Raw genomic sequence first — 144,179 nt, 5'->3', positions numbered from 1 at the left:
ATGATCGAATCTCGAAAGCTTCTTTTTTAGGGTAAAACAGGATGAAACCCTGAACAAAGTGATTTTCCTAGGGGGACTTAAGAATATTACTATACCAGCTTCTTTGTTAAAGATTTAACATCAGATAAAATTTCTAAAATTTTCAGTTGGCAATGTCCTATACACGGAGCTGGCTTATAGTAAATATTGCTACATGTATAGCTTTAAAAAACACTTCCATTTTTTCCAGAGACCCATAAAAATAAATTTTGCTCTTCTCATTGTTTAATAATAGATTTTTAATTACTGCTTATTTTTTCCTTGGGAATTGGGAGGTTTGTTTCATTTTCTGTCTACTTTACAGAAAAATAATATACTCAAGAATTTATTTTTTTCAAGGATTTGTGAATACATTTTCCTTGTGTTTATTCCAGGGTCTCTCCATCTATCAAGGCTTTAAGGCATGTGTGACACAAATAGTAATTCCAAAGAGATCTGCTTTAGTAATTTTTCTCAGATACCACACTATTGACTGTTAGGTTATTTCTTAACCTGTCTTTATACCCTCAACTGAAATGCATTTAAGAATGTATTTTTTTGGAGGTTATTTTCTTAACCTGTCTTTATACCCTCAACTGAAATGCATTTAAAAATGTATTTTTGAGTTCTTCCCTGGTGGCGCAGTGATTAAGAATCTGCCTGCCAGTGCAGGGGACAGGGGTTCAAGCCCTGGTCCAGGAAGATCCTACATGCCGTGGAGCAACTAAGCCCGAGTGCCACAACTACTGAGCCCAAGCACCACAACTACTGAAACCCATGTGCCTAGAGCCTGTGCTCTGCAACAAGAGAGGCTACAGCAATAACAAGCCCATGCACCGCAACGAAGAGTAGCCCCCGCTTGCCGCAACTAGAGGAAGCCTGGGCACAGCAACGAAGACCTAGTGCAGCCAAAAATAAGTAAATTAATTAATTTTTAAAAATAATGTATTTTTTCATAAATTTGAACTGATGCCTAAAATTTTTGAAAAGAAAGGTTTTTTCCCTAATCTTTTTGTGTATAAACACTAGTTGAAATGTCACCAAGACTACTCAACTAAAAAGTAGCCCCATTGTGAAAATTACTGACTTTTTGGAAAAAAAAAACATGTACTCCTTTAAATAATATTTTTTTCACTCAATAGTTTACCTACAAGGGAAACTTTCAATTAATACCGTAACAGTTTCTTGAATCTCAAAGAGGAGCAGTTTGCCTGAATTGACCCAGGTTAATTACAGTAGATGGAGACAATCTCTCCCAAAGCAACTAGATCAGCCTAAACCATTAATTAAGATTTATTTATTCCTTGATAGTCTAAAGGGGTTTTTTGGGGTCTTTCAGACTCCCATTTAAAAGAAATTTTGCTATTTCTTTGTATCCTTCTGTATTGTTTTTCTTTTTTTAAACATCTTTATTGGAGTATAATTGTTTTACAATGGTGTGTTAGTTTCTGCTTTATAACAAAGTGAATCAGCTATACATATACATATATCCCCATATGTCTTCCCTCTTGCATCCCCCTCCCCCCCACCCTCCCTATCCCACCCCTCTAGATGGTCACAAAGCACCGAGCTTATTTCCATGTGCTATGCGGCTTGATGCAAAGAAAATATGCTGTTTTTGGAATAGGAGAAATATATATACAATGTTCCTACAGAGGCTAATCTTTAAGCTGCTGTCAACTAATACCTTGATGGTGATGAACTGACAGCTAGTTGAGAACTTTGTAGTTACCTTTCAAGGCATAAGTGAGACAGAGATAAAGGAGGAAGATGGTAGAGAGAAAGGCGAAGAGCAAAGACTTATCTTCCCCTCGTTCAAAACACTGTCTCTGGGACATCTGTTTCAGATGCATTTTCTCATGCTGCCTTCAGAAAACGAACCAAAATGACAGTAAAGAGATAAAAAAGGTAAAAGTCATAATTCTGTAAGGATAAAGAGAATTGTAGAAGAGATAAGAGCAGACAGGTCCAAAAACAAATTTTTTTTTTAATAAATTTATTTATTTATTTATTTTTGGCTGTGTCGGGTCTTCGTTGCTGCACGCGGGCTTTCTCTAGTTGCAGTGAGCGGGGGCTACTCTCCGTTGTGGTGCACTGGCTTCTCATTGTGGTGGCTTCTCTTGTGCAGCACAGGCTCTAGGCACACGGGCTTCAGTAGTTGTGGCACACGGGCTTCAGTAGTTGTGGTGCTTGAGCTCAGTAGTTGTGGCACACGGGCTTAGTTGCTCTGCAGCATGTGGCATCTTCCTGGACCAGGGCTTGAACCTATGTCCCCTGCATTGGCAGGCAGATTCTTAACCACTGTGCCACTATAGAGGTTCCCTCCAAAATTTAGAAATAGAAAAACAGACAGATGAGTGATAAAGGATTTAACTGGCTTGAGAAAGCTGAAAGTCACCTGCCTTCACAAAAAGCAAATCTGCTGGCTCTACAAAACAAAACGGCTTATTCAACATCTTGTAATAACCTCTAATGAAAAAGAATCTGAAAAAGAATATATATTCTTTTGCTGTACACCTGAAACTAACACAACATTGTAAAACAACTATACTTCAATTTAAAAAAAAAAAGGCTGAGGAACTGAAAGTGGGGAGCAGATAGGGCTTGAAACAAATGGGATAATTTAGATACCCTAGAAAAAGCTGTTCAATAATAGATCCTTCCCCTACCCTGTGCCCCAGAATTGAGCACACTCTTGAGAAGAGGAATGAATACTGGATTGAGGATAGTGGGAGCCATATTCTTACCATACTCCATCCCCAGTCCTAGACAAGAAGGAAGGAAGGAGAGGAGGAAGGAGGGCAATTTTACTTCCTTTTACACACCTTATGGTGTAATAATGAAGTACTGAGATCTTCACTTGGATTGAAACAGACATCTCTCTTGGGACGCTGTGGCACATGACTCAAATGAGCCAATAATTAAAAACTAATTTCTACTTAGCTTCGAACTTCATTATGAGGATTACAGCTTTTTAATTTTTTACACATTTTCTTAATTATGTTTTGCTTTGTGCAATATTAAAATTAGTTTTAATTTCCTATCCATTTGCTGACTGAGAGTGGGGAGATACAGTCTGAAAGTGGAGTGGATGCTTAAAAATGTAGCAGCCTATGCTAACACATATATATGGAATTTAAGGGAAAAAATGTCATGAAGAACCTAGGGGTAAAACAGGAATAAAGACACGGACCTACTTGAGAATGGACTTGAGGATATGGGGAGGGGGAAGGGTAAGCTGTGACAAAGCGAGAGAGAGGCATGGACATATATACACTAGCAAACATAACGTAGATAGCTAGTGGGAAGCAGCCGCATAGCACAGGGAGATCAGATCGGTGCTTTGTGACTGCCTGGAGGGGTCGGATAGGGAGGGTGAGAGGGAGGGAGATGCAAGAGGAAAGGGATATGGGAACAGATGTATATGTATAACTGATTCACTTTGTTATAAAGCAGAAACTAACACACCATTGTGAAGCAATTATACTCCAATAAAGTTGTAAAAAAAAAAAAAGAAAAAAATGTAGCAGCCACAGAAATGGACACCTGGTAAACACATTTCCTTTGTAAAAAATGTCAATTAAGTTAAATTTATATTGGATCTCTAAGACTAGATTCCAGCCATCTTAAGAATCAATAACAATCAGTATTAATTCTAGGAATCAAGATGATCATTTAGAGTATATTTATTCCAAGTGAATAAAAGACACATGACTTGAGTCCACAGGAAAATAGTCACAGACAAACTTAAATGCAAGGAATGATGTCATCTAAACCAGCTTCATCTCCTAGAATAGTGACAAAACCCAGGAGTGCAGTCAGCAATGTATAAGAAATGTACAGAATGCTTTATCCCCAATCCTGTTACTTGACAGATTAAAGGTGCTCATTCCCACATGTTAATATGGCACCATAGGTTTTATGTGATTCTTCATTACTAAAAAGCAAGCAAACAAACAAAAAAGCAGGCCACAAAATTTTACAGAATTAGCAGTAATGGTTATTTGTTCCAAGTGGATTTTCATCAGTTACTGTGAACCGCCAGATGTGGTTGGCCATTTGTATATTTCCATGAGCTCTTTTCTCATAAAGATTTCTAAAATGTATGATTTCAAAAATAATTTTATCCCAAACCAGCTTATGTCAAAAGAGAAATCATTTCTCTCCCTCTCATATTCTCTCTCTCTCTCTCTTTACATCCCAGTTGATAAGATGTTCATACTACCATGGACATAGATATAAATACAATGAAATAAACTGTTTCCTATAACACAGGGTTGCAGTTTATATTCTTCTCTCAGAACTCTTCTTTTCAAGGATAATTCTTTAAGTTATATTTACTTAAAGAAATAATAAAGTATTTTATGGAGAAAGATGTTATGAAATTTTTCAAATAAAATAAATACACTTTTCTTGACATTATTTTAATGTTCAACATGTCTATGATCTAGAGATTATTTTCCTTTCTATATTCATATATACTGTTAGTTTTCATTTCTTCCTTTTAGAGTTACTGTTACCTTATAATTACTATACACATATGATACACACATTCCTACATATATGTGGGTTTTAAAACATGAATGAAAAGATGTACATAGGAAGACAAAATAGGAGTAAAGATAAAGGACACCAAATAAAAACAGTAACAAATATGGTAAATATTAATCCAACTATATCAATAATCATTTTGCATGCCAATGGTCTAAATGCACAAAACAAAGATGGAGATTATTAAAGTGGATCAAAAAACATGACCCTACTACATGTTGTCTACAAGAAACCCACTTTAAATATAAAGACTATTCAGATTAAAGTAAATGGACGGCAAAATAAAAACCATGCTAATGTTAATGAAAAGAAAGAAAGCAAGGGAAGCTATATTAATTTCAAAAAGAGCAAACTTCAAAACAAGGAACATCATTAGGGATAAAGAAGGGCATTACCTAGTGATAAAGAGGTCAATTCTCCTAGAAGACAAAACAATCTTTAAGGCGTATATGTTTAACATCAGGGTGTCAAACTCCATGGGGCAAAAATTGATAGAACTGCAAGGAGAAATAGAAGCATCTACTATCACAGTTGGAGACTTCAAAAAACCCTCTATCAGAAACAAACAGAAGTAGCAGGCAGAAGCACATAGTTGAATTCACCAACATCACCATCAATCAATTGGACATAATTGACATCTATAGACTAGTTTATCTAACAACAGCAAAGCACACATACATCTCAAGCTCACATGGAACATTCTCCAAGACAGACTACACACCTGGCCATAAAACACACTTTATCAAATTTTAAAAATATAAATCATAAAATGGCTGCTTTCAGACCACAGTGGAATTAAACTAGAAATCAATAACAGAAATATAACTGAGAAATCCCAACATACATGGAGATTAAGCAACACACTTCTAAATAACACATGTATCAAAGAAGAAATCGCAAGAGAAATTTTAAAATATTTTGAACTAAGTGAAAATTAAAATACAACTTATCAAAATTTGGGGGGCACAGAGCAAGAAATGCTTATAGGGAACATACAGAATTCAATGCATATAGTAGAAAAAACAAGAGATCTAAAATCAGTCACCTAAGTTTCTACCTTAGAAAACTAGAAAAAAAAAGAGCTAATTAAACCCAAAGTAAGCAGAAGAAAAGTAGTAATAAGAATTAGAATAGAAATCACTGAAACTGAAAAGAAGAAATCAATAAAGAAAACCAATTAAACCAAAAGCTGATCATTTGAAATGTTCAATAAAATCACTAAGCCTCTGGTCAGGCTTAGAAACCTGAATCTGAATCTTACCACTGGCCACATAGGAGAAAAAAAGACCCTAAAGGCAGCAGTGCTAGACTTTCACGGAGATGGTTAGTCCATTCTCTCAGTGGAATATGTGTCAACTGACTTTCTCAATATATCTAAAGGGGAGAAGAAAAAGAATAGAGAAAGATGAAGGTGCTCTTTCTGTGGGCATGAGTCTGATTCAACACACCTTTTTTCTGCCACTGGGGACAAGGGACAGAAGAGAGAGCCATAACCATTTATGCAGCCTCTAAACACAATTTCACCTACCCACTTGCAAAAGTATCCCAACTAAGGTCATATAATCTTACCACTCAGATGAATAGCCCATTTTCCTCCTCGGGCAGAGAAAAAGGAGAGTTTCTTTGAGAGCTTTCTTCCCATCCTATCCCAACCACCCTCAACTCCACCAAACCCCTCACCTTCTCACCCTGAACCAGCACCCAGCAGAGAACCTTTAAAATAGAACGAAATTTGATCTTCACTAATGTAACTCCTTCATTTTGCCACTGTGGATGCTGAGGGTCAAAAAGATGAAGCAACCTTTCCAACAAGCTAATTCCTGCCAGTGTCACCTTTACTTATTAACACTGAAGCAGTCATCTGTATTATAATTTTTATCACAGTTAGAAAATTCCTTAAATGTCCTCTGCTTATATGGGTTCATATAAAATCTTGAACCTTGATAATAATAAATGAAACAATGTTTTAATAACCCATATTTTAATATCATGAATTGTGTTTTTATACTAGAGGATCAATCACAGTCAAGGCTTCCATACCTGGGAGTGAAACATAAAGTATTTTTTTGTAAATCAATAATTTTCTGTAATTAAGCCACATCCAGAAGGAAAATAAATAAATCAGCCAATTATCCTTTTTATTGCCATTAGCCAGGATTGCATTTTTAATTTGCCACTGTGCACTGCTAATATACTTTAGATTTTGTTAATTTTCATTAGTTTTAGGAAAATGTCTTATGATAGTGTTATGGCCTGAATTGTGTAACATCAAAATTCATACGTTGAAACCACGCCCCCCAATGTGACTATATTTGGACATAAGGCCTCTATACACGTAATTAAGATTATATGAGGTCTTAAAGGTGGGGCTATAATCCCAAATGACTGGTGTTCTTGTAAGAAAAGGAAGAGTCACCAGAGATGTGTGCACAGTGGAAAGGCCATGTGAGACACAGCAAGAAGGTGGCAGTCTGTAAGCCAAGGAGAGAGGCCTCAGAAGACACTAACTCTGCCAACACTTTGATCTTGGACCTCCAGCATACAGAATTGTGAGAAAATTAATTTTTGTTTTTTAAGCTCAGCCTGTGAGGTTTTTTTTGGTTTGTTTGTTTGTTTTTTCGGTACGCGGGCCTCTCACTGTTGTGGCCTCTCCCGTTGCAGAGCACAGGCTCCGCACGCGCAGGCTCAGTGGCCATGGCTCAGAGGCCCAGCCACTCTGCGGCACAAAGTGCATAGTGACAGCAGTGATGAGCACCAGTCCAGGGTGGCTGAGCCTGGCAGAGTGGCAATCTTATGCCAGGGCAGCAGTGGCCAACTTCAGGAGAAGGCCAGCATATTTCAGAAGGGATCGTAGGAGATTCATAATTGTGATTAGAATATGTTTAAGTATCTAGAAGGATGTATATGGGCTCAGAGCTACTGAGATCTTCCCAGACCGGGGCATGAACCCGTGTCCCCTGAATCAGCAGGCGGACTCTCAACCACTGTGCCACCAGGGAAGCCCCAGCCTGTGGTATTTTGTTATAGCAGTCCAAGAAGACTAATACAGAGAACTATTTTTGTGAACTTGTAATCACTTGCCAAACAAAAATTCTTTTCTTTGAAAATTTTACAATTGGAGGGACAAATGATACCATATATGCTTTATTATAATGTACTTAAGAAAATCAAATAAAGAAATATGGACCTATAGCAATTGAAAAACTGAAAATGCTTCTTTTGATGGATGGCAATGCTTGTTATTATTTTTGCTTATAGTCCTCAGGATAATAATATTATTAAATTGCATAAAGTTTTAACGTTGGATTTTTAAAAAATCAAATGTAGGGTTGAAAATACTTGTATTCCAGTCTCTCAATATGTAATATGGAAAATGGCATACTACTTACTATTAACATTTTAAAATATTTCCATACATGTCTTTCACAGAGTCAAGGGATTGGACTTTAAACGGATATAAGAGTTCATTAAATGGTAAAAATAATAACTTAGGAGTGTATATTATATGTCTTATATATGTTATTTTATTTTATTCCTACTATGATATAAGTAAGCAGAGAAGGTATGAGTGCCCCTATTGCACTGTCCAGGAAATGAAAGCTCAGAATGGTGAAGAGTTAGCTAGCAGGACTCACTGTAAGTGCGCATTATTCAGAATTAGAATCCTGATCTTTTGATGTATACATTGCTGTTTTTCCTATCACTCCATACTGATTTACTTCTCACTCTGCTTTATTACTAATAAAAAGAATTTACCTAAAACTTATTTTCCCAATATGGTTAAATACACACATCTAATTTACATCCATCTTATAGTTTCTGGATTTATTTATTAATTAAACACTATTTTCTTCATCCTTCCTCTGGCAAATTTATCATTCCCCATGGGTCACAAAGAGTACAATCATTATTTTTCATTGCATATTCTCAGGGTTAGAGGAAAGAGACATTTGTTCTTGTGATAGAAGAGGGGAAATGAAGAACTATTGAAGGTAATGTTTTATTCTCTAGGCTTGAAGGTCACATGTCTAGGAATGCCCCCAAAGTGCCATGACTCTGAGCCCATATACACTCTTCTAGATACTTAAACATATTCTAATCACAACTATGAATCTCCTACGATCCCTTCTGAAATATGCTGGCCTTCTCCTGAAGTTGGCCACTGCTGCCCTGGCATAAGATTGCCACTCTGCCAGGCTCAGCAACCGGGACTGATGCTCATCACTGCTGTCACTATGCTAAGTGTGTCTGACCACATACTAAGCCATAGAACTAAGACCAGGTTGGAGCTTTTAATGCCTTACTGAAGATTCAGTGATCATGGGGAAAATTATAACTCAGAGAGTAAATTATCAACCTCTGCTGTATATACATGATCTCAGAGCCCCCAAGTTCATTCCCATTTTCAGGATCATACAGTATTCCTAGGCACTGGTCACACACACACACATGTCAGCAACAACTAACACCTCTATTCAGTGTCCTGACTTCCATCACACCTGTGAGTACAGTAGCTCCTATCCCAAGACCTCATCTGAAAGAAAACTTTCCTTTTCATCCTACTATGAGCTTTAACTTCTTCTCACAGGATCTCCATTTTTCCTGGTTGGTTAACTGAAGGAATATCTTCTCCCTTAAGCAGAAACCCCTCCCCACCCTCACAGAGATGTGGCATTTTCCACTGGCCCCAATAGAACCATCATATCTGAACACAGTAGCCCTGTACCAAGTCATTTCTCAGCATCCTTGTCATCCAGTCTTAGACAACACCACTGATTAGAAATCAAAGGTCCACAAAAACGTTTACACTCAAAAACAAATGGCTTTCCTTTTTCTAGTTTCTTTCCACTATGTCTAAAATTATGTCTATCTCTTTCCTGAAACCCTCTACATCTGAGATCCTCATTCCAGAAAACAGCTGCTCGAGCAGTAATACATGCCATCTCAAAAAATAAATTACAGTATACAAGCAGACTACTTTACAAATATATTCATAAAGCAGAAACACATCTCTCAAAGAAGGAGCAAAATCTGTAGAGACATGGCTTTGCCAGAAACTTATGCACAACAGTTAAAATCACCAAAGAGACTATAGCGTTTCTCAGTTTATAACATCTGCAGTCATGTTTACACACTGAGGAAAAGAAGCAGGGAAGAAAGAAAGAGATGCTAAAATGCAGAATAAGAGATCCATGCAGAAAAAATTCTCCTGGGAAGACTATAACTAGGAGATAGAAGGAGACGGAAGTTAGAACATTAAGTGGATAGATTAACCTCAGATAAGAGGAGACACTGGTGAAGGCTTGGGAATAGAGGTCTGGGAAAAGACTAAACTAAAACTGAAATCTCTAATATGATCTTGGGAATGGATAGAAAAAAACACTAGATTTATTTCAATTCCACTTTTAGCACCTGGGTGGTTAGTAAAGAAGCCTCCTTACCTTCCTAAGTTTGAATTAACCTTATTAAAAAAAGGAGTATTATTGCACCCCTGTTTACTTCTCACATTAAGAAACAAATAGAAAATATGTGATCACAAAAAAATGGAAGAGAGCAAACTTTCATTAAAGTATATAATATCTTGTTCATAGTCAAGAGGGAATATATACGAGAAACCTTGTATGGTGGCTGGACAATTATAGAGCAGAGTCATTCATTCCAGGAGACAGAAGACAGGATTTCCTCCTCATTAGCTTGAATGTCTCATATTGAGTGTAGGTTAATCATTCAGTCTATGATATGGAACATGGGTCAGACTTTATGAAGGAGAGTCTGTGAGTCCACTAAAGCAGACCACCACCATGCCCACAATTCATCAAGGCTGCCTCCTCTCAGGACTGGCATAACAGATTATAGGAAAAAGAGAATAAGTTTTGTAATATTCAGATTTTAATATTCTGGATCCTTTGTTTATTAGCAGTGAATTAGACACATACATAAACTCCTTTAACATATGGTAATAAAAGTGGTGCTTCACAAGTTTGCCAGCTTTTCTCTCTCTTGTCTTAGTGCGGCAACACTGGTATGAGTCACTGTAAATGACAGAACCACAAAAACAACATCAAGGGCAACCATGATCAAAATGTCTGGAGAGTCTAGGTATGCTATCTTCAGGTTGTCTATGTGGGAAGAAGCACTGGGCTTAGAAACCAGTCAGAAACTGGGGCAACACCATAGAACCTCTCAATTGGAGTGCCTTATGACTCAGTTCTTGGCCCTCTCTCTGTATATTTTCTAACCCTGAATGTTTTCATTTGGGTCCCTGACCTTAAATTCCATCTTATGAGTTTCCTGGGGTGCCATAGCCTAGTACCACCAACTAAGTGACTTAAACCAACAGGAATTTATTGTCTCACAGCTCTAGAAACCAGATGGTCAAAATCAAGGTGTCACTGTTGGTGGGAATGTAAATTGATACAGCCACTACGGAGAACAGTATGGAGGTTCCTTAAAAAACTAAAAATAGAATTACCATATGACCCAGCAATTCCACTACTGGGCATATAACCAGAGAAAACCATAATTCAAAAAGAGTAATGTACCACAATTTTCATTACAACACTATTTACAATGGCTAGGACATGGAAGCAGCCTAAGTGTCCATTGACAGGTGAATGGATACAGAAGATGTGGCACATGTATACAATGGAATATTACTCAGCCATAAAAAGAAATGAAATTGAGTTATTTGTAGTGAGGTGGATGGAGCTAGAGTCTGTCATACAGAGTGAAGTAAGTCAGAAAGAGAAAAACAAATACCGTATGCTAACACATATATATGGAATATTAAAAAAAAATGTTTCTGAAGAACCTAAGGGCAGGACAGGAATAAAGATGCAGACGTAGAGAATGGACTTGAAGACATGGGGATGGGGATGGGTAAACTGAGATGAAGTGAAAGAGTGGCATTGACATATACACACTACCAAATGTTAAATAGATAGCTAGTGGGAAGCAGCCGCATAGCACAGGGAGATAAGCTTGGTGCTTTGTGACCACCTAGAGGGGTGGGATAGGGAGGGGGGAGGGAGATGTAAGAGGGAAGAGATATGGGGATATATGTATATGTATAGCTGATTCAGTTTGTTATACGGCAGCAACTAACACAGCAATGTAAAGCAATTATACCTCAGTAAAGATGTTAAAAAGAAAATCAACGTGTCAGCCAGGCCATGTTCCCTCTGAAACCTGTAGGAGAATCCTTCTTTGCCTCTTTCCAGCTTCTGGCAGTTTGCTGGCAATACTTGGCTTTCCTTGGTTTGCAGCTGCATCTTTCCAATCTCTGCCTTTGTCATCCCATGGTGTTCTCTTCTTGTGTGTCTGTATCTCTGTGTCTCTTCTTATGATGACACCAGTCATGTTGGATTTAGGGCTCAACGTACTTCAGTATGATCTCATCTTAACTTGACTAATTACACCTGCAATGACCATATTTCCAGAAAGTGTACATTCTAAGGTACTGGGGGTTAAAACTGCAACATATCATTTTAAGAGGTACAATTAAACCTATAACACCACTAATATACTTGTGATTCCCAAATTCATATCTTTAATATGGATTGACCCTGAGCAATCTCTCAGTTGCCTACTTGGCATTTCCATTTGGATACCTAAGTAGGCATCTCAACATGTGCAAAACGTATTAATGTCCCAACTTCCCACCTCTAAACCTTTCCTTTCTCAGCCTTCTTCATCTCAGTAAATGGGGCTAACATCTGCCTCATTGTTCAATTTAAAAGTCTAAAAGTCATCGGTTGTTCTTCCCTTACTCTCATCTCTTGCATGTTTTCTAGCAACAGCTTTTTCTCACTCTTCTACCTCCCAGATGGAAGCTAAGTCATCCATTTCTCTTGTCTATTCTGCCACCACACAGGTCCAAATCACCATGGAATACAAAAAAACTAGCCTCCAAATTTATTTCCTTATATCATTGTCTTTCTATAATCCATTTTTTCATAACAGCAGAGTAAGTTTCTAAAAAGATAAATCAAATAATGACATTCCTCTTCTTGAAATGCTCAAAATCTTCCTGCCATTTAGAATGACTTTTATGTATTTATTTTTGTTTTTGGCTGCGTTGGGTCTTTGTTGCTGCACTCAGGCTTTGTCTAGTTGCGGTGAGCGGGGGCTACACTTCATTGCAGAGCACGGGCTCCAGGCATGCAGGCTTCAGTTGTTGTGGCTCGTGGACTGAGTAGTTGTGGCTCATGGGCTCTAGAGTGCAGGCCCAGTAGTTGTGGCGCATGGGCTTAGTTGCTCCGCAGCATGTGGGATCTTCCTGGACCAGGGCTCGAACCTGTGTCCCCTACATTGGCAGGCAGATTCTTAACCATTGTGCCACCAAGGAAGTCCCTAAAATGGCTTTTATACTTCTCACTATGGTCCACCAGGACTAACAAGGCTTGAATCCAACACCATCATCTCATACCACTACCCTGTTGCTTGACGGAGTCATGCTTGGGGGTCACTGGTTCTAAAAACTCTCTTGTTCAAATTGTCCAGGGTCCAAATATGAGGTGCTCATAAGGATGCAAATGGGGTTGGAAGGGGTGGAGGAGGAGGGAGAGGAGAAGGAAAGCACAGTAACTGGCATTTCATGGTTGCAGAGGAGATATGGAGTCCACCCAGCTTAATAGATCCACTTAAAAAAATCCTTCTTTTTTTTTTTAATCTTTATTGGAGTATAATTGCTTTACAATGGTGTGTTAATTGCTGCTGTATAATAAAGAGAATCATCTATATGTATACATATATCCCCATATCCCCTCCCTCTTGCATCTCCCTCCCACCCTCCCTATCCCACCCTTCTAGGTGGTCACAAAGCATCAAGCTGATCTTCCTGTGCTATGCGGCTGCTTCCCACTAACTATTTATTTTACCTTTGGTAATGTGTATATGTCCACTTTCTCAACTTCGTCCCAGCTTACCCTTCCCCCTCCCCGTGTCCTCAAGTACATTCTCTATGTCTGAATCTTTATTCCTGTCTTGCCCCTAGGTTCTTCAGAACCAGTTTTGTTTTGTTTTTAGATTCCATATATATGTGTTAGCATATGGTATTTGTTTTTTTTCTTTCTGACTTACTTTACTTTGTATGAAAGACTCTAGGTCCATCTACCTCACTCCAAATAACTCAATTTAGTTTCTTTTTATGGCTGAGTAATATTCCATTAAACAATCCTTGTTTCACCTGTCTTCATACCACTACTTTCCACATTATCTGATACCTCCAAGTTCTGAGCATTGCAACTGGATTATCTTTTACTGATACTTAAGTTGAGGTATATTTTCCCTCTGCCAGGTCAGGTATTTATCCTCAACTGACTTTTTTTTAAGATTTTTTTCATGTGGACCATTCTTAAAGTCTTTATTGAATTTGTTATAACATTGCTTCTGCTTTATGTTTTGGTTTTTTGGCTGCAATGCATATGGGACCTTAGCTCCCCAATCAGGGATCAAACTCACACCCCCTGCATTGGAAGGTGAAGTCTTAACTACTGGACTGCCAGGACGGTACCATCTCCTCAACTGACTTTCTAGCTTCCAAAATTCATAGCAATCTCTTGTCCACATGTCTCATTCTCTTTGGTCTTATGAATTGATACACTTTTAATTCTTAATTCTTCTTTAGTGAAGTTTGGGAAAGAGAGTAGATACATGAGTGTAATCAATCTGCCTGATTAATGGGAAGTATCCCTAACATTAATGGTGATTTCTCTATTTCAACTCTTCTATTATAAGTGGCAGAAAACCCTTAGATTTGGGACAAAGTAAACACTATATCATCTGTATAAGATCAATGAATTGGGTGATAATTAAGAGCAGTGTTTCTCAACTTCAGCACTGTTCTCATTTGGTAACAGATAACTCTTTGTTGTGGGGAGCCGTCCCGTGCATTGGTAGGATATTTACCAGCATCCCTGGTCACTACCCACCCTCCAAGTCATGATGACAGAACATCTCCAGAGACTATTAGATGTCTCATGTGGGGGAAGGGGGAGGGGGGGATTTCCCCTGGTTGAGAACCTCTTATTTAAAGATAAATTAGAGTACTGTTACCAGAGTAAGGAAGAAAGGAACAAGCACAAGAAAGATACTCTACTTCTTAATTTAATCAAAAACAAAAAACAGTGACTTGGAAAACCTTGTAGAAAGACGTATTCTAATACTTTTGACTGTGTCAAAAGATACAAACTTCCAGCTATAAGATAACTAAGTCATGGGGATGTCATGTACAACATGATGACTATAGTTAATAACACTGTACTGCATTTTTGAAAGTTGCTAAAAGAGTAAATCTTAAAAGTTCTCATCACAAGAAAAAAATTATTTTTGTAATTGTATGTGGCGATAGATGTCACTTGACTTATTGTGGTGATCGTTTTGCAATTCATACAAATACCGATTATATTATACACCTGAAACTAATATAATATTATATGTCAATCACACCTCAATTAAAAAATACTTTTGACCCTAAATTATTCTATGATCTCAGTAAAAAGAAATCAGACTCCAGGAGAGGTGAAGAATGGAAAAAGCCAAGGAGGCTCTGTGGAACTCAGTGGTAGGATCCCTTGATCATCACACAAGTGTTTTACTATTTTCAGCATTCAGTGTCTCTCCAGCAATCAGCATTTCCTTTGTCTACATTATATGTCATTATCAATTTCTAATTACTGTATATTTTAACAAATATTTATTTCTCACTCACAATATGTCAGGGACCATTGGGGACACTGCACATAGAGCACTGTGTGTGATATTTAAGGCCCCCACCTTCATGGTGTTTGTATTCACAGGGAGCAATTGACAGAAATAGTAATCCAGTCAATAAATAAATTAACTCTGGTGGTGAAATGCATTAGAAATTATTGGTGATGGGGGAAGAAGCACAGAAAGCAAGATTAGACTGGGAGTCAGTGAAGATCCACTGCAGAGGTGACGCTGACTCAAAACCCAAAAGATAATTAGAGGAGATAGTTAAAGGTTTCCCATATGAAGTTCTGAAAAGAAGACTCCAGGAAAAGAAAAGAGCCAGAACCATATATGTGTATGTATATATGTGTGTGTATGTGTGTGCTGTATGTGCTATGTTCTAAATGATTGTGTTCCCCCCAAATTCCTATGTTGACATCCTCATCCTTAACGGAGATGGTATTAGGAGGTGGGGTCTCTGGGAGGTGCTTAGTTCATCAGGGTGGAGCCTTCATGAATGGGATTAGTGCCCTCATATAAGAGAATCCATGGAGCTCCCTCAGCCCTTCTGCCATGTGACAATGAAAAGACAGTGAATTAGGAAGTGAAAAGACAGCCAATTAGGAAGCAGGACCTCACCAGACACAGAATCTGCTTGCACCTTGACCTTTGACTTCCCAGCCTCCAGGACCATGAGAAATAAATTTCCATTTTTTAGAAACCACTCAGTCTATAGTATTTTTGTTAAAGCAACCCAAACAAAGTCAGTATATATATATTTGTACATTTAAGTTCATTTTTTCTCTACCTCCTTGCTCCTCTCTGGCTAACTTAGGCCAGCAAATGACCCATTCTATAGATACTTGCCCAGTCTCTCCTAGCATCACCCTCCTCCACTTTCAGTTCCCACTATTACCTGTCTCATTATTTTGGTATTTCCTAATTTGAATTCATTTGATGGGCTGAACTTATCTTTTTGTTCCAAGTAATGCCAAAAAGTGCTTGCCAATATAAGGATTGACTAGTTTTGGATCAGATGACCTTTCCTAATCCAATCAAAAAGTCTATGGTGGAAAAAGGTCAGTTAGTACCAAAATACTTGCCTTCAGTTTCCCTTGAGCAGTACTGCAGTCAAGTCAGTTTCTCTTTAAAGAATCTGTGGGTAGGCAAGCTTCCTGACTGACAGATCTCCCAAAATCACCAGCTAAATCACCCTTTGATGTGTACTCAAGCTCTTTCTATCCTTCAGCTCTGCTATCATTCATGTTCCATTTTTAATTTATCATCTGGAGAAATCCCTGGGAGATATCATAAAAATCATCCTAACAGTAGCAGTGGATAAAAGTAAATATATAAGTATATTTCTCCCTCACAACAGTGTAAGATTGAAACTGATTTTCCCCAGACACAGAAATGAACAGGTAGATCAGCTTGGTGCTTTGTGACCACCTAGAGGGCTGGGATAGGGAAGGTGGGAGGGAGACGTAAGAGGGAGGGGATATGGGGATATATGTATGCGTATACCTGATTCACTTCGTCATACAGCAAAAACTAACACACCATTGTAGAGCAATTATACTCCAATAAAGATGTTAATAAATAAATAAATAAAAATAAAAAGTAATGTAAAATATCTCATTAATGATATCTTAATTACATGTTATAATAATATTTTGGATGGATCAAGGTAAATAAAATATATCCTTAAATTAATTTCACCACTTTCATTTTACTTTTTTAACATGGCTATGGAAAACTTTACATACCTGGCTCATGTTATATTTTTATTGGATAGCAATTTTCTAGACCAATGGTTCTCAAATTTTAATATGCATCTGAATTAACTTGAAGGCATGTTAATCAGTGTTTTAATTGACAGTAACAGAGGGTGAATCAAGGAAGAATCTGAAGAAATAACATTTCAGGTGAGGTCTGAAGTGAAGATTTAGGGAGAAACTTGCTACAGAGTGATGGAATAGCATGAGCTAGGATTCTGAGGCAAGAAACTGATTGGTATTTCTGGGAAGCCCCAAGAGGCTCTCGAGGCCAGATCATAGTGGGGAAGGATGAAAAGGTGGTAAAAAGCTGAGAAAGGCAGATGGGAACCAACCTGTGCATGGTTTCTGTAGGTCTTGGTAAGGAGTCTGAATTTTACTCAAAGTGCAAAGGAAGTAGATGAAAGAATTTCAGTCAGTGGATTATGGGGATCTGATACAATCTCTAAAACATTACTCAGGCCAATGCCTGGAAAACTGATTGAATATGAGTAAAGTGGAAATGAAGAGAATAGTAAGAAAACTATGACAGCAATAAAGGAAGGTCTAAGTAAAATATGCTAAGACAAGCTAATGGAATTCTAAATCACTACTGACAATAATGATTATGAAGACTGTACAAATACTAAAAAAGTTTAGGATACAGCGTTAACTGAAAGGAGCAGGATATAAAATTGAATAGATATTATGCTTCAACTATGTGAGCTACATATTCATACAAAGACTTAAATGAGACTACACCCCAACTACGTCAAAAAAGAAAAAAAATATGGATAATATTTTTCCTTTATATTTATATTTTCCTCCAAAATTTTAAATTAATGTAATATTTCTTTACAACATAAATTGGAAAGTTTTCTTTAGTTAACTGAAAGATTTCTCTTGCCTGTTCTCTTAGTAGGGTGAAATATTTTTATTAGCCCAGAAGATAAAATTGTTGATAAGTCAAATTTGCATTTGTGTTTATCATGGTAGAGGGTTTCAGTTTATTTTTTTAATACAAAGAGGCATTCCATTAGCTTTCCTATATCATTATTTGCATTACAACCACAAAAAAGATATTATCTCCTCGAAGAATTCCTAGTTTTGTTAAAAATAATGCATCAGATCTCCAACTGGAAAACAATGGTGACCATCTGATTTCAAATATCCCCATATAACCTCTCAGCGACAAAAAGAACATAATATTTTCCAAACAGTTATGATTTATGAACTTAAATGCTTAACAATTGTTATATGCTAATTCTATATCCTCTTGCCCTACTACCCTACAAAAAGAGATCAAAATGTATAGAAGCTATACAAGTATGATTACTGAAGGTGAATTCCTCTGTAACCTTGGAGTAGAAAAAGGCTTTCTAACTATGACTTCAAAATCCAGATAGCAAAAAAATAAAATTTAAAAATTTGACCTCGTAAAAATAAAAATTATTTTCATAGCATAAGCACCACAAGAAAAGCCAAAAGAGAAATGACAAACTGGGAGAAAATAATTGCAACATATGTCACTTTAAAAGATCTAATATATTAATATACAAAGAACTTTAGTTGAGCAAAAGCACACCAAAATCCTACAGAAAAATGGGCAAAGATTTGAACATATAATTCACAAAAAGATGAAAAATAATACCTTATGAAAAGATGTTTGGGGGGCGCCTTCAAGATGGCAGAGCAGTAAGACATGGAGATCACCTTTCTCCCCACAAATACATGAAAACTACATCTACGTGTGGAACAACTCCTACAGAACACCTACTGAATGCTGGCAGAAGACGTCAGACATCCTAAAAGGTGAGAAACCCCCCACATATCAGGATAGGGTAAAAGAAAAAAGGAAAAACAGAGACAAAAGAATAGGGACAAGACCTGCACCTCTGGGAAGGAATTGTGAAGCAGGAAAGGTTTCCACACACTAGCAAGCCCCTTCACTGGTGGAGACGGGGGTGGCAGGGGGAAGCTTTGGAGCCACAGAGGAAAGTGCAGCAACAGGGGTGCAGAGGGCAAAGCGGAGAGATTCCCGCACAGAGGATTGGTACCAACCAGCACTCACCAGCCTGAGAAGCTTGTCTGCTCACCTGCCGTGATGGGTGGGGGCTGGGAGCTGAGGTTCGGGCTTCGGAGGTCAGATCCCAGGGAGAGGACTGGGGTTGGCTGCGTGAACAGAGCCTGAAGGGGGCTAGTGATCCACAGCTAGCCAGGAGGGAGTCCAGGAAAAAGTCTGGACCTGCCTAAGAGGCAAGAGACAATTGTTTTGAGCTGCACGAGGAGAAGGGATTCAGAGCACTGCCTAAATGATCTCTAGAGACAGGCACGAGCAATGGCTATCAGTGCGGACACCAGAGACGGGCATGAAACTCTAAGGCTGCTGCTACAGCCAACAAGAAGCCTGTGTGCAAGTGCAGGTCACTATCCACACCTCCCCTCCCGGGAGCCTGTGCAGACTGCCACTGCCAGGGTTCCATGATCCAGCGACAACTTCCCCAGGAGAACACACATTTGCAACGTCATGCAGGCCTCTGCAGCCACAGGCTCATCCTGAATTCCGTACCCCTCCCTCCCCCAGCCTGAGTGAACCAGAGCTCCCTAATCAACCGCTCCTTTAACCGCATCCTGTCTGGGCAGGGAACAGATGCCCTCAGGCGACCTACATACAGAGGTGGGGCCAAATCCAAAGCTGAACCCCAGGAGCTGTGCAAAAAAGAAGAGAAAGGAAAATCTCTCCCAGCAGCCTCAGGAGCAGTGGATTAAATCTCCACAGTCAATTTGATGTACCCTGAATCTGTGGAATGCCTCAAGAGACAAAGAATCATCCCAAAACTGAGGCAGTGAGTTTGGGAGCAAGGGTAGACTTGGGGTTTGCTTTCTGCATCTAATTTGTTTCTGGTTTTATGTTTATATTAGTTTAGTATTTAGAGCTTAATATCATTGGTAGATTTGTTTACTGATTTTGTTGCTCTCTTGTTTTTATATATATATATATATATATATTTTCCTTTTTCTCTTTTTGTGAGTGTGTATGTGTATGCTTCTTTGTGTGATTTTGTCTGTATAGCTTTGCTTTTGCAATTTGTCCTAGGGTTCTGACAGTCCATTTTACTTATTTATTTATTTATTTATTTTAGTATAGTTTTTAGTGCTTGTTATCATTGGTGGATTTGTTTTTTGCTTTGGTTGCTCTCTTCCTTTTTTCTCTTTCGTTTTCTTTTATTATGTTTTAATGTTTTTATTTTTAATAATTTTTTCCATTGTAATAATTTTGTTTTATTTATTTATTTATTTTTCTTTCTTTCTTTTTTTTCTCCCTTTTCTTCAGAGCTGTGTGGCTGACAGGGCCATGGTGCTCTGGATGGGTGTCAGGCCTGAGCCTCTGAGATGGGAGAGCTGAGATCAGGACATGGGTTCTCCAGAGACCTACAGGTCACACATAATATCAAACGGTGAAAGCTCTCTCAGAGATCTCCATCCCTATGGCAAGACCCAGCTCCACTCAATGACCAGCAAGTTACAGTGCTGGACACCTTATGATAAACAACTGGTGAAACAGGAACACAACCCCACACATTAGCAGAGAGGCTGCCTACAATCATAATAAGGTCACAGACACCCCAAAACACACCATGTGGTCCAGCCCACCAGAAAGACAAGATCCAGCCTCATCCATCAAAGCAAAGACACCAGTCCCTTCCACAAAGAATCCTAGACAACCCACTGAACCAACCTTACCCACTGGGGGCAGAGACCAAAAACAATAGGAACTACGAACGTGCAGCCCGTGAGAAGGAGACCACAAATACAGTAAGTTAAGCAAAATGAGAAGACAGAGAAATATACAGCAGATGAAAGAGCAAGGTAAAAATCCACCAGACCTAACAAATGAAGAAGAAATAGGCAGTCAGCCTGAAACAGAATTTGGACTAATGATAATAAAGATGATGCAAAATCTTGGAAATAGAACAGAGAAAATACAAGAAACTTTTAACAAGGAACTAGAACTAAAGAGCAAACAAACAATGATGAATAACACAATAAATGAAATTAAAAATTCTCTAGAAGGAATCAGTAGCAGAATAACTGAGGCAGAAGAATGGATAAGTGACCTGGAAGATAAAATAATGGAAATAATTACCACAGAACAAAGAAAAAAGAATGAAAAGAATTGAGGACAGTCTCAGAGACCTCTGGGACAGCATTAAACATACCAACATCAGAATTATAGGGGTCCCAGAATAGGAAGAGAAAAAAAAAAGATCATGAGAAAATATTTGAAGAGATTATAGTTGCAAACTTCCCTAATATGGGAAAGGAAATAGTTAATCAAGTCCAGGAAGTGCAGAGAGTCCCATACAGGATAAATCCAAGGAGAAACACGACATGACACATATTAATCAAACTATCAAAAATTAAATACAAAGAAAAAAATTTTAAAGCAGCAAGGGAAAAGCAATAATTAACATACAAGGGAATCCCCATAAGGTTAAAAGCTGATCTTTCAGCAGAAACTCTGATGGCCAGAAGGGAGTGGCAGGACATATTTAATGTGATGAAAGGGAAAACCCACAGCCTAGATTACTCTACTCAGCAATGATCTCACTGAGATTCGATGGAGAAGTTAAAACCTTTACAGACAAGGAAAAGCTAAGAGAATTCAGCACCACCAGACCATCTTTAGAGCAAATGCTAAAGAAACTTTCTGGCAGGAAACACAAGAGAAGGAAAAGACTTACGATAACAAACCCAAAACAATTTAGAGTTCAGACCTGGGGTCACATACAGACTGAAAGTGAGGGGATGGGAAATGATATTCCATGCAAATGGAAATCAAAAGAAAGCTGGAGTAGCAATTCTCATATCAGACAAAATAGACTTTAAAATAAAAATTACCACAAGAGAAAAAGAAGGACATGACATAATGATGAAGGGATCAATCCAAGAAGAAGATATAACAATTGTAAATATTTATGCACCCAACATAGGAACACCACAATACATAAGGCAAATGTTAACAGCCATAAAAGGGGAAATCGACAGTAACCCAATCATAGTAGGGGTCTTTAACACCCCACTTTTACCAATGGACAGATCAACCAAACTGAAAATAAATAAGGAAACACAAGCTTTAAATGACATGTTAAACAAGATGGACTTAATTGATATTTATAGGACATTCCATCCAAAAACAACAGAATACACTTTCTTCTAAAGTGCTCATGGAACATTCTCCAGAGTAGATCGTATCTTGGGTCACAAATCAAGCCTTGGTAAATTTAAGAAAATTGAAATTGTATCAGGTATCTTTTCCAACAACAACGCTGAGACCTGATATCAATTACAGGAAAAAATCTGTAATAAATACAAACACATGGAGGCTAAACAATACACTACTTAATAACCAAGAGATCACTGAAGAAATCAAAGAGGAAATCAAAAGATACCTAGAAACAAATAACAATGAAAACACGATGACCCAAAACCTATGCCATGCAGCAAAAGCAGTTTTAAGAAGGAAGTTTATAGAAATACAATCCTACCTCAAGAAACAAGAAACATCTCAAATAAACAACCTAACCTTTCACCTAAAGCAATTAGATAAAGAAGAACAAAAATGCACCAAAGTTAGCAGAAGGAAAGAAATCATAAAAATCAGATCAGGAATAAATGAAAATGAAATGAAGGAAATGATAGCAAAGATCAATAAACTAAAAGCTGGTTCCTTGAGAAGATAAACAAAATTGATAAACTGTTAGCCAAACTCATCAAGAAAAAAAAGGGGGAAGACTCAAATCAATACAATTAGACATGAAAAAGGAGAAGTAACAACTGACACTGCAGAAATACAAAAGATCATGAGAGATTACTACAAGCAACTATATGCCAATAAAATGGACAACCTGGAAGAAATGGACAAATTCTTAGAAAAGCACAACTTTCCGAGACTGAACCAGGAAGAAACAGAAAATATAAACAGACCAATCACAAGCACTGGAATTCAAACTGTGATTTAAAATCTTCCAACAAACAAAATCCCAGGACTGGATGGCTTCACAGGCAAATTCTATCAAATATTCAGTGAAGAACAAATATCTATACTTTCCAAACTCTTATAAAATATAGAAGAGGGAGGAACACAACTAAAATCATTCTATGAGGCCACCATCACCCTGATACCAAAACCACACAAAGATGACACAAAAAAAGAAAACTACAAGCCAATATCACTGATGAACATAGATGCAAAAATCCTCAACAAAATACTTGCAAACAGAATCCAACAACACATTAAAAGGATCATACACCATGATCAAGTGGGGTTTATCCCAGGAGTGCAAGTATTTTTCAATATATGCAATTCAATCAACATCACTAATCATTAGAGAAATGCAAATCAAAACTACAACAAGGTATCACCTCACACCCATCAGAATGGCCATCATCCAAAAATCTAAAAACAATAAATGCTGGAGAGGGTGTGGAGAGAAGGGAACCCTCTTGCACTGTTGGTGGGAATGTAAATTGATACAGCCACTATGGAGAACAGTTTGGAGGTTACTCAGAAAACTAAAAATAGAACTACCATACGACCCAGCAATCCCACTACTGTGCATATACCTTGAGAAAACCATAATTCAAAAAGAGTTATGTGCTACAATGTTCACTGCAGCTCTATTTACAGTAGCCAGCACATGGACGCAACCTAAGTGTCCATTGACAGATGAATGAATAAAGAAGATGTGGCACATATATACAATGGAATAGTACTCAGCCATATAAAGAAATGAAATTGAGTTATTGGTAGTGAGGTGGATGGAGCTAGAGACTGTCATACAGAGTGAAGTAAGTCAGAAAAAGAAAAACAAATACTGTATGCTAACACATATATGTGGAATCTAAAAAAAAATGGTTCTGAAGAACTAGGGGCAGGAAAGGAATAAAAATGCAGACATAGTGAATGGACTTGAGGATACGGGGAGAGGGAAAGGTAAGCTGAGATGAAGTGAGAGATTGGCATGGACATATATACACTACCAAATGTAAAATAGATAGCTAGTGGGAAGTAGCCGCATAGCACAGGGAGATCAGCTCGGTGCTTTGTGAACACCTAGAGGGGTGGGATAGGGAGGGTGGGAGGAGGATGCAAGAGGGAGGAGATATGGCGATATATGTATATGTGTAGCTGATTCACAGTTATACAGCAGAAACTAACACACCATTGTAAAGCAATTATTCTCTAATAAAGGTGTTTAAAAAAAAGAGAGCATGTTCAATTTCAAACATAATAAGAGGAGTTCAAGAGATACCACCAATCCCACAAAACTGATAAAACAGATAAAATCAAAAGCTTGACAGTATATTTTATTTTCAGAGCTGTGGGCAACAGGCATTCAGATGCAATTCTTGTAGAAATGCAAAATGGTATATTCTCTCTATAAGAAAATTTGGCAATATTTAACAAAACTATACATGCATTTACTGTCTAACCCAGCAATTCCACTTATTTACCCTGAAGATATAGCTTCAACAATAAGAAAGTACGTATTCTCAAGGTTATTCATTGCAGCATTATTTGCAATTGAAAATACTGGAAACTATCTAAAGATCCAGACATATGAGAAGGCCATACAATGAGATACTACAAAGCATTAAAAAATTAATGAGGACAATCTTTATGAACTGGTATACAGTGATTTCCAAAATGCATTATTCAGTATAAAAAACTGAAGTACAAAATCGCATGGATGACATGCTACCTCTGTGTAAGAGAGAAAGGGAAATAAGGACATCTATACCAATAATTCCAATTTCAATCTATCACTCCAGATTTCTCCCTTTCTATTTCCAATTCCACATTCCTATAATACATCTCAAATTTCTTTACCCACTACAAAAAATAAGCTGCTCCTCTTTACAAACAAAAAGAAACACATGAGAGACAAACTAGAAAATAATGAAGTTGATTCCACTGAAGGCATGGGGAGACTGAGATGAAAGGCATATGGGAAGGACTGACACTTCTCTGAATACATCTTACTGTTTGATTTTGACTTTCAGAAGCTCTACATATTCAAAAAACAAAATTAACTCAACAAAAATAGGGGAAAAACCCAAAACAAACAAAAATGATAGCAAAAACAACCTCAAAAAACTAAAACTGAAAACAAATGGAAATAAATGAACCCAACTACATTTCAATTAAATTAAAGTTGGGGCTAGAGAGGGAGGGTTTGACTAATTCAAGTATATTAAGAACACACTAATAAATTATATACCCTTAGTCTTGGGTCAAGTAGGGTGGGGGAGTAATGAAAACAATTTCTGAACTCTTTTTAGTATTGGATGTTTTTTTTTTTTGCATTATCATTTTTGATAGTGACATAAGCAAAGTAATTCTGAAACAATTTAAAATGTATTATAGGAATGCAAAACTAAGTTAATGTAAAAAGAGAGTTACAGATGTGAAATGGTGGAAATTGAGGAAGAGCCCTATGGTAATGAATTGGAATTGGAGTGTTGGTGTAGACTCATACATAAAACATGCATATATTTCTTATCTCTGTCCACTGGAAGGCCCAAGAAGCAAAGACATTCTAGTAGCAACAAGAACATCTAGTGATGAGACCTTGATTTCTAATACCATTATCCTTTAAATGGAACAAGGACTCCTCAGAGAAAGACTGATTCCAGGGCAGGGGAAGGTAAGATTCAATATGGACCTGGAACATCTTTTATATCAGGAAGTTAAGATGTGCCTGAAGCAATTATGGGATGTGTCACAAGGACATAGGAGCTAGTTTGAAGGGACTCCACTGGCCAGATGTGGGAGGTTTTGAGATTAATATATTATAAACCCTCAAAAAATAGGAATTCATGAATCCTTATTGATGATCAATCAATCAATCAATAAAGGAGAGGCATTCTTGTTTTGAATGCCAAGTGCCAATTGGCCAATGCAGAGACAGATTTGGAGTTTGAAAAATCATCGTTTTGCAGCCATCATAGTAAAGACTGCTTCAAGCAAAAAACATTCTTACATGTTAAATCTAAGAGGGAGAGGGATTTTGCTGAAGAGCAGGACGTTTGGGAGGTTTAATGTATTCCCACAGATTGCATATTCCTAGGAAAGGAAAAAGCAGCAACTATATAGTAGAAATTTCCAATAAACCGACCTATACACTAAAGTATTTGGGGGAAAGAGATATGATGTATGCAGCTTACTCTCAAATGGTTCAGTAAAACAGTAATGCATACACATATATAGAAAAAGAGCAAATGATAAACAAATGGGACAAATTCTTAACGATTGGTGAATCTGAGTAAAGGAAACATGGGTGTCTTTGTACTACTCTTGCAGATTTTCTATTGGACATTATTTCCAAATAGAAAATTTTTTTTAAAAAGCAAAAAATAAATCTACACAAATGCCATTGTTTCATCATCCTCTGAGTAAATGAAAGTGTCACAAATGATAGAACAAACAAGAAATATCCAAATGGTAAAGTTTCCATCTTGTCCTTTGTCTTTCTTTGATTTAGGGACAGATTGTTGGATATTTTACACAAACAAAGAAATGATGAAACATCTGATTTAAATAGTTAAATAAAATAGGCTACATTATGTACTTAGTAGTGATACTAGTACATTTCCTCTAAAATGTGAAGTTCTTACACTGCAGTCTTTCAAGAGCCAAGCATTTAATGCCACACAAGATGGATTACAAGAATAAAATTAATTCCCTGTGGATAGACTTTTAAAACTAAATTAATATTTCAAAGCATATGGCTGTCACATGAATTTCTCCCAAATTTCCTTTGAAAAGTTAATATGGTCATATTGAGCGGGAAAAAAACCCTCAAACTCAAATCCCACTTTTAATTATGAGATACTCATCAGAAATCCTTGTGAGACATAAAATTAGGACAGTTAAAAGGTGATTTGCAGGGCTGTTAATAGTTAAACCATGGTGAAAATGTGAAGATGAGAAATAGCAGTATACTAAAATGGGTATAAGAGCTAGAAAGAGAAACCTGGATTTAAAACCTGCTTCTTTCTCTTGGAAGTCACGTGAGGCAAGGGGCAAGATTCTCTAAGTCAGAATTTTCTAAACCAGTGGTTTGGTTCTAGTTGTGGTACCCAGCCAGCAGCATCCGTATCAACCAGGAACTTTTTAGAAATGCAAATTCTCGGGTATTACTGTAAACCTACCAAATCGAGTTAGGTCCAGTGACCTGTGTATTAACAGGCCCTGCAGGTGCTTCTGATACACACTAAACTTTCAGAACCCTACTTCTAAGCTACAACAAAAATAACAGTAATAAAAAATAATAATAGTAATACAATCCACTTTAGGATTATGATGATTAAATGAGATATTACACATGCAGAAATGATTTCTAAACTGTAGCAAAAACACTCATCATTAATGGTAGATTATTATTGTGTGACAGAATTGTGAGAGGAAAATCTTAAAACCAATAGTACTTTGTGCTTTTATCAAACTGCCCTTCTACAAAGCTTCAAAGAAGGTTAATTCCTTAAAACTTCCCACACTTGGTACTAGGTCTTGCACATAGGATTGCTCATTAAACTTTATTGATGCTAACTGAAATAAGTTCAGTTGACCAACGTCATTGGCAAGTATTTTATCTCTTGTTTTTGATATGGTCAAACTGGGAATTTTAAACCTCACTGAAACCAACCAAGCTATTAATTTTGAAAGACAATTTAGCTTCTGTGTTTAGGGGCAGATGCTCTGCTTTGGAGTTACACTATCGGGCACCACTCATTGCTGTGTGACTTTGGCAAAGTCATTTACCCACGCTGGGCCTCCTGACTTTGTTCATAGAACAAGGGTGATAATAATAATAGTATCCACCTCAATGGGATGTTGAGAGTATTCATTGAAATTTTAAAGAACTTAAAAATGGCCCTGGTACACGGCATTCAGTATTCTTTCTACGTCCTGAATGCCATACGTAGTTCATCTCCCTTTTACTTCTTCATTTTTTCCCTCCTTGCTTTCTTTTGGTTTTATGCCCATGTCTGCATGAACGCTTTCTTTTCTTGGCATCTGCACATCTTTTAATGAAGATGAAGACCAGGCACACATAGAAACCTTAAATGTACATAAAATGATATATATCCTCTTATCTCCTATTATGAATTAGCACAGCTTTTGAAATATCAACTTCTTTGAGGTAAAATTTACATACACTAAACATACACATGTTAAGTGTACTGTTAAGTGTACAATTCCATGACTTCAGCGCATGTATACACCTGTAGAATAGCCACCATTATCAAGATATAGAACATCTCCATCACCCCAAAAATGTTCCCTCATGACCTTCTGCCATCAATCTCCTCTTCCTACACACTCCCTCAGGCAACCATTCATCTGCTTTCTGTCACTATAGATTAATTGTGCCTTTCTAGAATTTCATATAAACAAAATAACACAGTTATTTGTTTGTGTCTGGCTTCTTTGCTCAGCATATCGTTAGCAGAGTTATCTGTGTTGTTGCATGTACTTCAAACTTTCTTTTATTGCCGAGGAGTGTTTCATTGTATTGATATAGCACAATCTGTTTATCCATGGGTTACTTCCAGTTTTCCTTTCCCATTTTTCCTTTTAACTATATATCTTATGGATTTTCCCCATCATTTTATAGTTTGTATATAACATGAACATATCCTAATTTACTTAATTGTTTTACCTCTGTTGGACATGTAAGCTCTTTACCGTGTTTTAAAATGATAATAAACACTGTTATAAATATCTTCATGAACTCAAATATTAATGGAATCCAATTTGGAAGTAAGATTCTTGGACTATAGTCTTTATCTTTCAATGGTTTAGAAATATTTTCACTCTCTTTTCAATTTCAAGTTTGCAAATGAGAAGTTTAATGTCTGTCTGATTCTTTTTCTAAGAGACTTTTTAAAAATTATATATGAAAATTTATATGATTTTAATTTATACAAGTTCAAGTAGGTCTCTGGGATATGTATATATGCATGCCTCTTTTTAAAAAAGATTTTTGGAGCTCACCATTTTGCATCAGAAAATTCAAATATTATTATAGCTCAGAATTTTTAAAAAATCTCTTTGCTGTTTGCTTCATCATTTTTGTTTCTTCTAAAAATGCTTCGAGCCTGCATATTATTCTCATTTTGGGCCTCCTCTATGTGCCTTGGAGTTTTGTTTTAATATTTTTATCCATGATTTCCTCATCTTTGCATTTCTTCTCTATGTTACGAATATGCTCTCTATTTGATTGAACAGTCTAAGTTGTTTTTGAACGTGACCATTTTATAATTTTTCTGTAATTTTTAAAAAATCTCAAGTCAAGCTTTATTTTACTTTCCAGAAACTGTGAGGCTGTAGGACCAAGGGATGAAGTTTCTCAGAAGCCAAGGATTAAATGTTTGGATTCTAACTTAAGGGCAACAGGAAGCCACTGAGTTTTAAACAGGTGAATGAATGTGATTAAATCTGTAGTTTAAGTAGAAATAATCTAGCTTCAGTCTGGCTGATCTCCCTTGAGGCAGGAGAATGGTTATCGTGGAGACTACAAGAGCCTACATTAGGGCAGAAATGGAGGCCAAAATGCAGATTCATTTGAGTGGGTATTAGGTGTACAATCAGTACCACTGATTGGGATTTATCCGTGTTGTTGCATGTACTTCAAACTTTCTTCGAAGTGATAGACTGGTTATTGCGGCTGAGGGAGGAGAAATTGACCAGGCTTCTTGTTGGACCTGGTGGATGGTTAGCTCTGCAATGATGCATAAAACACAGTAGGAAGCTCAAGTGATGTTTATTTTGGAGGCGATGTATCCTTGCATCCTCTAATACCCATGTAGCAGTATATTTATAAACTCCTATAGGGGGACTGACTAAAGTGTTTGTGTATTGGAATTTTGATACATTTTGCCACAGTGCTCTCCTTAAATCATACACTGTTTCTGTACTTTGCAATTCTCCTAGGTTTTCCTCGCTGGCTTTCTTTGTCTAACATCTTAAACCCTGAAAATTCCCTGCGTTTGTGTAAAGATAAAATATAAAGCTTTTCTTCACCCATTACTTCCAAAGGAAAAATTGGATTGGAGAGCAGGGCGGTAAAGGAGCTTATTAAACTCCGTGTCGACAGCCAAAGCAAAGCGTTAGAAAAAGTTCCTTCAGGAGGGGACCAAGCTCCTCGAGTCACTCTATAGAAGGAAGAACTGGAGCGTGGGGAGGAGTCGGGGACACCCCCGCCCCCAGCCTCGCGTAGGTGCCACCCGCGGAGATGAAATGTGAGCCCGGGTGGCCGAGGACGCTGGATCGGCCGCTTAGCCCGCCGCCCGAGCGCCGCGGGGACAGACAAAGAGACCTCCGCCCCAGAGCAGCCCCGCGCGGCGGCCCGGGCTCCCCTCGAAAGCTCCCAGGGCGATGGCCAGGTCTCCGCGCCACCCGGCTCTCCAGAGCACTGCCCTCTCCATCTGACCGCCCTCCAGCTCCCCCATCCCCTCCCGGTGCCGGGCTCTCCCTTGGCTCCCAGCCCTCTCTACAGACCGATCTGTCTGTCTCTCTGTCCATCTCTGTCCTGGCGCGCAACCTCCGGCCACCGGCTTGGATGGACGCGCGGAGGGTCCCCGGGTGTCCAGGGGTCTTGCTTCCGAAGTTGGTCCTGCTCTTTGTCTACGCAGGTCAGTGACCTAGGGCGGCGGGAGAGGGGAAGGGGGCTCGGGGCGGCGACGGGGTCACACTCCGGGCAAACACGGGTTGGCCGGGATGCACGGGACCATGGTGGGAGGTCAGAGACTGTGAGGTCCCCGCAGGCAGGAGCAGAAGCCCAAGCCCGCGCGCTGCAGCCCTGGGCTTGACCTCCACACGGTTGTGTTTTGTCCCTTTCCTTACACGTTTCCTTTTTTTTTTTTTTTTTTTTTTCTTTTCCTTTCTCTCTCTCCGCGAAGCAGCTACCCCCAACCCCACATTTAGGGGTTATTGTTTTTATTTTCTGGATAGCGTACATTTTTTCCAGTCGTATCCAGGACTCGGGAATTTGGGGTGAGAGTGGAGACTGAGCTGTGCGAAGAAAGCATGTTTTTTGAAAAGCACCTGAAGCTAGGGAGGCATCGCTGAGGTTTCAAATAAACTAATCTGATGACTTTTCCATTTCAGTAAATGCTACACACTGGCCCCTTTGCCTCCACATTCCGAATATTCCGGATTTTCCCTTTCAGAAATAAAAAAGCCTTAGACCTCTGTTTTTCTTCTTTAGAAGATGACCCTCAAGTGTGGTGGACAGGGTTATTGGAAGCTTTGAGTTGAAATATAGGGTTTTGGAGAGGCATAAATTCACCCAGAATCTGATCTGTTTTCGCTGAATTTGTTAAGCGTTTGCTTATAGGTGAAGGGCTTCTCATTGCCCTCATCCTAATTATTCTTAGAGCGAATTGCTAATAATTGATGAAGCAAAGCAGTTTTCTTGTTTTGTGACTGATGAGGAGCCCAAAATGGCCTTTCATTGGTTATTCATGTATAAAGTTAATTACACATGCGGCTTAGCATCCGCTTCATATTTTAAAAAACAGGATAAAAGCAGAGCTCTTTGGAAATGTTTTCATGTCTCTAACTTCCTATAACAAACACCACAGGCTTACCTATGACCTTGCAGTAGTAAGTTTATGTATAGCACTGTGACTTGCCTTTTGATACTTAACAAAGATATTGCAACCAAAATGAAGACGTTCTTCAACATTCTTACCAGAACATCAGTAGAACTGAATTTCTCATTCAACCTTGCCAGAAATGAATCACAATAACTTCTATAGAAGTTTCCAATCTGTTTATTAAAATGTAAATTAGTGGCTGTCTATAAGTTGTTTTAAAGATATTTTATTGTAGGGGAATAGCTGACCTTCAAATACAGAAATTTATAAAATAGGAAAACTACTTTCTATTTAATGAGGAGAGTCCACATTATAATGTGCTTCCAGTGCTTATTTCTTTTACTTAAGTCATATAATGTTTTTAGAATTTGAGAGTCTAACTGAATCAATTGAATTAATATTTGTTTTATATTAAAATCTCTTTATGAGTTCATTTGAAACAATGATAATTCTTTCCACTTCCTCTGTTTACAGAAAGAAAACAAAAATAAGAAAATAGAACGCAGCAAATGAAACTTTAATTCCCTTGCTCATCTTCAGTCACACCACTGAACAACTTTTTCTTGTTCTTTTGTCCATTTTATTCTCTTTGGTGAGCTGAAAGCTTCTAAGTTGCACTTTTCCTTCCCTTCTTCCTGTTCCCCCAATGTTAAGTGCACAGCCCCCCCAGGATTCAGGAAACTCGCCCAGCTGGCCAGCAGCAAGCTTGATCAGTTTAAAAAAAATTCATTCCATTCATTTCTTCTCTCCATCCACATCCTTCCCCAGTATGCTACAAAGTCATTGCCAGCCAATACTAGGTTGACTTATCATCTTTGATAAGAAATTATTAGCTAATGTGCTTTTGATATTAATTCCTGAACTCTATTTCAGAGGCCTTTTTATGCTTGCCGTATTCACTCAACTAATATTTATGGAATGAGATGTGTTAAATGATACATAGGACAGAGGCCATGCTTTGAGTCTTGTCTGGGAGATCAGGTGTGCCCATTACTCTAAGGTATAAAAAGCTGTATTATAGGAGAGATACACCAAGTGCTCTAGGTGTTCAAAGGAGGGGACCTTATTGCTGGCTTAGGAGGATATGCTCCATGAAGATGATGTCTATTTTGTTTAGCATAATATTCTCAGAGACTAGCAAGACACCTGGCCCATAAGAGGAACTCAGGAAATATTTGCTCAGAGAAATTAAATTGAGGAGGACTTTTTAGGGCCTACAGCTTTGAATTAGAGGAAGCCTTGGACATAGGAGATGTAGTAGCATAGAGTGTGAACAAAGGCAAAAATCATGAGATTTGTATATGCAAAAACAGATAACACAGTTGGGTTGGAACTAAGAGACAAGGCTGGAAGTGAGGACTGGGGTGAGATGGGGTACACTGAAGAAATAGAATTAATCCAGATACCCTGTTAAATAAACTGCCAGCTTTAATGGGACAAAAACCTATGTAGATGCACTGTCCGTAACCTGAATTATTTTCTCCAAGGAAAATGCATTAAATACAGGTTCCATTCCTTAAGGATATAAGAGCAAGGTTTCTATACCTGAAGCATCGTGTCTGACTGTGGAGTCACTTTTGGGAAGGGATTCAACGAAGTGTTTATATTATTATCCAACTCCCACTGCAGGCTACAAAGACAGGATTTGGCCAAGGTTTTAACCTTCCCAACCCTAGCCAGTGATTTCTGTCTCCTCCCTTTCCTTCCTTTCTGATCCTTAGCTATAGATTACAAGAGGCAATTCTGAGCAAGTGCTTGGAGCCAGATGCTTTCCTGTACTACACATTTCTTAAGATGGGAGTGGGGAAGCTTCTTCCAGATGCTGCCTTTAACTAAAGTCATTGAAGAAAATTGGAACTAGCTAATTTTCAAGGATGTTAACTTGAATATTAGTAATAATATTATTTATCTTCTGAGGACCATTGGGAAGTTTCATTCTTTTACACGTGAGAAAATTCTTCTGTACTGTTGAAACTGTGATCTTTATAGGATTGTTCTCAAATAAACCGGAGAAAACAACTAACATATCAAAATAAGTTTGAGTGGTTGACTCCCCAGTTTGGAAATGTTGCGATTGTGAATGTATTTGCCATACTATTAAACCTTCCCTTTTTGGTTGTTTAATTCTGGGAAGTAGACAAGAGTGCTGGAAAATGCCATAAAACTAATGAACAATGTGTGACAGGATCTAGATGTTTGCTGCAGGTATAATCCAGCTTCTTGGCTACAAGATTTGGGGCTTGGTTTCCTGTAACATTGGCTCAAAATATTTTGATAACACCATGTCCTTACAATAACAGTAATTGAATCTTCGATAATCATGGAGAGCTTAATAAGATGTCACTGTCTTGGGCATTATTCAAAAGGCACCCCATGAAGCTATTTCAAAATCACTTGTCCTGTTCTGACAGAATAAGGCAGGGTGTCAGCTCTCCCACTATCTGAACGGTTTTTAAGAGCATAAAGCAAAACATCCCAGCTAAGCGTTTGAGATAACTGACTAGTCTAAATATTTGACTTAATTAAACAGTACTAAAAATAAAAGCTATAGAAATTCCCTGGGAAAATGATAAAATAAACTGCAAAAAGCAGACACTGTCAATAAATCATTAGATCGTGTTTTCTGTCTTCAAAATTTTGGATTTAAGTAGAGTTACTGAATCTTACAAAGGTAGTTATTTTTCCCTTTCCTGTCTTCTTACCACATCCCGGAAGAAAACATTAAGGTTTGTTCATTTATGAAGTAGAATAAAATTGAGGAAAAGAAAACATGAACTTTTGACTTGTTCCACAGAGGCCATACATTACTGATAAAAGTCAAAGAACTTTGCTGGGTTTTGAGCGCATCAATTTATAAAGAATCATCTTGTCAGGGAGGTGATTTAAAAGCAAAATCTGTATTTTCCTCTCTAAACAAATCAATTACATGGACATGTAGGCATACATATAACATTTACACTTTTATGTTATGACTTTGACAGAAAAGCAAAAGTCTTATATAATTTAGATAGTAGTTATTGCCTTCAGAGATTGAGTTGGAAATGACCTATTTTGTGATTCTTGAACATGTAACTTAAATTATCAGACTGTACTTAATGTTTTCCTACATGTACCTGAAACTCACATATCCATTGTAATTTATACCACTGATTATAACTAAATGATAAACTTAACTTGTTAAACATAAATCATTTAGGAAGAATAAAGAATTTTTCAAAGGTAGGGTAATTTTTATTTAACATTTTGGTATAATTTTCCTTGCCAAAAGCATGGAAAAAAGACAGTAATTTGGTTTTTCAGCTCTGGTATGTCCTTTTTAATCAGAAAATACATTTCCCTCTTCACATAGTGCTGTTTCATAGCTTACTGATTCTTAAATCTGGCATCAAATAAACTCTTAATTATTCACCAGTGAATTATCTATAGGTAATTTTCCCCACAGCTAACTAACTCATTATCTTCCAATCCAAATGGATTGACAGGATATGAAGACCCATCTGTGGTACCTTATGTATAGAAACTGTAATTATGAAGGTAAAAAATGGTAGAGAAAGGAAAGCATATAATGCATTGTGGTGAAAAATATACATTACTTAAATATTATCTCCAGTTGATATTATTCATATCAACAACACTTTCCACTAAATGTAGTTGAGAGTAGCACCCTAAAGTCAAAAAACTTTATCATTTAAAAATTATTGCAAGAACTCTGTTGACCAAGTTAATGTCTGAGTAGTTGGATCACTCATTCCTCCCTTCAGTGTCTCATTCAACCAACTCTGACTACCAATTATGGTGCTCGATGGATGAGGTTCAAAGACTGGTCTTTGCCTTTTCCAGATTTATGTCTAATAAGGAAGGAAGATTAGTTTAGGTGCTTACAAACGTTTTGGAATTGTGAGCACGTAAAATGAAAGTTTAAATGTGCTAAAGAGTGGTCGTTGACCGATTGAGATGTGAAATAGAGCGATTTTTCGTGAAGCTGGGATTTTCAGAAATGTAACTTCACGGATATGGTTTTTATTTTGTAGAGGATTGCCTTGCTCAGTGTGGCAAAGACTGCAAATCTTACTGCTGTGATGGAACCACGCCCTACTGTTGCTCCTATTATGCCTATATTGGGAATATTCTCTCGTGAGTATTAATCGAATTTGGCCATATTGATACTTTTTTCCTTGCCCAGTTATGTTTTCAAAAAGTACTAAGTTATAGTTATGAGTAGGAAATTCTAAGATTGGTTGTTGACATAAAATCTTTACTGGAGACACTCAACACTCATCACTATCTAGTGTATTGTATTATTTAACTAAATGTGCAAATTAATACACAAAATAAATTGCTTTTGTTAGAAGGGAGTTTAAAGAATATTTTTTATTGTCTAATTTGTTTTATGATAATAATAATGTAATAGTAATAATAATGTTTTAACTAGACCATATTCATATATTGATCATTTTTTAACATTGTAAACTACATTTTTTTGTCTGCTTTGTTGAAGGATTAATAAGTTAGAATTTGTCATTTAATGATAGCCAGTTTATTTTGCCACGCATATATTTGTCTGACTCAGCCAGTAGATATCAGGGAAAAGAGACATTATGAATAAAAACAGTTGAGATATGAAACGTCAGTTTTCTACATGATGCATCTAAAACAACTTTGGAAACAAGGTTAGAGCCCAAGAAATCTAGCTTCAACAGGGTAATGTGATAACCAACTACAAAAATTAATGAAACATACATGCAGAGAAGGTGTTAAGTATTTCTCTCTAACAAATTAAGGATTTATTTTAGAGATGCTTCTAGGCGAAGGGAAATGGATGAGCAGAAGTTGTCTTCAGGGTTGTATGTCTGAGGACTGTGCAACTCTCTGTTCCTCTACACACACCTTCAAGTTGAGAAGTAGAAGGTAGAGAATAGGAACATAAGAATTTCACCCATGGGTGACCATTACCCATGGCTTTCAGGAGTCTGCATTTTGTATTTTTCAAGTGACTGTCAGGATGATTTGAAGGCTGTTCCATTGTGACTTAACTTGTGTTTTATGAAGGCTTACGTGGAGCCAGGAAAGATTAGGCAATAAGTGATGTGTGCCTGGCTATTTTAAGCATATATCCATTGAGATGGCTTATAAGTCATCCTCGGTTTCCTGAGAATAGAATACCTGGCATCGCATAGACTTTCTAGAATCAAAGTGGGGCTGATCTTAGAGATCATGTCTCCATGAATAAGGCCAGAAAGGATCATACTTCAGGATATTCTTGAAGACTCTCATGGAGATGGAAGAAATGTCAGGCTGTAATAAAGATTGATGAACAGAATTTAAGCATTCTTTGAAATGCAAATAAACTCTAAAATGTTTTAATTTTTTCTCATAGAAGATTTGGTGGAAAAACATTAAGTCCCTTTACATTTAGAAAACAGTCAGAATCAGCTTAGAATATAAATACATAATGATGTTTCTCATTTGTATATCACTTCATACTTTTTAAGTAAATTAAAATACTTCATTACTAAATTCAAATTTGAATTGTCCAATGATCTCCACATGCCAGAGGCTGTTGTTCCAGGTAGATGTGTGAGATGGCCCCAAAGGTGGTATAGATTTGAGGAACCTGGGGTCAGAATGACTCTGATTCTTTGGTCCTGTGACTCCTGGCCCATTTCTCTGCCTACTAACTACATCACAATGTTGTGTTGTGCCCTTTTTCTCACCTCATAGATACCTCCACCCTGATAAATATATATAGAAGACATAATTACTTACTAATCAAAATAGTTAATTTTTTTAACTTACAGTTGTGCTTTACATGTTTTATATTTGCAATCAGATCCATTTTTTATGGTACCTATTCTTAGAACTAATTTTATCACTTGATTAAACTAAGGAACTCATTGAGTTTTATCTTTATCTAGGTTATTAGGGCCACGTACTTGCTATGTTTGAAAAAAAGAATTGTGTTTTTTGGAGGGCGGAAATAAACACAGATGGCATTATATTTCAGGCAGCTAAACTGAATTTTCTTTTCAAAATAGAAACCACTAAGTAAATCCCTTGCTAAACAATTCTTAGAGAAAAAAAAAGGGCTTTAAAGTGTTTTCCCCACTGGTTAAAGGAGAATACATTTTCAGGATTTCCAGTTATTGTTTAAGATTTGAAAAGAGTTAACTCCACCCAAAGCTTTTCTCTTTTTTGAGTTAGGGTGGGTGTGTTGGGTAGAGAAAGAGAAAATAATTCCAAGAATGCTTACAAAAGTTCTTTCATACACATGTTTTCAAATATTGCTATTTTGGAACTCATACGCTATGCTTCTTCTCTTCCAAGTATCCAGGAACATTCTTAGTAAAGTCATTTTAATCATCTTAACAGAGAATTTAATCTTCGTGGTCATCAGTAAGGTAATAGGGAAGAAAGCAATAAACACAGTGGAATGTTTTGTATCCTAAATGAATAATTTTATAAATCTGGCTTCGAGTCTTGTTTATTTTCAAATAGAAAATGTCTTGGCTTTGCCTAAAGTGAGCTAAAAGAGAGTACAAAACACGATTTGGGTCATTCTCGACTGTGTGTAAATTGGTAAGGTAAGGCACACTTGATCCTTCTTGCTGAGGCCTCTCTAAAATAATCAGAGTAGAGGTATTTAGCCCTTAATTCCGTTTACTTCAACTGCTCTTTCTAAACTTTTGCAAATTAACCGTTAAGATTTGTTTTCAAACATATCACAAGAGCTATCTTTCAATTTACCTTTTATATAGTTGAAAAGTATTATTTTAATCAGGTCTCCCTTTTACCCCCTTTTTTATCAGTTAGGAATTTTAAAATTTATTTGTATCTTGTGAAAACAATTTAAAAATTAAACTTTAAAAATAACATATATACTTTTTAAATTGAGATGTAATTGATGTGTAACATTATATTGGTTTCAGATGTACAACATAATAATTTGATATTTGTATATTCTGCAAAATGAGCAATACAATAAGTCTATTTGATGTAAATCTATTTAAAATGGCATGCCTACTTTTGCTCATTATGGTCACAGATATTGACTTCCATATAGAAAAGTAAAGTATTATTTTCCAGAATTTAAGAATAATTTTTGCAAAAGTCAGCATATACTATGCAATCAGTTATTTACAAATTCATATTGAGTGCCTGTTACCATGGCAGCATAGGATCCAAAGATGAATAAATGATGTTCCCTGACCTTTACAATCTCAGAATCTTATAAGGGAATAAAATGTAGACAAATAATTCTTCATAGAATTAATCTATGAAGTGTTATTGAAGGGCTGAGAAGAGAGAAAGCAGCTAAATGTGTGTGTGTATTTAGAAAGAGATGTTTAGAGCAAGTCTCATAAATATGAAATTTGAACAGAGTTTTAAAGAAAGAGTAGATATTTACATAAGTGGACAGTGAAGAAAGGGAAGAGCATTCCGGACAGAGACAGTTTCCCCTACAAAGGCAAAGATTTAAGAAAGAAAATGGTCAGTTTGGGAAAACCCATGTTGTTCAGTGTTGCTAGAAAAGGAAGGTTAAACTTTGAATATAACATGCAAATAAATAGGTAAGGCAAAATATACATCCTTATTTTACAGACTTTTATTGGTAGACTACATTCTTTTATTGATCATGTCTAACAAAACTAAAATAAAATAGTTCAGTATTTTTCTGGAAATAAGAGCTCGTTTTATGTAAAACGGATGCACTCTTAGATACCACTAAGACAAGAGACAAAGGTGAGAAGGCACCAAATGAAGATTATATTTACTTATTCCATAGAGAAAATATTTAGAGTGAACACATTGAGATGTTACACTATTTAATACCATTTATGACAGAATATGTGACTTTGGAATTTTTTCTCCATTTTTGATCAGGAGTGTAACTACCTGACAATTAGAAACCTCACTGTGTTTGAAAATGAGAATTGGGCCAATTTACAAAGTAAACAATTTCTCATCAAACTGATTCTCAAACATTTCATCCAGCCACTTTTCTCCATGGAAAATAAACATTCTGTGATGAATATGGAAATGGGTATTTCAGTTTTGCCGCTGATGAAATTTGACTGACATTTCCTAGAGATAGGATCCAACATAAAGATAAGGTTTATGGAGTATTCTTTAGAACTAGTAGAATTCAAGGGCTCAGAGGGTGCAATTCAGTGGCTAATTACTATTAGTAATGGGACAGACTAAAAGCAGGACTTTACTGAAAACGAAGAAAGACTGTTATGTGAATAGGAAAATAATTGTATGATATTGAACATGAACCATATAATGACTGGGTTGGACATGGTGAGCCAGATGATAAGATATAAAATTTAATCTCCTCATTCAGAAATAGATTTTTGCTTTTCCATGTTGCTTTCGTAGAATGCAGATATGTCTAGGGATCCTTCAGTGTGCCATCTGGCCAACACAAAATTCCCAAGGGGAAAAATCAAAAGAAAGAACTAATAATGGAGATGCTCGTGGGATCAAGTTTCTTTTCTTCTCAATGAAATGTAAAAGATGTATTTTCCGAAGTTTTGACAAGACAGCTAATAAATATCACAACTGAGATGTTAGAACCATGTTATTCATGAAAACAAAACTGAGTTAAAAGATAAAGGTTTCATATTTCCAAATGGCATTTGAGGTCCCATACTCACTAAGTAGCTGAGCAATCTGAATAAAATAAGTGAGGCTGTTCAAATAAGGACAGAAATGTAATACAGTTTGAAAGGCCTTTGGCATTGGTAAGAACATCATTTAAATTAAATGAATTAAAATGTTCTTAGGACTTAGATATGATAAAACACCTCTGAAAGGTACATTCTGAGCAAATCAAAGTTTGTGGGAGTCTTGTTTTTGTTTTAATAATGACAGAATGATAAATAACTAATATAATGTTAAAATGAATATGTACTTGATTTTAATGTCAATGAGGTGACTTTTGGAAAGCACCTGGGGATACGGGCTGGTTGCCAGGGAAACCAACTATGTGACTATGGGGTTGGAACTTTCAACTCCAACCCCTGGACCTCTAGGGATGGAAGAGGGGCTGGAGATTGATTTCAGTATCAATGGCCAATGATTTAATCAATCGTGCCTTTGTAATGAAACCTCCATGAAAATGCAAAAGGACAGTGTTTGGAAAGCTACCAGATTGGTGAATACATGGAGATTTGTGGAGAATGGCTCACTCAGAGAAAATTTTTTTTAGTTTAAGTAATTGAATAAAAAAAAATTTAATGTAGTAACAGATAATGTTTGCTATAAGAAGAAAGTCATTGTTTCTCAGAAGACATGCATTTTATGTATTACATAAATACATTTTATGTATTATTAAGAGCAAATATAAATGTGAAGATATCTAAACTTTTTTGAATCAACTCTATTCAATTATAATTGCCTTTGTAAATTAAGCTTCATTGTTAAAAATATAATTTGTTTTTAGGAAGGGCTAGATAAGTTTCTAGAACATGTTCCCAGCAATTTATTTCTATAATATGTACAGAGATATTCTATGTTCTACAGCTGGTAATGGAGGACATAGCCATGAATCAAACACAGTTCCTGCTCTTGAATTGCTTATAAGCTACTGGGAAACATGAACTTAGGAAACAGACAGTTTAGTAGGCTGTGGAAAGGACTAAATATAATGGACTCAGAGAGAAGGAGTTTTTAGTCCAACTTTAGGGTGCCAGGAAGACTTCTTGAAGGAGAGCAATTCTAAGAAGATCCTTGAAAGAAACGTCAATTGATGAAATCCATCACTCACTTGAGTTAAAAAAAACACTTAGCAAACTATGAATAGAGAGGAAAATTTCTTAACTGAATAAAGATCTCAAAAGAAAAAACAAAACCTACCTCAAGAACCATACTCAATGCTACACTGTTATGATCATTCCCTTTTAAGGCAACTATAAGACAAGCTAGCATCTAGCACCATTCTATTCAGCATCTTACTGGCTTGGTCAGTGTAACCAACAAGAAAAATTAAAAAGAGATGATTCCAATTGGAAAGGAAAGAACTAAATTGTGATTATTTACCAATGATATGATTGCCTATACCCCTCAGACTATAAAAACAAATAAGAGAATTCTTCAACATTGCAGGATGTAAGATCAGTGTACAAAAATTAGTGCATCCCTATACATCAACAACACTCAGAAAACGTAATATATATGTGTGTACACAAGTCTCACAACACCAGAAACTAAGTACCTAGTAAGAAATCCAATAATATGTGCATGGCACTTATGGAGTAATATAAATACATAAAAGTTTCAAGAGATTAAAGGAAGACTTAAAGAAATTAAGAGATATACCAAATTGTGGATGGGAATATTGTAAGGTTGTCAATATTGGGATATGTCAATTCTTCCTGAACTATATGTAAAATCAATACAATTCTAATAAAAACCCACAGGACCATTTTTTATTGAGTTTGACAGACTGAGCCTAAAATGTATATGAGCAAGAAAAGGGTATAGACAAAAGAAAACAGTTATGAAAAACAACAAAGTGAAAAGACATGCCTAGGAGACATCAAGATTTATTATAAAGTTATGGAAAATAAATAGTGTGATACTGGTTCACAGATAAACTGATAGGATATAAAGCTTAGAAATTGACTCATATGATAATGGAGATGATTTCTGATTACAAACCAGTAGAGGTGGGTGGATTATTTAATAAATGGTGCCAAGACAGTTAACTATCCATACAGATAAATGTTAAACTAGATCACTCCATCACACCACACCCCAAAATCTATCCTAATGGACTAATTACATAAAGGCAAGAAGCAAATATTTACAACATTTTAAAAAAGAGTAGAATGGCATCATAGTATCAGAATAGGAAAGATTTCTAAAATAAAAGCTAGAAAGCACAAACTGTAAAATAAGAGGTATACTAAATCACTGAACTCTACACGTTAAAACAATGAATTTTATGGTATGTGAATTATATCTCAATCTTCAATTTTTTTAAAAAATATATAAGGCAACAATTCCATAGGCGAAGTGTCAGGCAAATTCCCCACTTGGAGAAGATACTTGCAATTCATATGATTCACAAAAGATTAGTATCCATAATGCCTCAATAGGAAAATGGGCACTGTGTGTGCTCAAAAGAAGTAGTAGAGCAGAAAACCAGAAGGGCAATAAACACACGGAAGATGCTCCCCCTTGCTAGCTAAAGCAGGGAAATGCAGTTTAAAACAGTACAAGACTGTTCAGAGCTGTCAGGCTGGCAATACTCGGTAAGTCTGATAGCATCAAGCACTGTGGCCCAGCGTGAAAGGGAACTCACACTGCTGGTGGGAAAACACAAATCGTTATCAACACTTGGGGAGCAATCTGACCACATGCAGAAAAGATGAAGATGGGCATCCTTTAGGACTTGGCAATTTACCCCTTCTACATATATTCCCTGGAAAATCCTCAAATATGCACAAGGAGACATCGTAATGTTGGTTGATATTATTTAAAATAGCATAACTTTGGAAGCAACCTAAATTTCTATCAGAGGAGAATGGATAAGTAAATTAGAGTATATCCATACAGTAGAACAGGATAAAGCAATTAAATCCACACATGTTAGTGTATCGTTAGAGTAAATCTCAAGCCTATAATGCTGTGTGAAAAAGAGCTAACAGAAAAAGAATGTGTCAAACATGATACTATTTGCGTAAAGCTAAACACATAAAATAATTCTGTATATTATAGAAACATGCACATGTGGTAAATGTGTGGTAACTTTGTGGGGGAGGGAAAGGTACAGATGAATTTCAGTATTTCCCAGAACTGAGGGGTTTCCTGGGGTGCAGGACTTTCAGTGCTACAATTTGGGACAGTCCTGGGACAAGTTTGTCACCTTAGGCAGAGGAGTAGGAAGGAGACCTTCAACTCTAATATTTTATTATTTAAAAAATACAAATCTGAAACATATAAATTATTAACATGCAATAAATATGGTTAGTGGGTATGTAGGTGTTTTATATTAGTATCTGTAATTTTTATATTTTGGAAAATCCTTATAATTAAAAGAAAGAAAGCAATGGAAATGTTTGATGAAGACAGTAAGAGATCACGTGGACACCTAAGATTTTAAGACCAATTTCATTGTGTGGGTTTTCCAACACCACAAGCAATTAACTCAGTTCTGACACTATGTACCTGGAGAGAACATCAGATCCACAGGTTATGGGTCCAGTCCTATAAAACTGTTCCCACCTCCCCCAACTTTAACCACCAGTTGCAAGTCCATAGTGTCACCTGAGCTTCTGAACTATAAATTAGAGGTTTCAATGACCCTAGGATTCAATAAATTTGCTAGAGCACTCACAGAACTCAAAGAAACATTTTACTTACTAGAATAAAACATTATAACTCAGAGACAGCCAGATGGAAGAGCTGCATAGGGCAAAGTATGGGGAAAGGTTTGAAGCTTCCATGCTCTCTCCAGTCATGTCCCTCTCCCTAATTCTCCACATGTTCACGAACCCAGGAAGCTCTCTGAACCCTGTCCTTTTGGGGTTTTATGGAGGTTTCATTACATAGACATGATTGATTAAATTACTGACTGTTAATGATTTAACTCAATCTCCAGCCCCTCTCCCCTCCCTGGAGGTCTGGAGGTTAGAATGAAAGTTCCAACCCTCTAATCACAAGGTTGGTTTCCCTGGCAACCAGCCTGCATCCTCAGGTGCTTTCCAAAGCTCACCTCATTAACATAAACTCAGATGTGGTTGAAAGGGGTTTGTTATGAACATTAAGACACCTTTATCACTCTTATCACTTAGGAAGTTCCAGGGGTTTTAGGATCTCTGTGCCAGAAATGGGACAAGGATCAAATATTTATGTGTTAATATAAATATCACAGCACCTTGTTCACATGTGGATTCTGATTTGGTTAGATCTGGTGTGGAACCTGAAACCTGAAATTCTGCATTTTTAACAAACTCCCAGGGGGTTCTGATGCCGCCTATCCTTCAAGCACGCTTGTAGAGAGGGCTGGTGCTCTTTGACAATGTCCTGCACTGCAGGGCAAAGTGATCAAAGAGACTAAGAATTGGGACTAAACAAGAGGAAAAAGTACAAATCAAGTCTGAAGTTCTGAATGATAGCGTAGATAGTGTGTTCTGGGAACTAATGAGGAATATTCAAGAAGGTTCCGAGAGGGGAATAAATTCCATTTTTAATATGTTGAGTGGTGGGGAGTAAGGGTAATAGGCTTTATAGCCTATAAGACATATTCAGTGAACCTTTAGTGGGTGGAATGCACCAACTGAACCTCATTGGAGAGCCTGGAGCATCACATCTAGATTTGGGAGCAAAAAGCCTAGAGGTGCTGCTTGAAAAAGGTGTGGGGGAAGTGAATGGGATGTTCCGAAGAGAAGCATAAGAAAGAGAACAGCAAGCCCACCATGGAGACCGTGAAAATTCGGGAATACACTGTATTTCTCCCCTTTCTAGATCTGATCAGCCTCCTGAAAACTGTGCTACATCTATTTCAGCTTCCCTAAAAGTGTTCTCCAGCCCTTCAAAATTCCTTCACTGTTAAAATTGATCTTTCCTTCACTAATCAGCCTGAATATACCTTCCATGGTGGCGGGAACAGTGAATACCTTAATTCTCTTCTACGTGTTTTTTGTATTTTAATTTATGTAAAAGATAGGATCTGTGGTATTTTGGTTCATTCTGAATTGAATATGTTGCCATAACAAAGCAGTTTATGTGAGGATCCATCTTTATTTATTCATTCATGAGATTGTGCCCAAAACAAATCAACTCACAGCTGGTCATATATTCCAGGTTTTAGGGGCTACCTTCATTTGATAGAAGTCAGAGTTGGATATTATAAGGGAAAGAGTGTTTAGCGGTGACAGAAATTATTAGGGTGAAGGGAACTATCATTTATTAAATGCAATCTCTGTCCCAGATGCTTAAAATATATTAGTTTATTAATCTTCAGAATAACCCCCATTCCCTGGGTATTATTATTCTTCTCTGTACAGATGAGGAAGTTGAGACTCAGAGTTAAGTAATTTGTCTAATTTCACACAGCTACTGTGTAATAAGCTGGCATTTAAAACTATGTGTGCTTGACCTTTCTCTGCTACTCCCCACTGGCTCCTGAAGAACCGATGGTTTCAAGATGGGAAGAATGAAAACTATTTATTGCTATAAGAACTTATGAAGATCTAAACATCATATTTTGGGGGGAGCTTTTTCTTAACTTCAATCTGGATTAAATTCCCTCCTATATGTTGCCATATTAGTATCCTTTCTCTGCCCTGCTATTATTTATCACTTTATTCAAGTTCCTAAATGATCTGTCTGTCCTTACAAGAGGACAAGAAGCAGGTCTGCCAACTTACCATGGAAGGTATGGGGCCTGACCAACTGAATGATCCAGAGTGGATCATTTAAACACAAGTAATCCTCCATTTAAGCAAGAAAAAGCTGACATTTTGTGACTTCTAAATAAATATGTATTATCTGGGTAAATATTTGCTTAGAAATATCAACTCATAATTCAAATATGTTATTGATTTCAGAGAATTTATTTCATGGGGTAAAAATCAGGTATCATTACAAAATAAAAGGAGTGATTTCTAGGGAGTCAGCTATCACTTTTGAGTCACACTGTTTAAAATAAATTATAATCAGATGATAGGAATTAGAACTCAAAAGGCAATTTGATTATAATGATTTAACTTCTTGTCATATTTCATTGTAGAGCACATATTTGAATGTGCTCTATCAATGCTCAGTGCTTCAGTGGAAAAAGTTGAAAAATGGCTCCACTACAGAAGATCCAGAACCCAAAGGTAGAAGGTGTGTTGCACTGAAGTTTGCCTCAGGCATATACTAGGAGGCCTAGCTTTGGTCCTACCTACCTCCCATACAGGCTTTTGCACAATTCACATATTTGAATATGTTCTATCAATAAGACAGTATGATCTGCCAGCCTGTGACTCGTCAGGCAACAGGCTCCTGTACAGCTCTATTCAGTTGCATAATTTTTAGAGATAAATATTTTATCTATAAAATTGAGGAGGCAAGAATTATGCACACACAGTGATTTTTATTCCATTATATTGGAAGAATTCTGATGGACAGCTGCTGGCCAGAGCACACTATCTTCCAGCTGTCTCCCAATTGCCAAATGTTAGGATGAACACCCCCATAACTAATGCAAATTTCAGAGGGAGATGTTAACCACATAAAGTATAATAAGATTCCATCAGAATGTTCCATGGGTGAAAGCCTTGGCTGTTTAACCCACAGTATCTCAGAGATAAATAGAATTTGTAGTTTAGATATGCACTCTTAAGGAAAGAGAAAGAAGAAAGAAAATCTTACAGGTAACAAAAAGAATGTTTTTTATGCCTTTGGCCAAATCTGACAAAAATAAAGAAAAATATGACAAATTACTTCAAACATACTCTGTATGAATTCACACTGTCAAAAAAGGTAAACAGAATGATATCTCTCCATGCTTTATTTTGCAAAAAATGAGTGCTAGCTGTGGTTGCAAATAACCAACTGTGGTTGCAATAACTTGAAGGGAGACCTTCAAGATGGCAGAGCAGTAAGACGTGGAGTTCACTTCCTCCCCATAAATACATCAGAAATACATCTACATGTGGAACAACTCCTACAGAACACCTACTGAACACTGGCAGAAGACCTCAGACTTCCCACAAGGCAAGAAAGTCCCCACATACCTGGCCATGTGGCTGAAAGGATCTTGGTGCTCTGGCCGGGTGTTAGGCCTGTGCCTCTGAGGTGAGAGAGCAGAGTTCAGGGCATTGGTCCACCAGAGACCTCCCAGCTACATATAATATCAAATGACGGAAGCTCTCCCAGATATCTCAATATTAACGCTAAGACCCAGCTCCACTCAACAACCAACAAGCTACAGTGCTGGACACCTTATGCCAAACAACTGGTAAGACAGGAACACAACCCCACCCATTAGCAGAGAGGCTGCCTAAAATCATAATAAGGTCACAGACACCACAAAACACACCACCAGACATGGTCCAGCCCACTAGAAAAACAAGATCCAGGCTCATCCACCAGAAAACAGGCAACAGTCCCCTCCACGGGGAAGCCTACACAACCCACTGAACCAACCTTAGCCATTTGGGGCAGACACCAAAAACAAGGGGAAATATGAACCTGCAGCCTGTGAAAAGGAGACCCCAAACACAGTAAGTTAAGCAACATGAGAAGACAGAGAAACACAGAGTAGATGAAGGAGCAAGGTAAAAACCCACCAGACCAAACAAATGAAGAGGAAATAGGCAGTCTACCTGAAAAAGAGTTCAGAATAATGATAGTAAAGATGATCCAAAATCTTGGAAATAGAACAGAGAAAATGCAAGAAACATTTAAAAAAGATCTAGAAGAACTAAACAGCAAACAAACAATGATGAACAACACAATAAATGAAATTAAAAATTCTCTAGAAGGAATCAATAGCAGAATAACTGAGGCAGAAGAATGGATAAGTGGCTTGGAAGATAAAATAGTGGAAATAACTACTGCAGAGCAGAATAAAGAAAAAAGAGTGAAAAGAATTGAGGACAGTCTCAGAGACCTCTGGGACAACATTATATGCACGTACATTCAAATTATAGGTGTCCCAGAAGGAGAAGAGAAAAAAAAAAAAAAAAGGGACTGAGAAAATATTTGAAGAGATTATAGTTGAAAACTTCCCTAATATGGGACAGGAAATAGTCAATCAAGGGCAGGAAGTGCAGAGTCCCACACAGGTTAAATCCAAGAGGAAACATGACAAGACACATATTAATCACACTATAAAAATTAAATATAAAGAAAAAATATTAAAAGCATCAAGGGGGGCCTCCCTGGTGGCGCAGTGGTTGAGAGTCTGCCTGCCGATGCAGGGGATACGGGTTCGTGCCCCGGTCTGGGAGGATCCCATATGCCGCGGAGCGGCTGGGCCCATGAGCCATGGCCGCTGGGCCTGCGCGTCCGGAGCCTGTGCTCCGCAACGGGAGAGGCCACAACAGTGAGAGGCCCGCATACCGCAAAAAAAAAAAAAAAAAAAAAAAAAGCATCAAGGGAAAAGCAATAATTAACATACAAGGGAGTCTCCATAAGGTTAACAGCTGATCCTTCAGAAGAAACTGCAAACCAGAAGGGAGTGGCAAGACATATTTAAACTGATGAAAGGGAAAAACCTACAACCAAGATTACTCTACTGAACAAGGATCTCACTCAGATTCGACAGAGAAATTAAAACCTTTACAGACAAGCAAAAGCTAAGAGGATTCAGCACCACCAAACCAGCTTTACAACAAATGCTAAAGGAACTTCTCTAGGCAGGAAACACAAGAGTAGGAAAATATTTACAGTAACAAACCCCAAACAATTAAGAAAATGGTAATAGGAACATACATATTGATAATTACCTTAAATGTAAATGGATTAAATGCTCCAAACAAAAGACATCGACTAGCTGAATGGATACAAAAACAAGACCTGTATATATCCTGTCTACAAGAGACCCACTTTCAGACCCAGGGACACATACAGACTGAAAGTGAGGGGATAGAAGAAGGTACTCCATGCATATGGAAATCAAAAGAAAGCTGGAGCAGCAATTCTAATATCAGACAAAATAGATTTAAAATAAAGACCATTATCAGAGACAAAGAAGGACACAACATAATGAACAAGGGATCAATCCAAGAAGAAGATATAACAATTGTAAATATTTATGTACCCAACAAAGGAGCACCACAATAAATAAGGGAAATGCTAACGGCCATAAAAGAGGAAATCAACAGTAACACAATCATAGTAGAGGTCTTTAACACCATACCTTCACCAATGAACAGATCAACCAAACTGAAAATCAAACAGGAAACACAAGCATTAAATGACACATTAAACAAGATGGACTTAATTGATATTTATAGGACATTCCAGCCAAAAGAAACAGAATACACTTTCTTCTCAAGTGCTCATGGAACATTCTCCAGGATAGATCATATCTTTGATCACAAATCAAGCAAGCCTTGGTAAATTTAAGAAATTTGAAATTGTATCAAGTATCTTTTCCAACCACAATGCTATGAGACTAGGTATCAATTAGAGGAAAAAATCTGTAAAAAATACAGATCCATGGAGGCTAAACAATACACTACTAAATAACCAAGAGATCCCTGAAGAAATCAAAGGGGAAATTAAAAAATATACGTAGAAACAAATGACAATGAAAACATGATGACCTAAAACCTATGGGATGCAGCAAAAGCAGTTCTAAGAGGGAAGTTTATAGCAATACAATCTTACCTCAGGAAACAAGAAACATCTCAAATAAACTACCTAACCTTACACCTAAAGCAATTAGAGAAAGAAGAACAAAAAAACCCTAAATTTACCAGAAGAAAAGAAAACATAAAGATCAGATAAAAAATAAATAAAAAAGAAATGAAGGAAATGACAGCAAAGATCAATAAAACTAAAAGCTGGTTCTTTAAGAAGATAAACAAAATTGATAAACCATTAGCCAGACTCATCAAGAAAAAAAGTGGGAAGACTCAAATCAATAGAATTAGAAATGAAAAAGGAGAAGTAACAACTGACACTGCAGAAATACAAAGGATCATGAGAGATTACAACAAGCAACTATATGCCATTAAAATGGACATCCTGGAAGAAATGGACAAATGCTTAGCAAAGCACAACCTTACGAGACTTAACCAGGAAGAAATAGCAAATATAAACAGACCAATGACAAGCACTGGAATTGAGACTGTGATTAAAAATCTTCCAAAAAACAAAAGCCAAGGACCAGATGCCTTCACAGGCAAATTATATCAAACATTTAGAGAAGAGCTAACACTTAACCTTCTCAAATTCTTTCAAAATATAGAAGAGGGAGTAACACTCCCCAACTCATTCTACAAGGCCAGAATCACCCTGAAACCAAAACCAGACAAAGATATCACAAAGAAAGAAAATTACAGGCCAATATCACTGCTGAATATACATGAAAATATCCTCAACAAAATACTAGCAAACAGTATCCAATAGCACATTAAAAAGATCATACACCATGATCAAGTGGGGTTTATCCCAGGAATGCAAGGATTCTTCAATATATGCAAATCAATCAATATGATAAACCATATTAACAAATTGTAGGAGAAAAACCATATGATCATCGCAATAGATGCAGAAAAAGCTTTCTACAAAATTCAACACCCATTTACTATAAAAAGCCTCCAGAAAGTAGGCATAGAGGGCACTTTCCTCAACATAATAAAGGCCATATATGACAAACCCACAGCCAACATCATTCTCAACAGTGTAAAACTGAAACCATTTCCACTAAGATCAGGAACAAGACAAGGTTGCCCCCTCTCACGACTATTATTCAATATAGTTTTGGAAGTTTTAGCCATAGCAATCAGAGAAGAAAAAGAAATAAAAGGAATCCAAATCAGAAAAGAAAAAGTAAAACTCACTGTTTGCAGATGACATGATACTATACATAGAGAATCCTAAAGACGTAACCAGAACACTACCAGAGCTAATCAATGAATTTGCTAAAGTAGCAGGGAACATAATTAATGAACAGAGATCTCTTTCATTCCTATACACTAATGATGAAAAATCTGGAAGAGAAATTTCCAATTTCCATTTCCAATTGCAACAAAAAGAATAAAATACCTAGGACTAAACCTACCTAAGGAGACAAAAGACCTGTATGCCAAAAACTATAAGACACTGATGAAAGAAATTAAAGATGATACAAACAGAGGGAGAAATATACCTTGTTCGTGGATTGGAAGAATCAACATTTTGAAAATAACTCCACTACCCAAAGCAGTCTACAGATTCCATGCAGTCCCTATCAAACTACCACTGGCATTTTTCACAGCACTAGCACAAAAAAATTCACAATTTGTGTAGAAACACAAAAGACCCCAAATAGTCAAAGCAATCTTGAGAAAGAAAAACAGAGCTGGAGGAATCAGTCTCTCTGACTTCAGACTATACTCCAAAGCTACAGTCATCAAGACAGTATGGTACTGGCACAAAAACAGACCTATAGATCAATGGAACAGGACAGAAGTCCCAAAGATAATCCCATGCACATATGGCCACCTTAGTTTTGATAAAGGATGTAAGAATATACAATGGAGAAAAGACTGCTTCTTCAATAAATGGTGCTGGGAAAACTGGACAGCTACATGTAAAAGAATGAAATTAGAACACTTCTTAACACCATACACAAAAAAAAAAACTCAAAATGGATCAAAGACCTAAATGTAAAGCCAGACACTATAAAACTCTTAGAGGAAAACATAGGCAGAACACTCTATGACATAAATCACAGCAAGATCCTTTTTGACCCACCTCCTAGAGAAATGGAAATAAAGACAAAAATAAACAGATGGGACCTAATGAAACTTAAAAGCTTTTGCACACCAAAGGAAACCATAAATAAGACAAAAAGGCAACCCTCAAAATGGGAGAAAATATTTACAAACGAATCAATGGACAAAGGATTAATCTCCAAAAAATATAAACAGCTCATGCAGCTCAATATTAAAGAAACAAACAATCCAATCCAGAAATGGGCAGAAGACCTAAATAGACATTTCTCCAAAGAAGATATACAGATTGCTAACAAACACATGAAAAGATGCTCAGCATCCTTAATCATCAGAGAAATGCAAATCAAAGTACAATGAGGTGTCACCTCACACCCATCAGAATGGCCATCATCCTAAAATCTACAAACAAGAAATGCTGGAGAGAGTGTGGAGAAAATGGACCCTCTTGCTCTGTTGGTGGGAATGTAAATTGATACAGCCACTATGAAGAACAGTATGGAGGTTCCTCAAAAAACTAAAAACAGAACTACCATATGGCCCAGCAATCCCACTACTGGGCATATACCCTGAGAAAACCATAATTCAAAAAGAGTCATGTACAAAAATGTTCATTGCAGCTCTATTTACAATAGCCAGACATGGAAGCAATCTAAATGTCCATTGACAGATGAATGGATAAAGAAGATGTGGCACATATATACAATGGAGTATTACTCAGCCATATAAAGAAACAAATTTGAGTTATTTGTAGTGAGGTGGATGGACCTAGAGACTGTCATATAGAATGAAGTAAGTCAGAAAGAGAAAAATAAATACTGTATGCTAACACATATATATGGAATCTAAAAAAAAAAAAAAAAAAAAAAGGTTCTGAAGAACCTAGGGGCAGGGCAGGAAAAATGCACAGACATAGAATTGACTTGAGGACATGGGGAGGGGGTAGGGTAAGCTGGGACAAAGTGAGAGGCATGGACGTATATATACTACCAAATGTAAAATAGATAGCTAGTGGGAAGCAGCCACATAGCATAGGGAGATCAGCTTGATGCCTTGTGACCACCTAAAACAGTGGAATAGGGAGAGTGGAAGGGAGACACAAGAGGGAGGAGATATGGGGATACATGTATATGTATAGCTGATTCACTTTGTTATAAAGCAGAAACTGACACACCATTGTAGAGCAATTATACTCTAATAAAGGGGTTAAAAAAACATATCTACCACAAATAATGAAAAAAAAGCAAGTGTACAATGTTAATACAATATTTTTCCTCTATAAACACCAGGAATAATACAAGGTCAACTTCCAAAGAATTACATATAGGCAAATATTTGAATTTATATTTATCAAATAAATGGGGAAAACTCTTCTTTATGGTTTCAGTCTCAAGTTATTCCTATCCTCACATTAAGAAAATAGAACTTCTTGCCCTTTGTCAGGTGAAATTAAACAGGAAATGACTCTCTGTGCTTCTATTCTTAATTAATAGTTGTTTTAGCAATAGGGGGTGTAGAAGAACAACCAAATTCACCAAATTGGTCTTGAGTTCCTCTTCTTTTATTCTGTGTAAGCTTTATTCTTCTAATATCATTGAGCCTCTTCATTAATTTCGTAAGAGGGTATAACAGTAACAACTTGCCTATCTCCCAGAATTAGACTGAAGGGTATATTAGCACATAAAAGTACTTAGAAGAGCTTTGAAATATGTTCCTGACATTGGGTTTTGAAAACGTATGGAGTCTGGGAAAAGAGGAGACAAATGGTGAGCAAAGTGACTTCTCCAAGGTCATTCAGAAAACCTATGACTGAGCTGCAGAGTGCCCCTCATGTGCGAGGCTCTTTTTCTGGTTCTCTGGGCCAAAACATGGGCATCTCTCCTCAGGAGAGCTTTCTCAGCCTTGAGTGAAATAAACAGCCTTCTTAATCAAATGTGATTGCAGCCTGATAACTGCAAAGGCAGCTAATTAAGTACTGTTTCCTGCTGCTCAGCCATAGCTATAAGCATAATACAGCCAAAAAAGTCATGTGCCTTAAGTAGCAAATCTGCCATGTTGCCCTAGGCTGACCTGTGAATTAGAGAAGCTGACTCAAAAACAGGGTAAACAAGTCTAAATAAAAATATATAAATCAGGTTTATGAAAAAATCATACATGTAATCCCAAAATCAGAGGACAATGATTTTGCTTTACAAAAGGATTCATTGTAGCGCTCCAATTAAGTTCCTTTTCATAATTTATTTCATTCACAACTTTTCAGAAATATGTAGTGTGCATATGACTGGTTCATCTCTATTGATGTCATGTCAATAATTAATGCAGAAAAAGTATCTTAAGTGCTAGCCATTTCAGTTGAGTAATCCCAGTACACTATAGATTTGAGCATGCCTTTGCATATAAAAGTTTAGAATTGCCCTGATTAGACTTTTTTTTAATTGTAAATCAGCAGTTCTCTCAATATGTCAGTGTTTATGACTTACAAGAATGAAAAGTGGGATGAGTTTGCCTCCGATGATATCATACCTAACCAACCTTAGCAACAACCGCCAGACAAAGTGTTTTCAGTGCCAGCAAATAAATACCAGATGGCATGCTGAATACAAAGTCATTGATCATAGCAAGGATCAGCTGAGGTCTATCAGTTCTAAAATGAGTTTCCTTTTACTCAGCTTGTTGGCTTTAAACAGCCAACTATACATGCAATGTGTTTCGCTTAGTGTTTGCTGTAAACTTGTTTTTGTCTCATTACCTTTCTTTGGGATGATTGGCTTCACTTCTGCATAAGACAGAGAGAGCACATTCTACTCTCTGCTCCCCACTGAATGCAGCTATAGAATTTGGATGGAATTCATGGAACAGCTATTTCAGGTAGATGAAGAGCAATTTTATGCAGATTAAGGAACAAGACCAAAATTCAAAGTACTACCCAGCTAGCTATGAGTTTACCAGTTTTTTCCCCTCTGTTTACTCTACTCTGGACCAAACACAGCCCAAAATACATAAGTAGGCTTCAGGACATGGGCAGAGAGAGGTACAGGAAAATCTCTCTAGTTATGGCTAAATAAGCAAGAACTCTTCATGCTCAAAGACAGTGGGGGAATCACCCCCAATAGTTTTCTTTGTTCTCTTGTGTGGCTCCGAAGTGACCTTTTGGTTGCCACAGTAGTGGCAGTGACACTGGCAACAACAGGAGCTGACAGGAGCCTAGAACTCTGAGAATGGTGAACCTTCCTTTCTGATCAGAATGATGTAATACTAGGAGAATGAGGTGAATCCCCATTGCTTTTTTTTGTCTTTGTCCTCCAACTATTCAACCCTGGAAATAAGCCCATTTGAGCAGAGTAAATAAAGCCCCTGTTTCTGACCAGAGAACCACAAAGGGTGGCCCCAGGGAACCAGATCATCAAGATAGAAGAACTTAAGAAAGTGACCCCTAAAGTTGCTTGTGAACTCCTGGGCTCATCTCAAGTTGAACATGCATGGATCTGACCCTAAACAGTACACCATAGAACTTAAGAATTGAATACAGCATATACAACCACCCAAGTCCTAGATTGGCATTTGAGTGGTGTACGCATGAAATAGATCCAAACATGACTACAGAAGCTTTGAAAATGGAACCTGCATTGAAACCACAACCCACAGAAGTCTGATTGGAATTTGTGGTCTAAAATGAACCTGGCTTCTTGCCAGCTAAAACTAAAATATCAAAATTCCCCATAGACTTAAACAAATCCCAAGGTCTCATAACATAATATTCAAAAAGTTCAAAATATAGTCCAAAAATTAGCCAGCATACAGTGAAACAAGGAAATTTCTACTTAAAAAGGAAAACACAATCAGGCAACAAAGATGTCAGATTTATCTGATAGAGACTCAGAAGCAGCTCTTATGAAAATGACCCAGAAAGTAAGGGTGAGCACTATTAGTGAAATTAATAGTGAAAAGACTGAATTAGAAGAAAGGAAATAGAAAATATCCAATCTGAACACCATTTTTCTAACAACAATTGCTCATTTCATATTTCTGTATCATTCTCTCAATATTTAATGTAACTCTTTCAATATTTCAAACCTTTTCATTATTATTAGATTGTTATAGTGATCTGTGATCAATGATCTTTGATGTTACTACTACAACTTACTGAAGGCTCAGATGATGGTTAGCATTTTTAGCAATAAAATATTTTTTAATTAAGGTAGGTATATTTTAGACATAATGCTATTACACACTTAATAGACTACTGTATGGTGTGAATGTAACTTTTATATGCACTTTGAAACTGAAAAATCCATGTGACTTGTTTCATTGTGATATTCACATTATTGCAGTAGTCTGGAACCGAACCAGTCTCTCTGAGGTATGCCTATAGTCAAAAGAAGGCAGGTAAAGGGAATGAATCAAAAGAATGAAAAACAAAGAAAATAAGCAGAAATCACTAATAAAATGATGAATCTAAATCCAAACAGATCAATAATTGCACTAATGGTCAAAACAACGACAAATGAAGGACGGAGAATGGATTTTTTTTAACTGACAGAAATGTATCCTATCTACATGAAACTCACTTCAACTATAATGATATAAGTAGGTCAAAACTATGGGAGGAGGGGAAAATGGAGTTGGTCAAAGGGTACAAAGTGTCAGTTATGTAAGATGAATAAATTCTGGGGAACTAATGTATAATAATGTGACTACAGTTAACAATACCATATGTGTAATTGACATTTGCTAAGAGGGTAGAATCTACTTTTTCTCAAGACAGGCACAGGCACACACACACAAGAAAAAGGTAACTGCGAGGTGGTCAATATGTTAATTACCTTGATTGCAGTGATCTGTTTCACTATATATGTATATAAAGTCATCAAGTTGAACACCTTAAAGGTAAACAATTTTTAATTGTCAATTATACCTTAATAAAGCTGGAGGGGGGAGCGGAGATGAGCTATCAAGCCAAGAAAAGAAAAATAAATAAATAAAAGGCTGAAAAAAGATTTACCATGCAAACATTAACCAAAAGTAAGAGTGGTTATATAAATATAAGACAAAGTAAGGTCCAGAACAGAGACACCAGAGATAAAAAGTGATATTGCTTAATGAGAAAAGGGTCAATCAACCAAAAAGGCATAACAGTCAAAAGGAGAGGTTCAAAATTTTGATATTTGGTTTTTATAAGTAACAAATAAAGAAACTAATTTTGTTTTTTGAAACTAACCTTCCAAGAGAAAAATAACAATATGTGTATGTTGACTTACATGTAGGATTAAATGAAATTATTTACATTTTCCTTTTCTTTTTCTTCATTTTTAATTATGTCATGTCAGTGAATTGCAGATAATAGCATGGAAGGTTAGATTTACCCTATTCTAATTCTAAACCAACCTAGAACTTAACAATCCCTGGCGTTTTTATGTGTAAACACCTTAACTAGGAAATTAGATCTTTAAGGAAATGGCCCACACATAATGCACCAAAAAGCCATTGGAGTGATGGTAGAAATATTAATTTAACTTACAGCATGGAGAGTATGCCCTGTAGATGACATAGAATAAAGATCAAGACATGAGCCGCAGAAACTTGTGTTGATAATTAAATTTTGTGATGAAAATGACTAAAATGATTAATTTCAACTTAGGTTTATTTAGAGAAATATATTGCTTCATGAAATGTGGGAGAGAATTTGGGAAAAGAAAAGAATGTAATATTAAACCCAAGACCCTCTAACCATTGGCAGGATTTCCCAACTATGTTCATACATTTTTAAAAATTCGTTAAGCTTTTTAAAAGAATGATCTTGGATTTTTTCTTCTAATCTAAGTATTTATGAGAAGAGAGAGCTTACTCAGAACTGCAAGACCCCAGAATCATTCCTTTCTGGGGCAGGAAGGAAGTAGTTCATAAGGGAAAAGAGCTTATCCTCAAACAATTTATCCAAAGCCAGTAAAATCTGTTCTACTTTTTAGATTATGCTATTAGGAAGACTAACTTCCCAGGTGTTTCAATTAATCGAAGATCTGCAAAATCTTGTAGTTTTTTTTTTCCCTGTACTGCATTATTTGTTTCAAATAACACTTTCAAGCCTATATTAGCATACAAGAAACAAAAACATATTTATTCATTTCCTAAATCACATTCAAGCTTTTAAATGTCTTGTGATTATAAACACTAGACAATTAGTTATATCTGCTCACTGGAAAGTAAGGTAGAGATTTCACAGCATTTAAATTACTTTAAATTAGGGGTTCCCAAACTTCAGTACGCATTATAATTACCTAGGAGTTCTTGCTAAAAATCCATTTTCTCGGAACCTAATCTAGAAATTCAGATTCAATAGGTCCAAAATAGGGGCAGAAAACATATTTTTATTAGCCACCTCCCATTAGGAAATTATGGAACAGATGGTCCTTGGACCACACCTGTCTAAATAAACCATACCAGGGCTTCCCTGGTGGTGCAGTGGTTAAGAATCCACCTGCCAATGCAGGGGACACAGGTTTGAGCCCTGGTCCAGGAAGATCCCACATGCCACACAGCAACTAAGCCCATGAGTCACAACTACTGAGCTTGCGTGCCACGACTACTGAAGCCCGAGCACCTAGGGCCCATTCTCTGCAACAAGAGAAGCCCACACACCACAATGAAGAGTAGCCCCTGCTCCCTGCAACTAGAGAAAGCCTACACACAGCAACAAAGACCCAACGCAGCCAAAATTAATTAATTAATTAATTAATTTCAAAAAAAGAGAAAAAAAAAAGCCATGCCAAAAAATATTTCATTTTGGACTCCTATTATCTTGTTTAGTAATCAAATTAAGAGATATAATCTCTTATTTTATGAACTATGACTTTTTCATACATACATAGACTTACATAAAGAGTTATATTACTATGGTGAATATATTCAGGAGCCTTGAAAATAAAATCCTATAAAGATTTATTTATGTTTGATCAAAGTAATTGGACATAGGAGGAGATCAATGAGTTCTCAGTGACCCCATGGACAGTCAAATTTACAAAGCTTTTAGCACTGCCCAAAATAGTGTTGTAAAAGGGTGAGAGCATTAGAATCTGTCCCATAGGTGACTACAAGGAGTAAATTTGTTAATACTTGGGAACCACTTCAAAACAGCAGCTGGTGCTCAGTAGTCATTAGCTACCGTCTATTATTCTCCAATGTGTGTATCCATTACATCAGTTATCTCATACATGATAGGCAAATCAGGGATTGGTATTAGTGTAACCGGAAAGTTATGTTGGTTCAAGCATGATTTTTCCTTGGCAAAGAGTCAAAAAAAGTGAGACTAGAATTACAATCTTCAGCGGGTAAGGACAAGACCTTTAGTTTAAATCAACAGTCCCCAACCTTTTTGGCACCAGGGACCAGATTCGTGGAAGACAATTTTTCCACGGACCGCTGGGGGCCGGGGTGCGGTGGGGGGCGCGGATAGGGGACGGGGATGGTTCAGACGGTAATGCGGGTGCTGAGAGCGATGGGGAGCGTGAAGCTTTGCTTGCTTGCCCACCACTCACGTCCTGCTGTGCGGCCTGGCTCCTAACAGGTTGGGGACTCCTGGTTTAAATGCTGCACAGGCGGGATCCTTTCTTGTACTATTTTAAGAAAAATAAAAATGAGTGCTCACATCTGGGGCTCCCTAACCCAAAAAATGCACCCTTAGCCTTACTCAGCTCTTGACTTCTGGCAGATGACATTTCCATCTGCATTGTCTCGTGCTGGGAAGCTGGCATTTCCACTAGATTGTTTTTGTGCCTTTTTAATATCCTCTGAGGCAGCCTCAGGCCACAGTGAGCTTCCTCCTGGAGTTGGGCAAGTTATTTCCTGAGTATCCATCCATTATTGCTGCTGGACTACTCTAAGCCCAGTAGAAGCTATTGTGTCATTAATGAAGCTTTCTCTTCAGAGCTCTTATCTTGCAGGGGCCCCTACATTGTATCTAAGAGCGTGTACTCAAATGGTCATGCATTTTTGTAACACTTGCAAAGGACGATATTTTGACTGTCTCTTTTAAGACCACAGTCTCTTTCCACTTCAGTTTCTTCATCATCAGGGGCTTTGGAATGGCTGCACCATTTAGGGGTTCCAGATGGGAGAAGTGGAATTGTGGATGCATTCAGTCTAAGTTTAGTATATATTTAAGTGATTCCTAGTCACTTCCATGTGTAACTAAATTATTGCAAGTCATTCCACTACAGGAAGGGCTCCCCAAAATGATCAAATAGCTCATTGCACCAACTTGCCCAGTGCTCTTGCAGGAAGGGTCAAAGCTGGAGGTCTGGTGGCAACGTGAATGTGTAACTGAAGTGTATCTTACAGCTATGCAGAATGGAAGTTTATGAGTAGTGATGGAGAAACAAAATTTGACATATAGGAGCCAGAAGAAAGTCTGTAGAAAATTCTTCCAAACACAGTATTACTACTTGTATATGAAAGAAACCTAATAGAAGTTGTCTTAAATTTGATGAGTCCTAAATATTTACACAACATTATCACCAACAAGTTGTGAGGCTAAAGAAAAGTTTTACACTAAGAATAACCCCAAGCAAATTTCAGTCCCTGCACTAGAATAAAGACTGCATTATCTTTTTCTTCTCTGTTTGCTGCAAAGTTACTGTCATGTGAAGAAGAGCTGAAAGAATTTGCAGCCAAAAAATATAGTAAAACATATGGGAATTTACCCTGCTGAGTTGTATCAGGCAGTTAGGTAACCTAATGTATTTTCCTTAAAAAGGGTCCTCAAAATTATACAAGTGTCAGACTTCAGGAAACACTGATCCACCACTGGCTTTGACTGCCAAGCTGCATAGATCTTAACTGGTCTCTCTCTAATCTGTTTTTCCCATAAGTCCTATTATTTTTAATTCATGATATTGTAGAATTTTTTTTTTCAAGAATGCGTACATCTTGTTATAGCAGAAACATCTGTTGTTGCTGTTGTTATTATTATTATCATCGCTACAATTATTGGACCTTGGGATGAGGAGGGAGGGATACATTTAACCAAACCTCTTCAATAATAGTTTTTAAAGTATGATTTTGTATTTTACATTTTATTTTGTAGATTAAAAACTTTCCATTTTGTATTTTAAAAATTGCATTTTAAGAAAATATCAAGAGAATGAAAGCCAATAGAAATTTTGTTTTATTTATTTATATGTTTGTTTTATTGAGATATTGTTGATTTACAATATTATATTAGTTTTAAGTGTACAACATAGTGATTCAAAAATGTCATAGGTTATACTCCATTTAAAGTTATTATAAAATGTTGGATATATTCCCTGTGCTGTACAATATATCCATGTAGTTTATTTATTTTATACATAGCAGTTTGTACCTCTTAATCCCCTACCCCTAGGAGTCTGTGAGTCTGTTTCTGTTTTGTTATATACATTTGTTCACTTTATTTTTTAGATTCCACATATAAGTGATAACACACATTATTGGCTTTCTCTGTCTGACTTATTTCACTAAGGATAATACCCTCCAGGTCCATTCATGTTGTTGCCAATGGCAAAATTCTTTCTTATGGCTGAGTAATATTCCAGTATATATATATATATATATATATATATATATATATATATATATATACACACACACACACACCATATCTTTTTTATCCATTCATCTTCTGATGAACACTTAGGTGGGTTCCACATCTTGGCTATTGTAAATAATACTACTATAAACATTGGGGGGGCTTCCCTGGTGGTGCAGTGGTTGAGAGTCCGCCTGCCGATGCAGGGGACACGGGTTCGTGCCCCGGTCCGGGAGGATCCCACATGCTGCGGAGCGGCTGGGCCCGTGAGCCATGGCCGCTGAGCCTGTGCGTCCGGAGCCTGTGCTCCGCAATGGGAGAGGCCACGACAGTGAGAGGCCCGCATACTGCAAAAAAAAAAAAAAAAAAAAAAAAAAAAAAAACATTGAGGTGCATGTATCTTTTTGCATTAGTGTTTTCATTTTCTTCATATTTATACCCAGGAATGGAATTGCTGGATCACGTGGTAGTTCTATTTTCAGTTTTTTGAGGAATCCCCATACTGTTTTCCATGGGATTGTACCAATTTACATTCCCACCAACAGTGTACAAGTGTTCCCTTTTCTCTACACCCTCACCAACATTAGCTAATTGGTAAACCCACAGAAATACTATCCCAACTTTTTATGAAATTAAAAACTAAGCAGATCATTGTTTTCTTGATATAGTTACTGAACTTGCATTTTGTTTTAAAAGTTACAAACCATTTCTTCCAGCTCTGCTTTATAAATCTCTAATATCTAAAGGTAGCAAGTGCCATGTCCCAACTAAGGAAACACCTTATTTATGGGCTTATTTAAATTAAATTATCTGTTTAGTTTTTCATTATTGAGAAGTGAATAAAGTAAACCATCTTTAAGTTTTTGGGGAGTATCATGTTAACTAGAAGATAGAAACTTTACAGGGCTTCTGTTTGCCTGTGCTGTCATTCATTAACTTTCCCATCTTGGAATTAAACTGACAGTTGTTTATTAGCATCTTTCTGTGAAAAAAATAAATAAAGCTGCCTAAAGGAAAGAGAGTGATGTGGGTACCCCTTTAAACTGGATGGTCAGTGATGAGCAGATAAGGGGCCCAAGGTGGTGATATTTGAGCAGAGAACTTATCCAAATGGGAAAACAGCCATGTGAATATTTTGAACAATACCACTTCCCCAGGTGGGAGGCAAATCCAGAGAGTCTAAACAGGATCTGCCAACGGAGAAAATAGAACTTTAAAAATAAAATATTTCAAAATAGCACAAATATCTTATATCTGTAATGAAATATATTATGTGATTTTAACATAAACTTATTTGTCAAATTAGAAATTTAACACAGACCAGGATGTATAGTAGAGAAATTTTGTCATTTAATGTGTCCTGGAATATTTAACCTGTTCTGAAATGGTTTTGGCATTTAAATTATTTTTATGTCATTTTATAAAGTATAATTTATCTTATTCTCAAAATACTCAAACCCATAAACATTCAAATCTTTGTAATATAAAAAATTGATTTTTGTTTTAATTATAAAAGTATCCTTTAAAATTTATTTAATGTTAAGCAATTTTAATAAAATTATCTTTCCTTCTGACATTACCATTAATCAGTGTATCCTAAGCATCACCAGGGTAAGTCACAATGTGTACCCATCAAGAGTGTCATTAGAGATGGACCATGACTACAAAAGAATTTATAAAATTTAGTTTTTTAAGTCAGAAAAGAGATTGATAAACATTGCATTCTTGTGGTAGACATTAGACTAATAAATCCTAAATAAGTCTTGATTTATAAATCCTTTTATTGTCCTTAGGATTCAAGTGACTGATTTAGGAGTCAGTATGCTAAAATCTATAATTTGATAAGGCACAAATCTTATTCTGTGATTTCTGTTTTGACATGTAATTCATAAATCCTGGTCAGTGTAGGTTTTTAGTTTTCTAAGTGCTCTGTATTTAGCAGTGCATCTTATAAGTACATATTTTAGGATGTCGATAATTAAAAGTGATAAGTTGCACATAATTCAGTTAAATAAAAACAGCAGCTAAGGAGAACTTTCTCTGAAGTCTACTGGGTGCACTGGTAAAAGTGAGCTCTAAACTTATTGGTGATTTCAAAATAGTTTAGCTTTAAGAACAGTAAAATATTATAATTAAAATTATCGTTGACTATAGGTGCCAGGTTGGGACTGGTGTGTCAAAACCCACTAGCTGTCTCCTAATATCCAATCTCTTTTTTTCTGAAATAATATAATTTCCATAGAGCACAATACCTGCCCAAGATAAACACTACATTTGGCAGCCTTCCTTGCAGCATGACCATGTGACTAACTAACAGCAAATAGTCTATGAGCAGAGGCAATAGGCACAACCTCAGTACATATACTGTGGTTGGAATGCAAAAGTAGCTCAGGTCCAGAAGGGAAAAGGAAAGAGTATGGCCTGTGACATGAGGGTACCATCCTTTGAGCCCGGATGCATTTATGCCATGACAAATAGATGAGGGAGAAAACAACTTCTCATATTTTAAGACATTAATTTAAATTTCTGTTATAGCAGACAAACGTTCTTTCATTTTTCAACAAATTTTATTAAATGTATTCTTTGTCAGCAACTCTGCTAATTATTGTGGACATAAAGGTAAATGTGATTCAATCCCTGCCTTTGTTAAATGTATTCCTAAGCAGTCATTTGTTTCTTAACGCTTGAATACATAACAATTGTTTTTAATTTTGTTTTGTTTGCTGCTATAATATAAAAATATAATCAGTGTTTATATCTAAATCCTTTTACAATCTTGCTAATTCACTTAGTACTCCTAGTAATTATTTTGTACATTAGTCAGGATTTTCTATGTAAAAGATTGTCTTCTGCAAATAGAGTTATGCTTCTCTCTGATCTGTATGCCTTTTATTTCTTTTTCTTACTTTGTTGCCCTTGAAATATTGAATATAAATTATTAGAGTAGACATCTTTGTCTTGTTCTAGAACTTAGGAGTAAAAATATTCCATTAAGTTATGATTAATGTAATTTTGTTTGTTGATCCTCTTTGTCAGATTGAGGAAATTCTGTACTGTTCCTAATAATTGGGTGTTGAATTTCATCAAATACTTTTTTTTTGCATCTACTGAAATGATCATATGCTTAGTTTTCTTGTAACATGAATTATATTCGTTGATTTTCAAATTTTACACCACCCTTGCAGTCCTGGAAGAAACCCTACTTAGTTATGATTTTTAAAATTTTAAAATAAATTTCTGAATTTAATTTGGTAAGATTTTGTTATGGATTTTTGCATCTATGTTTGTGAGGGAACTTGGTCTGTAATTTTACTTCCTTATAAATGTTTTTAGTTTTGTTCTCAGTTACACTAACTTCATACAACTGCCAAGGAAGTGCTCTTTCTTCCTCTGTTTTCTGAAAGAAAATGTGTGAAACTGTTTTATTAAGTTCATAATATTCCCTTATTGTCCTTTAATATCTCTAAGATCTGTAGTGATAAACCCTCTTTTATTCCCAGTATTTCTAATTTGTATTCTTGTTCATTCTTTCTTTGTTTCTTTTTTAATCAGTCTACCTTATCTAGAGGTTTCTCAAATTTATTACTAGTTTCAAAGAAGCAACTTTGGGCTTTGTTGATGTTCTCTATTTTTTGATACCTAACTCACTGATATCTGCTCTTTGTTATTTCCTCCTGTTTATTTTATGTTTGTACTGCTTTCCTTTTCCTCTTAAGATGGAAGCTTAGATCATTTAATGTCAGATCTTAATTCTTCTCTAATATAATCATTTAAAGATTATGTTTTCTTTTAAGCATTGTATAGTTACATCCCACAAATGTTGCTATGAACTTTCATAATAATTGACATGAAAATTTGTTCTAATTACCTTTATGATTTATTTTTTGATTCATCAATTATTTAGAAGTGTGTTTCTTAAATTTAAGATATTTGGAGTTTTACTCAATATCTTATTATTATTGATTTCTAATTTATTTCTGTTTTTGTTGAATAACATACTCTGGGATATTTCAAATTTTGTACTTTAATGAGATTTGTTTAGCCCAGTATATGGCCTGTTTGGTGAATATACATGTGTACTTGAAAAGAATGTGCCTTCTGCATTCCTTAGGTGTAGTGTTCTATAAATGTCAAGTAGTCAAGGTGGTTGACAATGTTGTTCACTTGGTCTGTATCCTTACTGACTTTTTATGTAGTTGTTCTATTAACTGCAAAGAGAAGTTGTTAAAATTCCAACCATAACTGTGAATTTGTCTCTTCGTCTCTTTAATTCTACCAATTTTTACCTCATGGATTTTGAAACTCTATTTGTTCCTAAGTGCAAGTGTTCTTCTGAATGTTAAGTCTTCTGATGAATTGACCTTTCAACATTATGAAAATATGTATATAGTTTCTTCCCAGACTTTAAGGCAGTCTTTGAATTCAGGGTGCATCTAACTGAATTTTTGTATTTAAAGTACGTTGGATATACAAAGCATATAGTTCATGCCTTTTAAGCTATTCTGACAATCCCTGCCTTTTTATTGGAGTATTTAATTTCCATTTGATGTAATTATTGATGTGGTTGGATTCAGGTCTATCAGATTCCTCTTTGTTTTCTATTTGTCCCTTTTTTGTGTGTTCTTCTATTCCACCTCTCATCATTTTGAGTTCATTGAAATAACTTTTAGAATTCCACTTTAATTTATTGTCTTTTTCATTTATCTATTTGTATTATTTTGGTCGTGCTCTACAGATTACAGTATACATCCTTAATTTTCAGTCTGTTGGAAGTTAATATAAAATGTAATAACTTTGCAATCTTTTAGGGTTTCTTTAAGTGCAATCTTATAGGTCTTTTACTCCCTGTAATTTATGCTATGGATTTCATGTTTGCATATTACATGAGATTGTACATAAGATGCTATGCATGAATCATTTTCACTTTAAATAATCATAAATATTTTAAAGACATTAAGATCTGAATTTTCATCTGGAATCATTTCCCTTTGACTTAAAGAACTTCCTTTAGCTTTTGCTGTAAGGAAGGTCTGCTGGAGAGTTATCTTTGTTTTTGTTCATCTGAAAATGCCTTTATTTCATCTTTATTCCTTGAAGTTATTTCTGCTCCAGAGAGAATTCTGGGTTGACAATTAGTTGTTTTCATTTGGCACTTTAAAAATATGTCATTATATTCTGGCCTCCACCTTTTCTGCTGAGATGTCACTGGTAACTTGTGTTTTTGTTCCTGTATATATAAAGTGTCTTTTTTTTCTGGATACTTTCAAGATTATCTTTTGTTTTTCACATTTCCAAGGTAGGTTTTGTTTTCTGTTTTTTGTTTTTGTTTTTGTTTTTCCTATTTATACTATGTAGGACTCTCTGAGTTTTTTGAATCTGTAAAATTTTTGAAAATTTTGCCCTTTCTTTCTTCAAATGTTGGGTTTACCCAGTTCTGTCTCTCATTTTCTAGAACTCTATATGTATATGACCTTTTGAATATAGTCCCACAAATCACTGAGAGTTATTTTTTTCCCTTTCTTTTTCTCTCTGTTCTCCACATTGTATAATTTCAATTGAAAAAATAAATGAAAAAAAATTTCGATTGAGTTGTCTTCAAGTCACTGACTCTTCTTTTACTTGCAATATGCTATTAAGCTCACCCAATGAATTTTTTGTTTTGAATATTGTATTTTTTTTATTTCTAGAATTTCCATATTGTTATTTTTTCTTTTCTTTTCTTTTTTTTTTTTTTTTTTTAGTTACTATCTTTCTGCTGAGATTTTCTGTTTATCCATTCATTGCAAACATATTTTATTTGTATCCTTGGGCATAGTTAAAATCCTTGTTAGCTAATTCTAGCATCAGGGTCATCTCAGGATCAATGTCTTTAATTGCCTTTCCTCTTGATATGTATCCAGTAATCTGAGATGTACCCTGAACACTGTGAAAAATACATGGTAGAAACTGGATTTTGTTAATTCCTCGTGTTGATTTTTTGTTTGTTTGTTTGTTTTATCAGGTAGTTAATGTGGCAAGACTCAAGTCACAGTCCTTGTCACCTCTGCAATGGATAGTTGCTAAAATCTCTGTTCAGTTCTTTTAGCCTTATCTGACCACTGGGAGTTTGCCCCATGCATGTATAGCTCAGAGATGATCCTGACATTTTCCCACAATTTATGTGCAAAATTTAATGTCTTCTTTCCTCCATCATTTCTCCTTTCCCTGATTTCCACCCTCACTTTCCATCTACTTTGATAGTCCTAAACTCTGTCTTCTGGTTCTTAAAACCAGTACACTACAAGGGTTTCTATCTAAGAGTTAGCTAATATGCTTAATCTGATTGGGGCATGGCTTTGAACAAAAAGTCTTATCAACAGGAAACACCCAATCCTATTTCCTTCTTGACTCTTTTCCAATTTACGCCTGCTTTTGGTTTCTCTCTAGTGACTTCAGGGAGTTGCTTATTTTGAGTTTTTTTTAACATCTTTATTGGAGTATAATTGCTTTACAATGTTGTGTTGGTTTCTGCTATACAACAAAGTGAATCAGCTATACATATACATATATCCCCATATCCCCTCCCTCTTGCACCTCCCTCCCACCCTCCCTATCACACTCCTCTAGGTGGTCACAAAGCATGGTGCTTTTTATATTTTGTCAAGAATTCATAGTTGTTTTCTGTGGTAAGGTTGGACCCATAGGAGATACTCTACTTTTACCGTTCTACTGGAAGAAGAAACTGCCCACTCCCTGGTTGTTGCCCTTGAGGAACTCATAGTCTAGTGTTCTAAGCAGAGAGATGAAAAGAATCTAGGGAAAGTCTAAGAAAAGTTCTTTAAAAATGATTTTCTTAAAACACAGAAGAGATATCTTCCTTAAAGTGGCATTGCCTATAACCTTGTTTTCTCACTTTTATATTAAATAAAAAATAAGGAGATATGCTATTATGAGAGGACAAAAAGATGTGAATCCCAGACATAATAAAATGCTCTTTATGAATGCATCAAAGCTTCTGATAAAACAGCATTGAATGCAAATGTCTGTTTCTTCCTGAAGCCTCACAAAGCAATGACAGTAAAGAAATTAAAGGAAGAATAAAAAACAACCTCACAAGGACAAAGAGAAGATAGCAGACAACAAAAGTAACATTTTGAAATCTGGGAAATAGTCTAACTGCTGGCAACTGCTTATACTAGAGAAAGCAATGATCTGAGTGTGTTGCAGCAGAAAGCCAAAAAGCTAGTCATTTCCACACAAAACTACAGAAATCTTCAGGGATTGGTGATAACTGGTGCTTGAAAGGCAGGTGTGCAAAAAAAAAAAAAAAGACTGAAAATTGGAATGTGGACTAAACATTTTTAAAAGAGAAGGTAGACTTCCCATATCCCCTCTCCACCCATACTTCATCAAGAGAAAACCTGGGGTCGATTTTGGAGAGGTTTTATCTACAGCCTCTGGATTTGGAGACAGCAAGCACAGTTGAGATTGGAGGGTGAGTTACTGTGCTGAAAACAGAGGGATTATGGGAAAATCTTCCCACTGCAGAGATTTGTTCTTCACCTGGCTCCCGAAAGGCCTGCAACCAGGCCCACATACTTGAGGCTGGAGATTGGTGAACTGCCTTCTGCAAAAGAATCGACCCACCCAAAAGTAAAGACCTACAGTAGGGATTTTTTAACCAGAGAGTCTATGAACATGAATGAGAACAATAACTCATTTTTGTTTTCACTAACCTCTGAAAGTTAGCATTTCTGTCATTTCTGAATGTGGGCAAGAAGCCAGCATAGTATTAACAGTATCTATGACTTTGTCACTAACAGGAATCATAGATATGTTCTTGTCACATTGCTCATTGCATTTATCTTGAAAGAGTATTTACACTCATTGTTATTCCAACAGTTATTAGACACAACTCTAAAGCTTATTACATGATACATTAATAAGCACATATTATTGTATCAGAGATTTAATTTTTAATATTTTGATATAATTGATTTCTTGCATTTAAAAACATTATTCTGAAACAGGCTTCACCAGACTGCTATGACACCAAAAAAGTTAAGAACCTCTAAACTATGGATATAGGCATTTGGAGATTTCCCCTAACCAAACGAATGATCCCATGATAGCAACCTTACAGTGAGACTCACAAAGTGATAAGCCACACTCATGTTTCTGAATAGGGTTTTTTGGGGAATCACTTTTAAATATGATTTGACAGTTAAGAAAGACCAGACATTTGAGGACAACTTCTACTATGAAAGGTAAAGACAGAACAAAACAAAATAGAATCAAATCAGAAACAAAGAGGGGAGAGAAACAAAGTGGTGAGAAAATGAACCCATGAAAGTAGAATCATAATTAAACCCTAAGAGAAATAAGAGACTGTATTGTGTTCATAAAAGAAGACCAGGACACTACATACAAAGGAACAAGGAACACGAGGGAGCTCTTAGAAATTCTATAAAGAGAACTTCAATAAAAAGCTCAACAGGCATGCAGAAAATAATATGAAGGACATTTCTGTTTTGCTTCTTCCAGGAAGTAGAGGAAAAAGTCAAAGAGATGGAAATGGTATTTTATCCACCTTACCTATTATCCATTTACAAAACACCTCCTGACCTCTACTTCTGTACACCCACTGCACTACAATGCCCTCACCCACACCCACCCACCCCTACAGTAGCACATGAGAGAAGGTGAGAAAATGGGTTGGTTGTAGGTAGGGCATCAGTAGTTTGCTTTTTCCATAGGCTGTAATATCAGATCAACGAAGGTTCATCTCTGTAGTGATCATTACTGCTGCTCACCAAATATTTCTAATTTTCTACTTACCAGCCTCATGATAGTAGGCTGCTCCCTCTGCTGTAGTTTGAAGTTGAGCATTGCTCTGCAACTTGATTTGGCCAGTGAAATGTGCAACGCTTTTGGAGAGAAGCTTCCAGAGCTGGTTTACTATTTGGTCCATGTTCTTCTTTGTATTTCAGTGAAGCCTCGGCCAGTCTGGGTCACTGAGTGCAGATACAGGACAAATACCCCTTCCTGCCAACCTCACGTTGGATATAAATCTTTTTTTTTTTTTTTTTTTTTTTTTTTTTGCCGTACACGGGCCTCTCACTGTTGTGGCCTCTCCTGTTGTGGAGCACAGGCTCCAGACGCGCAGGCTCAGCGGCCATGGCTCACGGGCCTAGCCGCTCCACGGCATGTGGGATCTTCCCGAACCGGGACATGAACCCGCGTCCCTTGCAACAGCAAGCAGACTCTCAACCACTGCGCCACCAGGGAAGCCCTGGATATAAATCTTGAGCACTAGATAAACCTTGCTTGGACCAAGTGCTGAGAGCTTGAGGTTGTTTGTATTGAGTGTAAACTAGAATCTCTACTGTCTACTTCCCTGCATGGCTCTTTAAGTGTTCTGAGTTGTGAACCAAAGGGAAATGCCACACAGAAGAATGGGATAAAGAAAGCTGAGTTGGACCATTTAATAGCCTTGATCTTTTGCATAAGTTACCTGGGTTGCAGTGGTTTTAAGTCAAACACTGCATAGACCCATATCTGATTCCAGCACCACACAGCCACTGAGTCCCTGCACGTGCCATTCTTTCTACCTGGTGAACTCTCCCTAGACCTTCTCCTATACTCTTCAATCAACTAGTTAACTTGTGTTCACCAATCCCAATCCCCTCCAACATCATTTCCCATGAAAACTTTTCTAAACCCAGATGCCATGCAAGGCCTCAGGCGTTATGCTCCTACACTTGTCCTTTTCCTTCACAGTGTTTACAGTTATCAGGGTTTACAGTTACAAATTCTTGGCACTTTTGCTTGACTTCATGAGTGCAGCATCTCTGTCTGGGCCTGGCACACAGTAGGTGCTCAACAATTTTTTTTTGAATGAAGGAACACATGAAAGTAGCATCCAGAAAGCTGAGAATAAGTCTGGAGAACACAGAAATTATGCGGTATTGGGGAAAATGCAGAAATAAAGGTCAAGGCTGGGATGAAAACAGAACCAGTTCAAGGCCTGCAATTTAGTGGTGCCCTGGTAACATCAAGAAGATCCATTTCCATTCTGGTGTCTCAGGGCTGCTAGTGTTATAAAAATAGTGACTAAAAAATCAAAGGGAAAAAGTTATCATTTTCTTTCTACCTGAGTACTGAATTTTAAAAGCAAACTTCAGGCCCTTTGTAGTCATATTAGAGTGACTCCTGTCATGCTTTTCTAAAATGAAAACCTCTTGAGTATGGAGGAAATGGTGTTTAAAATGTACTAAGGTGACTTACATGGTCCAAAAAATGTGTTAAGTTCCTGCCATACCTGATTTTGAAATATTATAATTTGACATTGCCTTCCTTTGATAATATACACAATTTCTTCATTCACATAGACTATACCTATACCCATGCCCATTTGTTAAAAGCATAATAAATCATCATACAGAAAAGCAGGGCTTAATACCTGTAAGGATTTCAAGAATATATCACTTCTGCTTTTTTTTTTTTTTCCCATGTTTCTCTGGCAATTTAAGGTTTATGTGGTGAAGAAGACATACCAACTTACCGGTGGTCTATTGGATAGGCAAGTTGCCAATATCCTCCGGTGGAGATTCCTCAGAGTTCACTCGACTCCTGAACCTGATGGAGAAACTGAGGCAGCCCTTGGAGGGTGGGATCTGAGAGTGGCTACTGAATCACTATGGCATCACATGCAGAGAAAAGTACACTCACAAAGCAGACATTGTGTGTAAAACAAATGAAATTAGAGAGTCCCCTAGATTTTAGAAAGAACTGTAATAAAACCTGGTTGCAAACTCATTAACTTCACTCCACAGCCACTGAGTGAGGTACTAGTAAAATTTTCTCACGGCCATGGCCGCTGAGCCTGCGCATCCAGAGCCTGTGCTCTGCAACGGGAGAGGCCACAACAGTGAGAGGCCCGCGTATCGCAAAAAAAAAAAAAAAAAAAAAAAAAAAGTTTCTCACGTCTGCTCACCACCCACCCCCGCCCCGATCCAAATTAATAGAATGAGCAAAACTTCAACAGAACACTTCTTTATAGTAGCAAAATTATTCTGAGGTGAGATGCCTCCATTCCTCCTTTCATAGCTTCCCTCCTCCCTCTTTTTGCCATCACTTAGCAAAGAGCACCTTTCAACCGTTTTTTTTTTTTCTTTTATCCAACATGACACCCCCTCTGGGCCAGGCTGTCTCTGGGCCCCTTGCTCCAGCAGGGACTACACCTCAGCTGTCGCATTGTCAGTAGACAAATTTCCAATGACTTATGGAAACAAAAGGAATGAATGGAAGTAATAAAAGTACTAGGGGTAGGATGTGTTTCTATCACAATTATTCTGTAAAATGGGAATAGTCTTATTTTCTTTGTCACTGTGTGGAATAAAATTAAATACGTAAGACCTACGCAAGCATCTGGTACCTGACAATTTCCCAGAGGGAGACAGCACACTCTAACTGGAAAGTGAAGAGAGTTAAATAGAAGGACCTTCAGTAAAGCTGCAAGCAGGGACTGGAGAAACCAAGAAAAGATGGTGCAGTATATGGACTGTCAACAGCAGAGAGCTTCTATCATCCCTAACTGGAAAGGGACAAGGGGAGGAAGCGGTAACCAAAATCCAGAGAGAGTAGCTCCCATCAGAACTATGGCTGTCTATTGAAGGCAGCCAACTGGCAGCAACTGACTGGATGGGGAGAGAGAACATCATGGGTTCCATTCTCATGCTCCTCTCAGCCTCCCATCTCCCACATCAGGCTTCCATTGGCCAAACCCAGAGATCAGAGGGCACTTTGATCTCTGATGCAGTCATTATGGGTCAGCCTTCCTGATTACTGAGCAAGATGGAGAAGGGTGGAGGGTGGGTCAGAGGGACAAGAAGATAGTATCTACCACATTGACACATGGTGGAGACTCAGTGTATGGTCACTGACACTGGGGCTGAGAAGTGAGACTCATCGATTCACTCATTTAACATTAACCCTTTGTGAAGCCCTCATTATGTAAAGGAAGTCTGCTAGCTCCTGAGAATACAAAGAAATAAGACATCATTTCTGCCTTGAAAGAGTTGTAATGGAAAAATCAGACATGTAAACAGGCAAAGGACAATAACTTATAGCGATATTAGTGAAATATTGACAGTGTCTTCTTCTAAGGTCATTATTGTGACATTCTGGTTGACAAATTGCTTAAACTGAATTGAAACAAACACTGACAGAGTGCCAGAAATACTGGTGAAGAGCTTACCACATGTGCTTGAGGCTCCAGGTGTGTGGTGCAATTAGAATTTGATCCTGAATTTTACATTATTAGAATCAACCTTAAAGCAAATACATCTGAGTCCTAAATTCTTAACAAAAGCTTGTAGGCTGGGCTTCCCTGGTGACGCAGTGGTTGAGAGTCTGCCTGCCGATGCAGGGAACACGGGTTTGTGCCCCGGTCCGGGAAGATCCCACATGCTGAGGAGCGGCTGGACCCGTGAGCCATGGCCGCTGAGCCTGCGCGTCTGGAGCCTGTGCTCAGCAATGGGAGAGGCCACAACGGTGTAGAGGCCCGCGTACCGCCAAAAAAAAAAAAAAAAAAAAAGCTTGTAGGCCTTTTGCCATGAAAGAGTATGCTGGCTGGCTATGTCATGTATGCCAGTGCTGGATGAAGTTTACTTTTACAGACCTTTTCACTCTCAGAACCTAGCACTGTACACAAGACACACACACACACACACACACACACACACACACACACACCCTGCCACCACCACCACCAACAGCAATGGTAATAGCAACAGCCTGGTCAATGTTTTGTGATAATGTGTTGCCTGCAGTGTGGCCAAAATAACAGGATACTCAACTTTTAGACACCAGTAAAATTTCTCCATTAAAAAAATGTAAATTTATTATAATGAAACAATCATGCAGACTGATTATGAACAGTTTGGATGCCATAAGCAGTTTTTCAACTCCAGTGAGTTCCATAACACACAAATACAGGCAAACTGGCTGACAAATCTAAGCTTCGCAGCATCATCCCAAACCCTAGAGCTTGGGTTTGCTCCGGTCTCCAAAGGAAGACCTGGTTATTTACTTACCACAGTTATGGCATTGCTCACCAACACTAACAAGTCAGCATTCCTGTTGATAAATATTAGTGTTGTTACACAGTTCATCACTGTCACTGTCACTGGAAATGACGGGTTGGGCACAATAATATAAAATTGTCAAGAAACAGCTTTCGAAGAACCTTTGTTTCCTTCATTTTGAAGATTCGCTGTTACCATACGTCTAAGGGTTAACTCCTTAGCCACTCCAAATACACCTCTGCCCCTCAATCATTCTAGCAAACAAACTTGTTTGTTTTAATGACAAAATCCAATAGCACTGAACCACAGTGACCTCTGTCAAAAACAATGCTACATATAGTTGAGATTTTAAATTAAGTGAAATAGAGACTAATGATATTGTTTATGACTATGCAGCCCATGTTCCCCTGTGCCTTCAGGATCTGTGTATGGACATGCCATGCTATTGGTCTATCCATTCTCCAAGCCTGCAGTACTGTGCTCTTGTTCCCAAATTGTGCTAACAACTGCTGCTAGCTCCAGCAAAACCATGTTTTGTATAGATTAAGGCAAAGCCAAGAGTGATCATTTGTATTTAAAATATATGTATTTAACATAAATATATGTTAATATATGGCTCAATCTATATAAGGTAATTTATATCCAGTTTATCAGAGACTCAATTATTTCATAAAACTCTATATACCTTTTAAAAAATATGCAAAGGGAATATATGTAAGAAAATCTGATGTGATAGACACATGATGGGTTTTGAACTAAGCATATTTCAATTCAAATTGTCAAAAAAATATATTGCCACCTCTTCCACGTGTTAACTAGGTGACCTCAGGCAAGTTAATAAGCCCCTCTGAGCCTTACTTTAGGTTAAGTAGCAATGACAATATGCATCTATTGGACTGTTGTGAGAAATAAGTTATATATGTGAGGTGTCTTTGTAAAGTGTCATTGACAAGGACTCAGTAGTTGTTTTAATCTCACCTATACCCCTTTGTTTGCTCTTAATAGTGGACGAGATGTGTGTGAAATAGATACTAAACCAACAAAACTTTACAGTGTTAGCCTGCCTGCCCCAGAAAAACCTTTGTTGAAAAGGTTCATGAGAGATTTATTTCAACATTCTTTCTTCTCTTGCACATTTTCTCCTCCATTGGCCACATATAATCAGTAACTGAGTGCCTCAATAACTGTAGGTCAAATTGATTTCTGATCAGGAAATTGCTTCTCTCTGAGTATATAAATAATGGTACCATCCCAACAGATTGAACTAATTCCTAGATTTTACTTTCACTTTTTTCCTCATTTTAAGAACTTTCCAAAATTGCATCAACAAATTTCTGGAAAATATTACTTAACAAGAGATGTCTATAAAGAAACCAAAGGCTTTTAAATGCTAACCTTTGGCTCTGAAAGCAGAAATCTAGCTATTAATCAAAATGATAGTATTTTGGCATAAAATATTCCTATTTCTATTATGTGAAAATGGCTCTTCTGTAATGATATTTGTTTCTTTTTGATTGACAGTTGACCATACTTCTAACAGAACATTTCTAGATTTTTACTCATTTTAAGTGTTGCTGAATTTTTTCCTTGACCCTTTCTTTATAGGATTGCTAAAGTTTATTTATTGAGCTTTCTATGTGCTGTTTTTATAAAACAGTTCACTCTATAATTTGAGCTTTTTTTCCCAAAAGGTAATAATAATGCCTTAACCTTCAGTACCTCTAACTTTGTTGAGTATCGTATTTCTGGAGACCCAACAGGTGAACAGAACTTCTGATCACTGAGCTATTATATTATTTGAACAAAATATTCTCCTGGGACCTGTAAAAGATTCTGATCCCTTAAACCTGGATTTAGCTTTGAAGTTGGCAGCAGAACTCTTTGTAAAATAACAGTGTTCTGGAGGAGCTGAGCTTTCTTTGTATATGATTCATCTGGCCATATTCATGCAAAATAAAAGAAATGTACAGAAGCAGCAATCAAACAGTATATTCATCCCAACTTAGGCCATTTTTACTGCATGATGAAAACAGATCTATTCAACTATCAGCAATTGTTATATAATGAAAGATTCCTAAATTTAGGGAGAATATAAAAAGCTACTTATTAGATCTTCTTTTTCAGTTGGCCTTCTAAACATCGAGGTTTATACAACATTCATTGGGAAAAAATAAGTGATTTGACTTCATGTGGTTATGTAGACTGGAATATTTTACATAATTAAAATATGCTGAGTTTACACAAATTCATGCCTGCAAAAACAAAACAAAATAGAGAGCCATAAAATTTCAGAAATTTGGTTAATTCCAAATTCTAAGCCACCGTTTAATGACAGGACTACTTATTTTGGTAGTATTTTGACCTGTGGAGAAAGAAAAGAGGAAAACTGGCAGTGCTTCTGGCCTCTACTCCGGCTCTAATTTGCTCTAAATGTATTATTATATGTTTCCTTGGCAGAATAGAGTTATTTGAGGGCAGCTACTCCCTGACATCTGATCCTTCATGTTATGAACACAACTGGTATATTCGCAAGAAAAAAAACTAGAAGAGTCCAGAGCCTCTTCACCTTTAGGGTCAACTTACTTTATTGTCTAATTCATTATGAGTGATTGACCTGAAATCCTGGCTTCTTTTATACAGGGATAGGAATGCTTGGTCTCAGGCAGAGTTTGAGAATTAACAAGGCCATAGTGTTTGGAGGACATGTGATGTGTTCTTAAGTGGGGTTCCTGGATTTTAAAACACTTTCACCTTGTTTATTTCCTTTAATACCTAGAACCCTGAAGTAAGGGCAGGAATTAGTCTACCACATCAAATATGAAAACAAATAAAAACCAAGAGCCAAAGAGGTAAAGAACCTTATAGAGGATTTACACAGTCCCTCAGCTAATAGAAAGTTGTAGTAGGACTCAAAAAGAAGATAAATATCTCCACAGACAAAAAAAGGAATAGAAAATCACAGATGTTAGGGCTGAAGCCTCTGGAGAGTACACAGGCAGGGATGGCTAGATTGCTGATCTGAGATGGGAACTTGGTTTTCTGAACCTAACACTGGGATACCAAGGTGGAATATATGTTCGTGGAATCCTGAAGTTGGAACTGGAATTCATTTTTTCATTAGAAACACTTAGGAATTATTTTAAGTATAGTGGGGATTATCATATTCATCAAATAAATTATAATTAAAAATGGCTGTCATAGTTTCAGGTGCACAGCAAAGCGACTCAGCCATATGTATACATGCATCCATTCTCCCCAAACTCCCCTCCCTGAAACTATCACAACATTGTTAATCAGCTATACTCCAATATAAAATAAAAAGTTTTTAAAAAAATTTTAAATGATTATAGTTTTAAAAAATGGCTGTTGGGGCTTCCCTGGTGGCGCAGTGGTTGAGAATCTGCCTGCCAATGCAGGGGGCACAGGTTCAAGCCCTGGTCTGGGAAAATCCCACATGCTGCAGAGCAACTGGGCCCGTGCGCCACAATTACTGAGCCTGCACGTCTGGAGCCTGTGCCCCGCAACGAGAGGCCGCAACAGTGAGAGACCCGCGCACCGCGATGAAGAGTGGCCCCCACTTGCCACAACTAGAGAAAGCCCTCGCACAGAAACGAAGACCCAACACAGCCGAAAATAAATTAATTAATAAATTAAAAAAATGGCTGTCATGATCTTAACATGGAAGTAGTTTTTACATTACAACAAGAGGTTAAAATGTAACTTTCGTAAAACAGTTTAGCAATAAATTAGCAGCTGCCTATAGTTAACTTTCAGCAAGGTAATAAAACTCCTACAAAGTTAACAGAGTGAAATGGTTTTAAACTGTAGGCAATGATTATAGAGGTTCAAGGGGGTCAGAGAGCCTAGAATAGCTTTAATGAATAAGTGGATTTCTACAAAAAAAGGAAAAGTTTCCATTTAATACAGTGCTATAAATTCACTCATTAAATATTCCACATACACACTAGAATAACATTTTTAAATTTGAAAGTTGTTACAGGGCTCAGAAATAAAATAAATAGCTCCACATATAAAAAATGAATAGAAATACACAGATGTTTAGTCAGGGCTGAAAACTTTCAGGAGGGAAGCAGACAAGGATGTCTAGGAATTAGTTTCCAAAGTTCTGTACCCATTGGGGGAATCACAGAGCTGGGGGCTGAAACCAGACTAACTTCTTGAACCTGCAGGCTATTATGAAGCTAAGGTCAGCTCACCCACCTATCAGAGAGGCTGAAATAGCTGCAATAAAATAACATGATAGAGCCGTTGAAAATGGTTCAGAATAAATATTATTTTAGAGTCTCAAATACATGAGGAAAGCCATTAAAAAATCTGGAAGAGCAACAAAGAAAAACAGACAAACAGAAAGAAAAGTGAAGAAGGTGAAGAAGGAGGAGGAGGAGGAAGAGAGGGAGGAGAGTAGGGGAAAGAAGAAATAATTAGAAATCCTGCAAGTTAATAATGTGGCATTGCCATAAAAGAAAAAGTTCATAGAATAAGATCTGTGTATGGCTGAAGAGAGATTTAGTGAATTGGAAGATGGTCTGGAGGAATTTATAAGGGACACCAGAAAGGAGATGACAGAGTGAATATTCTAAAACCTTCCCATGTTGGTTATCAATTTATTGTTTCTTAGCTCCAAGTTCACCCTTCAATATATTCTCTTGTGAGAACAGGTGGCATTCCTTTAAGCTTTGCCCTTATAAAGTGAGTGTGATGTTAAGCTTTCTCAGTAGAGGGCACTGGAAGTACATGGAAGTGGGAGGAGGTCAGCAGTGTGGGTGTGAGGACATAAGGTGGAGCTCTGCTCCAGCCACCCACCCAGAATGCAAGATCTCTCAACATCTCTGAAGCTTTGGCCTGACAATAACCCTTCTCTGGGAGCCTTTAACCACAGAAACCAGAGGCCTGAGAGCTTTCTGCCTGCACAAAAGTTCTGTTGCCCACACAGGTACCTGGATTTCCTCTGTAGGCTCCCTACTTGGCAGAGCATTCCCACCAAACCTCCACTCTCTCTGCAGATGCCCATGCAGCCCACCAGCACCCATAGAATTTCCACTTGCTCTACAAGCCCAGCCCCTGGTTTCTGATCATCTGGCCCAGTCTGCTCTCCAGAGGTGGCCTCCTCATTGCCCAGTGACTGCAGACCACCTCTGGCCAAATTACAAACTTCTCGGCTGTCCAAGGACTGAACTACACCTCCAGCAAGTGAAACTTTCCCAGTCTGTCCTTCCTGGGTATCCTCCCTCAGCCCTAGCATACCATATAGAATTTCCATATATTTTATAGCTATTATTTTATCAACCTTAATAATTCTTTATGTATACACTTCCCCTGTTTAAACCACTGTGTGGTCTCTATATCTGGATACAATCTGCACAGTTTGGAAAGTGAATGGAGACACAAATTAACTTTAGACTTACTTATGCCAGCTCTACACGTTAAACCCACTGAAAGAATAAAAATAGAATTTCTGAACTAGCACCAAGAAAAAGGCAATACACTGAATCAATTTAACCAACCTATGAGAAGATAAAAAGGAGGGGAAAAAGCAAAGGGGAACCATGATTATAAACACACACACACACATACATACACAATAATGCAATAGAAAGGTCCCAAATTATCATAATCACAATAAAGGTGAATTGACTAATTCACATATTAAAGGACAGAGATGTTTAGGTTGGATTTTTTCATTTAATCCAATGATTGGATTTTTACAAGAGAAAAAATGACCAAAAAATATTTGCATATAAAGGAAGGAGAAAGATACATCATGCAGGTGTTAATCAAAAGAAAGTTTAGCATTATAATTTTAATCAGCAAAAAATCTTAAAACAAAGAGCACTATTGAGCAAACTTGAAAGCAAAAGGCTCCATTTTATAAAGAGACTTATGGAAAAAAGGAATAGTGCACCATTTCAGTTATCATGAGGAAGATACACAATCCTACTCCTATGCATCTATCAACATAGGCTTAAATTATATAAAAACTAAGGGTGACAGAACTACAAAGAGAAACTGATAATGCCCTATAATGACAATGGGAGATTTAACACCCTTCTCAGAAGCTAGTAGACTTTTCAGACATATAATATATAAAGATCTAGAAGATTAGAACACAGGTGAATATGTTAGAAAACAGAAAATTTACTTTCCCTTCAAGAATACATGTGAGATTTACAAAGTATGAGTACAAAGAAAATTTAAACATATATCAATAAATAATGTCATACAAACCACTCAAAGTACAATTAAAGTTAAATATCAAGCACATAAAGGTAGTTAAAATACAGCAACCTACGATTAACATCACTCCTAAATAAATTTTGGATTAAAGAGAGAATCTTACTGGAGATTATAAAATGATTTGAACTTAATAGCATTAAAGGTACTACAGAGTTTTCTGAAATGCAAACTAAACTACTTAGAAAAAATATATAATCTTAAAAAGATTAAAAATAATTGAGTTAAGCACTCAGCTCAGGAGGTCTTAAAACAGAAATAGAGTTTCAAAGAAAGTAGAAGAAAGGAAATGACAAAACACATCTTTTCTGCACCACTAATTGGAACATAAATTGGTAGAACCTTTGACACATGGTGAAAGGGGCATATTCAAAGATGTTTCTTGGAGTCTTATTGTCATGAGAGAAAAAAACAACTAAATAAACCCCAAAATGTTCATCAAGGAGGGAAAAAATAAATAAATTGTGGGATATCCAGGCAATGTAATAAGCACAATGGTTAAGAAGAAACAATTTTGAGTAAAAGAAAATAACTTGTAGAAAAATATACATAAGTAATTTTTTAATAATGAAACACTATTATTTATGGATGCATATTTTTAAAAAGTATAAAATGTGAAAATCTGGCCCAGCTAGAGCCCCACCTCATAGCAAGGGTTGTCTTTGGAGAAAAAACATAAAGAAATAAGACTGTGGAAGGATATATCATAGACATTATCTGCAATTATTTATTTTCTTAGAAAACTGTCTGAGGCAAAATAACAAAATGTTCATGGCATTTTATTCTGGGTGATGGGTACATGGTTGTTTGTTGAGTGACCCTCTGTATGTTTATGCAGAATGTTAAATTGGCAAAATTTTAAAAATTACAGAAAATAAGAAGGGGAGAGGGGAAGGACTGGGGGAGGGGGAAGGGGAGAATGGGAGGGAAAGAGAGAGACAGAGGGAGACAGAGGGAGACAAAGAGAGTGAGAGAAAGAGAGGGAGGTGGGGAGGAGCAAGGCATCACTGGATTGCCGACTTCCAGGTTGATGGCTAGGCACCAACATTTTCCAGGCATCTGAATCCGACAGAACTGCCTAAATCTCAGTTAAGCCTTTATTTCTCCACCACACAGTGCTTTGTTTCAGAATGTCTTGTAGAGTTTGTTGCTGAGGAAAGGAGACAAGGATTTTATATATATAGGCCAAATATCTTTCTTTCTGCTTTCCACAACATCAGCTAATGACTGGAGGGACCAAAACATTGAATGTAAGCTCTCTGTGAAATTGTTGGGTTAAATTCAAGAGTAGCAAATTTGAATATCTTCTTGGATTCAAGTTGAGTGTATGCACTTTTTAAAGATACTGAGTTGCATTTAATTTCTGTCCAAACTTACATTTTAAGAAATAAAATGGCTAAAGAATAAGAATGTCAAACGGACTATATACAGATACATACATTATTTGAGCTCTAAGAATACCCAAAACACAAAGTAACCCTCAGTATATGAAATGTTAAAACATAACAAGTATAGGCAACCCCTAACCTCCAAGTGGAATACAAATGTGTGTGCATTTATTTGTCTTACTGTCTAATCTGGATCTTAGAACTAAGACACCAACACACAAAGTTTTTGCCAACATTCATTGCTTTGAGGCCCTGCTAACCAAAGCGACAAATGTTGGTGAAAACTTTGTGTGTTGATGTCTTAATAAGCTTGAGCTTTGATAATAAAATATCATAGCCCAGCTCACTTAAACAACAAACATTATTTCTCACAGTTCTGGAGGTTAGGAAGTCCAAGATCAAGGTGCTGGCAGATTTGGTTCTTGGTTAAGGACATCCTTCCTGTCTTGCAGAGGCTTATCTTCCCACTGTATCCTCACATGGCAGAGAGAGGAAGCTCTGGTGTCTCTTCCTCTTATAAGTCCACTAATTTCATCATGGAGACCCCAACCTCCTAACCTCATCTAAACCTAATTACTTCCCAAAGGTCCTTCCTCCAGATACCACCGCATTGGGGGTTAAGGCTTCAACAAATGAATTTTGGGGGAACACGAGCATTCAGTCCCTGACAGTTGGATATTTATATATTAAAGGTAACAGTACTAGAATCTTACAGAGTTTTTCTTTCTTTTTCTTATTTGAGTAAGATACAGAGTTTTGATTAGTTTTTGTGAAATGAGTAGCCACTTACAATGAGGTCAACTTGAGCAGGTGCTAGTACTTTGCTTTTCCCATTCAACAATGTGTTCTTTCCACAAATATTTACTGGCTCTTTTGCAATGGTGGAGATGTTCTGTCTCTGCTCTGTCCAATATGATAAACACATGTGGCTCTTAAGCACTTGAAATGTTGCTAGTGCAAATGAGAGACTGAATTTTTAATTGTATTGAATTTAAATTAATTTTAACTAATATTTAAACACCACAGGTAGCTGGTGGTTACTGGATTGGACAGAACCACACTAGACACTCTGCCAGAAACAGAGCAAGAAACAATCCAATCAAGGTTCTCTGCTTGCTATGGAGCATTTATGGGTGGGGGCACAGAGGGAGAAGAGTAGAGATATTAAACATGCAAATGAATGCACAAAAACATCTATTAAAGGCAGAAGGCTGTAATAAGATTGGCAACTTCCTTAGAATGAGGGTCAGCAAGGCTTTTCTGACAAGGGGACATTTGGTCTGGAACCTGGAAAGTCAGCCATGCAGAGGTGAAGGGCAAGAGCATTTCAGGAAGAGGATTCAGGCAGAAAAAAGTTTAGAGTGGTCCAGGAATGGGAAGAATATGGGTGTGGCTGGAGCATCGTGACCCAATGCAGGGGTCCTAGGGAATGAGAAGGAGATGCAGAGCATGTTGACATGGGTCCAATCACGTAGGGCCTGGCAGACCACAGTCAGAAGTCTGAATGTGACTCAATGTAGTGGGGATTTTAAATAGGGGAATTACATGATTTCATTTGTATTTTGTTGTAAAGGTCATTTGCTGCCATGTGAAGAATTGTGAGGGACAAGAGAGAAAGCAGAGACACAACTCTGGAGCTATCTCAGGGGCAGAGGAGAGAAAGAATGGGGGCTTTTCCTAAGATAATGGTGCGGGAATAAGGAGAAGTGGACAGATTTCGTATATGTTTTGGAGGTAGAATCAATGTAATTGGGAAGGAAGTTAGAAAAAGAAAACTTCTAGCTAGAAAAAGAAAACTTCTGGATTTCTAAAATAGCGGCAGGAACAACTGTACTGTATTCTTTTTTTTTTTTTTTTTTTTTTTTTTTTTTTGCGGTATGCGGGCCTCTCACTGTTGTGGCCTCTCCCGTTGCGGAGCACAGGCTCCGGACGTGCAGGCTCAGCGGCCATGGCTCACGGGCCCAGCCGCTCCGCGGCATGTGGGATCCTCCCAGATTGGGGCACGAACCCGTGTCCCCTGCATCGGCAGGCGGACTCTCAACCACTCCACCACCAGGGAAGCCCTGTATTCTTTTATTAATTTAACAAATTATCTTTTTCTCTCACCAGCTTCCTATTTTCTTTTATTTATTAAACTATAGTTGATACATGATGTTGTGTTAGTTTCAGGTGTACAGCTTCATATTCTTTTCCATTATAGGTTATTACAAGATATTGAATATAGTTCCATGTGCTATATATTATATTCTTTTTGTTTATCTATTTTATATATAGTTGCATGTATCTATTAATCTCTTACTCCTAATTTATCCCTGTACCACCCCTTTCCCTTTTGAAAACCGTAAGTTTTCTATGTCTGTGAGTCTGTTTCTGCTTTGTAAATAAGTTCATTTATATCGGTTTTTTAGATTCCACATATAAGTTTATATCATGTAATATTTGTCTTTCTCTGCCTGACTTACTTCACTTAGTATGATAATGTCTAGGTCCATCCATGTTGCTGCAAATGGCAATATTTCATTCTTTTTATGGCTGAGTAATATTCCACTGTATATATAATACCACATCTTCTTTATTCCTCTGTCGATGGACATTTAGGTTGCTTCCATGTATTGGCTAAGCAACTTCCTATTTTCAATCTGTCTTCATTTCATCCACCAGAGTGAGACTTCTAAAATAATCCAGATTATAGCTCTCTTTTTTCTTACCCTTTAAATACTTCCTCATCACATTACATACACAGGTCTAGACACTTATGATGGTCCCAAGCTCTCTGCAGTCTGGTCTGACCTTCCCAGACTTCCCCTTAGCCAAGCCCCTTCCCAGCCTGTGTTCCCACCAAATTGAACATCCATACCTTCATGCCTGTTGTTCTTTGCACCCAGGACAGTCTAGCGCTCCTCCTGTACCTAGAAAAATTTACCCATCTTTCCAGTCCCAGTAATCCCTGGCAGAATTCAGTATCCCAGGGATAACACTGCCCTTGAATTCATTTCCTGAATGGTGTTTTTCACCATATATGATCATTAGCTGTGTCTATTATGTCTCTCCTGATAGACTGTGAGATTCTCGTGGTCTTTTTATCTTTTTTCATCATTATATCTCCCAATGTGTAATGTATACTCAAAAATATTGACTGAAATAAGTTAAGATCTATTCCAGTATGAAAAATTATAACAGGTAAAATAAAATATTTTCTCTAGAAAACCAAGATGTGGAAGCAAAAGGTCCATTTCATTCAAAGCAGAACTGAATTTTGTGAGTAAATTGTTCACAAATTGGGAGAGTGTTCTCCTGATATATCAATAACCCTTAAAAAATATTATTTGTGCATTTTTCTAAGTCAGCGTGTCTTAAGTTCTCTTTTTTTTTTTTTCCTGAGGGGAAGTGACATCACAGGTGCTTTGAAATTGTGATCAAAACTGTTGGATCATCTAACAGATTCATATCAATATACAACTTTTCAAATAATTTTAGAGGCTTCCAGGCCCACTAAATTACACTCTTCTGTGAGCTTTTTAAAAATAACATACAGTAAATGTTCTCAATAGTTGGAATATTGCCCACATTGTCAATTATTACAGTATAATTCTCATAGTGTGTATGTCTAATACTACTGTTGGTTTAAATGTGTTTTGTTCTCGATGGCATAGAGCTTTGACAGAAGACCATACAGGACAATACAACGTCAATGTGAAACTGTTGGTAAGTTTCACTTCAGATAGAATTCATTTGTACAATGATGACAGGGTACCTTTTCAATCCACACCACCACAGATACTTTCCTGAAGGACAAAACAGCTAACAAGGAGCTCCTTTAAAGAGGAAAAACATTATATATGCTACCATAGCCCACTAAAGTAATGGATATAATTTATTCCTAAACATGAGCAAATATTTTATTCTGTCTCTTCATGTTTTCTTCTTTGAAATATGATGGTTCTGTTTTTGACTCCGAGGTGATGTCAGGTGAGGTGTGGGTAGGTATATTGAAAAGTATAGCACGTATTCTGCATCCGATTAGACAATATTTTGTTGATTATTCTCTTTGGAATGAGATACACTCAAGAGTTCAACAGAGGTAGGAGTCCATCAGAAATTCTTTTTAAAAAAATAGGTGGAAATTCCATTACTTGGTCAAAATTAAAACAAATTAAAGGAAGCCATTATTTGCTATTATTGATTGATGTGAATTTGAATGTTCCTTTCAGATAAGTTAGTCCTGATGGCTTTTATTGGAAATTGTTATTGAATTCAGTGTCCATTCAGTGTACCACTGATTTACAAAATTTAAGAATTAAGAAAATACCTGAGCATATCTCCAGGTGAAAATTTATTGGCAGAGCTGTATCTGTGTAACTAGATTTCATTAGTATATGTATAAAGTACTTTGAGTCTGAGCTACATAGAATGATAGGTTAAATCCCTCTTAACTTCATCTCCCTACTATATCCTCACTCCTGCAGTCTCTTCTCAATCCAGCAACCAAACTGATTCCTTTGAAAAACCTAAGGTTGAATCATGTCACTTCTCTGCTCAAAACCCTTCGGCAGCTCCCCATTTTCATGTAGAATAAGAGCCAAAGTCCTTAAGTTGCATACAAGTCGCTCCATGACTGGCCTCTTGATGTCTGACCTCGCTTCCTACCATTTTTCAACTTTAGCTACCTTGACTTCCTTGCCTGAATATATAAGATGTGCTTTAGGCTCCTGCTCTGGCTGTGCCATCTGCCCGGAATGCTCTTGCCCAGGTGTCTTGGCTCACTCCTTCACCACCTTCAAGTCTCTGTATCTCAATTCACCTGCATCCTTTCTCTTGATTCTCCTTATCCTGCTGACATTTTTTATTCCTTGTAGAATTTAATACATTCTGACAATATTTACACTTTATTTATTTATTATGCTTATTATCTTTCCCCCACTCCTTCCAGAATGTAATATCTTCAAGGATGAGTATCTTATTTGATAATACATTCCAAACATCTAAAATAGGGCTTGATACATGGTAGGGTCTCAATAAATACTTCTTGAATCAAACAAATGAATGATTGGCTATACAGCCTAAGTTTTACATATTAATTTATTCTGAGGGCACAAAAATGAATAAGAAGACATGATCCTGCTCAAAAACTAACTGACTACCTCTAACATTTGGAACTCTATTAAAATGTTTGCCATTGATCACAGGCCTGAGTGATAGAGCAGGGATGGTTCTACCAAGTCTATTCAACTTTGGGAGAAAAGACATCTGTTACAAGGATTTCAGGGATACTCCAAAAATGTACATTACTGCCTATATTTTTTTAACTCAGAGTGATATCCTCTTCTTGGGCCCTTTACTTTTCTTAAGGTAATCACTTGGCAAGAAGTAAATTGAACCATTGGTTTGTGTATCAGAAGGCTAAACTTTAGGCAGTTGTGCTATCTGGGAGCATCGTAAAGTATGGAGCTACAAAGAATAAAGTAGCATAATTTCTGCAGAGATTTTAAAGCAGTAGGTTCAAGAAGTTAGTGTCCTGGACAAAAATGTCAGGCATCTAAGTCTGGATCTCAGATGGCTGCAGATACATAGGAGCTGATTTCTGCTTTCATGACCCACACACTCTCTCAGCATTGCCCTTCCAAATGATCAGGGAGTGTCTCCACCTCATTTGAAGTCAGCCCTTCCTTATTAAGGATCCAATGTCTTCATCATGGCTGTATAGGTACTGAGACACAAATATTCAGTGATGTTGTGGGCCAAGACCTCAGGACCATGTGAGAGGAATACTGATATACCTTCAGGTCACAGTCTGTTCAGGCTGCTATAGCACAATACCATAGACTGGGTGGCTTAAACAACCAATATTTCTCACAGTTTTGGAAAATGGGAAGTCAAAGATCAGTCAGCGTGGTTGGGCTCTTGGTCAGTGAACTCTTCCTGGTTTACAGACAGCTGCCTTCTTGCTGCAAAGATGGAGGGCATGGCAGAGAGAGAGCCGGATCTCTGGTCTTTTTTATAAGGGCACTAATCCCATCATGGGGGCTTCATCCTCATGAGCTCATCTAAACCTAATTAACTCCTAAAGGCTCCACCTCCAAATATCATTACATTGGGATTAGCGATTCAACATCTGAATCTTGAGGGGACACAAATATTAGTCCATAGCAGTACCCAAGAAATACCTGTATGTGCCTGTTTGGAAATCTTCTGGGGTCTCTTAGACGTTTAATGAAGAATTGTCTGGGCTCCCCCTTTCCCATGCCCTCCAAACTCCAACCTCCAACCTCTGTCAATATATCTGATTCCTCATCTCTCTGAATATTCTCATTTTATAAAAAAGAATAAAGAGAAAAATATTTTATATAAACTAAATATACCTCATGGATGAATATATTTTCTGCTGCATTTTTCTTCCAGTTGCAAGCCACTTCTCAGAAATAATTAGGTTTATCTGACAGCAGTACTTGAAAGATTAGAAGTAATACTGTATTAAAACTGTATATAATAACATGAAAATTTTAAAAAAAATTGATTCTTGAAGGAATAGGTTCAGATAATCCTAGCATAGGGTGTTCTGTTTCTTTCTTGTATATCACTTTATTCATAGGTACATAATTTTAGCCTTCATCATAGTCAAAATTATAATTGGATAGACTATCCTAGTAAATTTTTAAATACTGGCTAAACATTTCTTTTATTATTCCCTAAAATCTCTTCATTACTTACTAGCTTGTAGAATAATTTTAAGTTAAGCAAAGAATTTTGAAACAAATATCCCCTAAAATATATAACATATTCTAGAGGCCAGTAAGTGGCTTTATGCTTAACCATTATCATACAGAATAGACACAGCAACTATTGTCTATTTGCAGAGATAATTAAGACTAATTATATTTGGGGAATCCTCTGTATATCTATCAAAACTAGGGAACTTATCATCCAGCAGTCCATTAGTTTGGTGTCCTGACATCAATAGTTTTAAGCTGCAATTTTCAGAAGATATGTATTTCGTGCTTTTATCCTCCATAATGGTGAATTTTCTTGTAATCACTGCAAACTCAAGATTATTTCTTCATAATTTAGTACCCTTCGGTCATCCATTAATAAATGCATTAATATTTATCAAATGAGAAGAAAAAAGTCTCTCTTAATATGCTTGTTAAATGCCCTAAATATAAGTTTTGCCCTCTAATCCAAATCGGCTGTCAAAGGGCCCTTGTGAACTATCAGAGTGTCAGAATTATATAAACTATGTAGTAAAAGAAGTCATGTAGTTATTTAAGTAGAACTTCTTGGAAGTATGTGATCATAAGATGCAAATCAGTGTATTTCATTAAAGACTTTGAAAAGTAGATTGTATACCATAGGCCTGTACATACTATTGGTAGTGGAAAGTATTTTTAGAATCAGATCCTCACATTGGCTTTGCAAGTGGTATAAAACAAAATCTACTGTAAACCCATAGTTTACCTTTAGTACCAACTTCTTCTGTTTCATACAACTGCTTCATTCTAAAGAATTCCAGTGACCAGAAAGGATTGTATTAGCTGGAAAGAACCAAGTCAAAAATAAGGGGGCAAGAGAAAGTTCTGAGGGGAAAATTGCCTACACAGAGGAGCCTAAGGACATGAAATTTCATTTACACATTATTCTTTAGTACTTACAGTTTTTTTAAACACCTCTTTTGTATGACTGACACTATCAGGCACTGTGGGAAATAAAAAGATTTGTATAAACACTAAAGTTCATAGAATTTATAATAGGCACACAAGTATCATTTCAGATCAAATATAGAATCACAGAAGTGGTATAGAAAGAAATGTAAGAGTGGGAGAGAGAGCGTGTGAGATCATTTCTGAATAAATAGATCAAGGCAGATTTTATTGGGGCGGTAACATTTAACATAGAGGGCACAAGGTGTACAGTGGTTGATTGGAAGACAGTAAGTAGCCCAAGAGGACTGAACAAAGTAAAGTAATAAGGAAAGGAAATATATACTAGCTTGTAAAAGGCTTGGAAGGCCAGAAATCCAAAGCAACCAGAAACCTAGAGCAACCAGCATGTTCTTAGATTACTGTATGTACCTGTTTGTACATGGGACACAGAAAATCCATGAGTTGTGAGTTCAATGGGCCAGTAATAAAAAAGGCAAAAGTTGTGTAACTTACAAGGAAAAAAACTAGAGGAAACATGGGAAAAAAGATTAGTACTATCATACTTACCATGTTGAACTGTAAAAAAGACTACCCATTCATAATTTTTCTATCTTCATTATACATTTAGTAAATATTTATTTGAGAGGCATGACATAGTGGTGGGGAGCAGGGGGAATTGGTTTGGGTTCACTTAGATGTGCCTTCAAATCTCAGCTCCACTAATTACTTATTTTTCTGAGCCACAGTTTCCTCATCTGTAAAATGGGATAATGCTGCTTCCTTGCAGAGCTCCTGTATATGTGAAATGAGATATTGTAAGCAAAAGCCTTATCATCACAGGGTCTGGGGAATGGTTAGTGCTAAAGAAAAGTTAGTTCCCTCCTACCATGGCCCCTTCCAGGCTCTGTTCTGTTCCTTCCTCTGTGTCTCTTGTCTTCCCTCAGAGCTAGGCCCACTTAATCCTTCTTTATAAGCTTTCCTGCTCTATAGATCCTAGAATCAAAGCTAAACCTCGGCTTCCCTGGTGGCACAGTGGTTAAGAATCGGCCTGCCAATGCAGGGAACACAGGTTCAAGCCCTGGTCTGTGAAGATCCCACATGCCAGAGAGCAACTAAACCCATGCACCACAACTACTGAGCCTGCACTCTAGAGCCCACAAGCCCACAACTACTGAGCCCACGTGCCAGAACTACTGAAGCCTGGGCGCCTAGAGCCCATGCTCTTCAACAAGTGAAGCCACCGCAAGGAGAAGCCCACACACCAGGATGAAGAGTAGCCACTGCTCACTGCAACTAGAGAAAGTCCATGTACAACAACGAAGGCCCAGCACAGCCAAAAATAAAATAAATAAAATAAGTATATTTTAAAAAAATAATAATAAGATGGGGCAATACCCTAAAAAAAAGCTAGCTAAACTTAAGCAGGAGTAATGTAAGGAGCCCCTACCCAATATTTTGGACTCAGCTTGGTCAACCTATTGGTAGGAGTTCAGCTCTGATCTTGAGTGTTGTTTCTGTCTTTGGCCTTTGGCCCAGTCACCTCCTCAGAAACCCGGTCTTTCTAAGACAAAGTCTCTATCTTCTTGCCAAACTACACAGTCCCCACTTTATTCTCTTTTCTGTTGTCTCTGCTGCCCTGGACCCTGTTCTGGTTAATACAATCTTGCTATTTATAATGAACATCACCCAAGTTTAGGGCCTGACTGGTCTTCAGCGTGAGATCGCTTGCTTCTGGATTGGGTCTTCGGCTTGTGCCCTTCAAAGCTCTTGTTTGTTTTTTATGGAACTGAGCCACCCCTCCCCACAGAAGCTTTTTTAGAGCATTGATTGGCTCTTTTGCCATGCCACTGGAATTTCCCTTGGACCCTGCAACTAAGGAAGTATGTGATTGCATGTGTACTCAGCCCTGGCGTGGTTCCTGGCACTAGTCCCTTGGTCTACAGGGATCTGTACCAGGCCTGTCCACATCCACACCATTCTGAAAGGTACAAAGATGAGTACAAGTCTTATACTTAAGGATCATATAATAGAGTAGGGAAAATGAGACAAGTGCATCACTAAGCACAGTGCAAGGCAGGATATGGTAAGTGTGTCAGAGAAGCGAGAATTCATAGAAGAAATCACATTAGGTTGACACATTTCTGAACTGCCATGTTGAAAACGACATTTGAGCTGCATTCTAAGTGTTAGATATCAAAGAGGAGCATGCAACTAGAACAAAGAAGCAACATAAACAGACAAAAGGTACCAAGGAAATGGGTAAGTAGTGATGTGAAGGCTAGAGAGAATCTGGTCTGGGACTAGTATTAGAGATCAAGGCTGTAGTATACAACCATACAGGCTATGCACTGCCCAACTCCACAAGGTCCCATTCTTACACATTGGGCATTGACAAACGTTTTCTGTTTTATCTGGCCAGATAGGAAATATTTTAGGCTTTGCAGGCCATGTAGTCTTTGTTGTAACTACTCAACTCTGCCTCTGTAGCTCAAGAGAAGGCAAAGACAATATGTAAACAAAGGAGCGTGGATGTGATCCAATAAAACTTTATTTATGGACACTGAAATATGAATTTCACAAAATTATTCTTTTGATTTTTTTCAGCCATTTTAAAATGTAAAAAAAAAAAACTGTTCTTAGTTAATAAGCTATACAAAAATAGGCAGCAGGCCAGATCTGGCCCTCAGGTTATAGTTTGCCAACCCTGAGATAGACTCAATGCAAATGATACTCCTGGATTGTAAGACACAGTGGTCATGTGGAAAGCCATTGGTGGTGTTTATTAAAGACAAGCATAATATTGTCAATGCTAGATAAGAGACAGATGTGAGATAGGAAACCAATTTTTTCTTTCTTTTTTTTTTTTTTGAGGAGGCTAGTTCTGAGGCTGCTGTCATAGTTCAAGCTGTGTGTGTGTGTGTGCATGCGTGCATGCATGCGCATGCGCTATTTCTGACACACTTTTGAACTGCTATGTAGAAAGTGACTTTTGACTTAGACTTTGTGTTTCTACACTCTCTATTCCAAAATGACTATACAGTGTATGACCTGGCACTGTGACCAGCTCTCCAAATGTCTTTTATAAAAGAGAATGGCAGAAGTGTCTAAAGAGAATAAAAGGAGAAAAGCAGTCATTCTCAAGGTTGTAACAGTGGAGGAGGGGGGGACCCAAACCCTTGAGTCAAAGCAGTAGTGTAAGTTGTCAGCAAGAGGAAACAAAGGAGCATTCACTTTACAATAACCTGGTCCTATTTTATCACAGCATCACATAAAACATCTTACAAAATTCACCATGCTTTCTGTTACTCTCCATTTGAAAATCCAGCACTTCAGCAGGCATCAGAAAGCTTGGTTCAGTTACCTTCTGCTTCAGAAAGCTTTATCTCATGGTAGATATGCTGTCTGCATTCTAGCACATGGCCGTGGGTATCTATTTGTGGCTGGCCTTATTGGATCCATCTTCTTTTGCTCATCACAGCAGAGTTATGTGGGCCAGTGACTAGGCAGGAAAACTCCACGACAAGGCTCAATTAGAAAATTCTCATAGGGATTTTTATATGTTAGTTACCCTAATACCGACTGGTTTACAGTCTTTAACATTTCAGGCTAACAATCTGTAATCTTTAAAAAATAGTAAAGATGTTCCTAATGTTTAGTATCTGTGTGTGCAGTACTGTTACTAACAGCAAGAAACAGCTTCTAAACTACAATAATGGGTGGAGGTCATACCTAGGCAAATATATGCTTAACATGGGAAATACTTTTCTATTAGATATAGATACATACAAATGGAATGAACTTTCTTGTAGATAGAAAATGGGATGCTAAGTCAATAAGAAATTCTCCTTAAGGACAATGTGTTAGTTTGGTAGGATACTGGAACAGGTGACTTGGACTCCCCTTATCGTAATGTTGTAGGAGTCCACTGACTTTTCCAGAGAACCCAAAGCATATTTTAATAGTAGAATCTACATCTTTGAGTATTTTGCATTAAATGTATTTAAAAGATTACATTTGTTATTTACAACATTTCTTTGAATAGAGGAGATGGACAAATAGGTATCATTATTAACATTTTATCATCATCAATGATCTTGAGGTACTAATAAAATAATTATGTATAAATTCAGTATCGTTTTGAAGTCTGACAACACAGGTACTCATGAATTACCCAAATCTATAAAAACCTACTAAAAGATTTTGATAACTTCCTAAATACTTTCCAATGAGATTTTTCAAATAGCTGACAGTTGGTCAGTATTACACCTGATCCTAAATACACATCAATCCTTGGAACATAGGGTTGATGCTGTCGCCCAGTAGCTGGTCCAAGTGTGGAGGCCATATGTGGAGACCGTTGAGCCATAAGATGCAAAGGGGCTGAATTACTTAGTCACTACATAGAGGAGAGCCATCGTGGTGAGTCACCTAACTTAAGCAGACTTCAGTTAAGGAAGAAATAAACATTCTCATTTAGTCACTGAAATTAGGGGGCTTGTCACAAGGGCACAAACTCAGCCTATCCTAACGTAATTCATCTAGATCTTTTCTGCAGCTCCTATCAGCACTTTATAATTACGCCATGATCTCTACTTAAGATATTTAAGAAAGTACAAAAACTGCTCTTTGGTGCTATGGAGAAAATAAGGCAGGAGAAGGTGATAGGGATTGGTTAAGGTTTTGGTGCCTTTAGGTGTTTACACTGAGTGTTCAAGGAAGGACTCACTTAAGAGAGAAATTTTGACCAGTGACTCAAAGCCATGCAGATATCTGCAAGAAATGCATCCTAGGCAAAAGGGAATATTCAATCATCTGATGTTTTAGGAGAAGCAAAGAGACCAGTGTAGCTGAAAGGCAGTGACTGGAGGAGGAGGAGAGTAATGAGAAATGAAGTTAGAGGGGGGGAAAAAGCACATAATACAGGGCATCGTGGGCTGTTATAAGGACTTTGGCTCTTACTCTGAGTGAAATTGGAAGCCACTGGAAAGTGTGGTGCTGTGTCGTGACATGGTTTGATTTCTATTTTTAAAGAATTGTCTTCTAAAAGCATATTTATGATACTAAAACATTATTTACAATGGATGATGTTGTTGCAATATAATCCTGGCTTCACTCATGCGTCATTATGATCCTTGATTAATTCTCACCAATCCAATACTGGTGGTACTAACTTACAGTGCAGACTATATTGATGACAATCAGACTTCCATCTAAGTTTCCCAATGATACCCTAGGCTGCAGTGACCTGATTTGAAACACTGCCATAAAGCTATCAAAGAAATCTTTGCAAGTCTTTATTCTCCTGAACCTCCACTGTAAATTGTCAAAAAGAGTTGGATATAATTTCATAGCATATGAAACCAGCACTTGGAGTAGCCTAGACAGAGATGCATTGATCTCACAAACTGATTACTTCATCATTTCCACCTGGATACACAAAAGACGTCTTTTGGCTCAGTATATCCAAAAATAAAATCATTCCCCACTCCCATCTACCTACTCCAGACATTATGTTCACTGTATTCCTGTTTTCAATTCAGAAAAACCCCATTACCACAGTAGTTCAAGTCAGAAAACCCAAAGATTGGTAACCATTTCTAAAAGTTCCTTCTCCTACACACCTTTCAAATTCACCCCTTCCCCTTTCTTCCCCCAACACACCTTCAAATCTAGCCCCATTCCCTCTCTTGTGAACTGTTGAATCAGCCCCTAATGCATCTCTCAGGCTCCATTCTCTCATTGGACACTGCTAAAGGAGCATCTTTCTAAAATACAAATCTGGTTGTGGCACCCTCCTCCTTGTAAAGAATGAGCTCAACTCTTTGGACTTAAAGATTCCTGACTATCAAGTTTTTGCCTGCATTTTACCACATCTAGATTGCAATTTTTGCTGCACCACACGAAACTGCTTCTTGTTTTCCAAACATCACAAGCAGTTTCACACATCTGTGACTTTGCGTATGCCCTCTGCTGGAATATTTCTTCACCTTGTCTAACTGCAAAATTGCTCCCGCTTTCAGCCTCTGCTTATATGCTATATCATTTGTGAAGTCTTCCCTGATGTCTCCTCCAGGGCCCCTCATATGTAACTTTATTTCAATGGTGACTTTGAGCTTACGTCTGTCACCCCCATGAGACAACTCTTTGTATGTCAAGCCCCTAAGACAGAGGCATAGTAGATACATAGTAAGTGATCAGTCCATGTTGAATGAATTAATACTTCAAAATACTAGTCTGGCTCTGTTGCCTGGCATATAAGGAAGAGGATGTCACGTCTGTACCCCAACATCCTATGATGCTCAATGGGTAGAAAGTGGCATTATGCTGTCACATTGTTTGTGAAGGAAAATGTAGTGATTTCTTTCAGCAGTTTTTAGGATAAGTTGAACATAAACGATATTTTAATATTGAACTTGTCCTTACAGGTTTTTTCTGGCGTTTTATTGCCCCAGATTGATTTATCTTTGTAACTCTTCTTTGGCTTGCAGCCAGTGTTATTAAATGATTACCATTCTCCTTAGGGCTGACCTCATTTTCTTGTCCACTGGATACTTTGGCTGTGAAAGGGAAATGTGTTGAGAAAAATCAGCCTTTGGTTTTTTGGTTCATATGGGGATCTGAATTCTGAAATTTGTGTCAGAATAGATTTTATTTAAGAGAGCAGCTATCTAAAACTAATAATCTTTTTGATGCGATGGTAAATGGGATTGTCTCCTTTATCTCTCTTTCTCATCCTTCATTGTTAGTGTAGAGGAATGCAAACAAATAATGGAAAAACTAAAGATGCCCAATTTTCTTAAGAAATTACATTTCAGTAATACAGCATTGTTTAGTGTTTGTATTTGGCTCTTTTATTCTCATTACAGGACAGCATATGTTCTGAGTTGGGACATTGCTGTTTTTGCCTGATCAACTTGAAAGCCCTCTCTAGTTGGCATAAGGCATGTTTGGTTGAATACTGCAATAATATGCTGATATAACTGGTGGCTGAGTCATTGGTTTTTACAGGATTGGTACTGTAAAGAGCTGAGTCATATGTCTTGTGTCAAAATTGAGTGTGAATTTTAAAGCCAAAAGTAAAATGAACGCTTGAGCGTACTCAAGTGAAAAATCACAGCAACTTGTGGGCTGAGGGTTTTCATAGCTACTATTTGATTTTTTTTCCAAGCTGCATTATTTTAGTCTTTGTATTTTCATGCAGCAAGTGGAAAAATCCAAGCTGAGAGCTCACTGTTATTGTTATGAAAATGATGATGCTAGAAATAAGTCTAGTTCTCTGTGATTAACTATAAACCTTGATCCCCTGCTTATCATGAGCTTCATTTGCTTGTAGTTTCCAGTGGCCAAGTGCTCAAATGAGGGGCCAGGGTCATTTTTGCAAGTGGGCAACCACTGAGATTAGGTAGAGAGCCCACAGAGGTCTCAGAACTGTTTTTCAGATAAATACCCAGAAGTGGAATTGCTGGATCTTATGGTAGTTCTATTTTTAACTTTTAGAGAAGCCTCCATACTGTTTTCCATAGGGGTTACACCAATTTACAATCCCACCAACAGTGGACAAATGTTCCCTTTTCTCCACATTCTCACCAGCTTTTGTTAGCTCCTCTTTTTGATGCCAGCCATTCTAACAGGCATGCGGTGATATCTCATGATGGTTATCATTTGTGTTTCCCTGATGATTAGTGATGTTAAGCACCTTTTCATGTACCCATTGGCAATTTGAATATCTTCTTTGGAAAAATGTCTCTTCAGGTCCTTTGCCCTTTTTATATTGGAGATATATATGTGTGTGTGTATATATATATATATTGCTGTTGAGTTGTATGAGTTCTTTATATATTTTGGATATTGACCTATTATCAGATATACTATTTGCAAATATTTTCTCTGATTCTATAGATTGCCTTTCCACTTTGTTCATTTTTGTGTTTGTGTTTGTTATGGAATTCTTATAACCACATTTATTGTTCCTTTATTGTTGACTTTTTTCACAGTTATCTTCATGCCATTTCACTGAACTTGCTGTTCAAAAGTCCTCTGGACTAAAGAGAATGTTAATAGACAAACAAGAGCTAAAAAGTACAGATATTAGAGCCTTTTAGAATAACTTTGAAAATTAATATAGATAAGCAATGGGGGGGCCTGAAAATTTCTCTTTTTTTAAAAGAAAGTGGACTTTTAATTTTTTTGCCCCATCTCCCTTTGGCATGGATTTGTAAAATTTAGAAATTTCCAAAGGTTGTTTTTTTTTGTTTGTTTGTTTTGTTTTTTGTTTTTTGTTTTTTTTTTGTCCTTTGCACCCTACACTTTAGCTCTTATGATCACCTGAACGGGTAATATCCAGACAAGTGTTTTATTGTGACTTTAAAAAAACTGTTACTTGATCGGGCACAAGCTGATGATTTCTGTCAACTCCTTATTAGAAGTCTTAAATCTCCAAGAGGCCACAGCAGTGAATGTTCTTCAAGAGTGGTCTCCAGGCAACAGGATTCCAGGAAGATACTGCAGAGGACACAAAAGTGAACAGAAATAAGATGAGACAGTGACTTTGTAAAAAGGAAGAATTCATAAAAAAATATAGATGTATTTGAGAGATACATATCAGAACATTCTAGTGTCTTGGAGAGAGGAGTTAAGAGGAAAAAATATAAGCCATAATTCATTTCTTAAATTAAAACATGGGGTTTTTTAGTTATTGATTCAGAACTTGTTTAATAACATTTGAATTTTTGTCAATAAAATGTAAAGCTCATTAACATACTCTTAAAATATAATTTTGGTTCAATTTTGATAGTATACCTCACATTACTGATATAAGTGGTTAAGGAAAGCAGGACTCAAATACTTGAAAGTCAGGAACAGACTCTAAATTTTCTCACTAATATCCTAAATAAATGAGATCCCCTAATATTCTCTCCATTATAATAGTATCTCCCAGTGCTTTTAATGGTGATGAAATTACCCTACTGAAATTAGAATTAATGTCATAGAGACTGTTTTTGTGAACTCCAGTGTAGCTCTAAAATTGAACCTTGTGAAAAAAAGAAAAAGTAAGGTTAAGTCTGTTATGATTCCACCTACTTTTATCTTTCTTGTCCCACCTGCCTCCAGAATCAAGTATAAAACAGACACTTTTGACTACAGCAAATACACTCAGACCATATCTCTATGGAAGAATATAAACATTTGGGCAAAAATAAACAAGCACATGGGAATAAGGAATAAAAAGAAAAAATCATCATCAAAAATATTCATCTATAGGAAGCGAGCACCAGCTGTTTCACATATGGTATTAAAGATAAGAAGAACTTAAATAAAATGTCTTAGCTTTAACATTAGCAACAGCTGACTGGTGTATTACAATATAAACAATATGAAATAGAAAATATATTTGGAGTTAAATATGTTATAAATAGACTTATGACACCTGTTTTATGTGTACAAGGAATCAGAGCCTTCTAAAAACAAAATACAGACACTGTAATATCTTGTCCTTGTAGATACAAAGACCAAGAGAAATTGAAAGGGCCAAAATAATGTAACTATTCTCTATATGCTGGAAGGCTTACAGCCTGAAATAATTAGTGTACAGGAAGGAAACAGTGACTTTAACTTTCTCTAAAAATATTTAAATTCATAGATAACTTGTCCTTTTCTTATTGCTTTACAAATGTAACTTACTCTTCTTATCAAACTTGCTATGCATTTTCATCTGCTCCCTGAATATCTTTCAAAGCAAGCAACATTCAGATCCCCATTTCATCTCTATTTGCAAGACCGAAAAAAACAAAGCAGTTATCAAATTTGTACATAGAGAATGAATTCTGCCCCATGCTGCATTTTGAATTGGGGAGGAAAGTATCCTTGATCTCTTTGCTTTGGCTTTATTTCTGAACATTTCTGTCTTTAGTCCTTTGCCTTCCTATATAGACTATTCTAAATTTCCAAGACATGTTGCTTGATTTCACTACATCCTGGGTGCATAAATCAGTGCTTTATTTTAAAAATTTAGCAGGATTTTTTAGAATGCAAAGAATATTTCACTATTAATGGGTTTATGGTCTTGGAATGTCAGGTTTTGTTATTGCTTTTATTTTTCTACTCAGATATTATGCATATTCCTTTCTACCCTAAGGCACTGAGGTACTAGGGCAAGCAAGCCAAGCTCCTTTGCTGGAGGTTTTTTCCATATTCATTAAAATATAGTTTTCCATTGACACTTAATAATCAGCTCTCTCTCAGGATGTGCTCTTCATCCTCAGTACATTTTCCTGACCATCATTAATTCTTACAACACTTTAGAGAGGTACCTAAGTGGGCATCACTGGTCAGATTTTCATTCAGTCTAACTAGGAATCCTTCCATCAAGGTGACAAAATGAAAGTGGGACCCATTATCTCCACTGTACAGGTGAAGAAAACGAGCACAAAAGATTAAGTGGTGAAGCAAAGGGGAAAGAGAGAGAGGCTGTGTGAACAGAGTGGAAACGCTTTTTCAATCCCAGCTCCCAATCCTAGCTCATTTGTGTTTGATCTTGTTACAAACCTCTCTCGACCGGGGGAAACAGATGGAACCAGATGCGATGCTTTAGAAACTTCTGTATAAACCTTTCTCCAAGAAATAATAAGAAGTGATATAATTAAAGGAAAACAAATAATCACACCATGATTTGTGATTCTCAGTTGAGCACTAGAGAATTGGTTAGCATCTATTCAGAATGGGTTTTTGCCACCTTACTGATATGGTTCTGAGGGAAAAATTGATTACTAGGATTTCTTAGAAGAAATATCTATCGTTGTTTTTGAATGTCTAAACAGTACATTGAACAAGCATGATCCCACTGCCATTTTACAGGAAGCTTTCCCCTCTGATGGCTGAAACTTTGGCACATCTGTGGCTTTCCCGCTCACAGGTAGTCCTTAAATCTTCTAAGTCTCAACACACTCTCATTTGGAAAGGTTCAATGTTTAATTTGAGATGTCCATAAGCATTTCAGACTTCATGCCAGACTTCTCCCCATCTTCTAGCTGAGAACAGTAGTTTGTGGGTCACCTGTTTTCAGGGAGAGGGGCATGGCCAACTGCTCTCTTTTCCCACTCATTTCACACCCAGCACTCCTCCCTCCCAATGCACCCTACCAGTGTGAGAGCTGCAAAGGGGAAGAGAGAAAAGGAAGACATAGGAAAGTTCTGACTCTGCTCTTGATACTTAACTAGATTCCTGCCCTCTGCTGGGTCCCTCTGACAGCAGTCCCTAGGACTCAGAGCTTCTCCCTTGCTGGCTTGGTGAGCTTGTTGGCATCCATTTCAGGTGGCCCCTGTCCCTTTCCCCTCTACCACCTCTGGCCTTCCATCATCCACTCCACACACAGACTCATCAGTCTCCCCTGTTGCAGCCCCACTGCCCCCTGGTGGTTCTCTCAGGACCTAGAACAGCTCCCAGCTGACTCTTTATCCCACACAGCCCACATCTAGTCCATAGATAGTCACATTCCTTGCCTGTTGTGGACTGAATATTTGTCCCCTACCTCCAATTCATATGTTAAGCTCTAGTCCCCAATGTAATGGTATTTGGAGGTGGGCCTTTGGGAGATAATTAGGATTAGATGAGGTCATGGGCCTGGAGAACCCCATGGTAGGATTAGTGCCCTTTGAAGAAGAGGAAGAGACACTAGAGCTTTCTCTCTCTGCCATGTGAGGACACAGTGAGAAGGCAGTCATCTGTAAGACAGAAAAGGGCTCCTTGATCTTGGACTTCCCAGCCTCCAGAATTGTGGGAAAATAAATGTCTGTTGTTTAAGTCACCCAATCTATGGTATTTCTTACAGCAGCCCGAGCTGACTAAGACACTGCCCTGTGTTTGGCTGGGACATAAATTCCCCAGACCCAGCCCTTTTACCCCTTTTCCCTTCACTGCCATAGATCCCTCCTCTGGCCAGAAAATACTGCATCCTGTTCATTTTTCCTCCCTTTCCAATTTTCCTTCAAATTGCTCAAGACCATAATTCTTCTCCTTCAGCCAGTCTGGCCCATTCACTTGTATTTGGCATTCCATGTGCATTCAAACCAAGCAGCTTTTCACTAATACAACTTCCTGCCTGTCTGCCCAACTTCATTTCCGGTTTCACTCATGAATGCCCTTAGATCCTGCTCTACTGGACTTTTGCAGTGTCCCAAATGCCCTGTGTTCTCCCCCTCCTCCAGTGTCTTTCTCTGGCTTTACTGCATTTGTTTCCTATGGCAGCTGTTACAGATTACCAAAAACTGTAGCTTAAAACAATAGAAATTTGTTTTCATAGTTCTGGGGGCAGAAGTCTAAAATCAAGGTGTCAGTAGGGCTGTGTTTCCTCTAGAGGCTTTAGGGAAGAGTTTTTTTTTCTCACCTTGTCCAGTGTCTAGTGTTTGTTGACATTCCTTGGCTTGTGTTCAGACTTCTGCCTCCATGGTCACATTGCATTCTCCTCTTCCGCCTGTCAAATCTCCCCAGTGTGTCCTTCATAAGATGTTTGTCATTGGAGTTAGAGTCCACCCAGATAATCCAGGATGATCCCTTGATCTCAAGATCCTTAATTACATCTGCAAAGGCCCTCTCCAAATAAGGTAACATTCACAGGGTCTGGGAATTAGGACATGGACGTATCTTCTGGAGGACCACCATTCAACCCACTATGGTTGGCAGTGCCTTTTCTCACCTCCCAACTGGTATCTCTGTCTCAACTCTTGTCTCAGGCAATCTCTTTGTCATTGCCACTGACATCCTCCTGAAACACAGCTGTCTTCTTGCCACTCATGCCCCTGCTTTATAGTCTCCCTTTTACCATGGTTTTCAGGGTCCTTCATGACCTCATTGCTGTTTAGCTCCCCAAGCCTATCTTCAGCCATTAGTCAAACACCTTCTTACCATCAAAGCTGTAGACAGTATTTGCTCTACTGATCTTCTCTCTCTTAAAATGTGCCCTACTCTCTCCCGATTTCCCACAGGTTGTTGCCTCTTCATGAATCCTTTGTTTTCTTTCTTGACTAATTCATCTTTCAAATCTCATTTTAATTACAACTTCCTTAATATTCCTAAATATCTTATTATCTAACTGTTTTTCTTCCATGGTAGAGGTCAAAGCAGATGCTTTCTGGATCACTGTTGTGCCCACAGCTTCTAGACAAACAGATGAATAGGTACTTCATCCATAACTGATGAATATATGAAGAAATACGTTCCTCACTCTTTTTTCAATAACTTATCAAATGTAAAAGATGGAAATCTTGTCAAATTGATGCCAAATTTAGCTGCTTGGAGTTTAAAACCAAATGAAAATATATGATATAAATGAAATGCGAACTCAACTTGAGATCAAATTTAGACATTTTAATTTGGCAGAGGGCATAATATCAATATTTATATGTGGATCTCCTGAAAGACCCATGTTTTGCTTGTCTTTCAGTGTAGAAAAGAATGTGTGTTTCTTAGGCATTTTGAAACATAATGTTTAGGAGCCTTGATCTTAAATTGTTGAATTCCCCAAAAAGCATTTAGTTTCACGTTATCATGTTGTCAGAGGGAGTATGTATGATGCTTTCTGAGGTTGGTCTTATGGACATAAGCCATACTTCACTGAGTCCATGGCATTTAAATAACTTGAACTTAAAATAGTAAAAGATCAAATTATATTTCTTAGCCCCATGTGATACTAGAATTTCCCTTAGGGAATAGTAAAGGAAGCAAAGTAGTAGCAGAAGGGAAAAATAAAGGTCAAGATTTATAGAATAGAGCCCAAAGTTTCTGTGACCGTTTTTCTTTGTACGCATGCTTCAGATAGCCCTCTTGCTAGCTGATTTGTTTTTAAAAAATGACCTTGTCTTTCTTACAGAATCAAATCCAAATTCTTGTTAAAGGGTCTATTTTATGTTCTATGAATTGAGTAATACAAGATTGATGAAACAATCTTTGAAATCATGAAGTAGTGAATTGATTGGCATAATTCCAAACAGTTTACATAAAATAAGTTATTGGTGCTGTTCCCTGGAATTTGTATGACATAGATTTCCTGATGAGGGTACATTGGTTAGGAAAAGCTCATTTGCAAATTAAAGCTGAGCAAATGTGAGAATATTTTAAGGACCCGTCAAAATTATTCAAACTGTTGGCTTTGATTTCAAGTAAAGAAGAAAAAACAAAGAGCCTTGATGCCAGTAAACTGAGTAATTTTAGTAACCTCCCTACATCATCAAAACCAAGTAATTAATATGTTAGTGTCCAACAAATGTCTTTCATTACTAGTAGATATTTTCAAGTTTGTCATTCCACTGGACCTTAGTGGTCCAAAAACAGGAGAAATTTGAGGAACAGTTATAAATGACTAAAGGAAATTAAGGTACACATTGCCATTAAGATTCACTTACATCTGATAGGAAATTAATCTCTCTTGCTGAATGTGGGGTAGGTCAGCAATAGAACAGGGCATTGGATAAATAAGAGGTCTGAACCAACTGGCAATTTCTAGGTTGCTGAACTAAATTTTCTCCCCATTTGGGAAGCACTGATCTGCCTATTTTCACAGAATCAAACATATATCAATTGTTCAGTTTCTTTATTTCTATAAAATTTTGTTAATATTTTACTAGTTTTATATATTACCAATCAGAAATATTTTTTCTATGCTGAATATTCATGTGTACACCCGTGATTTCTTCCCTTGTGTTAAGTGCATTTAGTAGACTGAGAATATGATATGGAATGAGGACTGAAAATAAAATAACAGTAATATTCATAATGATATTTATTCTGTGTAAGTTCTGTAGATGGAAATGTTTTGACTTAAATCACTATCTCTTTTTTGTTGAGAAATTGTTGCTAAAATCACTTCTTTTGCCAATTTCACATATCTGAGTCCACTTGGTGTTTCTTGCCCCTGAGTTCTATCCTTCCCCTCCTGAACCAATTTCAACAGAGACAGAAAGCTTTTAGGCAGGTTTAGGTCTCTTTGTTACTCCAACTCATTGATTCCTGGCTCTATATTAGCACAACCAGGGTAACATAAAAAATATAATATCTGGATCTCATCCCCAGAGATTCTAATTTCATTGATTTGGTTTACAGGTGTTAATATTGTTGTGTGACTTAATTTCAATCTAACATGAAGCCAGAGTTGGGGACCAGCCTTCACTCTGAGCAACATGGGATTGGCTCTCATATTCTTTACCACATCAGGTGCCTTGTGGGGTCCATTCAGTTCTGTCACTCAAGAAGCCTGAGACCCACACCTGATTCCTTACAAGTTTCATCTGTTTTAGGAGGCAGTATTTCCAGGGCCCACCATGGGACTTATATTTTGTTGCCTGAGTTGAAACCACTTATGATATCTCATCCTGATAACGAAATTCTTGTGCCCAAAACTGAACCTCAGAGACGTCAGGTCACAGAGGTCGTCAGTGGTGGAAACAAATTTATACATTGGTATGCTGAATCCACATCCTGTGCTCTGAGTCACAACACCGATGCCTTAGTCAGGATAGCTAGGCTATGCTGCAGAAACAGATAAACCCTGAAATCTCAGTGGCTCAACCCAATGCCATATTATTTTTTGATCACATCAGCAACTCACCTGTGTGGCTCTCCCTGACGCCATGGCTCAGGGACTCTGTCTCCTTCCATATTGTGGACTCACCATCCCAGAATCCTTTGCTTCCAGCCACCCAGGCTTGGGTAGTGAAAGGAGGTGAGGAAGGAACACCACCTCTTAACCGATCTTGACAGGAAGTGACACATCTCTTCCTTCAGTATTCTGTTGGGGAAAATTAGTCACACAGCCCCTCTCTGCCAAGATGCATGGACAGCTGGGAAATGTAGAGGAGCAGGTAGCTCTGACTGTCTCCACAGCAACGTTGCTGCCAGCACTCACCTGCCTTAGATGGACCTGTGGAACTAAAGATTATGACCCCCTTAATTCTCTGTTTCTGTGTTTCTGCTTGTTGGATCCACCTCTCTGTCCACTCTGCAGTAATTTGGTCAGAAGAATCTTGACTTTATGGTGATGACCCACACTGTAATTTGCTACTCTGCCCATCCACACAGGTCATATAAGTTACTTAAATAACTACTGTTTACCTCATCCCACCAGACCACACAGCTTATGTTGGCTGGTTATCTTCTCCCCAGTAAGAGACCTGTCATTTTTTGGGCCACTCCTCCTAAATTTTAACTGTACTATTAGATGCAACAGGATGAAGTTTGCCTAAAAAGAGACAATACTGATGTAATACCACTCTAGTGGTTCAAACCAGGCATAATTCCCTCCCTGTATGTTTCATGGCTATAAGAGTGAGTAGTTCCCTGGCCCATTGGAATTTCAAAGAATACAGTGAAACATTCAAGCACGTTATAATAGCTGCTCCTAAAATTGCAAGAATCCATCTGATTTTTTATTCTTTTATTCTCTTTATTTAAAAAAATCATGTAAAATATCTTCCACACCAACTGTTGTGTCATGGTATAGCTATTTTTGCCAAGATCTTTGAGACAAAACTATGACTTTCCAAAGTAGAAATAATTAATAAAGAGTTGGCTTGATAATATGCATGAGTGCATGCAGTTATAATTACTCACTTAAAATACTGAATACTACCTTGATTATTTTTACATCTCCACAGACTTGAGATTGTTGCTTATACTGACAATAAATGAGATAAGAATTATTAGGAAGAGGTATTCTCTATCTATCTCAGAATTGGAGGTGATGTTGCAGAAGAGACTTGCATGAGTAAATATAGCTTAAATTACAGTTAGCCAATATTCATTTTCTTGGACTGTAATTAATTATCACACTGAATTTTAACTTGCTTCTAATCTTTCTTCAGTGTTCATTAGGTTGAGATTTCCACCTCTGCTTTGCTTTCCTTTCTTGAACTGCAGCAGCTGTATTATTAAAGTGGAATTTCTGCTAATTAGTTGTGGTACTGGGGAGCTGGAGGGGACATCGGGCATCATCTGATCCAATTAAGATTCTAACTGCACTTGGATCGGAAGATGAGACTGCATGAAGCAATCTAAGAATAACTCAAAGACTATTATTTTTAATTTATGTTTTACAGATGTTTAAGGACATGCATTTCAGAGAAGGGCAATTAAGAGTTCACTGATTATACAAATAAAACAAACCTCCTATCTATGCATGCTCATTATGCTAAAAGTTTATGTAATGCTTTTTATAAACATACTCATCTTTGGAAAACACACTGGTTGAAATCAAACCAGTAGACAAGGGTAAGCAACGTTTATCTCCTGCCCTCTGACACCTTCTGGGCCTGACACTTGCCTTATTTCTATGAAAGATCAGAGCTTTCCCTCTGCAGAGGTCCCTTCTTTGAGAGAGATAAGAGATCTGGTGAACTACATCTACTGAAGTGTCCCACAGTTACAGAGAAATATTCAGTAATGGAAAAGATGCCTCCAGACTTAGTGACTTTTAAGTGCTGGGAGTGTCCAAGAGCTTTGCATGCCTGCAGATAGCACAGAGTTTTAATAATCTTTTAGGAGTTTGAATTTGATGACATGAAGGCACAGCTAACTTTACCTTCCATGTTATATGTTCTGAGTTTTTTAACTCCCTCCTCCCCACCTTCTTCCCTGCACCACTTTCATTGTCAGGTTCAGTCTTTCACCATGGTTTGCCCAGATAATTACAATGGTCTTTCAATAGGACCACTTGGGTACAGCCTGAGACCCATTAAATCCACTCTTCACATTACTCTTAGATTGATCCATGCTTGCAGGTTTTCACTTATTCTTCCATTAACTCCAACAAAAAGGTCAAGTTCTTTACAGTGTTATTGAAGACCCTCCTAATTGCCCCCCAAACCCCTGCTTTTTCTCCAGCCTCATCTGCATCTTTTCTATTTCAGTAACTCTCAATTTTTCATGGTCCCTTAAACATGTCACAGTATCTTACATTCCTATGGCATTTATACCTTGTTCCTTTGATCTTAAATGTGTTTCTGCTCTAATCCCCTCAACCTCCATAGATTAATTCCTCATCTTCCTTTAAGATTCAGAAGAGGTTACCTCCTTCAGGAATCCATCCATCCTCAAGCACCCCCCAAACATGCATATACACCTGCACTTTCTTTCAGTGATATACATTCTCACACACACCTATCTCTACTCACACACACACTCGCACATTTGCTATCCTCGGCTGTCATAGAACCTACTCCATACTTCCCCTGTTTGCAATCAATGCTGTGCATTATAATTATTTTCATACGTGCGAATGTGTCTTCCCCAGGCTCTGTTTTCCTTGAAACGCTAACATATATCTAGGAAATACTCAAATATGTTTAGTGTTATATAAGTTAAGATTCTTGAGATAAGGTCTTTCAAAACATGGTCACTAGAAATCCTTATGGCTCCAAACCTCTATATTTGTCTAAAGTTACTTTTCTGACTTTCTGGAACCACGTATATATTTAGGTGAAGGATGAACAGAACTGAGATTTGTCTCTATCTGTCCTTCATTCTTTTTATTTTAACATCTTTATTGGATTATAATTGCTTTACAATGGAGTGTTAGTTTCTGCTGTATAACAAAGTGAATCAGCTATACATATACATATATCCCCATATCTCCTCCCTCTTGTGTCTCCCTCCCACCCTCCTTATCCCACCCCTCTAGGTGGACACAAAGCACCGAGCTGATGTCCCTATGCTATGTGGCTGCTTCCCACTAGCTATCTATTTTACATTTGGTAGTGTATATAAGTCCATGCCGCTCTCTCACTTCGTCCCAGCTTACCCTTCCCCCTCCCCGTGTCCTCAAGTCCATTCTCTACGTCTGCATCTTTATTCCTGTCCTGCCCCTAGGTTCCTCAGAACCTTTTTTTTTTTTTTTTAGATTCCTTATATATGTGTTAGCATACGGTATTTGGTTTTCTCTTTCTGACTCACTTCACTCTTTATGACAGGCTCTAGGTCCATCCACCTCACTACAAATAACTCAATTTCGTTTCTTTTTATGGCTGAGTAATATTCCATTGTATATATGTGCCACATCTTCTTTATTCATTCATCTGTCGATGGACACTTAGGTTGCTTCCATGTCCTGGCTATTGTAAATAGAGCTGCAATGAACATTGTGGTACATGACTCTTTTTGAATTATGGTTTTCTTCACTCTTTATAATCCTAGCTTCCAGCCATAAACTCAGACTTGGGCTTGGAATCCTAATGTCAACTATACAAAGTTATCTTGTGTGTGAATGACTGTGTCATTGTTTGCCGAATTCTTGCCTCTGCTCCTGAATCGACCACCTCTATTTCCCCCACGTGTTGCTGCATTGGTTACATAGAGCAGGTCTGGGGACAGGCATTTGACCCAAGCTGGGCTAATCGTGGTATTCTTGGCCTTGGCCAAGTGGACTGTTCTATAGGAGGATCCCCAACTCCACCTGAGCCATTCACATTCCTTCTCTGGGATTGAATCTACTGTAATGAGACATGATTGAAATCAGTTTTCCTCTCATGGATAATTATATGGCATAAAACTCAGAAACTGTTTGTAGCTATTTGATGAAGAAAGCAAGAATAACTCAATCCAAAAAGTACCCTTTGAGAACTGGTTGGTTTGCACTTATCTCCACTGATCAAATTTTCTGAACAAATGCCCAATTCCTATGTTAGATTCGTAAAATGAGTTCAATGAAGATCAAATGCATATAATAATAGTAATATTAGTAGTAGCAATTAAATGCTTTTTTCCAGATATATATCATCATATATGAACATATTTAAGTTTAATTTAGGAAAACAAGAATCTGAGTGAAGATTCCCTGAACTATATTACTTGACATACCCTGTATACTGGGTGGACTCCAAATGTCATGATCTGATTAGCTGTGATGAGGATGTATTGCTTGTTAATGACTTTAAGAACCATTAAATTGAGTATGAGGCTAGATTCTCTGAGGCAGCCAAAGTGTGACAGTTCTGATCAACCACATTAGGCTGGTGCAGGTGAGGTTGTGAGCAAGACTTTCAGAGAGGTGAGATCAGGCAGCCTCCCTTGGGTCTGGGCAGCCCCAGCCTGAGAGGGTTGTGTGCAGATAATAAATGTCAGATCTGAGCAAATCATTGGCAGAACTAGAATGGAGACCTTCCTGCAGATGGTGATCAGTTGCAGGTTTGTCTCGGCAGAGGATGGGGACTTGCTAGGGTCCAGGAAGAGGACCACAGTTGTCTGAGTGGGCTGGCTACCTTGTAATGTATAGTCTAGCAGTTGACAGAGCCACATGTGAAAATACTGTATTTGATGGCCCATGGTCTCACTGCCAGGGGTCCATTACATCATCAAGGTCAGTTACCTGTTTCAGCAGTTAACCTGGAAAGGTTTACAACCTCCATCCCAGTCCTATGGGAATCTTATTAAATTTTCAAAGTCTAGGCCTAAAAGGTAGTTACTGTCCTGCCAGATCAATAATTATATAAACCTCCATATTTATTTGAAACTCTCCATGCTGGTGTCAATGGAAAGGAAATCGGATTATTCTGAGGGTTCTGATTTTCATAATCAGATTCAATCTCTTAAATCTTACATGCTCAGGGCTTAAATCTCAACAAATAGATTTTTAATAGATATCTTTAGAGTTAGTGTTAAAAATAAAACGGGTTTGTAATTCTTTTCTACTTAAAATATGATAAAAAAGATACAAGAAGAAAAAGAAGAAAGTCCTGTCTAAAGTGAACATCATAAGCAAGTTAAGGTAATTAGCTCAGTGTGAAGTTTCAGCAAAGGTCACTTCAAAGGGTGAACTGTGCCAAAACATTATAAACATAAGTCTAGAAGTAATTGGGAAATGTTTAGGTTCAGAAGGCAGAAGGCAAGGAAACCTGTGTGGCTTGCCTTTTGCCTGTATCTACTTAAATCTAGTTTATGATTCCCTGTCTCATTTATTCTTCATTTCAAGACTTTTTTTTTTTTTTTTTTTTTTTTTTTTTTGCGGTATGCGGGCCTCTCACTGCTGTGGCCTCTCCTGTTGTGGAGCACAGGCTCCAGACACGCAGGCTCAGCGGTCATGGCTCACTGGCCCAGCCACTCCGCGGCATGTGGGATCTTCCCGGACCGGGGCACGAACCTGCGTCCCCTGCATCGGCAGGCAGACTCTCAACCACTGCGCCACCAGGGAAGCCCTCAAGACATTTTTATGGACTGTATATGGTACAGCAAGGGGCAGTCATCCACATGGAAGATATTTCACCCTCTTGCCTCTCATTTACTACCCAATTCAATCAGTCATCAGGTCTCAAGGTTTCAATTTCCCAAACATTCCAGGAATCCTTTCTCTCCTCTTCTCTGCTTCCTAAGGAGATTTTTTTCATCTTTATATGTCTAGTGCTCACTAGAGTATCTGGCACAGCAGATAGACTCTATAAATGTTTGGTGAGTGGATGAAAGAATATGAGCAAGGCAGTCCACTGCCATATAAACAGCTCTGGGGTGAAAATTAGGACTGCTGAGCTCTATTCTTTACCACGAAACTAGCTAGAAGATCGTTATTTTAGCCTCTCATGGATTTGATTTTTTCACCTGCAAAACAAGTGGGAAAACAAGTGGGTTGAATTCTATTTCACAAAAGCATCCTCTGGGTCAAAAAACTATTATATGCAAGTAAGAAGTATTAAGAAATCACTACTATTCTCTTGAGTTTATTACATTCATTTTAAAAAAGTTCTCTTTTGCTGAGTATGATCAAATTTTTAAATTATTTTATTGACTTAGTCTTCTATGCCTGGAGATAGTGGCCTTTCAAAATCTCTCTTTTTGTTTAGTATCTCATACATGCCTCTAAAATCCTTGAAGACAGTTACCACGTATCATTCAACTTTGCATCCCAGCACCCAGAATAGTGCCTAGCACATGGTAGATAGCCGATATATGTTTCATGAATAAAGTGATGACTGTTAATTATCTAGCATTAGCTGTTTAAAATTACAGGCATAATGACTGAGGAATAAATCAAACATCTCAAGGCCATGACTGGAAAATTAAACCAATGTAAGTGTGGGTCAATACTACTTTTCCAAATGTTAAATAAACAATGAAATGAATCACATTTGTGAATATAGTACAAAACGTTTCTGGAAACTTCTGTAACTATGAATGACTGAATTTAAATTTTGACTTACACTATTTTATGCTGTGCTCTCTCAAGGCTATACTGACAGCTAATCAGATCATGACATTTGGAATGCACACAGTATACAGAATATGTCAAGTAATATAGCTCAGGGAATCTTCACACGGATTCCTGTTTTTCTAAATTACAGTTAACTATGTTCATATATGATCATATATATATGGAAAAACACTTAATTGATATTATTAATATTAATATTACTTTATTATATGAACTTGATCTTCAATGAAATCACTTTATGAATCGAACATAGGAATGCATATTATATGCATTTGATCTTCATTAAACTCACTTTACGAATCTAACATAACTTATTCAGAAAATTTGATCAGTGGAGATAAGGGCAAACCAACCAATTCTCAAAGGGTACTCTTTGGCTTGAGTTATTCTTGCTTTTTTCATCAATCAAATCATTTACTATCGCACTCCAGTGATAAAGCGTTATCGTGCAGGTCACCCTAGCGTTCACAGCACATTCAAGACCATTTTTTATTCTAATTTTGTATACCTCTTTGACATCTAGGCAACGCAGGGATTTTTTGAAGGTCTTTCACTGAATCATACAAGTTTAACTCTACCTAAGATGGAAGATAAGTGATCTCAATTTAATAGAAGTTGAATGCAGTCTCATGCTTTCTTGGTTCTGGTATGCTTTTTTTTTTTTTTTCTTGCGATACGCAAGCCTCTCACTGTTGTGGCCTCTCCCGTTGCGGAGCACAGGCTCTGGATGCGCAGGCTCAGCGGCCATGGCTCCCGGGCCCAGCCGCTCTGCGACATGTGGGATCCTCCCGGACCGGGGCACGAACCCATGTCCCCTGCATCGGCAGGCGGACTCCCAACCACTGCGCCACCAGGGAAGCCCCCTGGTATGCTTTTTTGGAACTTTTTCCAGGGATCTTAGAGTACCTGTGTGCTCCTTAGAACTATTTCTACGTGAAATATTTCTTTTTGTTTACCCAGTGTGCTTATTGTAGCAAAGAAGTTGTATTAGGTAAGATTAGGTCAAGCAGTGTAGCTCTCTCTCACACACACACTTAAACTAAAATAATAGAGGTTTTAATAATTTTTTAAAAAAAACAGTGTGTTTCTGTCTCATGTAAAGGAAACCTAGAGATAGGCAACTTGGGAGTGATATAGCATCTCCATGTAGCTGTTAGGGATGCATACTCCATCAAATTCATACCTCCTGCATCTCTAAGTGGACTATCCTCATGGTCCTACATGGACACAAGAGCTCAGCCACCACACCCACATTTCAGAAAGCAGGATGGAGGATAAGATAAGGAGGAAGGGACAAAAAATTCATCCCAGCCATCGTTCAAGGAGGTTTCTTGAGCGATAACACAAAACATTTTATTTACAACTTATTTTCCAGAACTTTACTGCTAGGTTTAAGGGTATCTAGAAAAAATAGTATTTATTTCAAGTAGCCATGAACCCAGTTAACCATCAAGAGTTCTTTTATCAAGGAAAATGTAGAGAATAGATACTGAGGTAGACAACTGTCTACCACAGGGACTGAGTCGGTAAATGACGTAAATTTAAACATTTAGAGAAACATTAGTTTCTAATTTTATTATTCTGAGGACTACAGAAAAGTTACCTATAAAGCCCCAAGTAGGAAGATATGTTGAATGATGTTATTAGAGAGAAGGACTAAAATGAAAACAAAAAAGGCAAAATAAACATCTTTAACATATCTGAATTTTACAGGGGTTTTTTTTGTAAGTAATATAGACTTATTGGGAAAATCACATGGATTGATGTTTCTACTCTTCATAAGCATTTAACACGTGGATTTGTAACAACATTTAGCAATAATTTAACCACTTGAAATTATAATCATGGTATTTGATATATATATATAAATGTATATGTAGATAAATAGGTAGAGATAGATACAGATTCAGATATAGATACAGATATAGATATATTTAGTTTTGGGGACCTACTATTATTCATTAAAGTGATGGAACTAAATACTCTCCATATTGAAAGCCATACTCCATTGAGCTTGTTTTTCTATTCTTACTCTTCTGTATTGATTTATTAAAGCAACAACGAAGAAAATGCATCATTTTTGAATTAAGCCAGTAAGAGTTTTGCTAAAGTTATAGACTTTATAAATTGTGAATAGGTGTAGAATAAAATATGGGTTTTGAAGATTTTGAGCATGAAAATATTGTATTACATATTTTAATGCACTGGCTGAAAGAACAATTATTGAGCTACTGAAAGAGTCTGAAGAAGAATTTTGCCAAGTTTTATTTTTCTTATGTGTGCTTTTTCCTTTCAGCCATACAGTTGAAATGATATTTTTTCACTGCTTTAATTAATCACTTATGGATTATTATAAATATACAGGATTATTTAATATTTCCTCTTTAATAGAAAGATAAAATGCTTTTGCTGCATTTATGACTTATTTTTCATTCTAATAGTAAATGAACTCATTTTAAGTTTATTCTTTTGAAATTGTAGGCAGTTATTCCCGAAAACTGTCTTCTAAAAGTTTTCTCCCTTAATGTACTTCTTAAAAACTCTTATGTTCATTTGAAAAGTTTCTCCTAATGGAAATATTCTATAATTCTGCCTGCATCTTATGTAGGCATCAAATATCTCTGTGGCCTATTTAATAAATACATATTGTTAAATTATTGCATAGAATATTCATAAGTCCTTTGTATAAAATGCATTTGTAAATTGGTCATGTCAGAGAAAGAAGAGAAATAATCTAATGGCATTCTTTGCATATTTACTCTTTACCTTAAACATCAATTAATAGTAAAACCATGTCAAGGTATCTGTATTTTTAAGTTACTGTATAGCAGTACCAAGGTTAAAATGTGTTGTGAATATTATTGTAACAATTGCAACATTATCAGAATCTTTTTTACTTACGAAAAGCTATTTATGGAATGAAAAATATTGTCTCTGAGCCTTGTTATAAACCCCAGTTTCATAGTATATTAAAGCCACTACAAGTATATTTAATATCTTGATTATAAAGTCTCATTTTGGTACACATTTCAATCCATAATTTTGTTCTAAATTTTTTTATTATCTGCAAATGGTCAAAGACCATCCATGGAGCTAAACAATACACACTGATACTTAGATGTGTCCACAAAGATTTTTGGAGAACAGAGAAGAAAGCCTGTGGGGTGTCTTTCCTCTTGACACCAACCAATTCTCATATCAGCTGGGTGTCCTACAGTTCAATTTAATTCTGACGCACACTACCTGGAGTGAGTGTCAGACTCCACAGGTGTAACGGCTCGGTCCCATAAGCCTGCCCTTATTTAGGATGTCAGTCACAAGTACTGAGTCTCCAGGTTATACACACGTCCATGCAACTTGACTACAAAGTCAGGGATTCCCCCCCAACCCCTTCCTTCAGGTTTGACTAATTGTTAGGACAACTCATAGGACTCAGAAGAATGCTTTACTTACTATTACCAGTTGATTATAAAGGATACAACTCAGGAACAGTCAAGTGGAAGTGATACATAGGGCAATGTATGTGGGGAGGGGCATGGAGCTTTCAGACCTGCTATGCCCTCTCTATGCTCCACTCTCCTGGCACCATGATGTGTCCATCAACCTGGAAGTTCTCTGAACCCCATCATGTAGGGGTTTTTATGGCGGTATCATTGTGTAGGCATGATTGATTAAATCACTGCCCATTGGTGATTAATTCAGCCTCAAGCCCTGCCCCCATTTCTGGAGGTCAGAAGTGGGACTGAAAGTTCCAACCCTCTAATTATGCTTTGGTCTTTCTGGAGACCAGTCCCCCTGTCAAAGTTATCTAGGGGCCCCCAACCACCAGTCATCTCATTAGCATACAAAAGACACTTTAATCACTTCAGAGTTTTAAAAGCTTTGTGCCAGGATCTTGGTGCAAAGACTAAATATTTATTTTCATTATACCACAAAACATGAGTAATTTTTGTATTGAAATAGCATCAGAAATGTACTAGAGTAAACAATATTAGTAGTGGTAATCAGAAAGAATATTCAGACCTTGCAACTCTTGTGAGTTTCTGATTAATGGAATTAAAAGAGCTTCCAAATACCATTAAATGTTAGATTTTTCAGTACAAATTGTCTGGCCTGTGCTACCCCTTGCTTTGTTACAATATCATTACTGACATAATGTTTTAGAAAACGTCATCTAGGGAAAGGCAGCATTAATTTATTCACAAGTGAAATAAATCAGAGTTCAGTACTTTTTCTACAAAGAGCAAGATGGTAAATATTTTAGGCTTTGTGACCATGTGGTCTCTGTCACAACTACTCATCTTTGACATTATAGCACCAAAGCAGTCAAACAACAGGTAAACAAATGTGTTTGGCTTTGTTCCGATTAAATCTTATTTACTGAAACAACTTGTGGGCCCCATTTGGCCCATGGCCATAGATTGCCTACCCTTGGACTAAAAATTGACCCAAAAAAGTCATTCACTATAATAAATAATTATAATGGATAGTTTAAAAGAATAATTTGTTTATATAACCTTGGATTTTTGGTCTGGTGATTCTTGTATGTAACCAAAAAACTAAACGATTTTGTTTAGAACTGAGCTCACATAAAATTATTAAAGGCACAAAAAGATAATTACTTGTGAAATTGTAGAATTCATAAAAGGTGTTGCAGTAGCCTCCTGAAAATAGAAATTTCTCTTTGCATATACATTTACATGAATTATGCTTTATAGTCCAAAATATCAGCAGTTAAAAAAGAAAGAATTAACAACATCAAAAAGAAGTTATATTTCATTCTTCCCCCAAGAAAAATGCCCTTTCAGTTTTCATTTGAATAGGGAATTAACACATGCCTTTAGGAAATACTTTCATTAGAGAGGAAGAATTTTGTGGGTGATAGTTCCTAACAGTTTAGTAATTGTGGGTAAGTTTAGCTTAATTTGTGTATTTATTAAAGATTTTTGAGCACTTTTAATATGTATAGGAAAATGTTCAAAATCACAGGAGATATATATATGTAGATCAAAGGCAATGTTTTTCCCTAAAAACCCAACTATGTTTTTAAGGATATTCATCACATTTTTAATCTCTTCTATAAAAATATTTTTATATTTTGCTTTAAAAAATCACTTTACAATTTTAAACAATACCATTTATTGCAATATTTTATTTTTTCAGAGTAGATGTACATTTCCCTATTCCTCCCTCTGTGTACAACTTTAAAACCCTAAATATTATGTATAAAACAAACAAGAAAATTCTGAAAGGTGAAGAGAAGAAGCCAGAGCAGCTAGGAATTTCGTGGGCTGACGAACAACATGACATGACAGTGAGCTCCCTGCGTTTTCTTTTTGCCTCATTTCTCCCAGATTTGTAGATAAAGAAGCTGGTAACCCATAATCACCAATAGGAGCAGACAATAAAAACCCCAACAAAGGCCTGATCTCTGCAGTCAAAGTCCCCAGAAAGAGACAGCCCAGCAAAACAGAAAATTTTGAGACAGTAACAATTTAACTAACTTGACTATAACCAAACACTATAAGAAAAAGAAAAAAATACAGCCTCATCCCAATGCCTATCAGAACAGGTCAAGTGCGGAGCCTAGACAGAACAGAAAAGCTGCAAAAGATATGGAACAAAACTGATAGAACTGAAACAAGAAACAAACAAATCCAAAATTATAGTTGGGAATTTCAGCATCCCTCACCAACAATTAGTAAAACTAGATAGAAAATCAACAGGATATAGAAGAACTGAACAATATCATCAACCAACAGAATCTACTCAACATTTATAAAACATCCTATCCAACAAGAAAATATACAGAACCCAAAAATACTCCCAGACAGCATGGCCAACTGATTTTTGACAAAGGTGCAAGAGCAGTGCAATGAAAGGAGGATAGTGCCTTCAATAAATGTGCCAGAGCAGTTGGCTATCAATAGGCAAAATAAATAAAACTCAATCTAAACCTGACACCATATACAAAATTAAGTCAAAATGGATGATAGATTTAAATGTCAAACATAAAACTATAAATCCTTTAGAAGGAAACATAGGAGAAAACCTTCAGAAACTAGGGGTTGGTGAAGAGTTCTTAGACATGACAACAAAAGCACAATTCATAAAAGAAAAAATTGATAAATTGGACTTCATTAAAATGAAAAACTTTTACTCTTGCAAAAGACTGTTAAGAGGATGAAAAGACAAGCTACAGGCTGGGAGAAAATATTTACAAACTACTTATCTGATAAGGGAGTCATATCTAGAATTTACAAAGAACTCTCAAAGTTCAACAGTAAAAACACAAATAATTCAATTAGAACATGAATAAAAGATATGAGACATTTCACTGAAGAAGACATATAAATGGCAAATCAGCTCATGAAAAAATGTTCACTAGCGTAAGGGAAATGTAAATTAATATTACAAAGAGAAATCACTGTACACCAATTAAAACAGCTAAAATAAAAAATAATGACAATATCAAATGCTGGCAAGGAAGTATAGAAATTGGATCTCTCCTATACTGCTGGTGGGAATGTAAAATAGTACAGTCACTCTGGAAAATAGTTTGGCAATTTCTTTTAAAATAAAACATATGCTTATATATCCTAGCAATCCTACTCCTCGGCATTTATTCCAGATAAATGAATACTTATGTCCACATAAAAAACAGTACATGATTTTTCATCGCAGCTTTATAAATGGAAAAGCCAAAACTGGAAGTAAAAAGAATGTCCTATAAGAAGTAATGGTTAAACAAAGAAAAAAGATTTATCAAAGTTAATAACTTGAAATTAAAAAAAAACTGAAAGTAATCTGGAAACTTCTTTTTTTATTGTAATTTTCAGGTCTGGTGTTATATCTATAACATGGAATACTACACAGTAATAAAAAGGAATGTATTGCTATACAGAAAAGCCAGTATGGCTTCCAAGGACATAATGCTGAGTGAAAAAAGAGCATTTCAGAAAGTCACGCACTATGTGATTCCATTTGTATAACATTCTTGAAATGACAAATTTATAGAAATGGAGAACAGATGAATGGTGTCAGGGGTTATTGATGGTGGTGGAGGTTGGATATGACTGTAAAGGAGGAGCCCAGGGAAATATTTTGGGGTGATGGTATAGTACCTTGCTTGCTGAACTGGTTGCATGGATCTATGCACGTGTTAAAATGACATAGAACTGTACACACACTTTATACCAATGCCAATTTCCTGGTTTTAATGTTGTACTTTAATTACCTAAGATGTAATCATTGGGGGAAACTGGGTGAAGGATACACAGGACCTCTCCGACTCTATAATTATTTCAAAATAGAAATTTAGAAAAGAGAAAATATGCAAACCTTGTAATGCATTCTTTCAAAAAAAATACATTCCCTAAATAAATCTTTTCAAGGATTTTATGATGCCAAATTTCTCAACTTAATAGCTTCTCTCTTTCCAACAGCTGACTAAACCAAATTATTTATATACTGGAAGGTGACTGCTTATTTTTTAAATTAATAACAGACTAAATAATGCTATAAATTTTATACTTGCCATGTCTTAAATAACTAATTTACAATTGCTAATGGGTATAAAAGGATCAAGGACATGAAAATTATGATTTAATCAAAAACCTCATTTAACACATTAGTTGCAACTTCATTATTGACCTCAAGGGCAGGCACTTTTGCTGAAGCTGCCAATAAGAAAACAAAATGTGACTGATTTTTTACTTTTCTCTATTTAAAAAGGAATTAATGAATATAAATATGTCCCAAATTGATAGCTTCCATAACACATACTTTGGAAACTCTACACCTGAATAATTAGACCATTGATTATTTCTGGAACATAAATTAAGTCCTCCAATTTAGTCTTATTTAGACCTGAAAATTACAATAAAAAAAGAAGTTTCCAGATTACTTTTAGTATTTTAAATTTCAAGTTATCACCTTTGATAAATCTTTTTTCTTGAAAAGACATATTTATTGAACTGCTAGACTCTGTCATTCTTTAATTGCTAATAGCAGCCCATCCAAATATGTCTCACGTTCTACTTTCATAATTTACCAACAAAGTTAAAATGCATGTGGGAATATTTTAAAGGAGTCTATTGGAATGCATAATGGTATTCTGGTTTTTTTTGAGTGAGTAGGGAAAAGTCAGAGAGAGAAGATCTCTTCTGAATTGTATAAATATACATCCACAGTCCCTTATCTGCAATTCTGAAGTCCTCAAAAACTCTGAAAAGTAAAGATTTTATACAACTCAATTGGTGGCAAGACTGAACCTGAACGAACCTGGGGCTTTTTTAATAGCTTCTATGTAATACACGAGTGTTAATATTCCTACCTTTACTGCAGAAATGTACATGTGTTATGCTCAGGATGCTGGCCCTGGGAATATCATATAATATACAGTATACGCATGTCCCCTTTTCAAAATCTGAACATTCCTGACTTATGAGACACATCTAGTCCCAAGGCCTTGGGATGAGAGATTATGAACCTGTCCTAGAAAAGTACAGGATAGATGTTCATATAGCACTTGAGAACAGGAACTTATTTATGTGGCAAATGAATCTAGGAGCACAGTTATTTCATAACATTAAATTTTGGAGGAGAGTCAAGATAAGCACCAAGCTGACCTTTATTTCATTAAGAAGCAAACTGGGGCATTGAGCACCTTGCCCGAGTTTACCCAGCTACAGTTGGAACCATGGCAGTCTGGCTTTAGAAGTCATGCTTCCAAACCACAAAGATTTTGTTACTGAAGACTTAACCTGAAAGCCTCCTCTGTCATAGCAGAATGAGACTGAGTCTCTGAGTTGAAAGCAGGAGGATTTTGTGAAAGTCCATACCCTTATGGATAAAACCGCAGGCTCCAGGAAACTGGCAGCCCAGTTCATATTCCCCAAGTATGAAACTGGAGGATCCTTTTAAGGAGTAAAAATGAACAGCTACAAAGAAAAACAAAACTATGCGAACTGACCTCAGTTGATCCTCTACTGCAGGGTTCACCTGTCCAATACTAGCTTTGCACACTGAATTCCCAACCAGCTATTGCTAAATAGCAGCTTATTACATAGGAATACATTCAGGGATCACCAGACATTTAAGGAAAATGTCAAACGTGAAACAGATTAAAGTAAACAATCAATAAGAAGGAGCCTAGACAGGACAGAGGAAACACAAAAAACAGATAAAGTTTCAAAGAATATGTCATGAGTATTGTTAGAGATGAATAGAAGAAATTACATCCATAAAAGCAAAAAAAAAGGACACTATAAAACAGGTGTTGCAGTAAAGGATAAGATAGAGCATGTGGAAGTTAAAAATATGATAGCTGAAATTTAAAAGTTCAATAAAAGTTTGGAAGATAAAGTCAATGAAATTCCCCAGAAAGTAGTTCAAGAAAACAGAGACAGGAAAAATTAGAGAAGTTATCCAGGAGGCTCAGAGGTTTATTTCAGAATAGGCTTTCAGAAAGAGAAACAGAGAAAATGCCACAAAGGAAATTGTTAACTTATGGAATGGTTTCAAGAACTGAAAAACATGAGTCTTTTTCAACATCATCCATAAGAACATATTTAAAGGGGCACTTGTCATGTAGTCATGGAACTATAGTAGAAAGGCTGAGGAATCTTTATGAGCCTTTTCAATGAATGTACTTTCCCTTTTCCTTTTTAGGGGCACAGCAATTGCTGGCATAGTATTTGGAATCGTATTCATCATGGGGGTCATTGCTGGAATTGCCATATGTATCTGCATGTGCATGAAAAACAACCGTGGGACACGGGTGGGTGTCATCAGGACCACCCACATCAATGCCATCTCCTCCTACCCTGGTAAGCAAAACTGCTTACTCTTTCTGAAGGAAGAGTCAGATTTGTTATGCTATACTCCTGGGGTAGAAGACTCTCACTGGAATAATCTCCAAGTATGTAGGATATTTCTAAATTAATATAGATTGAAGCTCTAACTTTCAATGGAGATTATTTAGATCCACATAATAAAATCTACCTCCTATTTGAATACATTCATATTTTCAGTGGTTGTCTTATTGACTACAGTTGCCAATCAACCACAGTGAAGAGGAATAGACAATTCACACCCACTGTGTCTATTTGCTAGTGAGTTCTGATAAATAATTATAGAGAAAGAATAAGTTACATGGCTGAATCAACTGGCATCTGATTCAATAGGTATGTATGTCTTGAGAAAAAGTATTGAAGAAAGTTTTTATGTGTCCCCCTTATGCAAAGAAAACAGTCTTAACATAAAAGTATCAGCAAAAAAGTAATTTATTAATAATTTGACAAGTATTTCTTGAGAATTTACTAGACATTCCACATATAAATATATTGAACACATAAACAAAGTGCTGCATTTTGCCTTGATTTCAATAGCATTTTTAAGTCAACCTGTATATATATAATTTGATATATAAAAAGGAGTCAAGTTCTAAATTTAACAAATCCTTAGGAAGATAATTTTCTATCCATACTCATGTCCTCTCTCTCAGTCCCTATAGGAAAGGAATAAGGTAGCTTCTACATCCAGTCTGCCCTGAGTATCAGTTCCCTAGTAAGGTCTCTCCTCTCTTAACTTTTTCCCTACCATCTTCAGCTTGAGGGAGCAAATTTCAGATGAATGCAAGCATGATAATTTCCCCTGTCCTCTTTTGTCCATTCTCCCTCTTCTCCAACATTTCTATGTTAGACTGCTTCCAGGCTCATTCTTGTGTCTTATTCTATCCTGTATCAATGCTCACTTCTTTGGTTCTATCATTTGGCCTCATGGTATTAAGTACCATTTATATGCTAAATGCCTTCCAACATTATATATCTCCTTTCCAAACCTCTCTCCTGAATTTCAGACTCATTTGATCCCACTGCTGGTTGAACATCTACACTTGGATATCTAACTGATATATATCACATGTCTAAAGCTGTACTTCTAAACATCCCCCCAAAGCCTCCTCCACTCACCATTCACCATCTCAGTTGATGGCATCTCCAGCCTCCCAGCAGCTCAGGCCAAAGACCTTGGCATCATCTTGGACTCCTCTCTTTCCCTGACATCTACAAGCAATCTAACAGGAACACTTTTCAGCTCCATCTTCAAAATATAAGAGTATCTGACTACTTCCGACTGTTCCTTCTCTGGTGGGAGCCTCCATCAGCTCTCCTACTCATTCCTGTGAAAACATCCTAACTGCTCTGCCAGCATCCACTCGTGCCTCCCAGGGGTCTATTCCAAACACAGTAGCAAAATGAACACATTTAAGATGATTAAATGTCAAATCATATCACTTCTCTGCTCAAAATTTTCCAGTGGCTCCCCATTTCCCCCAGGGGAAGACTTAAAGCCAGTGGTTTCTCATTTTATCCAAAGTAAAAGACAAATTCTTTACCAAGGCCTGCAAGGCAGTGCATGAATTGGTCCTTCTCTTTTATTTCTCTGACCTCACTTCCTTCTACTCACCCTCTTGCCACCTGGCTCCACTCATACTTTTTCCTTGCTGTGCTGTGAACATACAGGGCATACTCCCATCTAGGTTTGCCTAGAACACTGACTCCCTCACTTAATTCAAGTCTCTGTCAAAGGTCACTTTCTGAATGAGGCCTTCCCTGATCACCCTACTTAAGATTGTAATGTGTCCCTCCCCCATAGCACCCCAATCCTCCCTACTCTATTTTTTGTCCAGAGTGCTTCTTTTAATCTTCTAAGATACCACATTGTTCACCTAGTGGTTAAGTTTATTATTTATTGTCTATCCCCTCTTTCTGGAACATTAGCTCCATGAGGCAGGGATTGTTGTCAATTTTATTCACCACTCAATCCTAAGCATACAAGACTGGAACTGGCATGTAACGGGCACTCAGCAGACATGGCTGAATGAATGAATATGATGACAAAATCTAATTTAATTATATCAATGCCTAGAAATTTTACCTTCAATTCCACCCTGGAATGTATAGCTTTTACTCACTACAAAAGAAATTCACTATTTTGAATCTTTCCAACTTACTAAGAATATCGTTAGGGTTAGTATAACAATGTTAAAACTATGGTATAAGGAAAAAATAGGGGGAGTTAGTTTTTATTCTTCACATCTCCCTATTTTCACCTGGCCAATCCATAACCCAAGAGAAGAAGAGGAGAGTCTGACAGAGACATTAATTGGAGAGAAGATGAGGAGAAGCACTCTGTACATAACGCTCCAGATTCACTTTTCTTGATCAAAAAGTGTAGTTAAAATTAATTTTTAAAATATTTTTTATAAAACTAGACCAGAAAATGCAAAATATTTTAATGTGTTGTCTTGTGTTTTCTGGGGTCTGAGGTTTCTATTTCATGCATGGAAACAGGTTTTCAAAAACTTTATTCTAGTAGCATTATTTATACTGGCAGATCACAGCACCATGTTGCATTTTCAGTAAATGCATTGTTCTGGGAACTGAATAATACAAAAAACATCATAAACTTTATGGTGGAAACATTTTCACTGCAAAAGACTAGGTCGGCGAAAACATGATTTGCTTGATTATTTCTCATTTCCTTCTCAAAGTCTCTAATTAAACTTGTACTGAAAGGATCAGGAAACCACACAGAGTAGTATTGACTGCTTTTCAAAATCTTTCATCTATGGAAATAAAAAAATATTTTACCCACATAAATTAATTAACCCTGTGCTAATTGAATAATCACTCAAGTTATTGAATAGTCTTACAGCCCAAAGGCCACATAAATGGGTAGAAAATAATTTAGTCAAGGTTATCTCATCCCTTGATGAAAGCACTCAGTGGGGAACCCTACAGCAAACATGACTCTGCACTGGGAGGAGATTACCAAGAACAGGTAATCTGCCACACCTAACCTATTGTTAGACAGTGACCATCTGAAATAGTTTTTTACTCCTGTCATGTTGGGTGTCATGAACTGTGTCCTGTTTAATGACAACTATTTTTAAAACCATCAGTGTGAAAACAAGGATTATTTGTCAAGTCTTACGTTTCCCCTACTTTCCAGAACTTCAGTATAAACAAAAGAAAGTGATTATATTAACTCTTTTTTAAAAACGGGTTTGGATGACACACATCTGAAGGAAAATAATGCAGAAAGAACAGAAGAAAAGGCCTGGCAAAGATATAAAAATCAAATGCCGTGAAGTACATTATTGAGTCCCTAATGGTAGGTAGGTAGGTAGATGATAGATTGATTGATTGATAGATGATAGATAGACAAATAGACAGAGAGATGATGATGATGATGATGATGATGAATTTAGATAGATAGATAGACAGATAGGTAGATAAACAATGAAGAAGGATCTGAGTTTCTTGATAACAGAAATATGCCAAAAGATGCATGTAGAAAGAAGTTGTGGAACTGTAAAAATATAATCATTTAAAACTATTATAAGAAAAATTTAGAACAAGATTAATCAATTGATGCTAAATTTGGGGACACATTGCTGAGGAACAGGATATTTGCATACTCTCCACCTGTCTACCTCCAGATTTCTCATTAGTTACAAGGAGAATAATAGTAACTACGTAGTGGAGAAATCAGACAACATCTTGACGAGGAAGTAAAAATTAATATCAACAAAGAGGGACAGACGTACATCTTGCACCTTTGGGTGTTACTTTGAAGATCGTACAATTTCATGTGTGTAGTGTTCTGGCTGGAAGCTCATAGCCTGAATCTTAACATGAGAAATTATCTGACAAACCCAAGATGAGGAACATTCTATAAAATAGCTGGCTTGTATTCTTTAAAATCTCTTGGAAATATTTCATTAAGAAACCAAGGGGCTTCCCCGGTGGCGCAGTGGTTAAGAATCCACCTGCCAATGCAGGGGACACGGGTTCAAGGACTGGGCCGGGAAGATCCCACATGAGTGGAGCAATTAAGGCCGTGCACCACAATTACTGAGCCTGTGCTCTACAGCCCGCGAGCCACAACTACTGAAGTTGCATGCCACAACTATTGAAGCCCATGTGCCTAGAGCCCATGCTCTGCAACAAAAGAAGCCACTGCAATGAGAAGCGCGCACACCACAACGAAGAGTAGCCCCTGCTCACCACAACTAGAGAAAGCCCGTGTGCAGCAATGAAGACCCAACGCAGCCAAAAGTAAATAAATAAATTTATTAAAAAAAAAAAAAAGGAATCCAAACTCCATTTGCATCACTGAATTCACAATTGAGGGCAACAATATTAGTATATATACTGAACATGAAAAGACTCAGGCAGTCAAAGGATTTGGTGATATGAGGATGATCTCTTCTGATTGTATCTATTTTCTTAGTGAAATAAGAAGTAAGTCTTAGGCTGCAAGTGGCTTGAGGAGGTCTTTGTAGCTAAGGAGAAAGAAAAAAGCATGAAACAGTAATCTCAGAGAATGGAAGGGTGGTGAAATGCCTAATGCACAATTTCCAAGCAATGCCAAGGGCCTCCACACTTAAGAATATGGTCATGCATTTGAAGTGAGATGAGTCAGCATGACTGTGCATTTTGCTCTAAGCATATTAAGCTCCTAGATACAGATCTGGGGTAGCCAAAATGCTGGACTGGAACTTTGTCAAGCAATGGGGAGAGAAAGAGATGAGAAAGTTGATGATAGATGCACAGGAATAATTTTTGTGATGGACCATAAATCTAAGCTGAATGAAGAAAGACATGAAGACAGGAAAGAGGTGACATCAGTTTAAATTAATTTTTTTAATGCCATCAGTAAATCAGAAATCCAGGTGAGGTCCAAGATGTATTGGGATGTATATTCTAGAAAGATAAGTGGGTGGTCATGTTTACAAAATGGTACCATAATTGGTTACAGTAAGGATGAGAAAAAGATTTTTGAAGGCAAAAGGCCCAAAGGACTGAGAGGCAGGGTTACATGTGTTAAAAACGGATTAAAGAAGACAATTTAGGTGATGCAAACTTCATGAATCAAAAAGTCTTCATGGGGAGAACAGTAAAATGGACAGAAGGCAGGAAGCTTTTATAAGGTGAAGAATAAAGAACGAAGAAGAGAAAAATAGAAACTATCTGATTGGCTGGGGCCACAGAGGCAGCCTTGTTTGGGGTGAGAAGGAACCAGGAAGTTAAGTATAGAGCCCAGAGTTGGCTTGGCGTTTGGGGATTAGTCGACTGGATATACTGAGTTTCTCATCAAGCGGAGCTTTTCAATGACGTGAAAGTAACCTAAGCTTCAGTTTGCTGATGTGGCAACCCAGGCAAGAGTGGCTCCTTCTTGGAGCTAGAAATTTATTTCAGCAAGTGGAAGTTGAAATCACCTAGAATGATAACAGAAGTCGTGATGCAGAGAAGAGTAATGGGCTTGATACTAAAACTTCAGTAAGTGAGGGTTTCCCTGGTGACACAGTGGTTGAGAGTCTGCCTGCCGATGCAAGGTACACGGGTTCGTGCCCCGGTCCGGGAAGATCCCACATGCCACGGAGCGGCTGGGCCCATGAGCCATGGCTGCCAAGCCTGCGTGTCCGGAGCCTGTGCTCTGCAACGGGAGAGGCCACAGCAGTGAGAGGCCCACGTACCACAAAAAAAAAAAAAAGCTTCAATAAGTGAGATTTTGGGGTAGAGAGAACCACAGCTATGGATAACAAGGAGGAGTAGAAAGTAGCAGAATTTCATGGCATATGCTACAAAAGAGCTCAGGTTTTTGTTTTTTAACTTAATTTTATATTGGAATATAATTGATTAATAATATGTTAGTTTCAGGTGTACAGCAAAGTGATTCAGTTATACATTACATGTATCTATTCTTTTTCAAATTCTTTTCCCATTTAGATTGTTACAGAATACTGAGCAGAGTTCCCTGTGCTATACAGTAGGTCCTTGTTGGTTATCTATTTTAAATTAGCAGTGTTTACATGTCAATCCCAAACTCCCTGTCTATCCCTTCCCCCCACCCTTCCCCCCTGGTAACCATAAGTTCTTTTGGATGGACTTAGAGATTGTCATACTGATTGAAGTAAGTCAGAGAAAGAGAAATATCATATGATATCGCTGATATGTGGAATCTAAAAAGAAATGGTACAAATAAACTTATTTACAAAACAGAAACAGACTTACAGACTTCAAGCTCAGGTTTTTAAAGAGGGAAATTAGTTGTTTAAAAATGGCTGAATCACAGGGAACACCCTGCATACCTCCTGGTCCCATAAAATGTAGGATGTGGGAGAAAAAGGGTAGCTCTGATTTAATAATGCTGCAGAGGAAGCTGTCCTCTCATGGAAAACCAGATTTTAATTAAATTAGAAAGGTGAAGCAAATGTTCCCTTTCACTCCCTGAGATAACTGTCTCATGTATTCTTCTCTCTTCTCAAAGCTCGAAAAAAACCCTCAGCCTTTCTCTCTCTCAGCAGATAATTTCTCAGCCGATGTTACTTCTCTGAGCAAACAGACACAATAGGGGGAGAACTTCCTTATATTCCGAGCTGGGGTAACATGTAAAGGGATGAAAAGAGGGTGAGGGTACAAAAGGCTTTTCTGATGACAGACTTTGTGTCCCACTGAGCACAGTGAAGGGGGTGGGGAAAGTTGGGCAAATTAATTAGATTAGATATGTAAAGCCTTCCAGAGCTAAAGATCTACACTGAAGGGTGCTCTAGGAGCTTGTCCTTCTCATGCTGACAGAGGGATGTAAACGTGACAGGACGTGTCCTGATGTTATCTGAGAGGAAGGGGGACGTTAGGTTCTAATGATGTCACCCCTTCCGGAGGTGCACCTCGGGTCATTGTAGAGGAAGAGACGGGCAGGGCTGTGCTGTGTGATGAGGGGCAGGCAGTGGAGGACCTGCCAGGAGCTCTGTGAGCCTCTGCTCTGAGTGGGGTTCAGGTGAATTGTGAGTAGTGGGGTTTGGGGGAGGGTGACGAGAAGGTTTGCTCCTAGTAATAATGTTAGAAGTTGGCCTTTTTTTTTTTTTTTCTGGAGTAAAATTGCTTTACAATGTTGTGTTAGTTTCTGCTGCACAGTGAAGTGAATCAGCCATATGCATACACACATCCCCTCCCTCTTGGACCTCCCTCCTCCACCCTCCATCCCACCCATCTAGGTCATCACGGAGCACCGAGCTGAGCTCCCTGTGCTATACAGCAGGTTCCCACTAGCTATCTATTTTACACATGGCAGTGTATTTATGTCAAACCTAATCTCCCAATTCATCCCACCCTCCCCTTCCTCCCCATGTCCACATGTCCGTTCTCTACATCTACGTCTCTATTCCTGCCCTGCAAATAGGTTCGTCTGTGCCATTTTTCTAGATTCCACATATATGCGTTAGTGTACGATATTTGTTTTTCTCTTTCTGACTTAACTTCACCCTGTATGACAGACTCTAGGTTCATCCACATCAGTTTCCTTAAATAACTAAAAATAGAACTATCATATGACCCAGAAATCCCACTACTGGGCATATACCCTGAGAAAACCATAATTCCAAAAGATACATGTACCTCAATGTTAATTGCAGCACTATTTACAATAGCCAGGACATGGAATCAACCTAAATGTCCATCGACAGATGAATGGATAAAGAAGACGTGGTACATATATACAATGGAATATTACCCAGCCATAAAGAGAAATGAAATTGGGTCATTTGTAGAAGTTGTCTTTTAAAATAAGTCATGAGTGATAGAAGTGTCAGCTAATGCTAAGATGTGTTAAAAGATAAACTGAGGCATATTAAAATCTTGAAGAGTTTATTTGAGCAAAAATGGGGCAGCACCAAACCCAAAGTGTGGTTAGGGGGGCCCTGCCTTATACAGAGGAAGCATGGAAGCAACAAAAGGAAATTATTTGATTTCCTTTAACTTAAAGCCTAGTGGCTGTTTGTGATTGGTTGTCCTTAGCGTTTTGATTTCATAACTTTGAGGCACTTGCAGCTTAGATTTTGGTTTGCTTACATAGACACCACCTCAGTCTAATAACCTCCTTATTTAATTAATTTAACAGGTGGTAATCATATTGCAATATATAAGTGTATCAAATCAATACATTGTACCCCTTGAACTTACACAATGTTATGTCAGTTGTACCTCAACTGAAAAAGTAAATTTAAAAAAAATGTTAAAAAATAAGTCATGAAATTTCACCTGTTCTATCAAATAGTAAAACCATTGAAAATCAATAATAATTCAAATCAGGTGTTTCTGGTAAAAAAAAAAAAAAGATACGCCTTGGTAATTGGAACAGAACAAGTGATTAAAATTTCACAAACTCTAAAGGAGAGATAACAAAACAATGTGAAAAGTGAGGATTAAGAGGCAACACTTCAATACTTTGGCTTAATCAAAATTTAAAACTTAGAAAAAATAGGGCTTCCCTGGTGGCGCAGTGGTTGAGAGTCCGTCTGCTGATGCAGGGGGCACAGGTTCTTGCCCCAGTCCAGGAGGATCCCACATGCCACGGAGCGGCTGGGCCCGTGAGCCATGGCCACTGAGCCTGTGCGTCCAGAGCCTGTGCTCCACAACGGGAGAGGCCACAACAGTGAGAGGCCCACGTACCGCAAAAATAAATAAATAAATAAATAAATAAAACTTAGAAAAAATAAACTCTGATGTAAAATAACAGATGTAAGGAAGCACCAAATGTATAAATTTACATGGAAAAACTCAAAGATAGATTGGTTATGAACCAGGTATCTGAAAGACAAATGTTTAAACTTGGAAACAATACAGAAGAGATAAAAAGGATGAAGAACCCACATATATTTTCTTAGATACAAGTTTTAAACTTCAGGATGTCAATAAGGTAAAAATACCATAGCTAATCATTTTGGCAAAGTTATTTTTAGAAAGGTATAGAAAAGATAAATAACTTTGTATACATATTTATATCTTGTTATCTTAATTGTATCTTAATTCTAATTAAGATCCCAGTTTGTAAATTATCAGCCCAAAACAAACAAAAAAAAATTACACAATATGAATTACAAATAATAAACAAGACGTAAAACTATCAAAGAAATGTAAAATTAAGGGATATTTTAATAGTGAAATTTTTTCACTATTATATTACCAAAATATTAAATGATAGCCAGTTAGTTGATCCCTGGAATTTTATTCTAAAAAACTAAATCAAAGTAATAAAAAGTCTATATGTAGAAAGACATTTGTCACTCCAATATTTATAATAATAAAAAATCGCTAATCTCAAAATAAGTGAATGGTAAGTGGAATAATGTACAGCTGTTAACAATAGAGTTCATGAAGAACATGTAGTGAATGAAAAAGACTGTTACAATACACAGTGAAAAAGCATAGACTATTTTACATGACTACAAGGATATAAAAACACAAGTGACTAGAAGGGAGTATATAAAGATATTGTTTGTTAAATTGTAGTGACAGAATTATGGATGATTTTCCTCTGTTTCCACATTTTCTAAAATAATGTTGTACAATTTTTATAACACCATGTAGCTTCCCTTTACATTTGTTTTAGAGATGTTATCCTGAGTGGGTAAAAAAACATTAACTTCCTCCTATGAATTTCATAGCATCCCTAAATTTTGCAAAATTCTACACAACTACATTGACATACATGATAAATGACATATTTGCCCTACTTAAGTCAGAGAATTAGAATTATTGGTTATGAAAGAATTTCAAAAGCACCATATCTCCAGCTGCATCCATGTATCTTTTAAAGATGATTTGACATTTTAAGAGAGAACAAAACCTCTTAGGATTAATCAGGAATTCTAAAATCGATACCCTGAAAAGTTTACTTCCTAGTGAAACATTTTTATCTGTAAGAAAGAAAGATAGCGGAGTCCACAGTTACACCATTATTATTTCAAAATGTCTTCCTGCAGCTGGTACTATAAAAGATGTGCCGTGTTTATTTCATGATGGATATAGTCCTCCAAATACCACTCTTCAGCATTATATTATCACCTTATCAAAATACAAAGGCTATATGAATGAAAGAACACTGTTTCATATCTTAGATTTTCACGCTCAACAGGCAGCTGTATAAACCATAGGGAATCTCCCTGAAATGTCCTCCAGCAGTTTTTATGCAGATGGAAAAATATAAATGCTTTGTTACTGAAGCATAAAGACACACCACAGCCTCATGACAGAGAAGGATGCAGAGTCAATCTGTGGAATCATCTGGTGTGTGCTTCTCAAGTGGGAGGCAAGGAAAAGCTTCATCATAAAAAACAGCTTAGAACCCACATGTTTATAAGAAACAGTTCAATGGGAATCCAGCTGTAACTTCCTGTTTTACATGGAGGTTGCATTTCTTGCCTTGGATAAAGTTTATTATAAATCTCTTTGTCTCAGTCCTCTCGGATATAATGAAGCAAAGGAGTAGGCATAATGCAGAGGGAATGTGTGTTTAGACTCTGGCAGGAGTTATTCCATTTTGTTGTAGAAAACAAAGCTTGGAATAGGCCAGCATCCCCGGGTCTAAAGCAGCCATGGAGAAGCTGCCTTCTTCACAGATCTGTGTCCTCTGCTCTGAGCCCTTGGCTTGCTCAGCCCACAAGAGACTTGCAAAGCCTTTGCTCACCAGATCATCCCTCAGAGGACATCACACCCAGTTCTGTGTCTCCATCTTTCTCTTGTGTCAGGTGCCTCAATTCTGCTTCTTCACATCCCTAAGTACAGGCAGATCAGTAAATGGTTTAAATCATCAAGCTCCTGGTAGAGAGAGCCAAGTTAAAGAGATACAGATTGGAAAAGAATCTAAAAAAGAGTGGGTATATGTATAACTGATTCATTTTGCTGTACAGCAGAAACCAACACAGCACTGTAAATCAACTATACTCCAATACAAATTAATTTAAAAAAAATTTTTTAAATAAAGAGATTCAGAAGAAAATTTGTGTTTGCATATAGGGTGAAGCCCTATGTTTATACATGCATATTGACCAGAATACTGTCATAATCTTATTGGTAAGAGTACAGTTTAGAAGACGTTTTAGAAATCAGTTTGTTGAAATGTTGCTTGTTCTTTTCTTCCATTATAGAAGTAAAAGCTTGGCTGTTTATTTGCATTATTATAACACTAGTCTTGTGGTTTAGGCTACATTCACAGTAAGCAATTAAGACATGTCAATTTCCAACTAGAATCACGATCTTGATGATAAATCAACTACTGGAAAATCATCAGAGGGGTTGCTGAGAGGTTGCTCAGATGTTGTCGAGTGATTTGGTTCTTGAAGACATGGAGTGCTCAAGGAGTACCTCTCTTCAAACCCTGGAGATGGGATGGAGAGCACTACAAAATAGATGTCTATATATAGTCATAACAAATGTATTAAATGTGATTTTAAAACACACTGACATATAATAGTACAATAAAAAATTAAAGACACTTTTTCTAATAAGATTTAGAAAACTAAATACTCCATCCTCATTTCTAAACCTGTTTGTCCTCCTTTTTTTTTTTCTTTTTCTTATTTCTGTAATGGGTCCGTGATCCTCCAAGTTACAGGAGTCCAGTACCAGGTACCCAATACCTTGACACCTTCTTACTCTCGACCCCTTTTCCACCTACCCAGTCATCACTTAAGCACTCAGCTGCTCAAGGGCTCCTATAATCCCCACACCAAATTCCATGAGTCCCTTATCATCCCTCACATATGCTACTACATCATCTCACCTGTTCTTTGCTCCACCTGAATCCATACTGCCGAGAGTCACCTTCCTAAAGCATATTCACTAGCATATTCAAAAAATCTCTGATGCCTGCATATCACACACTCCTTATGTGATATTCAAAGTGCAATGTCCATGTAGCCTATCTTACACCCAATAGTTTGTACCTCCCACTCCCTGACCCCTATGTTATACAACACGGGAATATAGCCAATATTTTGTAATAAGTGTAAATGGAGTTTAACCTTTAAAAATTATATGAAAAAAAAAATTGGGGGGCTGTGCCACACAGCATGAAGGATCTTATTTCCCTGACCAGGGGTGGAACCCATGCCCCCTGCACTGGAAGCACGGAGTCTTAACCACTGGACTGCTAGGGAAGTCCATAAAAGTGTACGAAATTTTTTTTTAATTAAATTAAATTAGAATTTTTTTTTTTTTTTCAGTATGCGGGCCTCTCACTGTTGTAGCCTCTCCCGTTGCGGAGCATAGGCTCCGGATGCGCAGGCTCAGCGGCCATGGCTCATGGGACCAGCCGCTCTGCAGCATGTGGGATCTTCCCGGACCGGGGCATGAATCCGTGTCCCCTGCATCAGCAGGCGGACTCTCAGCCACTGCGCCACCAGGGAAGCCCTAGAAATTTCTTTTGAATCTTATTTTATTTATCTTTTTTATACAGCAGGTTCTTATTAGTTATCCATTTAAATTAGAATTTTGTAAAAGCCCACCATGATGGTGATACAATCAGATTCCTCAACATCTTTTCCCGTTTCTCTCCTCCATGTATTTTTGGCTTTAAACAAAAGTTCTTTCTTGCTTTGGTGCTTTTGCTCAAACTTTAATCATCCTTTAGCTCCTTCTCTAACTGCCCCTTCTACATCATCTTTCCAAGAAACTTGCCCTAAGCCACCGATTCTAAATACTTTGGCCAATGGCACCACTTTTTATAGCACTTGCCCTTTCATACGTGTGTGTCGCCAGCCTGATAAAACTATGACTATTGAAAGCAAAACTTATGTCCTCCCCCAAAGTACCCAGCCTAGTGGCTCAAATATAGTGGACACTCAATTATTGCTAAATGACTGATGCCCTTCTCCTTTTCTTTTCCAGTGGCACCACCCCCCTACAGTTACGACCATGAGATGGAACACTGTGCAGACTTGCCCCCTCCATACTCCCCGACCCCAGCACAGCGTTCTCCACCCCCTCCATATCCTGGAAATTCAAGGAAGTAATCCTTCTCCCAGAACAGAATATGTGCCAATCAGAGATCGTGCCCACAATAAAATGTCTCTACTCAGAAACAGACAGGAAAGGATTGCCCTAAGGAATACCCTTTGGGGTTAGACAATATGTCAAGTGGAATGTCCAGGCTAAGAGAAGACATTCAGGGTTTCTACCTTACTCAGAGCTGATCCCATCTGAGGTATTATGTTGGGTTCAGTGGGACCACATTTGAAGAGTTCTACTGATCAACAAAAGCACACTCAGAGAAGAGTAATGGATAGACAAAACATCGGAAATTCATGTTGCTTAAGGAACAAATGAAGGAAATTGCAATACTGATCCTGAAAAAGAGAAGATGTATGTAAGACAAGAGGATAACCTGGACTACATAAGGAAACAAATATACTCTGTAGCTTTAAAAGTCAGAACTAGAATTGTTCAGTCTTTTTGTTCATCAACAAATGCAGATCGAGTGCCTGAAAGCCTACTCTGTGCCTTATATTGTTGGAAACACTAGATGGAAGTTACAGGAAGAGAACTTTGGTTTTAGTATAAGAAAGGGCTGCTGAAGCTTTCATATTGACTAGATTGCTTTGTGAAGCTCCTTATCACCAAGACTCCAAACAGAACCTGGCTGACTACCTGGGAGAGACATGTTTGAGAAGGGAGAGCTAAGTTAAATGGTAGATGGATTCAATGGGCCCCCAAAGCTCTGCTCATATTTTAGGTAGATGTGAGGTGAATTTCTATGCCATCAAGAATGAAAATAACAGAGATAGTTGAATCTATCTAATTTGAGACTTAAAACAATCAAAAGGACTTAACAGCTGCTTGAAGCCAAGAACTCTTCAATGCTAGATACTGCCACTTAAAAATCATCTGATTTCATTTAGTGTGTTATGATAAAGGTTATTCCAACTGTGAAAAAAATTTACCAAGTTTCACAAGCAACAAACACTTCATTTCAGATTAAAAGATGAGAAGCCAGAATCCTTGGGATTTTACATCAGGGAGTACAATTTCAGAACTTGACCAGGAAGATATACAAAAGTTTACAAAAAGAAGAGGGAAAAATGAAGTTTGGATTCTGTTCTGTGTAACTCCACTCACATGCAGCTTAGACAAATTTCTATTTTTCTTGTAATATTTTAATAATCTATTCTCTTGAAAAAGTTATACAGTTAATGGAAAAGTAAGATATTGACATCAAACTGTCACCTTTTGTCAAAATCCATATTTTATGAAGTGCCTACCTTTAGGTGTAAAAGTTTTTAATAAATAATTCTAATATGCCATACTTTGCTGCCAGTGACCTTAATTAACATTTATATTTTTATGAGGGTCCTTTCATGTATTTAAAATTGTACATTGAGAAACTATTGGGAATAGATGATTATATTTGCTTGTCACTTTTCAATTAAATCTAAAATGTTTAATCCAACATCATCAGCACAATTCAGTTAAATCCCAAAATGATGCTAAGGATTTTGCTGAAAAAAACAACCAAAATAAATGTCTTAAAGTAAAAGTTATAGTTCAGGAACTCAGTAGTTGTAGTTGGGAAACTCAGTAGCTCATATAAGTAGCATATTTTACTTTCAAATACATTGATCTGACTGAAATACCGTCTAACTGCCAGTGAAATCTAGAAGCTAGATTTGTTTGGAATGACTTGCTTGATTTTTAGGCACTGGTGATTTTCTTGCTTATGAAGCCAGAAAGCATTCAAGCATTTCAGTCCATCCTAGTAACTGAGATTTTAGCACAATTTTAGCAGTGCATATGCTTTAATTTATCTCCCTTCTGCAAGTGCGATCAGACCCAATTACACTGTAGCTACACAACTCAAAGTGCCAGAGCCTCTGTGACATTCAGAATGATGTTTCCCAATGCACTTAAGAGAAAATGGAGAGGAAAAGTGCAGCAGAAATTGAATTCTCATCATCTTCACTGTCAATAAATGTTTATTGTGCATACCTTCTCTGTTCTGCAAACATGACCCACATAGGAGCTATTACAATCCACACCATCTCTCTTCTTTCAGTTTTTTTATGGCCTCCCTTAAAGCATATCACAAACCCACACATCTACAACAGATGAGTATTTTTACTATTTGTATTTAGTGTCACAATCGCGTAAATGTGCACAATATCAGTATAGACTTTTGGAGTTCACTGATTATTTCCATAGATGACACATCTTGGGGGGAAATAGTATATGATGTGAAAGCTTTGAATTATGGTTATTTAAAAACTAATGTATTTGCTATGTCCAAAGTGTTTATAATAAGCAATAAAATGAAATAACAGATTATAAAAGAGTTATATTTTAAATTGTCTTGAGTCTATTTTGTTTCACCCTCCATCTCTGCAGGTTTAGCCTCGTTCTCCTGTACAGGAAACATGGGACTGGAGCCAGATAAACTTTGTTTTGAATCCTGTCTCCTGCCTGTGTGATGATTTGAGGCAGGCCACTTCATCTCTCTAAAATTCAACTTTCTGCTCTGGAAAATGTAAATAATAGAATCGACTTCATCAGGTTTTGTGAAAATTGGATGACTACACATAACATTCTACATATTGTGCCTGGCATGTAGAAAATGTTCTATCAATATTAGCCAAAAATAAATTAACAAAAGAATAACATAAGAATGACAGCCTCTAGAACTGCGCTATCTAACACGAGTCACCAGCTACATATGATTATTTCAATTTAAATGAAATTAAATGAAATTAAAGGAAAAATTTATTTCCTCAGTCTCACTAGCCACATTTCAAATGCTACATAATCTCATGAGGTCAGTGGCTACCTTATTGGGCAGTGCTGCTCTAGAAAATCCTCTTTGCAAAATGCAAAGATGTAGCAGGAAGGAGTTGAATTAAAAAAAACCACTATAATCACCTTGTCCAGGAGAAACTGTGGACTTTGTCAGTTAACTGTGATGTCCTTCACAAATGTGTGAGGCCATTGCTCTGGAAGTAAGGTGGTGATCTGCAGGAAAAGGAGACCCGCGAGCAATGAGAGACCCGCCCACAATATCATCAGGACCAGGGATGAGGGAGCTACTGCAAGAACTAGAGGGCTTATGGTAGAGAAGAGACCCCAGACCTGGCCCAGGAATCAGTGAGATGGGGCCACAGCCTGTGCTGAGTCTAATCAGTTCTGCAGCTATCCTGCTCAGTTCTAGAATCCATTACACGGACATCCAGGGCCACCCACGTGCCTAAGATGTAGCACTGAGGTGGACTCCTTCATTGCTTCATCATCTTGTTCTCACCACCAAATGAAAGCAGCACTCACCATGCATCCACTTACTCCCAACTTGTCCATGTTCAGCCAAACCCATTTTGCCAGCTTTTGGCTGTAGGTCAGACTAGATTGAGCCCATCAAATAATGGAACTCTGGGTGCTCTTATTTTATTTTTTAACTTAATTTAAACAACCCAACACCAGCATGCTAAAGCTACATGATCACCTTACTCATCACCACAAAGACTTCTAAGGACTGTCAGATCCTCAGTCAGAACCTGCTTGAAATGTGCAGTTTTTATTTTCTAAATAAAAGCCCAAGCTGCAGGGAACATGGCTGAACTTGTAAGTTCAGTGCTTTTCTGTGCAGCCCCACTGTGTGGCATGGTCCAGTCCAAAGTATGTCAGAAAGGAAAGTGACATAAGTAGCTTGAAAAAAAAGATCTATAGGTGATTCTGATTTCCACCCTAACCTCAACCATACCACTGCCTCCTATGACTGGTTAATGCAGAGGAAAAAACAAAGGCTTCAGAGTAAGATTCTAGTTTCTCTCATCTCTGTTACCTTCTGAGTTATGTGTTCTGAGCCAAATAACTGAGTTTCCATAACCTCAGTTTTGTCCAAAATATATTTGTGACTAACACCACCCTTGCCAGGATGGTGCAATGATTAAAAGCAGTATAGGTAGGACATTGGTCACAAAGATTCTATGTAGGTTGGTGACACAAATATGCATACCTAATTCTTTTTCCAACCTTTGTGCCCCCAATCCCAGACCTTACCACTTTTATAAGCAGGTGTAACAGTTATCCATCATTGTGTAACAAATTACCCCAAAACTTGGTGGCTTGAAACAACAACATTTATTATCTCGGTTTCTATAGGTCCAGAATCTGGAGGTCACTTAGCTGGTCCTCCACCTCAGGGACTCTCACAGGCTGCAGTCACATCAGTGTGCAACAGAGGAAAGATCAGTCTCCAAGCTCACTCACACGTATGGTCGTTGACAGGAGTCTGTTCCTTGCAGGCTTTTGGACTGAGGGCCTCAATTACTCACTGGCTCTTGGTTACCCCTATTCTTTACCATATGGGCCTCTCCTTAGGGCAACTCAAAAATATGTCAGCTTGCTTCCCCAGTGCAAGCCAGCAAGCAGAGCCATAGAGTGAAAGAACCTGGTAGCAAAACATAGTGCTAGCCAGAGAGGAGTCACAGACTTAAAACCTAATCTTGGAAGTGATATCCCATCACTTTTGCCATGTCCTATTCCTTAGAATCAGATCCCTAGGTCCACTCTGTACAAAAGAGGAGGGGATTACACGAAGGTGCAAATACCAGGAGGTGAGAGCATTCTTGGTAGTCAGCCTACCAGGAGCCATCTTGGTAGTCAGCCTACCAGAGCAAGTATAGTTCATCTCATTCCCTATAAATTCATTATTTGGAGTTTATAGGCAATCTTACCTCTAACAAGAATGTGCCAACTCAGCAGCTGAAAGAATACCAGGGCCATGCTTGGCTGTGATAAATTGCTTTTAGTGACCTGGCAGGGCTAGAATGGAGCCAGCAACAGAGGCCCGTGCTAACTGGGTAAGTGCTGCATTCCTAAGGAATATTGAAAGGAGACACTACATTTGCATTTTTCATTAACTTCATTTACAGCTGTACTAAAGTCCATCACATTTTGATGGAATGAAGTACAACACATACCACATACCTTCTGGACAAGTCTTAACGCGGTACCAGTTCTAACCTCTGTTTCAACTTTGTTCCAAAATATTTAATCTTCATCAAGAAAAGAATTCCAAGACAAGTTTCCAGATGACTGTTCAGTGGATCAAGTTACTACCTAACCTAATCCTGAATACCTTCACTAAAAATGGAAAAGAAACCCAACGAATGTTTGGGACTGCAGAAACATGTGCTGGGAATGTTTGCCTTCTCTGGATTCATTAAGAAATAACTGGTTTAAAACAATGATGCACAGGGGCTTCCCTGGTGGCACAGTGGTGGAGAGTCCGCCTGCTGATGCAGGTGACGTGGGTTCGTGCCCCAGTCTGGAAAGATCCCATATGCCGCGGAGCGGCTGGGCCTGTGAGCCATGGCCGCTGAGCCTGCACGTCTGGAGCTGGTGCTCCGCAACAGGAGAGACCACAGAAGTGAGAGTCCCGCATACTGCAAAAAAACCCCAAAAAACAGAAAACAAAGAAACAATGATGCACAGTTAGACCCTTCAATTCCTATTTCTGCTCTGCTCCCCCTCTGATACCCCAGTCGTGAGGAGCTTTTGAGTGTCTACCACCTGCCATTTCTTAGGGAAGAGGAGGCAGGGAATCACCTTCTGAATCACGTTTGGTAGTGAGTGATAAGTGAATAAGTGATCTCTTATTGTTTCCATGGCCTGAAAGATGGATAATTTTTTCTCATTAAAATCCAAAGAGAACCAAGGGATCTGATTTCCCCATTTTTCTACCTTGAAGTCAATGGCTTCATTATCACACATCTTGCGTATTATCTTCTCTGTTAACTGGGAACAACTTGAAAGCAGTTCAGAGGAATGAAACTGTTGAAGTTCAATTTCTTCTGTTTTGCCTGTGAAAATGCACTTGGAGACACACCCCCTGGGTCTCACCACCACGTGAACACACAAGACAAACTCCCTCACTTCCTTGCCTGGGGATAGGCCTCTCACTTCTGTAAAACCCCTGTTTTTCTTTCCAGATGTAGCTAAAGGGCTTATACTCTGAGAATTCTGATCATTCCTCCAATCAGAACTAATTGAGTCCCACCTCTGCCCCTTGTTGTGCCTATCTTTGTACTCCAAGGACTATCTCTTGGACATCTGTCATCCCCAGGTGGTCACTCTATGATATTTGAAATATGAAATAGATGATTGAATATATTAGGTCAGCAAATAATATGTGGCATTAAAGAAAGTTAAAATAATTTTAAGAATGAAAGGAAGAGAGTTTATAGTGAGTAGCATATTCTAAAAGGTGTCCATAATCCAAGATATGGGTCAGGGAACTGGGAAAAAGGCTATAGTTGTGTGGTTTTTAATTATGATGCATGTCAATCCAGATAAAGCTGGATTGTGTTTTTAAGCACAAGTTAACACATGTTGGCTAAGGTAAACGCACACGCTAATCCTCACTGACTCAGTCAAAACAAGACAACATGCTAGCTTGGGAGAGGCACTTTCATAATTCTTCAGATTAAAATTGAGCTTCTCATTTTTTCCATAAGGAAAATACCAACCAAATATCAGAAAAGAATGACCTCATAAATCACATTTCCATAGAATGGATCCTAATGTAATGTAGATTTCAGAAGCATTGTCCAAAGGATCCACTAAGGGCAGTTTTACTAAAATATGATGCCATTGTTTTCATATTACCATTCCTTCAAGGTATGTTGGAAAACCACTGAGTATTCTGAAATGAGACAAAAAAGACCAAAACTGCTGGAAACGGGTAATAAAATGGCTACCAACTTTTGTGCTATTACTATTTTAATATGTACAGAGAGGAATAGCGTGTTTATCCAATCCTGTAAAGCAATAATACCATTGTAAAAAAGATTGATTCTCAATGGAATCCTCCCTAAAAATATCTAACTTTAAATCATAATAATAACAATTGTTTGGGGGGGTGTTGGTGCCAGGCACTGTTGTAAGCACTTTACATTTAATTACATTTAAGCTTCCAGTCCCATGGTCTAGGTATTAAAATTATCCCCATTTTGCAGGAACTGTAGATACATCACTTCACATTCCTAAAAAATATCTTTCAGTGACAATAAACTTTTAATGCTGCAAAGAAATATATCCATATTTACATTTTGCTTGTAAGAGCTACCCATGGCAATCTTGGAGCTGATCATAGAAGCTGCCTTTTCATGGCTTGAGTTCTAAGTGGATGATTGTACATGTTTGAACAATCATGATGACTCATATCCTTCACTTGGTCCATCTGTTGCAATTCATCATTTAGTCTCCATCGGTTCCAGTTCTTATATACACTGTGGCTGAAATAGAAAGTGACAAGACCCTTTCATTTCTGATACAGCACCTGGTCCCAGCAGATACTTTCACTCAGTTATCTCCCAGGTCATGACTTTTCACCTGTACAGAAACCACTATGAATTTTCAGTGGATGCTCTATATTTTCTTTTGACCAGACAAGGAATGAGTCAATATTTATGGAAAAGGGATAAAGGAAGGAGACATCTGCAAAACGATGTGAACTTTTCGTTGCTTTTGAAGGGATAGTCATAAATATTGGTAAGAATGGTAAAAACTATAAAAATTGGTGTCTACATTGTACACATCTCATATTTCTATGGAATTGGTTGTTGGTTTTCTGTTGTGCATTTTTTTAGAAACTCGAGAGCTCTACAGAATTTTAAAAGAAAAAATACATATAAGCAAGAAAATATTAAAGGATATTAATAATATGTTAGAATAGTTAGGGAAGGACTTTTAAATGAGAAAAAAGCAATAGTAGCCTTCCAGATCATTCTGCATAAACAGCAGAGTTCTATACCTATCAAAAAATACAAGTTTTGCCCAGCACACAGCTGTCTATACATGAATGTCAAAATTAAAGTATTTATGAAATTTGTGCTTCTCCAGGCCATACTAATCTAATAAATGATATTTCTCCATCTTGGGCCTCATTTGCTACTGTAGAACTTCCACACTCCTGCAAAGTACAACCTATAATTATATTTGGGAGTAGCCAGAGGATATTTCTTATGGCCTTTCAGCTACCAGGTTGCATCTTCCAGTTTCTTTTTCTCCAGCTTCCTTTTACGGATGTAATTGGCTAGACATTTGCCAACCACTAGATTACATGAAGGTCACATGGCACTGGCATGCTGCTGACAACCCCTGTTAAGATCTGTGAATTGGTTTGCTGTGCCCAGACACCAGGATTCCTTCCAGGAGCTGCTATGTCACAGTATCACTGTCCACTATTGCAGTGGCTGAGCTATCATGAAGAATAACACCAGGGGCTGTGTCCACCTCCAGATGTTGTTGAAAACTATTGGCCTCAGGTGCCATTAGAGTTAGGACACACACATCCTGAGGCCTGGGCCACTAGAGTTTCCTCTGTTCTCTCCCCCCATCAACAAGCCAAGAAAATGTTGCACTATGAGATAAATGGGAAAACACTTCTTTTTCTTTTACTGAAGACTTTAGGGTCAAAGCAGCAATACTTCATGTTCCCAGTATCTCAGGGGTTATTTTGTGAAAATAGATCTTTCAGTTTTGACCTCACATCATTTCCTCTCCCTCAAACTTAGACATTGATCTATAAGGAAAGGACAAATTTTAGACAAATTCTAGTGATAGACACAGTGATTTTTTTTTTTTTTTCGGTACGTGGGCCTCTCACTGTTGTGGCCTCTCCCATTGTGGAGCACAGGCTCCGGATGCGCAGGCTCAGCAGCCATGGCTCACGCACCCAGCTGCTCCGTGGCATGTGGGATCTTCCCGGGCCGGGGCACGAACTCGTGTCCTCTGCATCGGCAGGTGGACTCTCAACCACTGCGCCACCAGGGAAGCCCCACAGAGGATTTTTAGGGCAGTGAAACACTGTATGATACCATAATGATGGTTACAGGTCATTATACATTTGTCAAAGCCCATAAATGTACAACACCAAGAGTGAACCCTAAGGTAAAGTACGGACTCTGGGTGACAATGATGTGTCAACACAAGCAACAAATGTACCATTTTGGGGTGGGATTTTGATAGTGGGAGAGGCTGTGCTTGTGTAGGGCCTGGGAATATATGGGAAATCTCAGTACCCGCCCCTTGATTTTGCTGTGAACCTAAAACTGCTCTAAAAAATAGTCTATTCTTTAAAGCCCTTTATAAAGAGACAAATCAACAATTCAGTAAACAAGGAGGAGACAA

At 37.4% G+C, this 144,179-nt stretch overlaps 1 protein-coding gene across 1 annotated transcript; it reads left to right on the top strand.

Annotated features, from left to right (window-relative positions):
- Positions 1–30,350: 30,350 nt before the first annotated feature.
- Positions 30,351–137,420, top strand: CYYR1 (cysteine and tyrosine rich 1). Its single transcript, XM_082625926.1, has 4 exons — positions 30,351–30,722; positions 35,720–35,822; positions 121,828–121,985; positions 134,895–137,420. The coding sequence occupies exons 1-4, from the start codon at positions 30,650–30,652 to the stop codon at positions 135,017–135,019; spliced, it is 459 nt and encodes a 152-aa protein (XP_082482052.1). The 5' UTR covers positions 30,351–30,649; the 3' UTR covers positions 135,020–137,420.
- The last annotated feature ends 6,759 nt before the right edge of the window (positions 137,421–144,179 follow it).

The sequence above is a fragment of the Mesoplodon mirus genome, assembly GCF_964341445.2.
Source record: "Mesoplodon mirus genome assembly, chromosome: 6".
NCBI lineage: Eukaryota > Metazoa > Chordata > Mammalia > Artiodactyla > Ziphiidae > Mesoplodon > Mesoplodon mirus.
Note: the sequence above shows the minus strand (reverse complement) of the source record. Positions and strands in the feature narration are given on the sequence as shown.

Coding starts and splice junctions, on each gene's coding strand:
- CYYR1 (XM_082625926.1), top strand. CDS start 30,650: ATGGACGCGCGGAGGGTCCCCGGGTGTCCAGGGGTCTTGCTTCCGAAG. Junction 35,823..121,827: donor TATATTGGGAATATTCTCTC/GTGAGTATTAAT, acceptor TTTCCTTTTTAG/GGGCACAGCAATTGCTGGCA. Junction 121,986..134,894: donor TGCCATCTCCTCCTACCCTG/GTAAGCAAAACT, acceptor TTTCTTTTCCAG/TGGCACCACCCCCCTACAGT.